This window comes from Mya arenaria, chromosome 10, assembly GCF_026914265.1.
Source record: "Mya arenaria isolate MELC-2E11 chromosome 10, ASM2691426v1".
Taxonomy (NCBI): Eukaryota; Metazoa; Mollusca; class Bivalvia; order Myida; family Myidae; genus Mya; species Mya arenaria.
This window is the reverse complement of record NC_069131.1, coordinates 50988730-51121040: the sequence shown is the minus strand read 5'-3', so window position 1 is coordinate 51121040 and position 132311 is coordinate 50988730. Positions and strand designations below refer to the sequence as shown.

General features: G+C 34.0%; 3 protein-coding genes across 64 annotated transcripts in view; 2 read left to right on the top strand and 1 right to left on the bottom strand.

Moving 5' to 3' along the window:
- Positions 1–4515, bottom strand: part of LOC128206118 (zinc finger protein 302-like) — a 53562-nt gene extending 49047 nt beyond the window's left edge. For all 16 annotated transcript variants that reach the window (XM_052908368.1, XM_052908378.1, XM_052908376.1 and 13 more), the window contains exons 1-4: positions 4458–4515; positions 3065–3240; positions 2351–2507; positions 254–880 (exon numbers count right to left, since the gene is read on the bottom strand). In XM_052908368.1, the coding sequence (XP_052764328.1) occupies positions 254–880; positions 2351–2507; positions 3065–3154 (874 nt within the window). In that variant the 5' untranslated portion in view covers positions 3155–3240; positions 4458–4515. The remainder of the gene's footprint in view (positions 1–253; positions 881–2350; positions 2508–3064; positions 3241–4457) is intronic.
- A 6256-nt stretch (positions 4516–10771) lies between these two features.
- LOC128206113 (zinc finger protein 768-like) lies at positions 10772–94280 on the top strand. Of its 47 annotated transcripts, none has more exons than XM_052908318.1 (6): positions 10772–10886; positions 11442–11608; positions 12384–12540; positions 13103–13798; positions 50819–51288; positions 54817–54952. In XM_052908318.1, exons 2-5 carry the CDS (start codon positions 11519–11521, stop codon positions 51280–51282), a joined length of 1407 nt encoding a protein of 468 aa, XP_052764278.1. In that variant the 5' UTR covers positions 10772–10886; positions 11442–11518; the 3' UTR covers positions 51283–51288; positions 54817–54952. The 47 variants fall into 47 exon arrangements, with proteins under 47 accessions (XP_052764278.1, XP_052764318.1, XP_052764280.1 ...); XM_052908358.1 differs by lacking the exons at positions 50819–51288; positions 54817–54952 and adding exons at positions 40316–40467; positions 41601–41740; XM_052908320.1 differs by lacking the exons at positions 50819–51288; positions 54817–54952 and adding exons at positions 35100–35566; positions 36108–36126.
- Positions 94281–116062: 21782 nt separating this feature from the next.
- On the top strand, positions 116063–118663 carry LOC128204791 (multiple epidermal growth factor-like domains protein 10). The gene is made up of 3 exons (XM_052906198.1): positions 116063–116158; positions 116663–116733; positions 117669–118663. The coding sequence occupies exons 2-3, from the start codon at positions 116682–116684 to the stop codon at positions 118661–118663; spliced, it is 1047 nt and encodes a 348-aa protein (XP_052762158.1). The 5' UTR covers positions 116063–116158; positions 116663–116681.
- Positions 118664–132311: the final 13648 nt, after the last annotated feature.

The following is a 132311-nucleotide window of genomic DNA, read 5'->3' as shown; positions in this document are numbered from 1 at the left end:
ATGAAATAATCTGTGGAAAACAGGGAGTAACTTACTTTTTGGAGAAAAAAATTCCATAAAATACTTTTGACTTTAACCTAAATTTTTTCTGTAGCTTTGGAAAGATACAACTTCTTGAAATGCTCATTTATAATCGTATAAATTGTTATGACTTCAAACAGCTTAATTAAACTTTAAATATTAAACTATAAGTAAGAAGGCAAAAACTAGAACAGCCCAGCGCATGGTCGATAAACTACAAAAAAGCACTTACTGAATGCCTGCTGTGCTTCCAAGTCTGCTTGAGAACCAGTAGCACCGGACGCCGAGGGGTCATATTCTAAAGAAATGTTAGCTCCAACGTTAGAATCCCAATCCTGAGCTGAAGGAATTTGTCGCCCGGGCGTAACACCCGTAATCTCAAGCTCGTCCATTTGGGACTCAGTCAATGTTTCTAGTTTCACAGTTTGATTGCCATGCCCTGAATGTACTGTTCCATCAGGAGCTACTATCGGAGCCACAAGGCCAGACAAATCAGCCCCGAGGCTAAGTCCCTCTTGTCCTTGTTCATTGACAACTGTCGACGATGATGATTCTGAATCATCAGCACCAGTCTCTGACATCGTGGGATAACCCGCACTTTGATTAATATTTCCATGATCATGTTCCAATTTTACAACTCTTTCCGCTAACTTTGCGGGTGTTGCACTCACAAGAATAGGTCTCGATACAGGGTATGGCTGATGCCTCCTGATCCCTGTCTTGCCTCTGCCCCTACCCGTGGGGCTTTGAAAGCTCCGAACATTCTGAACATTATATTGGTGCTCTGCTTCAGCATTTGCTCGACTAATCGCCTCTTCCATTACCCGTTTCTCTTCTTCTTGTTTCTTTTTATGGTGACCTGCAAACACGGAAAGACGTTTAACAGTTGTAGCAGACAATGCAGATCAGTTGGTCTGACAGTCCTGACTGGTCAAGTTTTAACCAGGATGGCTGCTGCAGAACAGAGGCTGTATTCATTAAGCAATTATGTGAATATTTTTCAACTTGGTGAACATTTTGTTATTTTAAATACTCTCTACTTTTTATCAGCTTTATTCATATGCATAACATAAATATTGTTTAGACCATTTTTTTCTCATGTTCATATTTGGGGTTTACAAACATTGTTTATTTTCTTAAAATTTGAATTAGAAAAAAGGCAATATTCCATAAGTTGAGAATTTTCACTAAGATGCTAAATGAATACGGCCCCAGGGAATTAAGGGAGAAAATGGCACATTGCATCGCTTGTGATAACTTGAATCAGGGGTTTCAATAAGCGGAGATAGAGGTATTATACGTCCGGAAAATCACCAAAAAAGTCCCAGAATTTGACCCCGGGCGTTTTGAAAATTCCTTATAAAAGCCTTGTACGCCTCTTTTAAATATGTTGTACTGCCCTTTTATCTTCCCATATGCCTTGTACGTGTCATATGACAGCTTATTGTGTGTAAGGAGCAGAGGACCTGTGTATTTATAAACGGCCATTTTCTAATCCGATAACTGGGAAGAGCCAATTAGTGTAACATCGTCAGGAGGTGGAGCTATTGAATGTCAGCCAATCAGAATATACAATGACAACTTGTTCATTCAAAGATGAAAGGTCGTAAAATACAATAGAAAATAAGACACGGAATCTAAAAAAAATCCTGATTTTGGGTCTTATTGAAACTCCTGTAGAATATTATGATTATGCAAGAAAATGTTAGGAATTGTTTCTAGTTCAAGTAAAATCTGGTTTGAACTACTCAATTTAAAAAAAAATAGGTATTTTTTCAAAATCATATCTCAACTTTCAATGAAAAAGAGAAAGAAATATTTGAAAGTCTTTAGCATCTAATTCTATGAAAGCAGGAGGGTGCCCATACTAGTTTCTCAATGATGGCAGAATGGGGCTATCAAAAAAGGAATCCTTCAAAAACACTTAGGCTTTTGTCCAAGGTTAATCCTGGCCTTGGAGAAGCCCTGTTAGTTCTTTTGTTTTAAGAAAAATGAATGATGAAACCTTGTTACTTACATATAAATCTAATTTTGTGGCAGATCCCGGGTTTCAAATTGGTTTAAAGCAGGACATCAAACCTTTTGTCAAATACACTGATAGCTCAATACAAAGGATTTTTTTTTTATCAGCTATTTCGTTGGTAAAAAAATGTTTATGAATATTTAAGCTTTACACAGTTTCATTAGTCAATTGGCCCTGGGCATCATATATGTTATGACACGCTTGGGTGGCGTGGATGAACTTTGCAGACTTGTCTTTATTTTGATCACTGACTTACTGAAGGATCTCAGACGTCTATGGGGGGGGGGGACAAACAATTAGACTTACTTTTGAGGCAGTACCCCAGGAACTGTGATTTGACGTCCTCATGGTCTTCCAAGAAACCTACAGCCGAGTCAGAGCCAAGGTGACTCAGGGTGCCATCCGCCACACTGGCTGTCAGGATGATTGACTCTTCTTTCGTGGCTGCTGCAAGCTGCTCAATCTGAAAGTTACAATATTCTCATAATGCACCTACTGTTAAAATATTGTATATGTGTAACGCTTTGCTTAAATCCAAAACCTTAACCAGAATTTCTAAGTTGAATAATAATAAAAAAATTAATTGGTTTATACCTACTGATGATGGAGTTACGCCGAAACGTTTAAGATAATAAACTTTACGTGTTTGTGTGGTTTATTTTATTCATATTAAGTTGAATAATAAAATCCCATGATTTGCAATGTTTTCAAAAAAGTGTTATCTAACTTCATTTATTAAGTAGGCTAGATATTATGGAACATAAATCTATAATATCAATGCAATATATATAATGATATATTTGCCTGTGCTTACATTCAATACCTTGACAGAGGTGTGATGCCAACACTAGGGTGAGTAGTATAGTTCTCCTTATTCTTGGAATGGTCGAGCTATAAATTGCTGTGATTGAATGAATATATAAAAAAAATTATGTAGTGTGAATGAATATACATACATATATATATATATATATATATATATATATATATATAAATGACATGACAAAAAACATCACATACCAATTGCTGAATCTGGGATTTCAGCACCGCCTTCAAGATGACCCGGTAGCCCGGCACCTCTTTCAGTATACTCATATCTATTGTGGTCATGATTTAATGCACGGTTGTACTCTAAGTAGTTGAAGGCAGCTTGTGTTGTTGATTTGCACAAGTGTAAAGAGAAGACAAGCAGCACTCTAAAAAAGATAATGGTATGACATGATAGATTAATTAATAATAAGAGCGGTCACAGTAAGTGTAGAATGCCCCCAGAGTGCCATCCATGCGGCATTCTATAATGATTTAAACTTTTAAGAGTGACCTTAATTTTTTAGTTAAGGCCGTGGGTCTAGCATGCCAGGCATCACCTTATAGTACCAAACACATGTGCCAATAATTTTAAAATGCGTCCATGTACAATCAAATTATACTGATACTCGTATGTGCATTCATGCAACTCCATAATGATTGAACTCTTAAGATTGAAGTAAGGTTGTGGGTCTTGCACGCAATATATTGCCTTACTAAGTTAAAAGATCCAACACATGTGCCAATTTATTTCAAAATAACCAAATTACAGCCTGGACATAGATACTCTATCTATGCCATGTCACCTTTATTTACTGATCACATGTGCAAATTTATTTCAAAGTCCCCTCAAACATCACAAAATAACCACCCAGACAGGAACACTCATTCTTTGTACATATAAATAAAATGACACATCGTCTTAAATGTCTTTATGTAAAAATAAAGTTACAGCCCAGACACAGAACCAGACGGACAGACTTTTAAATGCAAGCATTTCCGGGGCTTAAAAGGGATAATTTCATTTTAAAAGTTGTATTGTATAAGGGAAATTTCAACAAGTAAAAATTTCATTAACTACATAGATGAGTGTAAATTAGTGCCAGAACTTGGACCATAAATGTTTCGAGTTTTATGAAATTTCAGTGTTAGACTTGACAGGAGCCTTGCGATAAAAAACGAGTGTATAAAACGCTTGGACATCATGATAAATTGTTGTATTATGTCCCATGATGTGATAAACACTTCACAAAGTATTGCTCTACATCACAAAATCTGCACTCTGCCTGAACCAACTAAGCTATTGCTTCTTACACACACTACATTTTTAAATATAATACCTTTCATAACAATAGCAACACACGTAGTGATATAATTTTTAAAGAACAAGTAAAATAAGGATATTTGGTATTTCTGTTTTGAAACATTCATAACTGTTGTCTGCTACTCAATGTTGGAACTGACGAATATCATTATTTAGGCCTCTTTTAATGCATATATAAATATATATGCAACAATTCAACTCGCAAATATGGTAAATGCGAGTTTTGATGTACACAAGATCAAACAACTAACCATAACTTGTAATGCAAAAAGGGTGAATTACCTAAAATCTTATCAGACCAATTTCTAATCGAGGATTAGTGAACCGACGCCATTTTTAAATTTGTTTGATCAGTAATTCCCGTGTTCTTCCGTACCAATTTAACGTTATGGCACTAAAGTGCGAATGGCAAAAAGCTTTCATACGGCTTTTTGCGAAAAGCTCCAAAAATTGATTCTCAATTTTTTTGTGAAAAATCTCGAGGTTGGTACTAAAGCCCGTGTTTATGTGGGATTTTCGGGAAAACCCTAGTTATCATTTCCTTGTACTGTATTGCATTTTGGTTCCATTGTATAAATGTTTACATATATTTAGATTTTGAGGAGTTGAAACCTATTTACTTTAACTTTAACGTTTTACTTGAATTGTTTGAAGGAAGATCTCTCTAAAAGCCACGAAAGTCATTGGTATGTTCATACTAGATCCGCAAATGCACGAAGAGCCGCAACTATAAGAATAGTACTGAGAAGTTGAATCGTTTGAAATTTACGAAGATTTACAAACAAATAATAATAATAATAATAATAATAATAATAATAATAATAATAATAATAATAATAATAATAATAACTTTATTATAATAATAAGATAATGAATAATAACGCTACTTACTTTATACAGCAAGAGTTTGGGATGATAGATAAAATAGATGCATTGAACGATGTTGTGTTGAGTATTGGCAAAATATTAAATAAAATAAATTATTAAATTAGATATATGCAGTTGTAGCACTGTACAACCGGCCAGGAGTACCACTGGCTTATCGACCGGTGCAGCCACGACCGCTCCACTTTTCAGCCGATTTAAGTCGGAATTATAATTTTCTAAAATTTGCTATTATATTGCCATGCTCGATTCTTTGTTCGACTGAATCTCCAGCCAGGCAATATTCTGTGTTCTTAAACGCGCGTGCACACCATTAATGGCCCCAGTCAGTGTTAAATTGATAAAACAAAGTAAACCGGTTAGTATTGTAATTAGTACTATATGAAAACTTCAATTATTTTATCAATATGTCCTGTATAGCTCGAAAAATAAGAAAGGAAAGGAAACTGGACTTAAATTAAACAAGAAGGGCATTTCCTGGAGAGGCTTGCATTTTCTGTCATTGATAGATAATAAATACTTAAGTTAATGTCTGCACGCCGACGCCGACGCTGCAACCAACATCAAAGGCAATACTGGACAAATGTACAGCTGCGTACCCGAAAACCTGCAATGCGTTAGGACGAGCGTTTACCTTACGTTAGCAAACTGTTTTGTTTTGTATCTCTGCTGCATCGCAGCGGATACAGTGCAAGCGGTGAACCAAACAGCAAATGTTCGCCACAAGCATGTTTACTGAACGCATGGCTGTTTAACCCAATCGTTACAACTCGGCCATCTTCGGCAAGCTTCGAGATAGTCAATTCCTGTTGGATACTGGCCGAGGTGTTTCGATTGTGTTTAACCCACTAGTAAACTTCTATTTACTCTGACCGGTGAAGGGCAGTAACCCCAACGTTTAATAATAAAGCCATAGGTAGCTGGTGTTATCTGTGTTTGTTGTCGTGTGGCGTTGTTTGTATCTTGTTTTGTGCCATTAAAGATCTGCGATAAAAGCCTAGTTTAATCCTTCTATAAGTACACCCCCCCCCCCCTCCACCACCACCAAAACAAATAAACAAAAAAAAACATGTATTGTACACAACCTATGTTTATTGATCTTAATCTAATGGCCTAATTGTCTTATTAGGTCTCTGATCTGAATATCCTGCTGTGCAGTTTTGGAGGTTTTATTATAAAAATGGATCCTAAATAGCCCTGAGCCAATACACAAATAAACAGGAAATTGAACCCTACTGTGACATCAGTGCAATTAGCAGGAGATGCACAGCAGTGGATTGTGATGCCAAACATTCCTTAAACTAGGCCTTTAAAGCGTGGCTGCTTGGCCAAGTCAATTCAAGTCAAATTTCCTTCATTTTACTAATTCCAATACGTACATGGATAACTGAGGAAATGTCATATGATAAATACCACATAGGGGCGAACGAGTGAAATGCGTTATTATATAGATTTGATTTCTTACATTACAAAAATGTTTTTGACAATATAATTTATAATATGAAATTACCGGTGTAATCAATTTGGTTTAATTATTGTCATAAATAGGAAAAAAAATGGAGAGTCAGTCAAATATAATAACAGTTAGAAACAAAATGGCACAAGTTCTGAATATGTAAGCAGGCATATGTCATACAACTACAATGTCTTCAGGGAAATTGCTTTAAAGGACCTGCACATCAGATTGGCACCAAAAACGTTTTTCTGTAACGAATCTCAGGACAATTATCAGGATATCATAATTGTAAAAAGAAATACGAAAATGTAAAATAAAAATCGAGTTGGAGACCGGGTTCGAACCGGTGTCGCCAAAATTGCAGCCCATTGTTGTATCCACTGTGCTACGAAGGCTAATTAATACGTTAAGCGGTAGGGATATTTAAGCTATATACCTAACTTGGTAATATCACGAGATAACATCGACTAGTCAATCACGCATAAGCAATGAATTATACTAGGTAGACATACCTAGTAATCTTTTTTAATGGAAAAATACGAAAAATCTGCGAAAAAAATAAAACAATTTTAAACTATGTGGTACTTCAATTAATAAGTTGCAATGCATTGTGCACATCGATACCAAGTTTATGTCAGTTTTCGACGATTTTCTTTTTTAGCTTTTTCATCATCCGGAGTTCAGTCCCTTTAAGTCTTCTTGCACCAAATATTAAATTGTTTGCATTCATTGAGTACAGCCCTTTTAACAAACAATTTTAAGTTAAACATATGTCCTTTATTACCAGTTTATCTAGTGTAAAAGGATTAGGGTATCTATAAACATATGGTTTCAAATGTTTCTTTATTTCCTCATAAAAATATAATGCACTCAAAAAGATAATGGATTGCATCGCCTTATTTATCGCAATTTCTAAAAGCTCCTTCATGTAGTTGCGTTCTACTCCACTCGAGTTTCAATTGGGAATCTATAGTTTCTTGTTCTAAAATTAACTACAAAATCTAGGTTTTTTAGTCTTTTGAGATAAGATGTGTGGCTCAATGCCGAATTTCGTTTGATATTTTCTGTAAAACCTTGTATTATTACGTTATTGGATGTTTCAGTAAGACTAAGCCATTAATTTATAAAATAAATTTTAACTTTAACTAAACCGTTGCCTTCAACCATTTTTGGTTCACAAAGTCTTGGTTTTCCAAGTCATGTTTAACTCACATTTTATATGATGGATTCATGGGAATCTTCTTTTCAATAGTTGCTCACTGTAGTCACCTGAATAATTGAACATAATAATATATATTTTAGACGAAAGTTGCCTGCCTAATATTGTTATCAGTATTTTTTTTAATAATCTGGTCCAGGAGGCAGTTATCTTATCTTCAATATTTACAGAAAGCGGCATTACTGCGGTTTCACCATAAACCGTATAATTTGGAGTAGACCGCTAACTAAGCTTTAAAATATTCTTAAGGAATCGTAAATGAACTCTTTCTAAAACATCAGTGTTGGCATAGCCCCAACTTCACGCCCCATAAATCAGAATTGGTTTCTCGGTTTCATTACATATTTAATTCTGTATGTCTATAGGCAAGAGAAGGCGATAAGTGTTTCGTAATAAACTGAGCATTGCTCTAGTACCTGGTTTGCAATATTTTCTTTGCTTTTTTGGAAAGAGACGATTCTACTAAAGTATAAACCGAGGTATTTATATTCATTGACTACATCGAATTGGATTGTCTGAAAAGATTCGTCCGTAAGATCCATCCATCCATCCATCCTTCCTTCCTTCAATCCTTCCTTCCTTCCTTCCTTCCTTCCTTCCTTCCTTCCTTCCTTCCTTCCTTCCTTCCTTCCTTCCTTCCTTCCTTCCTTCCTTCCTTCCTTCCTTCCTTCCTTCCTTCCTTCCTTCCTTCCTTCCTTCCTTCCTTCCTTCCTTCCTTCCTTCCTTCCTTCCTTCCTTCCTTCCTTCCTTCCTTCCTTCCTTCCTTCCTTCCTTCCTTCCTTCCTTCCTTCCTTCCTTCCTTCCTTCCTTCCTTCCTTCCTTCCTTCCTTCCTTCCTTCCTTCCTTCCTTCCTTCCTTCCTTCCTTCCTTCCTTCCTTCCTTCCATTCATTCATTCATTCATTCATTCATTCATTCATTCATTCATTCATTCATTCATTCATTCATTCATTCATTCATTCATTCATTCATTCATTCATTCATTCATTCATTCATTCATTCATTCATTCATTCATTCATTCATTATTCATTCATTCATTCATTCATTCATTCATTCATTCATTCATTCATTTATTTAAAACAGAGCTATTTATTCAATGCGAACAAATATTCATTTATTAATTTAATATATTCATTCATTTGTTGTAAATCCAAAGTATTTGCATATTAAGCAAAAATATTCATTGAAGACGACCAAACATTCATTCAATATTTATAATGTATTCATTCAATCCCCCAAATACTTATGTTAAACGAAAACATTCATTCATTAACAACAAAAGCATTCTTTTCTTGTTATATATGATAATCACTCAATAGTTGTTGTTTTATTTGTTTTTGTCCTTTAAAATAGTTGTTCAGTCATTTGCATCGTGTTAAGGAACGGGTATAATGTTATTGTATACGTGAACATGTTTGCCAAGCCTCATTTGAACAACTAAGATGGCGTTTGAGTTAAAAAACAAAGAAGAGTTTTTAAGATTAAAAAGGGGAATCATGCCAGATTTATTTACATCTGCTTATATACATAACAACTTGCAACATGCGTACCAAAATTCTTTAGACTGTCTCTAATGGTTTTTAAACGCCCATTGGTAAAACAGGACGGATTATAGTTATAGTAATATATACATAGTAAGCAATAGCCAACATTTTTTTTAAATTATAGTATTAATTAATTGAAGTGTTCAATGTGTTTTTTTTTTGTATTACTAAGTTTTAAATGATTGCCAATGAAGTGTATTATTACATAAATGATTAAGATATCGAACAGTAAAGTCATTAAGTGTACATGCTAAATTGAAATCACTACGCGATCTACTTGCAGCGTAGTTATATATATGTAAAGAGTTCTGACATTGAAACCCGTCCATATACAGCCGATGTTGTTTTCGATTGAAAATGACCTAGGTGTTCCGAATGTTATAACTATGTATAATATATATACAATGTATTGCAAATGCAATATAAGCTAGTAGTATGTAATAACTTAAGATTGCATGAGCTTAACACTAGACAAGCATCACAGTACAACTGAATACATTTAGAAAGTGCAAACCATAAGTATGATCAACCTATATTCTGTTTCACAGTACTACATTGTATATTAGTGATCTTATAGTTTTCACCGTATCATATAACAATACATTGAAGTGGTTTTAAAAATAACAACCTTGTAATATACCCGGGCCGATTTACTTTTTAGAAGTTTTTTTATTGTATATTGAAGTTATCGGTCTGCTAATTACGTAACATTAAGTTTTATTTATATAAAAAAAATAACCACGGGCCTGGTTTATAGGTCCGTGACTTAACACACTATATATACAGTATTTTATGTGTATAGGGTTTCCAATGTTTTTGCTGTTATACTTTGAATTAATTTGAACGTTAAACTGTTAACTTCTTTTATCAAATTGTTTGATTTGAACACACAACTTGAAACCTACTGAACAAGTATCTTCATCAAAGGTTAATTAATAATGCACAAACTAATTTGAAGTAAAATAGATTTGCACAGATCATCTACATCTACCTTCAACGTCGACTCAGTAACTCGATCTAGACTTTTACGCGAGGTTTCGGGCGGGTGAGGCCGGGAAAGAAATTAAAGACGAAAGAGCTTGACTGATAAACGGTAGGAGTTATAGCAGAATTTGACGTTTTCACCTCCTCGTCCCAAACCAATCAGGTTACGATGGCGGAGGCCGGTACATCTTTTGGAGTCCTTACTTGTAGTAGATCCGGCCTTCAAAAGTTAAAATTGACATCTCCTGCTTGAAAAATGCCAGTATTTTGTCCTAACTGAAGAACACATGCCGAATATCAACTATCTCAATAGCTATCCTTCATATCTGTCATGTAGATACTTGTTCATTCGGTTTATTTCATGTCTGAAAATAGCTAATTGAGGTTATGTTTCTTGTTATATCCTTCTTTAAATAAATAGTCGTGTATCATGTATATGGTACGGTAATGTACGGGAATAACATAAATCACCCGCAGACATTTTCCCCTTGGGGTGCCCCAAAAATCTACGCGCGCGCACGCTACGGATGCTTGATGCTGATTGGTTGATATTATTGCAGATGATTAAGATGGAGGAGAGAGAAGTTAATTGATATCGAAGTTGAAAAAATAACAAAAACACAGGTATTTACTTGATGGTGATCGATATTATTCATACCAAATATATAATAAAGGTAACATTGATGTATCTGCTAAATGTTAAATCCGTAATCCACAGGTTATAGCATTTATTTGGCTGTAAAATATGTCGTGGCCGGTGCATCGCGCACCTGCTCCATTTATTTAAAAAATGTTCGCATCCGATTTTACGTTAGTCCCCATCAATATGAAAATGGGTCATTTGTAAGTAAGCCTTAAATTTGTTCTTTGGAGGAGACTGTACGTTTTTGAAACTCAGTCAGAAGTGTGATGCTCTAGATGCGTTCTTTAGAGGTCTTTGTTGTTTCCATTTCGAAATTTCCATTGTTTGACAGCATTTAGAACATTTTTAGTGAACAATCGTCCAAGCCTTGGTGTACACATGTTGCCAGAGTGTCTTTTTGAGACAAAATGCACATGTATATTGCAAGGCTCATAACTGTAAAAGATGAGCGCTGTTGTTATATAGCTGTCATGAAAATATATGAAAATAAATGATTAGTGTATATGACAATGGCTAAAATATGAATTTTGTTACAGATTGGATATTTGAAGTGTGAGGATTAACTCCTGGAAAGATAAACATTGATCTGGCAAAACATTAAAGACTTCAAACTATGGCCGCCCCTGATATGGATGTCATTAAGGAGGTCCCTGGTTACAGGGTCATTCTGAAGGCTGTCCTTAAAGCCCAGATACGACAGTTGGTAAGAACTTAATATTTAAAATATTTATCCTATATAATGTATTGTAAAAATGGCATTTCCCTATGTAAACACCCTATTTTCAATATTTTGAAAAATTCAAACTTTCACCCATGCAATTGTTACCACGGCCTTCCCAGGTCTGGGGAATAGCGGGGACTTTGACTTTCGGTCCAGCCAAGCCCGGTTAAAATCCCTTACTGCTTGTAAAATCCCCGCCAAATGCCCCCGCACCCAAGGGACCCTAGGTAAAGCCCATTTACCGATATTATTGGCGTGACGACCCTAGGTAACACCCATTTACCGATATTATTGGCGTGACGACAAAACCACCACATTCACCTGACACTGCGGGGCCACTCAGAAAGTATAAACACTACTGTTTCCCAGACTATTCCCGGTATACCCCCTGACCTGGGGGTGCCGTTGTAACAATTGACTTGTGCATAATCATCACCAATTTTACCAATCCTTTCAAGTCACATAATATTTATAAAGCAGGGTTTACAATATATATAACACAATCTCTGAGGAGCTTTTAAAGCTGGCTTAGGTAATTACTGGGTGATGATCAATTTCATGATAATCATGATAATCTATTATGATAATCTGTAAATAAGTGCTTGTTAATGCCAAACACAAAGTTTTGTTTCCCTTGGAACAGTCTACTGCCCAAATTTTGATTCCTTTGGCAGAGTCTACTGCCTGAAAGATTTTTTTCTTTGGATATTCCTGTTTAATATATGTTGGTATTTTTAAAAAATAATTTTAACTTCAGGTTGAGCAGCTGGCTACCCAAACTGAAGAGGAGTCTATCATCCTGACGGCAAGCGTGACAGATGGCACATTGAGTCACCTTGGCTCTGATTCTGCTGTTGGTTTCCTAGAGGACCATGAAGATGTGAAGTCCCAGTTCCTCGGCTATTGTTTAAAAAGTAAGTCCTTGTTTCACTGCTATAAAAAGTAAGTCACAGTACAAAAATAATCCTCAGATATTGTTTGAAAGTTCATACCCAGTTCATTCGCTATTGTGTAATAATAATGTCACAGTTCCTAAACTTTGTTTAGAAAGTAAGATGTGCTTTAAATAAATCTTCTTGAATGATTTCCAAGTTCATTGTCCTTAGAGTTATGAAGAGTTATGAAGTGAGATAACAATCAAATGCCTCATTTACAATAAGCACTTAGAGTCAGGCAAGGGGCATTTGGCTTTCATTTCATTCATATTGGAAAAACCCCGCAACAACCGATAGTGAGTCTGTTTGCGTTAATGACATCTCGGTCAAGTTCATACTGATGGCACTGTTAGTAGAATGGGTGAAGAAAAATTGTCAACAAGCCTGGCGGAAGAAAATTTGCTTGGGTATGCCAAAAAAAGCATTGACCAGTTCAGGACTTGCAGGCTTGTCCTAGTTAAGACCACTGCACACCAGAGTCCTCAATAACGGTTAAAAATCTGCAACTTGACTTCTTACTGTTGCATGTTTTACCCTGCAGGTCATCACAAACGAAAGCAAGAACAAGAACAGAAAGAGCGAGAAGAAGTGATCAGAAAAGCCGAGGCAGAGGCTCTACAACAGCAACAGGCATTCCAACAATCCATGGGTTACATGTCCCCACGGGCAACCATGCCTCGAATGGTTCAACGCTCTCCCAGACAGCAATTCCGACCACCAGGGGGTGGGGTGAGGCATCAGCCATACCCTGTCACAAGACCTATCCGTGCCTCAGCAACAGCAATCAGATCTTCAGCAAAAGTGGACGGACAAGTGATAAAATCAGAACCTGACAATGACGCTTCTAATCAAAGTGCTGGTGACAACCTTGGATCTAGTCAGCCCGCTTCCCCATCTCAGACCTCCGCTCAAGCTGGTGCTGATGATTCTGAATCATCGTCGTCGACAATTCCCAATGAGCCCGGGCAAGAGGGACTTAGTCTCGGGGCTGATTTGTCCGGGCTAGTGTCAGGTGATGGAATGGAGCAGTCAGGGGATGGTGAACAAGATGTTAGTGTTAAACTAGAACGATTGACTGAGTCTGAGATGGATGAACTCGAGATTACAGGTGTTGAGCCCGGGCGACCTATGCCCTCGGCTCAGGACTGGAACGCTACCATGTCCGGCATGGGATTTGACCCCTCAGCTTCTGGTGCTACCGGTTCCCCAGGAGACTTGGCCGCTCAGCAGGGATACAGTAAGTGCATTCTTGTAGTTATTTGACCATGTGCTGGGCTGCTCTTGTTGTGTGCTGAACTCATTTCAATTTATAGAAAACAAACTGGTTATGTAAGAACCCTCTAGGAAATGAATTTTATTGTCTGAATTAATCAAAACTGCTAAACGCCTGTTATTATTGAATGTTCTCAGTGTGGCTGAAGATTATAATTTATTAAATGCAAGGTTGTCCAACCATTGATTTAATAGCAAGACTGTCTGTCTATACTTTTAAAAGCAAGAATGTCTGTCTATAGTTTTAATAGCAAGACTGTCCGACTTTACTTTTAATAGCAAAACTGTCCGACTTTACTTTTAATAGCAAGACTATGCGACAATAGTTTTAATAGCAAGCACATCTGACCTCTGGTTGGCACAAGGTATAATTCATCAATTTTATGTGGGCTACATGCAAGCTTGATTTCTGTTTGATGAAATGACATAGGCATCAACAGAAGTTCAGTGCGTGGTCGGCAGTGCTCAAATCTCTAGCTGTTCTAGTAATAAATCAATGACAAACCAGAAAATAAAGCCCTGTCAATTGCATGCCAAAAACAAATCAGTGAAGAGAAATTCTTTTTTGATAAATGTTAATAAATGTTAAATTTTGATGGTTTTTACCAGACAAGCTTTATGACTTGAGCACTGTCAGAGAATGAAATTATTACTTGTATGCAGCAGATGGCAAAACTTAAAAATCTGAATCTGAAAGAATGAAACATGATTTAAAGTAAACGCTGTTGACAATAATGTTACCGTGTAAAATTTTAATGTTACTTCATTTTGTGTTGCTGCAAATGGCAACTTTATTATTATTTGAAAGTTGCATTTTTCACTCACACCGATACATAAAGAAAGTTTATGCCAATGTTTTTCCCAGCAATGTAATATTTTCTCTTCTTCTTGTTTCTGTGTTTTAGTGATCTGTTTATATTCAATTTAAATTAAAAAATAATGTAAATAATGTACCATGCTCAGTATTACAAGTTCACATGGAATATTTGAATTTGCAATAACAATTATTATATGTTGCGTGAAGTTCAAAGCGTTGATGAAAGGTATTATGGTTCATGTTTGATATTTAATTTAACATAAAACTCTTGGATATATATATTTAAGGATGATAGACTTATGCAATACCTTAAGCAATGTGATGTTTATGAAACATTTGATGTCACTCGAAATACTGGTCCTTTGTTGTCTCCCTTTGTAGGTAAATAGTTGCCCAAGATATGCAATATTTGTCATATATAAATATATGCTTGTAGTTAAAAAAATATGATTTTATGAAAGTTATGACAACTTTTGTGTGAAGAAACGAGATGCGAAGAAGGTGAAAGTTGGTGCATTTAGTGTTATATGATATTGTAGTTCTACAATATAATGAGTATTGAAAATAAAATTAGACAAACTGTTGGTTATGAATGTGCAATGTTCGGGAATATATTTTCTATTTGTGTGTATAAACTGTGTCTACAAATTGCATACAGTTTTACAATATTGCTTTAGTTTGATGTGAATGTATTTGATTTTATAGACCAAATTGTTATGAAAAAAATGTTATGAATTATGTGTACATTGAATATGATGAGTCAATGTATTTTTGTTATCTTATGTCGCAAGTTTGCGAGTGCATTTTTACTGTATCTGTACATACATGGTAATGTGTTCTTACACATAAAACTATCTGGGATAATACGAGGCATACATCCTTGCATATCGCCAGCAAGAGGATACCTGATCTTCAGATTCCAGATTTAAAGAGGCTGTCTTCGAATGGTAGGTTTAAATTAACTTAATTTACACCAAAACTCATTCCTTCATATCTTTTATGAACTCTTATTAACACCCTGACCTTTTTTATTTCCCATTTTGTCCCTACATGTTTGATGAATGAGATCACCATGAGGTTTTGTGAAAAATCGCTTTGCATAGATGTTTTATGTAAGCCATTGGTCGATTTTTCGTTTACAGCGCGCATTTGTAGCTTTTTGAAGAGAATGTTTCGGTAAGAATTTGAATAGAGGTTAGCTAGGTAAGGTTAATTGAATACCTGGATTTGGTCTCTAAAATAAAGCATTAAAATTCGGGTGTTCAAAAATCACTTTTATATGAACATGAGTTATGCATGAAATGTCATGCAGTATATTGATTGTGTTGTAGGCTATTGTATATATGGTGTCTGAGATAAGTATTTCATTTCAAAAGAAATAACTAATAGTACATTTTCTCTATTTAGAGCAGTACAGAGGCAGGCAGAGGTGGTGGTGCATGTGGGTGCAACAAAAAAGAAAAACAATTAATAATAAGTTTTTCACATTTCAGTTTCAAAAAGGAAGCAAGAAAAACCAGGACGCAGGAAGTCGCAGTATTGCGCAGAAAATGCACGCCTGTCTCAGACAGACTCCGGCAAGATACCAGGGGTCAGTCGACCATTTCCGTGCCTTTTGTGTGAAAAGACATTCAGGAGAAAGATTGACCTCAAAAACCATATGAGAACACACACCGGTGAAAGGCCATATGATTGCCCTTACTGTGAGAAGTGTTTCACGTTGAAACACCACCAGAAATCACACTTGTATCACATGCACCCCGAGCAAATCTTCTCGAGCCCATTCAAAGATTGAAGATGTTATTGTATTTACTACAAATGTCTCATTATTATTTTCGTTATTTTCTGATCTAATGTGCTTCTTTTAATATGCCCATTTTTGGTTTGAAGAATGTTTTTGAAGAAAAAAACATATATTTGGTTTGTATAAAGACAAGATCTGGTTGGTATAAAGACAATATGTGGTTGGTATAAATAGAATATTTTGTTGGTATAAAGACAATATGTGGTTGGTATAAATACAATATTTTGTTGGTATAAAGACAATATCTGGTTGGTATAAAGACAATATGTGGTTGGTATAAAGACATCTGGTTGGTATAAAGACAATATCTGGTTGGTTTAAAGACAATATGTGGGTATAAGGACAATATCTGGTTGGTATAGTGATACTATCTTGTTAGTATAAAGCCAATACTGGATTTTTATGTAGACAATATTTGGTTTGTATAAAGACATTTACAGAGTGAACCATTTTTGTGGGTTGCATATTGAAAATGTTGCAATGAATCTATATATACATGTTCAAATTTGGGCGATTGCCCTTTGACTGTTGTTCAATGTTTTTTTGTAGTTTGTTTTGATATCTATATTTAGATATTTTACAGGTTGTCTCTGCACTTGTTAAAAATGGCTTTATTTTTAGTTTAAATGCCTTTTAATTTTGAACTTATGCATACTTGTATTTCAGTGGAAATGCAATTAATTTTAATATTGGTGAATATGTTCATTGTGTTTGATTGCGGGGACAAATGTTGTATATGGTTTCCTGTGTGATGAATATTTGCTGCATGTTTGCTGGACATGAATAAAAGAAATTAAACTATTTCAATGCCTTTGACTAGTTAAAGGAACAGATATAAACATATATATGTAAGTACAAAGAATACTCTTGTGAAAGTGTAAATGAGGATTTGTTATCATAATTAATGAATTGTTTGTCAACAGTACTAACATATGGTATGAATTATGTATTGAGTGGTGGTACACTAAATTCACAATTTTCGTTAAAAATTCAAGCATAGGCTGTCTTACAGAACACTTTTGACACAAAGAAAATTGTTATCCAAAATCCTTATAGTCTAGAACACCGAACTGACATACCTTAAGAATTTAAAAATTTAAAATGGCCGACAGAAAAGACTACCGGGGTATGTTGACAGGTAAGGTAAAATACAAGCATACTCCTGCTCGTGATTACAGAAAATTTCCATGCTGAGTTTAAGACGAACTGGAATATTTTATTTGCTATGAAAAAACGCACTGAAATGTATGACACCTTGTTTGAATTTGAGTGATACATATCAGCTGAAATGTAGCTGGAAAAACTGCAGTGTTCAAAACTTGTGGTAGTATGATGGACCTACCCATTTTTTTGCAGAAACTAGCCCAACGGGGCTACTATTTTTTCCTTATGTGATTTAAAATACATCACAATAAAAGGCAAGAAGCATCATGTTTTCACTCCATCGCCATAAATTAATAAATGCTATTGTTCAAGAATGACTAAGTCACCTCAATCTTGGGGAAATCATATTCCAAACATAGTGATATTTTATGGTGTTTAATTTGAGCTATTGAAATTGGTGTCGGGCTTGTAAAATTATCCTATCTGGTAGCCTGAATGAGCTAGTGGATTCAAAACAAAATTTCTTATACTGAAACTAAAGGTGAATTTGTGTTAACTAACATGTCTAACTACATTTCCAGATTCTTCAGGGGAAAAGGTCAACTTTCCAAATTGTACGATCTGCAATCGTTTTTTTCCTAGCCAATGGGCAGTCAGGCGTCACATGAAATCACACACAGGTGAGAGAAGGTTCGTCTGTGAAATTTGTGATAAAGCTTTCTTGTTGAAACACCACCTTAAAAATCATCAAAGGAATGTGCACAATAAGATCATGAATGATGAGAAAACTTATGGAGATTATCGGCCGGTTTTGAAGTATGCAACACCAGAATCGATTTTGAAGTTTTCAACCCCAGAATCGACTTTGAAGTTACCAACGCCAGAATCTATTATAAAGCTGCCAGCAAATGAATATTCAGAAGGAGACTGGACCAACATGTTTGTTAATTTGATAAAACATGATGAATATGAAGGCGATCAGAAAAATAATGGCAATGAAAGTGATCTAAAAAATGATGAAAATAAAATCAATGAATATAATGTTAAAATCGAAAAAGAGGATGATGAAAATGAATGATGTTAAAATGCAGCTGTAATGGATAACTTTTATTTTGTTTGCGCAAATTTTATTGTGATAAAAACATGCACTAATTGCAATGAACACAATTTATTATGATTAAAAAAAACACTTACAGCAATGATAGTGTTGAAAATGCATGTAAATGATTGTTTGTGAATGATCTACTGGAAATTAAAATAAAAATGAAACTTTGATAAGAAAAAAACCTGTTTCTGTATACACAGAAGGGTTTTTAGATAAAGATGCACCCTGTCCTTTATTGGTAGCAAGCCTCTGTCCTCATGGAGACCAGCATGGGGCCCCCTTCTGCCTTCATGTAATTGAATTCTGTTGATTATAAAATGTTTCCATTTGTTTATAAACATATTTATATATGAGTTTAAATACATACAACCTTAATATATCTAGCAGTTGAAACCTTTTAACGTTTTTCTTGAAATTTTCATTTGATTTTTTCACGGCTGTATGTGGGATTTTACCCTGCCCTTTTCAAAATCTGACTTCAACATTACATGACTGTTTATTGTATTATGCTGTAGTTATCTGCAACAACAGCAGTCTTAAGATTATCTGAAGAAAGATTATACAGTCTTTAAATTCTCTAAGACATTTGCAATATTTTCTTTTGGTGCAAAAGACCATGTTTTAGTGCAATAATGTTTGGAATAATGTTTGGAATAACTGACTTTCTCAATCTTCTATTACATGTTTTGTTTTATTATGAAAAACTGTTTAAAGATTTTTTGTTGTTTGTGACTTTATGTTTTAAAATAATTGATCATTTGAATCTTGTTTCAACTTATAATGATATTATTTTCAGAATCAAATAAAAATCTGTGGTTGTTTCATTTGTTTTTCTGTCTAGGGAATGTAACAAAAGGAAAATATTATATCCATTAAACAACACATTGTGATAATATGATCAAAAAAGCTTTTGTTAGAAGAAAACAATAGCTTCCTGCTTCTCCCCTGTGCACAACAGGGTCTGGGGCATGGGGAAGTAGCTGGGTATCTGCTATAACAAAGAAAGGTATAAAAAGGCCCTGCTGATAACAATAACTGTAAACATTTGGCACTCTTTGTGATAAATGTGCCTTTGACACAAATCTGAAGTATTTAGTTAATAAAAATTGATGGAAGATGTTTAATAATAAAAGTGTGAACTTTGAAATCACACATTTCTGAGCCCATTGAGTTTTGTGGTTGAAAATGTGAACTATTTCAAACCTTGGATGTAACTTGTCAATAGCAAACAAATCATCACATATGGGCAACATGTCTATACATGTAACAAAGAAACAGCTATTACCACTTGTGTTGTGGTTGACAAAATATTTACGTTCTGTGTCTGTCACTTTTGATTGGTTGAGGTCAAAATCACATGCATTGAAATAGGTTTACATTAAATAATGATATAGAATAGTTTGAAAACTGAATGAAAACATATCAGATTGGTCACACATTTTATGGATGGAATTGAAAGGAATACTTATCGTTTAATTGAAGTTCAGTTAAAAGTGATGACCAAGGTTCCCATTTAGTTTAGTCACAATAATAAAAATCTGTTTTGACAAAGGTTACCAAGTTCTGACACACCTATACTTCGGAAGATGTGTCTAAAATATGTGGAATAATGTTCCGGGCATAAGCTGCGCTAGACAGACAGTGTGATTCACACTGGGGCTGGGCCTTACACGTGTGAAATTTGTCTGACAACATTTTCAGCTGAAGCATCATTTAGCCAATCATATAAAAGGTCACAGTTCACAAGTTGGTGTGAGACAGTCAGCTGTTTGAGACATCATTTGGCCAATTTTGTTAATAAAACATTAAAAGCTTCAATGGTGAGCTCAAAGAGTATGCACCCCAGAATTAGAAATAATGTTTCTAAGCCCATTGTGTGTCATGGTTAAAAGTGTGAATTTTCATAGAACATTATACAGTTGTACATAACATGGTAATAACAAATTAATTATCACATTTGGATGTCATGTCTATTTATGAAACAAGGAAACAAAACAACTAGTACCATTCCTGTTGTGGTTGACACTTGATTGCTTTAGGGCAGAATCACATGCATGGAAATAAAGCTTTATACATACAGAATTGTTTGAACACTTGAGACAAAATATCAAATTGTTTTACTGTGGTCATGGAATGGTATCAAGGAAGAATTGTTTCTTAATTGTGTCATGTTGACTTGTTTCTTGCAGGGCACAGCTATAGAAAAGGATACCCCAGTACCGACCTCCCTGTACTTGTGAAGACTTGTCTGATTTGTGGAAAAATGTTCCCTTCAAAAGCTGCACTAGACAGGCACAGTGTGATTCACACAGGCGCTAGGCCGTACCAGTGTGAAATCTGTCTGAAACACTTTCAGCTGAAGCATCACTTGGCCAATCATATCAAATGCGTTCATAAGTTGATGTGAGACTTCTGTTTAAAGTGATACTTGTATTTAAAATCAATACATACACATGTATAACAAACATCAATTTTGAGTGATAAAACTATTAACTTCATACTAAATAATGAACAATATTAGTAACCGATAATAAGATTGTAACCGTGTACTGTATTTTATAGCTGAAATGCACAAATATGAAATGATTGGTGAGTGCTAAAAGATTTACAATGATCAACTATCGACTCGTAAGGTAGAAATACCGTGCTTTCAGCACCTTTCAAATTGAACACTGGATCCTTCATAAGAATCATTGTTTTTTATATTTATTAATCCTTTCCAGAAAGTTAAAACAAGTGTTTTGATTGTGGTTCATCTTATTTGGGAGTAAGAGTGCGTCTTAATAAATGTGGTTTGAACATCTGTTGAAAGCCCTCTCGATTGGAACATTATTTGATCAATCATACAAAAAATGTACATATTAAGTTAATTTTAGACTGTGGTTTTTGTGTGAACACACAACCCACAACGTCATGAGTTTGTTCACAGTTTAATGCAATGATATCCTTGCTTTAAGCTTTGAACAAGCCCATGACGTATTATACTTGTGCTTTGCTTGTTTACTGTTTGACATCTTAAACAAGCAACGATTTGCCTTACAGGTGAAGGTGATTATTGGACCGATTTTGTCAGCACAAGCTGTTACAAGCCGAAAATATGCAATTTGTGTCACAAAATGTTTGCTTCAAAGACGTTACTGGTGCGACACATGATCAGCCATACGCAGAAGAGGACGTTCATTTGTGTTCACTGTGGAAAGTCCTTCTTGCTCAAGCATCATTTAGTGAGACATAAAAAGACTGTGCATAAATTGGGTTTGGAAAATATTAAAGATAAAGATGTTAAAGGAGTTGACTGAGCATAAATTATTGCGTTTAGTAGAATTTAAAAGAACTATGCTTTCTTAGGAATTATAAGGAAAAAGACTGTTAAACAAGTGTGGAGAGTTAGAAAGTTCACTCCGAATAAATTGGGTTGCGATCTTAAGGAAAATTAATACATCAAGACTGTAGCTGTTCAAGTTCACTGTGCAGAATTTTGGTTAAGAATATAATGACAAAGGCAGTTAAAATATGTTTATTTAGAATAAGTCTAACAAAATTAGTATTTTAAATAATTTTCTCTCATAACAAGTGCACAGGGGTTTAATTGTATGTGTGTTTGATGCATCTATTTGGACAAAAATATATTTGATGTTTTTATATACAAATTGTGTCATTTTCTTTTCATTTCAAGTCCATTTTTTAGATTCAGTCCATGATTTGACAGTTCATATTTTCTGTTAATGCATGATTTCCATTTTATATACGTAGCTTTAACACAGGAATGATGTTTGATGTAAATATGATTCATTGAATTCTATTATTGAAATAAAATTGTTCACATAAAATTTGCAAGAGTATAAATTCATTCCTTAGATTAGTGTATTGACTACCCCATGCTGCATAATCCACTTACTAATTATATTTGGACCAATTATGTCTTTTACAGACATTCAGACAATTTCTCAAAACTTGGTCAGTGCTCTATAAATATAGACAGGCAGGGTAGGTAATTCTCACCACAGGTCGTTGAGCCAAGCAATGCCGGATTGGAGGGTTAAAAGATTTTTAATATAATCCCAGAATAATGCAATTTCAATATTGCCATGCAATAATGGATTTATAGAACTTTAGTCTCAAAATTGAATGGAACTTGTCGTCTGTTTACAACAACAGTGACAGTCCCCCAGTATAAAAGTGACAAGTGGCTCCAGAATTGATGTTAGAGATGGACTTAGTGGCATAACCTTTTGACATTCACTCTCCCTCAGAACAGAAATTTAAAGTCTGTACTGTTCTTGGTTAGTTTGGAGGAATATTTTGTTGACATTATTTTTAACATGTTCGCATGAGAGGCCATGACACATTTATCCCAAGTTTTTAAATGAATTGTACATTGGCTTTGTAGATCATCGTCGACATCGCTGTCCAACTTGCGAAAAAGTGTTTCATAACGACTCCAACTTGCGACGTCACCAGAAAGTGCACACCGGCGAACGGGCGTTTGCGTGCGAACATTGCCATCGAAGCTTTCGTGAAAAACATCACCTTCATGCTCACCTTTTGACACATGTGGATAATTCCATTTTTAATCAGTATTCATAAGACTGTTCGTGATATCTGCTATCAACCATTTCGATAAAACAACAACATGGCCTTGATATAGACCTATTCATTCATAATATGACCAATTTAACAGTCTTGATCTATATTCGGAAAGAAGTGTTGAATTGTGTCATCAGACAATTGTGAAAAAAATCACCTAAATTCACACCACTGACATGTGAGATTATTTGAATCATTATCCTTGAAACTGTTTCTGAAGTAGGTCAACAATTATGTGGAAAACATCCATTCCCCCATATAGACACTGGCTTTTAAAACGATGCTCTTGGGAATATTGCAGAAAAACATTTACCTTATTGTGAAATACATAACTAAAATGCACATTTTACCTACTCAGATAGCTGTTTTAACATTGTGAAGTAAATTTGTACGACTCCGGTGGTGAAATGCATCAAACCATTTTTGGAAATCATTCCTTAGAAATAAATGTGTGTTTGACTGGTGGTGAAATGCATCAAATTTATAAAAAGTGATTGACATTTTGAAATAAATTTTTAAAGACTGGTACAAGGTACAAAAATCTTTATTTAAAGTCAGCTAACAAGAAACATTAGCTCAATGAACATGAATAACAAACATGCATGGTGAAAATTCATCAAACATTTTGTGAAAATCATTGACATTTTGAAATCAATTTTGAAAGACTGTTGGTGAAAACCATTGAATGATTTGGCCTAAAAAATAATTGTTTGGTAAGGGTTACATCCTTTTCAAAAATAGGTAAGGTAGGTAGGCTTTTTATTTATTTATGTTTATTTTTTTATTAGGCTTTATATAAGAATGTCATTTCATCATTGGAGAATGGTGTTCAAGTTATCTTCTGTATAAGCATTTAAGGTTTTAAACTACGTATTAAAAAGCAATTTAAAAAAAAAAAGAAAAAAATATATATATATATTTGTTGTTGTTGTTAGTTTTACAAATTTTTTTTTCAAACTGACTAAAAACGGTAGGGTCGGTGCCTATTCCGTAGTTAGGGTCGGGTAACCTGAACCAAATGTATTTTTTTTAGGCCTTTATGTAAAATATTGTTAAATGCACACTTGATGAACAAAAAATGAGTGATAACATGTTCAATCAATATTTCTTGACTTATTGAAATACTGAAACATTTTGTTAAAAACTATGGGATTGGCTCATGTGATGTTAACATTTATAGGTTGTGAAGAACTATGACCATGTCATTTCCCATTTTATTGTAAGCTAAACTACCCGCCTTCTATATAAAAAATATATTTTCACATTGAACTCTTCTGGTCGATCTTACCAAAACTTTTAAAATATCGAGAGAAAAAAACAGACAAAAAAAAGCCAAAAACCAAACAGTATTTTAACAATGTTTTTGCTGCTGTTAAAGTTGTGTGTATAAAATGAGAGAAATGGGTGATACTGCCTGTATAAGTGATGATGGTATTGAAGAAAAATGATTTTATGCCTATTGAATGCGAATAAATATCTCGAACTCCATCCCAAAATTGATGCGTTAAAAGCCCTTTCAGGTATAAAATATAGGAAAACAATTGTCATAGGATAAGCTTATATTAATTACCATTGAGTCCGCTGATTTCCGTTTTGGTAAGTCGAGCAAAATTTTCCTGGTAGGGGTCGAACCTACAGCCTCTTAGGTGAGAGATGGACACCTTTACTGCTAGGCCATTTTGTTCATTTTATTACTTTAGAAATTGGCAAGAAATATTTGTTGAAGTTGAAAAGACTAAGGAGTTCTGTCTTCTTTTATTGCAGTTTCATCGTCTGATGTTCCCCAATGTAACATTTGTTTCAAAATGTTGCAAACAAAGTGTCACCTTCGGCGCCACATGAAAATTCACACAGGAGAGCGGACGTTTATGTGCCAGATTTGTTTGAAATGGTTTCAACTAAAACACCACCTTAAAACTCATATGATGAGCCATTATGTTGATAAACAGTGATAGTATAATATGGCAGTGATACCATGCAACCGAACCAGAGTTCTAAAGTATTAATCATGAAATCAGGATTGAGAGCCTTTATCTTTATAGACTTGTACAGTTGTTAAGATTGTTTTTTGCTCAGCACTTACATCAATAACACGAGTATGTACCTTGAAATGAATATAAATGTCTTGGGGAAACAACTTCAAAAAGTGTCTAATAAGCCCTTTTATACTGCTGAGGGCTAGAATCCCTCATACCATACAGACCACCAACTATTTTTCAAGATTTGACAATAATCAGCTGTTAGATCCCCTGGCCAACCTGCGGCAAGTAAATTCTTGTTTTGCACAGATTTTGAACTGGAAAGTGAAAATGCCTGATGCCTGCGGCAAGTTGATCTCATTTCACACAAGGTATTTTCTGATCAACCACTGAAATTCCAAAGCAGGAAACATTTGGTGTTAAATTTATTTGTTAATGCTAAGATATATGGCATATTTATCGCCACATGAGGAAAAATTTGACATACTATATTAATATGAATAGCCGTAGAAAAAAAGAATTTTAAATGAATGGAAATTTATAAAGAAAAACAAGGCAGAAAAAAGATATGTGCTGTTGTCTTTGTGTGGTTAAGCTGTGTATGTTACAAGGAATTAGTACAGACCATTTTTAATGATGTTAAAATTCATCTGAATAAAGAAGCAAGTATTCAAATTGCATTTGGCTGTTGTAATAATAAGTTTTTTTTGTGGAGATTTTATCATGCTTTCTTAACAGAAAAAAATAGTGATATTTGATTAATGAACATATTTGGGCATGTGGGCCTTATATAGAGCATAATTGTTTGTTTCAGTGTAAGATGGTTATATATTTCACTGTGTGAACCCCAAAAAGTATACTGCAGGACTGGCATAGCCATGAGTAAAATATGTTTGCTGTTCAAGCTGTGAAATACACCACAATCTTCCACTGCAACAAGCATTTTTTTTATTTCATTATATGCCTATGTAGAATTTTAAACGAATCTTTATTGCGGTTTTTCAGAAAAGCATGCCAAATTCGGAAATGATGTCGTTGAATTCATTTAAAAGGGAAAATAGGCTTTAATTGGGAGTTGGGATTATACTCCTTATCATAAGTTGATTTAAGATCTTTTAAAACATTGCATTTCAAATGAAACTTTCCTTTCAGTGCAGGCATTGGAAGTCGGCAAGACAACGAAGCTTTACAGTTGCCCGGCGTGCCCAAAACAGTTTAGTTTCCGGTCAAAGTTTGTAGAACATTTCCGCATGCATTCGGGGGAGAAGCCTTTCGTTTGTACCTGGTGTGGAAAAGGGTTTAGCTTCCAGTGGAATTTGAAATCACATATGATCGTTCATTTGTCTCAGAATGTACATTAATGGACCTTGTAACATCTTTGCAAACAATGTTTTATGGTATTTTAAATAAATGTTAAACCGACTGAATGTGCGCTTAAAGATGCATTCTTACTCCCAAATTAGTTTAAACACAATAATATTGTTTTAATATAACAAAAAGGATGAATATATGTCGAAAACAATGGTTCTTACAAAGGATACCGAGTTTAATTTGAATGAATTGAGCATAAAACACGGTATTTCAACCTTATGAGACTATAGTAGATCACAGTAAATCTTTTAGCATTCACCAATCATTTAATATTTTTGCGTATTCAGCTATAAAATACACTGTTACAAATTTGATATCAGTAATTAATATTTTCCACAAATGCATTATTTACTACGTAGTTAAAGGTTTATGAGTTAAAATTGATGTTTTTTATACATGTGTATGTATTAATTTTGAATGAGAGTAAAACTACATCTATATTCTTTTGAAAAAAGTTTCGTCAGCATAAAAATTAACCATGTAATGTCTGCAAAACAATGATTTGAGGTATTGTAAAGTAATGTTACACAGACCAAAATGTGCAATTAAAACTACATATTTATTACTTAGAAGAAAGTTTCATCATCAGCATATAAATATGAGGTACTATTTTGTTTAAAAAAAATTTTTTTGTTATTTCAAATATTGTAATGAAATTTTGAGTTAATAAAATGCCAAGTAGGTTTTATCAGTTTTGTATTTGTGAACCACCAAAATAGTACACCTATAGCACTGAATTTCTATAGGTGCCAAAGAGATTTTATGAGCCTCAGGTTTGTGTATTTCATGCAGACAGCAGGTCAAGTTGCTGAAAATTGTAACTGTTTTATTAGGGATTATATCGCCATATAAATATTGCATTGTTGCACTCAGAAATACTGTTAGAACAAAACTTGCAGAATAAAGTGCACTTCAAAACCTTAAGCCCCTTTGATTCTTATATGATATGATATAAACTTCTTATTAAGGTATCTGATGTCTAAATATTTGATTATTTTGAACAAATAATGAAATAATATATCAGGAATTTTATAATGCCTATTTGATGCCCTTCAGAAAGAATTAAAAATAAGATTTTATATAAAAAATTACTCGTTTGCCTGAACAATGAGAACTGTGAGAAATATTTGAACTGTTGCAATTAACCTGTTAAAACATGTAACTATCCGTGGCTATCTATTGACATGACAAAATGTTTGTAGCTGAAATAACGGTGTGTTATCAAAGTTAAAGCCAGTGCATATTATCTAATAACAAATGTTATTATGATGTCACTTTTAACAGAACCAGTCTTGACTCAAGATTGAAAACACATCCACACATGATCATTGAATCGCTATGAATTTACTTGAAGATGACAGCATAGCAAGTCATATATTTTTCAAAGTCCATCAGTGTTAAGCAGAGAGCATTACATTTGTCAAGTTTTAAACACTTCTAGAACTAATTATGAGGAATCAGGGGGTGTCCAACCGTTGATAATTGTCAATCCTTAACTGAGGGTCTAACTATGAAGGATTCATGCCCAAAGCAAGGTCAAGTAGCTAAGACTGTTCAAGGAGGTTCTTCCAACACAGTAAATTGACAACACACATGCGCGTACACACTGGAGAGAAATCATTCAGCTGTGACCATTGCAATTATAAATCCGCACAAAACTGTACACATGATTGATGCATAGTTGAAACACAATGTTGGTGCTGGGAAATGGAACTTTAGCATAAAAAAGTAGTTTAAATTTGAACTGTTCACAATTGATATTATCAGATAACATCAGATTACGATCATCTTCGATGAGAACCCACATTGTTTTACAAAATAATACATAAATGTTTAAGAGTGCTCAGATACAAGGGTGAAATTAAAGGCAGAATCAATGTGATAAAGATTCTCTTATTAAATGACAGTTGGGCAAAAACAGTTTGTGCATAGAAAGCTACGATTTTAGACTTGCAATATTTATTGAAATGGGGCCCCAGACTGGTGCTTTGTTCCTTCAGGGTTATTATGCGACTAGTACCCCTTCTCTCTGAACTGGTTTAAAGGTTGTAAATACTGATATCGGGGTGATTCAGCAACATTTCAATTTTTGTTTGTTTTGGACATTGCCGTCGCTGTGCCTTTTCTCAGAAATAAAAATTGAAACATTTCAATTTTTCTGCATTTGTGCCGGTGATCTAGTTATAGTTGAATAAATTGGGAGACCCATCGTCATAGTAACAATAAGATATATTTTGAACATTAATTTTTAAAATTGGGAAGGCCTATAAATGGTTAACTTAATTTTATATTGCAGATGAAGTTTATCTAGATGCTGTCGTCTGTGCAATATGTTCGAAGATTTTCGCAAACAAGACGAACCGCGCCCGACACATGAAGACTGTTCACACGGGAGAAAAGCCGTATCAGTGTCCTTATTGTTACCATTCGTGTAGCCAAAAGTCGAACCTGAAACGCCACATTATGGGCGTGCATCCAGATAAAATTGAGTAACCTCACAGTTAAATAAGGTTACTGGAAAATATTGAAACAATAAAATGCCAAAAAAAGCATGAAATTTACAGCAATCTCTAGTAATCATTTGTGCTATTGTGTTACTGCTGATCTGTTTTACTGTTGAAGGTCTGTGAGCCTTTAATAGTGGTGTGTATTCTTGAACAGTGTGATATGGAGGAACTAGATGTAAGCATGTGAAAATTTTGGGCGATAACTTGCCAACAAAAGACTTGTCTCTTTACACTAACCGTTATGCTCTTGGTAATTACACTTATGATAAGCTGATTTTAATAATCTGATTTTAAGGTTTATGTGTTGAAAAAGTACAGTAGAGCTTAACTTGAAAAAGTGTCTGGCTTAAAAATGCATTTATCTTCGGCAACCGCAGTACTTAATTCCGTTAAACTTCTTACCCGTGGGAAAATTGGCTGACAAAATCTCATTTTAATGAATATGCATGAGACAGGTGGAGACAAATATCTTATGAATTTGCATGTTACAATTAAATATTATTTAACTACTTGTTAGTGTCAGTAGCCTCCATGACCGAGTGGTCTTGACTGCTGTCAAAAAATTTTGCACTGAAAATTTTTTGCACTAAAAAGGTAGACCTGATTCAAACCTGGCAAAATAGTTTTTCTATGGGAAAGCGTCTGGTTCCTTGCGGAACAAATAAAACTGCCTTGTAAGTTATTCATGAATATGATTTTTTGTAGCATATCGCCCAAGGTACACAGCGAACATAGCGTAGTATTGTATTTGGAGTAACCAAGAATTAATATATTGGGAATACCTGAAATGTCATGAACTCGCTTTCTTTGTTAACATCTGGTGTAAATTACGTAATACATTTAAAGAAGCAACACATTTGCCAATCAACTCATTCAATATTGAGAAACATTACAGAAATGTGATACAGCTTAGGTCATGTTATTTATTCAATGCCTAAAAAGTCATTAATAAAGCCATATTTTAATAATTGTCTGCATATTATATTTTGCCTTCATGTATTACGTAATTTACACCAGATGTTAACAAAGAAAGCGAATAAAAATGGTAATACTTGTTATACCTGATGCAAAAATCCATATAAATCCTTATAATTGTATCATATTTCTTAAGGCTTAACAAAAAAATTGTTTCGAGTATCCCGACCCTACCTTTTAAAGCAGCCAACCCTAAATATCACTGGGGCCTCTTGCCTTAAAAACAGTGATTTTATTTGTAAAAAAAAATTAAGCAAAACCCTACCTTGTAAATTATGGATGTTTCATAAAACAAACATTTTTTTAGGCCTAATATGTTTTTGAAACAATTTCATCAATTGGATTCTCAATCTTTTCATCATTTTTAATTTGTGTTTGTAGGTGGAAGTATGCCATACAGGAGAAGTTATTCATGTGATGTGTGTGGAAAGCCGTTTCCTTCTCGAGCACACGTCAAAATGCACATCCGAGTTCACACAGGAGAAAAACCATATGTTTGTGACATTTGTGGTCGAGGTTTTAACCAGAAAGGGACCTTGAAGCGACACAAAATAGGACTACACATGAATCTGCTTTGATCGAAAAATTAAATACTTTTTTGACCTGTCTCAATTGGAAAGGGACTTGCAAAATTTTTTTCTCTAAAGAAATTAGAGAATTTTTGTTTAGACTTTAATGAATTGCATTGAAACTAATGTCATTAGGGTTGTGACTTGCTCATGGATTTCTGTGTATCTTACGGCTACAGTTACCAAAAAAAAAATCATTAGAAAAATCATTAAAAAAATCAAAACAAATCTTTATTACAAAAGTCCTGTTTTTTAATAACAAAAGTCCTGTTTTTTAACTAGTTAAACAAAGTTACATTATAACTGGTTGCTTTGGTTGTCTTAATTGTTGTTTAATTGTTGTTAGTATTGACACTCCAGTTTGCTTCAAATTGAAGTCAGGAGTGCTTTCAAAAGGCCTAAAAAGCCATTTTTTCTAAGGAAACTTTTCCCATTTATATGACTGTCATGTCCTAATTCAAGGTTTACCTTGAAGGCCATTTGAAAAGACGAAAATGTCTGCCCGATATGAAAACTCGTTATTCAAGCAAATAACTGGCATTACAAGTTTAAAGTATTTGGTTTCAATTTTTAGGGGAAGTATCAGTTGCGTGCAAGCGTTTATTTTTTACGACACAGGTTTGAGATGAAAGTCAATTTGAAAAAAGCATTTTTGATTCACCAATAGGGATAAAATAAGATACAAAAAAAGAAAAAGTAGCTGTATTTACATGAAAATACAATATTAAGCTTAACTTGTTATAAACTTCAAAAGGTATCTTTCAAGGATAAGCTTCTATATAAAGTAATAATGCATATAGTGTGTGGAAAAGTATTTTCTGCCCAGACACATTTGGAAGTTCAAATAAGAATTGGCAGAGGAGAAATGCCATTTAAGTGTGAAGTCTGCTCATACCGACATCTAGACAGAAAGGTCATGTGATCATAGACACATAGATTCACAGCACTTTAGATATGATGCAAAGTTGTTGCGATGTGTTGAACAAATAAAATGTATCGATAAAAATTTGTGTTGGAATTTTTCGAGTAGAAAGGAAATTCAGTGAAAAGATTTTACCTCCATCTTCACACAAGGAGGATTTTAAAGTTTCTTTTTATGTTAAAATATGAAATATTGAAGTTAATAAAAATCTCTTTGTGAGATAATGATGCAGAATTATCAGAGTTCAATTATTGATAACAAGGAATGTTAATTATCAATGTTTTATATTGGATTGTTTTAAGATCTGAAATGTTAATGAGAAATAGCTGAGAAAAGACTACACATCAAAGACATGTTTTAAATAGTTTATATTGTGTTGAGGTTGGCAAAATAACCGGCAAACATGTCAACTTAATCTTCACCATATATTATTCACTTAGTCTTGTGTTATATTGCTAATGTGGTTGTTCAAAATATTTAGTGAGTCTTTGCAATTGATATTATAACTGTCCTTCAGAGTACGTTGTTGTTTGTGTTGATAGAAATTCACTGTGACGGGAGAATGTTTTGATTAAGCGAGGTCCAATACTTTAACGCGAAATCCTTTCAGTGTTTTAATAGGTCCTTTCACTGATTAGCGAGGTCCTTTAATTGTTAAGCAAGGGGTTTATTCGTTAAGCAAGGTCCTTTTAAGCAAATATAAAATTCGAGACATCATATGCCATAAAAATTAAACCCTAGCAAAATTCAAACAACTACAGTATACAATGCTATTTCTCGAATAATAAAGATAACCATGTTTCAATTCAGCTGAATATTGAGCTACACGTTACTTTTTAATTTTTTTTTACATTTTTTAGTAAAAGAATTTGGTCTTGAACCGAGTTACTCATTGAATACTTATTTGCAAATCAACCCCTTTTCTGTTGAAACAGTTTGAAAGAAAAGGGTTGAAAAGCAGCCCAAGGCTGTATGTTTAAAAAAAAAAATGTACAGGGACGTTAACATTGCAATAAATTCTGATATTTAGTTTTTTAATATGTGGAATATTTAGTCATATAATATGTTTTTATAATGGACTATTTCAGATCAAGCATTCGGTGGACCTTTCCCATTTCCTAGAAGCCAACAAGTTGACGAGGAAAACGAAATGAAAAAGAAGCATGTGTGTAGTTTTTGTGAGAAAAGATTTGCTAGAAAGCTGTTCTTGGAAAATCACCTGAGGATCCATACTGGGGAAAAACCATTTGTGTGTAACCTTTGTCACAAGGCGTTTAGCATTAAGCATAATTTGAAAGCCCATATGACTACACATTTGAACGAGATGATTTAAATGGAACATTCTTAGCCCCCTGTGGAATAAGTTATCAGATGCATGTTGCTTCCCAAAGACAGCACCAGTTGCTATATTTAGAGATAATCTGAGGACAAGGAAAAGTAACAAAGGGGAATTACTCTGTAATAAGCTGATACTTTTTTTGTCCTGATTATCACTAGAAAACGTATCAAGGGTATATGAAAAAGAATCATGATATACTCCATGATAGTTATCATGTTCATTGGACAAAAAAAAGAGGATTTATTCAGTGATAATTGAAGATATTGTTGATTATTCAATGCACACAACGCTTGCTGTCATTCAGCGATTCAATTGACCAATAAAGGGATTTTATTTTGTCAGTAAATAACATGGCATGGTTGTATAATCTTAGGGTTTTAGCCAGGTTTTCAAAAAGGACAGGGTGCTACAGGAAAGGTACAGGGTGCTAAGGGGAAAATGGCACATTGTGTCCACTGAAAATAATTTTGAATTTCATAGAAAATGTTAGGTATTGTGCTTAATGGAAGAAATAATGTCTATTTTGTATGAATTCATTGTTTTAATCAAAACAAAAAGAAATATTTGATTATCTGAAGCATTTGATTCTTTGAAGGCAGGAGGGTGCACATTTTGGTCTCAATGAAATTATGATTAAGGGTGCTTCCAAAAAAGGACGGGATGCTGCACCCTCCCATAACCCTTAATGTAAAACGCTATAAATAAGCGCATGGTTGTATAAGCACATGGTTGTATAAGCACATGGTTGTATAAGCACATGGTATAAGCACATGGTTGTATAAGCACATGGTTGTGTAAGCACATGGTTGTGTAAGCACATGGTTGTGTAATCCAATAGACTCATTGATTCACCTCTGACAAACAGCCTCTGACAAGTGACCAGGCGGAACTAGGCACACATCTGTGTCATGCTCAATAATAACTGTATAAAAATTTGATGTCTTGGACAAAATACCTTAGACAAACATTAACCCATTAAGATGCAGCTAAAGATGAACATTTGATTGATGATAATGACCAGAAAAATTGAGCCAGAAGTTGACAAGAACGGCTAGCTAATAATAAAAAAATACCTTAGACAAACATTAAACCAAGATGAAGCTTCAGATGAATATACAAGACAAGATAATGAATAAAAACAAATTGAGTTCAAAGTTGACAATTACTCCTTGTTTAATGTTGATTTTTCATACGGCCCATGTTTATTATAATTCTAAAATGCAAAAACAAGTGTGTATTTACTTACAGTTTAATGTGTGGTATCTTCTTAGTTATCATAATGTAAAGTGCCATTAATCTTGGCTTTCATAGACCTATAATTGTTGTTTATTATTGTTGTCGCATTAATGTTGTCATTTTTTTTTAGAAACAAAAGAACTAGAAAAGGTGAATACAAATACTCCATTTAAGGAAACTAACATAAGAGGACTTAAAAGTATGCTCTGGATTTTCTTTGAACTGTTAAAAAGATAAAATTTAATGCTTTCTTTTTACATGTTCAGGTATGATTAGTTGTTAACTGTGAAAAACTGTCAGAACTGTTAAAAAGATAAAATGTTAAATTTAATGCTTTCTTCTTACATGTTCAAGTATGAATAGTTTTTATGCTGTGCATAAGTTTGTGATCATATTTATGATGTTTTGTACATATCATATTGTTCATCTGTTGATCAAATATTCAATGAAAAATAATGGCTAAAGATTGTTTGTTAGAATGAATCAACAGAAATAAAGGTTTTATGCAATGTAGTGGCGTAACCATTGATTTTGTGTAAGAACATACTAACAATGTTACGTTTTTAGTGGTCTACATTTTATTGTGTGAATTACCCATTAACTGGAACAGACACTGTTTATATCAACCACTTCACCTGATTAAAATCAAAAACGGCAGACTGCTGATTTACTGATATAATGTATTGGAAAAGTTAAAAATTACTACCTTTTCATTGGACTAAATATTATGTTGAGCACTAAACATAATAAGATGAAATTTTGCTGCACTTTGTTTAGGAATAAAGCAAATAAAGTAACTTGGACTTGTTTTTTTCAGTGCATCGTATTTCCATATCTTTTCTGGATCAAGAATTATCTGTTTCTGTGTCAGGACAAAGAATGTGGAGTTGATTCGATAATAATCATTGCTTTTTAAAGTTTCTGAAAAAGTTTTTACCTTGTTTTTTTCAGATTTATCACAGCTACACGAAGAAACCTCTGAAGATGTGAACAATCAGAATGAATCTTGGCCAGACCAAATGTTTCCTCATCCAGACCTGAATGCCCAGCCCAAATTTCAGCAGAATGTCATGAATGTGCAAGAAATAAACACACAGTTTCGACTTAAGTCGAATAATGGCAGTAGGTGGATTCCAGCTCTGAACATTCAGCCCACATTTCAGTTCAAAAAGTGCTCTTTAGATATTAACCCACTGGCTCAACACAAGTTTCAGTGCAATTTGTGTGACAAACGCTTCGCTCGCAAACTGTTCCTAGAGGACCATATACGAACACACACTGGTGAAAAGCCATTTGGTTGTAGATTTTGTGGAAAGTATTTCACCTTAAAAGGAAATCTCAAAAAACACCTGGTTACTACGCATGAAAAGGATTTATACTCAAATGATTTAATCTAGTCGCAACATTGAATAAACATTGTAATTCTTTTCAATACTGTGCATCAAATTAAAGTTACCATTTCCTATAAACATTATGATTATGCATTCAAATAGTTATTATTTACAAAAAATAGAGTACCACAAATTTAAAGGCTATTAACTATGTTCTTAAAAAGTTAATATTGTTGTTTAATAAAATGTTTAAGATATAAAAATCCTGTCAGACATATATTACAATTATAAGCCTTGTTTTAGCCAAGGTATGGTACATTTTTGTAGTAGATTTAAATTGTCATGAGCGTGTGGCCAATGCATTTTCCTCTTTCTGCAATAATATTTAATTCATTTCAAATACTCAACATGATTTGTTGACAAAAGTTATGATCGTTAGATGCTAGTATAAAAAATGCTGTAATCTTTCAATCGTTACACTTTCAAAGTAATAAAAGTTAATCTCTACCAGTGTTTTGGGGTCTTATTTTGAGGCAGCTATGTAGTTGACTCTCATTTATTCATCAGATAGATAAAAATTTGAAGAAAAAAAATCCATATAGAATATAAACTATTTTCCCAATTTCAGTTATGTATGGAAGTCAGATGCCAAGCAATCGAAGGCCAACTTCTGATGTCCAGAAAAAACACCATTGCGAATTCTGCAACAAGGCGTTTGCCCGTAAACTCTTCCTCGAGAATCATATGCGCATCCATACCGGCGAGAAGCCCTTCAAATGTGAACAATGTGGGAAAGGTTTCGCCCAAAAGTGTAGCTTGAAATCCCACTCCATCGTTCACTTGAAGGAAACCATGTTTTTTTAGGATTTTCCCACGAGTTGAGCTTCAGATCATGTTCTTGTTTATCATATAAGAATGACATGTTTTCGTATCTAAATGGCATGTGTTTTCTTGTATAGCAAAGCTTTTATGTAGTGATGTAATTACATAAGTGGTAAAAAAATCATTGACATGAATTGAGATATATCATTAAAGTTAGCTGAACCAATCATTGACATTGGTTCAGCTAACGTTAATGATATATCTCAATTCATGACATTGAACTGAGAGAATCATCAAATCAAGATAAAAAGTGGGTGACATGAGTTGTAAAAATCATTGACGTGGGTCGAGATAAACATAAACTTGATCTGAATAATTCCTCGACATTGAGCTAAAACAAAATGGAAAGACATCATTGACGTGGCATGAATTAAAAGTGTAGTTATTATGTGGACTAAAACATTTGTCATAGGGATGTGAATTATTAATAAATTATTGGAATCAAATTAAAACCTGATTTAATACTGTTAAGACAAATTAGTTTAGGGCAATTTCTTTTTATTAGGTAAAGCAAATTATTCATTTATTGATGAGGTTATGAAATGTACAAATATGATGTTGCTCATACTGTTGGAAAATTATAAAATCAATATAAAAATATATGTATGTCTATAATAATATTAAAGCTGACTTAATCCTGACTTAAAAGTTGTTGTTTTTTCAGTCTGAAAACTAGTAGCATGTTGTAATATAATCTGTGTTACTGCATTTGTGCAGAAAGCATTCTGACATTGTGTCACTTTATGAGGACCTGTTTAGTCGATTAATATTCGAAACAACTTCTTACCATTTCAGACGGTAATGGACTACCTCCGATGATTTCCTATGGTCAACCACCGTTGGAGCTCAAGAAACACTTCTGTAAAATCTGCAACAAGGCATTTTCCCGTAAACTCTTCTTGGAGAACCATGTTCGCAGCCATACTGGGGAGAAACCATTCAAGTGTAGAATTTGTGGGAAAGGTTTTACCCAGAAGTGTAACTTGAAGACCCACTTTGTTGTCACTCATACGGCTTCAATGTAGGATATTCGTGAACGGCAGTGATGCATGGATATATGAATGTACTAGACGTGACATTGGTGGATGATGAAATAGACATATATAGGGTTCTCAATAAGTTTTGGTTGAACTGGCTCAAATAGTAAAGTAACCTCATTAGCTACAACTTTTCCTTCTCAAAATTCAATTATTTTTCGAAATATGAACTGGCTCAAATTGCCATTTGGGCAGCAGCCGGTTCTTATTGATAACACTGGACATGTAGTCTTTCTAAGTTCTGTTCTTCTTGTGGATATTATCTGTTTTCCACTGTATAGACTAGCTTCACCTGGATAGTTCAACACTGAATTCAAAAGAATGAAATCGCGATTGAAACTTTCAGAAAACGAATAGCCTTTGGAGCGATTGTGATGCAAAATCCAGCTAGCTAAAAGTGGTATCTTGAACAGGACTTCACTTGCTGTGGTGAAGTTTTAGTTGATAGTTGTTATTATTTAAATCAATTACATGGTTCAAATGAATGTGATTTTGAAACAAGTGGAGGATATTAAATGCAAAAATCAAAATTTTACGGTTTAATTTTGCTGTGTGTATTAAATGCTAGCAGTTTGGTGCTAGTGTAATTTTTTTATTACTATGTACTAGTTTTAATAATAAATGTAAAGACATATTTCGTTTTCAATACTTTGAACTAAGAGTGAATTTAAAAAAAAAATATGATAGACTAAGCACATGGGATATTTAAATCCAGACAATAAAACACAGGGTTTCTGAAGTTAATGATTTTTGCTGAAACCAGGACTGATAGCGCTTTTAACTTCAGACTATTGAACAGTAACTGATGTATAGGTGTTATGAAACCTGATTTTGATTCAATCTTTTTTCATGCTAATTTCATTTATGAAGGTATGAAAATTTGCCAATAAGTGAATAACTAATACCTTTGACTTTATATTAACATTTACTAATGGAAAGAAGATAACGTTTTTCTTATTAAGATTTACTTACAGGAAGATAACTTTGCTTTTGTTTCGTAACTTTTAACAGGGAAAAAAATGTAACAGTAAATAACACGGTGTACAATTTCAGGTTAACAGGAAGTTCATGGACACAACGAATTCACTAATTCAAAGATATCAACTACAGTTTTGAATTACTTATAAATTCTGAAAGTAACTACAGTTTCATACATAATTTTTTTTTAAAAATGCAATAAATATAACTTTGTGACATTTCAGGTTTTTTCAGAATTCATCGCCACAGTGACGAAAAGAAGCATAAGTGTGAGATATGCGGAAAAGGCTTTATTCGGAAACTTTTCCTCGAGAACCACATGCGGATACACACGGGCGAGAAACCCTTCACATGCAGTATATGTGGCAAAGGATTTACCCAAAAAAGCCACCTTAAGCCACATTTATTGACGCATATGGCCAATCTGTGATTCTTTGTGATTTTGGCCAGTCACAGACTTAAATCTCCGGCTGTTAACGAGTAGTATTATTGTGCAAAAAAAGTATCTACCCTTAAATGTCAAAATTGTTGCTAATTTTGTGCCACAGGTTGTTCCATCTATGTAAGTCAGATTTTTATATGCATGCGGCAAACTCATTGATTGCATATTAAGTACGAATATAAGATCATGGGGACTAGAGTGACTTAAGTGATATGTGGGTTATTGTCATCCGTGTGATAAAAATCAGGATCCTGAAATCAGGATTACCAGTTTTCGATTCCTGACTAATCAAAAAAACAATAAAAACTATCAATATTTTATTATTTTAAAAAAAAAACTGAATGCTTAATTAACACATGGTTGTTTTGACAATTTACACTATTTAATCTCATAAATTTTAGTCATGATTTTACTAAAAAAGTTTATTGTACATATAGATGTGTTTTATGTGAAATATATTATCCTAAAATATACTTAGTTTATTTGCTTTAAGTTTAATCTGGAGCTCAGGATTGAGAATTTGAGATTGCAATTTATTTTATATAAGTTTATTTTTGCTGGACATAATTATATATTGCTTTAAAAAAACAACTTCAGGAATTCTTTAAGCACCTTAACCCTGTCTGGGGCCTGAAATCCTCACACACAGTTATTTTTTAGTGATTTTTTAGAATGGTGAATTTTGGTCTGTATAAGGCCAAAACTATTTAAAAAATGGTTTGGTTAGGGTTACATCCTGTTTAAAAACAGGTAGGGCAGGTAGGCTTTTTTTTATTTATTTTTTTCATTTATTTTATAAGGATTTATATAATTTTTTATTGTCATCATTGGAGAATAGTGTTAAAGTATTCTCTGTATAAACTTTTAAAGGTTTTAAACTTCATATTACAAAACATTTTTTTTTATTGTTTATTTTTTTGGTAGGGTCGAATGTATTTTTTCTTTAGGCATTTTACACCTGAAAGATACAATTTTAATTCCTGTATATTAGAGTTTGCATATATGTTAACATACAAACAAATCATTGTTTTGTTCAATATTTGACTAATGAATGATAAAATGCATTAACAGAGTAATAAAGATAATTAATCATAAACAGAGTAATAAAGATAATAATAAATGGCATTTCGAAGGTGTTTTTTTCTCCATACCGTCTTTAACTGATGACTCTCAGATAGACTTCTAGGCCCAACTGTGCGGAACTTTAAGTTTAAGTGTTTAAGTTTACAATGTTGTTAGCGCCATCATTGTTAACTTTCAAATTGTTAATGCTCTGGAAGTTAAATGCATAAAATTGTGATGTGCTGGGTTAAAATCCAACAAAATTTGAGACAATCGTTTCATCTGTACTTGTTTATTCCTTGAACATCATCAAATACAACATTAAAAAGTTAACACTGATGTTGTTAATCTCATTGTTAACTTCAACCAAGTCCAGAGAAATCAGCCCTATCAGATGAATCAAAAATTGTTCTTATCTATCATTGTTGTCTTCAGATCATGATCTCAAAGTGGGAAAAGAAACGGTGCTCATCAGCGACTCCAAAAAGAAGCACATTTGTCCGTTCTGTAGTAGAGGGTTTGCCCGACGGCAGTATTTGGAGGATCACGTACGGATTCATACAGGAGAAAGGCCGTTTGTGTGTAATGTGTGTGGAAAAGATTTTAGACAGAAAAGTGGTTTGAAAATGCATGTGGTGTTGCATTATAAGTCTCACCCATGATGCAGAATATTGGGAGTTTTAAGGGGAGTCCATGATGTTGAAAAATTGTGAAGAGGTCAGGAATTTCTGTGATGATGTCAATGACTGTGTGTATAAACTATTTGCCTGGTATTGGATAAGGAGCTTGGTCATTGCTCGTGACCATTATTACCACGATTTATACTGTGGGATTAAGAATAATGTATGTTTAACACAGTGTTCTCAGTAAGAATTGGCTTCTGGCCAAAATGGTCAGTTAAATGGCAATGATGGGCAGGTTCAAATATGGAAAACCAAAGTTTTAAAAGATAGAAGTAGCTGGTTAGTTACTTTACTATTTGAGATGGTTAACCAAAACTTATTGAGAACGCTGTAACAGCTTGATATATGTTCTCAATGTATAAGTAAATAATTGGCTGAGGTATTCTCATATATTTGCAATGATAGTGTGAAATGTGAAAAAAGTCCTGGAAAAAGGCCAAATAAAATTCAAAGTATTTCATCAAGAATGTTCATTATTATTAATAATCTTGAAAAAAGAATGGATGAGGAGGCCAAAGAGGGGTTTTAAAACTGAGGATTAATCCTGAAGGGATTTGAAGATTCAAATTTCGAACTATTGTACAACTGTAAGGATTTTTTTTAGGGCATACATTTTCATCAAAAACAGTAGGAAGTACCTTGTATGAATATAAATGATTTTGAAACAATTTCTAAAGGTATAAGGCTTTACCCTGCTTGGGGCATAAATTCCTCATATTCAAACAGACTGCCGGCTATTTTTCAGAATTGACAGTTATCACCTGTAAGAACAGCTGCATAATTATTCCATTTCTGTGTGACTTAAGATTTGTTTACAAAAATGAAACTTGAAGCCCCTCTCCTTGAACCATACATTAAAAACATTCAAGCCATATTCATTCCATGTGTAAGAAGGGCTTATGATTTTTAACCCATTGTTTTACTAAGAAAAATTAGAAATTTCAACAAGGTGGTCAGCAAAAATAATATTACAATAGTTTTTGACTGACAAAAACATAAATAAAGCTATAAATATTCTTGTATTTTCTTGTCTTCAGATGCGTTTACAGAAGACCAAATGTGGGAATCCAGGCAAGATTTGACGGACAGCACGAAAAAGAAGCACATTTGCCCGCTGTGTGGTAAAGGATTTGCTCGTAGACAATACGTGGAGGAGCATATACGTGTCCATACTGGGGAAAAGCCGTACAAGTGCCATTTTTGTGGAAAAGGGTTTAAAACGAAGAGTGCTCAGAAGGGACATTTGAAAATACACTACAGACAGCAACAGTTACTGGCTGCAATGCCAGATTCTGTTGAAAATGACCAACTTGTAGATTAAGATGTTTAAGGACACTTAAAAGTAGATTTCATACAGACAGGCACTGACTGAAATGAAAGTTTCTCTTGAAAAATTACTACCTTTAATTTAAAGATATGAAAGGACACTAGAGATACAATCACTGATTCTTTAGTGTTAGATGCATTGAATCTAAGATGGAGACTCGGGCTCAGAAAACTGAGATCTTGGATGTTTCAGATTATCTATAATAGAACTTAATTTTGACAAAATATACAAATACATATGGTTGAGTGTGGGAAATACTACATGTTACAAATACAGTATTGTTTACCTTATTTGCTCCTGTAATAGCATTTTTAGAACAAAATTAAGATTTGCTTTTCTGAGTATGAGTCTCAAACTCTTCAGTGAATACCGTATTTGCCCTGTGTAAGGAACTTTAAGGCTTAGAATTCATATTTTTTTTTATGAGTTTTTGTGGTTTAAATTGATTAATGAAGAAATGGAAAAAAAGTTTCATAACTCTGGTACTGTGCCTTTCATTTGTGTGATAAATTTAATCTTAAAAGAAGTGCTCAAAACATAGCATGCAGCTTATTTGTTAAGTTCTCATGTTATGACACAGTTCATTTTCTAGTGAAATTATCTATTGTTTCTTCCATATTAAGCTTTGTTAATATTCTGTGTTTTTGAAAATAAATATTTTAGTTTCAAACAGAGTCAGTGTATTCCCTGTAATAGTGATTAAAATTAGGTTGCCTAGAGTTAAAAACCACAACCACAAAACAGTGTTTTTAGACTAGAAGAATATCTCAAAATGTCTTATGATTTGTATTATAAGGCTTGTGTAAATGTTTGGGCATATTTCAGCAAGTGCTTAAAAACCTGAAATTATTACACCAATCAAATAGACAAGAATATTTTACTATACTGTCACAATGTCTTAACTTCAGATCCATTGGAAGAGGAAAACACGTATTGGGAACTTCAAGATGACTCTAAGAAAAAGCATAAGTGCCGTATCTGTGGCCGTGGGTTCGCAAGAAGGCAGTATGTGGAGGATCATTTAAGAACACACACAGGAGAAAAGCCATTCAAGTGCTCAGTGTGTGGAAAATGTTTCGGCAAGAAAAGCACATTAAAAAGTCATTTAGTATTACATTATAACCAGTGATCGGGATTTGTGTACATGTGTGCAACAGCATTATATCAAGTAGTTTGAGTGACCTGCCAGTAAAAGCAGCAAATTTACATAATGGCAAGTGGTTCGAATGACATGCCAGTTAAAGCAGCAAATTTACATTATGGCAAGTGGTTTGAGTGACTTGCCAGTTAAAAGAGCAAAGCTCACATTATGGCAAGTTGTTAACCTCAAGTGCCAGTTTTAAACAGCAAAGCTTACATTATGGCAAGTAGTTCCAAAGTGTCATAGCTATAAAATAGTAAATTTACATTATGGCAAGTGGTTTGAGTGACCTGCCAGTTAGAACATCAATGTGTACATTATGGCAAGTAGTTCCACAGTGCCATGCTCGTTTAAACAGCAAATTGACCTTATGGCAAGTGTTTTGAGTGATTTGCCAGTTAAAACAGCAAAGTTTTATATAATGGCAAGTGTTTCATTTAGTGCCTTGCCAATTAAAATAAAGTCCATTTTTATGTTGAAAAGGGTAGAGAAAATGGAGACAATTTTAAGGATTAATTCAAGTACATTAGTGATGTTATCAATCCAAACTGAATACCAATAGTATTAAATAGATATATTTTAATTCCCCCCCCCTCGCCCATGTCAAAAATGTCAATAAAATGAAATAAGGATATGTTTGAATTATACAGAATGAAGCTAAAATATTTTGTTACTCTGTTATGTAAATGATTAGGCATTGTTGTTAAAATGAATAATCTATGAAATAAATAATTTAGAAAAATTGCACGGGTGTCACTGTTAAGCTTGCTTGGGAGTACTTGCTTTGGCAAAATTAGACAGACTCAGTAGTATGTGTTAAAATGTATTTGTTTTTGAAATCAATTACAATTTCATACTTGAATATTTCATTTCAGGACGAAATACAATTGACTTTGCAGACGTGGGAAGGGACAGTCAACAGTCTTATTCTGATGTTCTGAATAACATCCTATACACCCAGCAAAACGAAAATCATGGTCAGAACTTCAGTCCAGTAGATCTGAACCCGCCCGTGTCTGACTTCTACAACTCTCGGCCAAATATAAAGACATACCCATGTCAGGTGTGTGGGAAAGTGTTCTGTCGGAAGGATTTTCTCGAGCGTCATTCGGTTGTGCATACAGGAGTGCGGCCATACAAGTGTGAAGTCTGTGGTAACAGGTATAATGTCCGCACTAATTTGACCAGCCATTTGAAGAAAGTGCATGGGGTCATTAAGACTGTAAAGGATATTAAAGAAGAATTGTAGACTGTTTTCCATGGGTTCAATGCTATAAGGACATTGATGACAAGCCATTTGAAGAACGTTCTTGGATTTATAAGACTGGGATCAGTTTCAATAAAGGATTTTAATTGTAACTTCCAATTATCACTCCTATGCGCTGGGTTCAGAAGGTAGAAGATTCAACTCTATATATGCTAATCAAATATTGCTCTCCCTGAGCCAATTTGTGACCACTGTGCTTAACCCTTAGGCTGCTGATGGCGATTTTAAAGGCTTTGCAAACAGCTTGGAACCAGACCAGACGCCGAGTAACTCGGCGTCTGGTCAGGTTCCAAGTTGTTTGCCACTCAGTCAATATATCCCCAAAGTTTTAAGTAAATTGAAAGAAATTTAGAATAAACCAGATGACATTTTTGAGCAGACGACAATTTACCCAGCATGCAAAGGGTTAAGAGTGTAATCTTAAATCTGTATAAGTCACAAATGGCAAACATATTTTTTTTATTGATTTTTTAAACTTTTGTATTAATTTTCATTTCTTGATATAATTAAATTTACACAAATATTTTGTAAAATAATGAAACTTTGGCACTAGGATTAAGTTCAATTTGCGACTAAAATCTTGATTGAAACGGCATCCCAGAATAATACAAAAGAAGAATTGTTGTGAGATTTCAAAATGACTTTGCTGTTAACCATTTAAATCAAAAGTGCTTTATTTTTGTAAATGCTTTTAATTAAACATCATATTTGGTGCATGGAATCATGAATAATTCACTAGGCAAGGTAAATAACAATTTTAACTTGAAAATATTGTGGAGCAGTTCTGTTGTGTTCAGTATTATGAGTTTGTTTTGTGTATGATTGTGTTTATTTTTATATGTATATAAACAGTGTTTTTTCTTGGTGCAATTTACTGCCTTTTAAAAGCTTTTTTCCATTTGCAAAACAGTGCTTATTTCCCCCCAAATTAGTTTACCAATTCAATAAATACAGACTCCATGAATGAATAAAAAAGAATTTTTTTTTTACAAGGAAGAAAATGACTACACAAGGCTAGGTCTTTTAAAGCATACTGCATGCATAAAAAGGTAAAAATTAAATATTTGCTGTTGTGTAAGCTAATTTGTTTTGATTTTGCACCTTTCCCAAAGAAGTTTTTCCCAAATTTGAAAGCAAAGGCGGTGAAAATTATTCCCCCAAAAAATCACTGATGAATAATTGTTTACACTTGGCAGGGATCTGATTTGTCGGTGGATTGACGGGGTCAGAAAAATTGATGGCTCCAGGGTGATTTTTATTTTTTAACAAACAGGTATGAGAATCTTCAGTGGATCAGCTGATTTCAGCTGTATTTGCAAATAAAATAATTTCAAAATATGTTGGAGCTGGTCCGAATAGTTTATAATTGATGACCCCATTTGTGACCAAGCATTCACATCCCTGAATAAAGCAGGAAGAGCCCTTAAAAGAGGATCTTAAAAGCCAGTTTTGCCTCTGGGCAGGGTGCTTGTCCCCATATGAGGCCGAAGGCAGCCCCTAAACCCCTCCCTGAAATTGTTACAACAAGGAGAGGTCTTAAAAGCCAGTTTGCCTCAGGGCAGGGTGTTTCTCTACATTGGAGTTCTAAAGCGGCCCCTAACCCCTCTTGCTAAAATAGTTCCAGGCCTTCAGTGGCTAGGCCAATCACATTCCTGACTTGTCATAATTTGGGTGGTAGATGTTTTATGTTTAGTTTGCAAATATTCCATTTGATACATTGTTCTGGTTTTTAATAGTATTTTGCAAAAAGATTTGTATATGCTGTAAATACTAGATAAATGGTTTCTATGCAGTATTAATTTTGTTGGTGTTGTATTTTCATTGAAATAAAGTTCTTGCCTATTAAGTAGTTGGATATTTCATTTGAAACCTAAATGGTGGGAATAGGACTTGTCTTAAATAAATATTGTGTTGAAGAAACACAAATGAAAACAACCTGACAAAAAGCTTAATATAATTTTCTCTGTAAAACAGTTTCATTGTCAGAATTGCTCGTAGAATTTTTGCAGTATAAAATTGCTGCAGATAATGCCTTAAAGTATGAAAACTTATTCAGAAATAAATAAATATGCAGAGTAATCTTTTTTGGAGGTAAATGTACATTCCATTATTAAGAACAGCTACACAAATCGCTCATTTCTTTTTAGTCTAATCCCTTTTTCTGGGCAACCATTTAAGTGTGTTAAATTGGTTGTAAATATATAAAGCTGAATCTCAAAGATTGACCGTTTTGACAACTTCTTTTATGTGTGAATGTTTTCGTAAATATGAAAAACTGTTATTTGATTTTTTGTTAATAGTCATATATCACTGGCTTCAAGAACTTTACGCAAAAAAATTGCTCATTCCAAGACAGAAAATAAAAACATCAAAATGGTCAATCTGTTAGAGGGCAGCGTTAATACTCTGACCTGTTAGCCAAATATTTTAAAGCACAAAATATTTTGCCCTTTTTTCAGAACAAAGATTCTACATGAAGAAATATGTGTGTTCGTATTGCAACAAACTGTTTCAATGCAATGCAGATCTGAATCGCCACAAGGTCACGCACACCGGCGAGAGGGCATATACGTGTCCAGTATGTGAAAAGACCTACACACTAAAAGGCAACATGAAAAGACATCTAGTGACCTTCCATTTGAAAAACCCTGATGACTTATGAAATGTGGATTACAGAATAATGATTAAAATATTTCTCAAGACTGGAATGTGGTATGAAATCTGGATAATGATATGATCATTTTAAACCTCATATGAATGATGAAAAAGTATTTTTAAATCTTGGATGGATTAATTTGCGGAATGAAAAAAATCAGTACAAAAAACAAAAAGCTACACCTTCGAAGGGACCATGAAATGACCTCTAACTTCCATTTTAAAGATGCTGGTGGTATCTGAGTTGTGGAAGAGATTGAAAAATGTTATTAAATTGTTCATTAGTGTTTTCTTTTAAAATCATCAATTTTTTGGTTCTCTCAAATGTTCAATAGTTATGTTGTTTTGTAATATCTTCAAAAAAACAATGTTGAAATAATCCAATGTTTTATGTCAAGTTAAAAGTGTTAATCAAGTTTAATAAAACAGTGAATAAAAGTTTGGTGATCTCTATTTTTTACTTAAATCAAAGTTGTTCAATTTCCTATCATTAGTTGATATTTGCCTATGATAAGAGCATTTCACATTTTCACATGTGAAGAGCAGTTGATATATTCCGTCGATAAGAGCAGTTGATAGTTTCATATGTTTTTAGATAATTTTAGACAAATTTTCATTTGTAAAGAGGAATTTTATTTCTTGTATTAAAGGTGCCGTTTCTAAATGAAGAACACACATTTGCCAGTTAGATTATTATTAATATGAATTATCATTCACTTGATTGAATTTCTTTATTGCAGATTCCCTCCTAGATGATATTGACTTAAGTGCCAAGAGAATACACCAGTGCCATCTTTGTACAAGGTCGTTCAGCAGCACTAGTGACCTTCGCCGCCATGTCATGACACACACGGGTGAAAAGCCGTATGAATGTGACGTGTGTAAGCGCAAGTTCAACAGGCGTGGAAATATGAGGACACATATGCTGACCCATATTTTACAAAAAGATGGGACTCCGTTGATGTGACAATATGGTGAATATGCCATGGTTTATACTGGAAAAAATCCTTATGAATTGATTTTGAGTAGGGAGCTTTAACAGGTGTTGAAATGTGAGAACATGTTGTGCCAACCTTAATATTGCAAAAAGTCGGGACTCTGTTGATGTGACAATATGTGATTGTTAAAACTGGAGCAAATCCTTTTGAATTGAATGTGGGAACAGAGGTTTAGCAGGCATATGAGAACATGTTACGTCAACCCATATTTTGCAAGAAGATGGGACATTGTTTATGAGACAGCATGTGGGAGAAACCTTTTGAAAAGGTTATGTGTGCGGAGGTTTAATAGGTGTGGATGTAGGAGTCATCATTCATATGATGGCATGTGATGACACACGCACTGGGAAAACAACACCATTTAAATTGGAAGTGTGTAACTTGAGGTTGAAGAGATTGCAAAAGTATGACTGTATATTGCAAAAGAGCATGGTTGAGGTAGTAAACTAAGACTGTATGTGTTGTATTGTAGGTGTGATGTAATAGATATGTAGGTGTTGACCTTGTTGTCATTTGATTTCACATTCTGAAGAAGAATGTTTTGAGGTTTATGTTATCAGATGGGAAAAACATGTTAGCCCCTGTTTTACACACCAAAAATAGTTTGCAATGGATGTCGAGAATGTAATCTTTAGTGAATTATTCAGACTGCATTTAAGCGTAGATATGGATCAAGGTTCTGGAAGACTTGGCCCAGTTGTTCATAAATATCTACTAAATTTTAATGAATCATTAAAATATCCATCATTAATTTACCCACTAACCATTACCCGGTGGAGCAATCTTCCAACATCAACCGCAATTTTGAAGTAAGCATGTGGTCTCTGAAGCTCCTTTAAATTTCTGATTCTCATTAATTTAATAATTGATATACATAATGTTTTTTTCTTCTTTCTAACAAAATTAAGCCAAAACACATAAATGAAGAGATATAATGAAAATTGATTAGTTTGTGTCATTTTAACGATATTAATCATGGTATATCAGTATATTTAATAGATACAGGAACAACTGGGCCATTAATTGATTATTTGGTGGTGTCCACTATGTTATTGGTATCACTTCATGTGTTGTTGCTCCATGAACAAAGATGAACAACTTATTTGAAGAATTATAGGAAGACATTTGATAGGTAGAAAGTCAAAAGTATATTACTGTATTTTATCTGTGACTAGTAATGTAAATACAGCTGCGTCAAAATAGATTGAAAATAGTTATTATTAGAAATTTTGATACTGTGTGTAGGAATTTCCTATATATGTATATGTATTAATTTTAAGTAGTAACGTTTTTTTTTATTCTAGAATTTATTTGTTGTTTTCATAAAACCATGTTTATTTCTACTATGTAATGATAGGAGAGCCTGTAGCTATGATGTTCATTAAAATGCAGAGTTTCTTTGCAAATGAAAGTGTTTAGAAAATAACCATGTAGTTGCAATGTTCTTTGATTGCAGGTTAAATCTTTGCAAATAAAAGCGTTAATAAAATAACCATGTAGTTGCTACGTTCTCTGATCAAGTCCTTCTTTACATGCAGTTAAAACTGGCGCCAGTTTCAATATTGGACTGTCTAGAAATTTGAAAAAAAAATACATAATTTATAAATGTTGGAGGTCTTTTTCATCATAATTGTAACCTTGATGAACAATTAAATCAGAAAATTATTTCTGTGCAATTTTTCATTTCAATTCTGATATTTATTTTTCATCGCTTGGGTCTGTTGTTTGTAAAATATACTTTGATAATTCAAGCAATATGAAAATGCTAAAAGCGTTTTTTTGTATTTTTGCAGATTATGGTGAAATAATCGTGGAAACTGACGTTGAAGCCAATAGTTTGGACAGTCGATATCAGTGTCACGTTTGTAAAAAGACGTTTAAATTTCCTTCATGGCTCGAACTGCATGTTAGGAGTCATACAGGAGAAAGGCCATTCAAATGTAAAATTTGTGGTAATGGGTTTAACCGAAAATCCCACTTAAAGGGCCATATGTTGGTGCATATGAATGAAACAATGAAATAGAGTGAATTTTACAAATATGAAAAGAGACTTGTTTTGAAAACATTAAAATTGAGTAACCTTGGCAAAAGTCAATTAGAGTAACCATGACAACAATGAAATAAGAGTGATCTTAAAAGCAGTGATATAGTGATATTGAGCCTAATTAAAAAGTGACATTGGCAACAGTCAAATAGAGTGACATTGACCGGGACAATGCAGTTGCCTTGACACCATTAAAAAATATGGTGACCTTGAAATTATTGGAATGGTGTTTTAGGTCATGGAGCATTTTGGAGATATAATGCATTTTATGCAGTATGTTAAACTGTTTCCCACAGGAAATCTTGTATTGAAATCTTAAGAGTCTGGTCAGTCAAAAATACATCTTCAATGGTTACCTTATTGTGTTTAATCATTGAGGTGAGAAAGAGAGAATTGTGTGCTTCTTTAAAACAAGTGACGTTTGTATGTAGTCTTAAGTGTACATAATTTTTGTTTTTTCACATTGAATGTGCAAATAGGTGTGATTTTTTTTTTTATTATTTCTATTTTAAAAATGTGGTCTTCCTCTGATTGTAATAAATTGCTGTAATGGAGATGCTGCTATATGCCTTGACTTTATGTTGTCTTTACTGGCAGTGTGCACATCAGTAAGCAGTTAATCAGAATTAATGTAAATATCTGTTACTGAATAAAACTGGAGCAATTATGGAGATTTGTTCCTGAAGAACTCCTTGCATGTATTAAAAAATAGTCTTTAACCTATATATAATATCAGTAGATTCCAACTGTGACATCTACATGAGTTGACATTAAACTGACATTTTATTTGGTCCCTATGCATACATTGTTATTTTTATTTCAGGTAGCAAGCCTGCAATGCCAGTGCAGATAGTTGGTCCAAGCTTTATAAGATCGTCTGATGTGGCCCTGCAGCAAGCTGCATACCACTCCAGCTCCCAGCAACAAATCGGGCCCAGACCAGTGGCCGTCCACAGTGTTGTGTCCACAGTAGCACCTAGTCCCCAATCTGCCAATCCACCCTTTGTGGTTCAAACAATGCAGTTACCACAATCGCCACAGACAAGTTCACCAAAGATGACCATAGAAAAGCCACTGAACCATGCTTGTTGCTTCTGTACCAAGCTGTTTCCAAGCAAAGGAGCTCTGACGATGCATGAAAGAATACACACAGGCGAGAAGCCGTTCGAGTGTTCGGTATGCATGAAGAAGTTTTCAACGAAAGGGAATATGAAAGCACACATGTTGGTACATGCCAAAGAACAGCTTCAGGAATTGGAACAGATAAATAAGATGGGCCAGCAGTAGAAAATAGTGAGTAGTTTTAGTGTCTTGAATGTGTATCTTATAATTAAATGCAGTGTTCTTTTTTCCACTTTCAATGTATGGAATGTTGGCGGGGTTCTTTCATAGGGGAAAATAGCGTCGTTTTGGCAAAAAGAGGAAAAATATGAACATAATTTTAAGGTTCTACTTGTTTTCAAACCTTTGATTATAGAAACCTGTTAACCAATTAATGAATTAGTTCGAAAGGGACTTTTTTTTACAGGGTAGGTTAAAAGCATATAAGTCTTCAGGAGGGAAATGGGACCAAATTGTTACCCAAAAAGGGCCGATAGAATAACTGAAAAGCTTAATTGTGTATAATTCAAGGTTGATCAAGTTAAAAATTATTCCTGAAATCAGGATTGACAGTTTTCCATTTCAGACTTTTCTATAAAAGAAATGCTGGGCATTTGCAATCAACCTTGAAATGGTTAAACCTGGCTTTCGAAACTAATTCAACAGTTGGTTTAGCCCCATCTCTCTGCTGAGGCCATTATCCTCCATACTATTACATTCTTACTAATACTAATGCTACCATCCCTGATAAATACTGTTAAATAATTGATTTATATGTGTGCTTAAGTGTTTATGCTTAATGTTTCTCTTGTAAATTGCAAATTTTTATGTGTGTTGTGAATAATAAAACATCTATTCAAAGTCATATCGAATAAATTTCTAAAAAATAATTGCTTTGAATGCACTCTTGCTCTTACTTTCTTGACACTGTACAGTGACTCTACTCTACAGTGGCCCCACTTGACACTGTACACTGGACCTACTTTCTTGACATTGTTGTACAGTGGTTGTGCTTTCTTGACATTGTTGTACAGTGGTTGTGCTTTCTTGACATTGTTGTACAGTGGTTGTGCTTTCTTGACATTGTTGTACAGTGGTTGTGCTTTCTTGACATTGTTGTACAGTGGTTGTGCTTTCTTGACATTGTTGTACAGTGGTTGTGCTTTCTTGACATTGTTGTACAGTGGTTGTACTTTCTTGACATTGTTGTACAGTGGTTGTACTTTCTTGACATTGTAACAGTGCCCTTTGATTGTTGTTTGAAGTTTTTTGTGTTGAATTCAGAAGCCAACAAAATGTAAATGATATCAAATGGCTCTGATATATATATTAGTTATTAAGTACTCGTACTAATTTAACTTACTACTTGACCTTAAATGAGATTTTAGATTTGCCTTGAAACAATGATAACAAGTTCAGTGAACTGGTTGATTCTGAACTTTTGGGACTGCTTTAAAAAAAGGATATAATTTGATGTAATCGATGAAATTAGAAACATTTTCTTTTTTCAGGAGAGACAAAACTTTTTCAGGAGAGACAAAATTTAGGATAAAAAATCCCTTGAATCTGGTTTCTGTTTGATATTAAGTATATTACATTGTAATTGTACCCTAATATTGAAAGTAGTGATTAGTATATAAATATTAATTAATTGATGTGTTATAACGTATAATTTCTACAACTAAGTTCAAATTGATTCTCCATGAATTGTTTTATTCGATAAATCATTATCGATTCCTAAGAGTAAAGTCCTTAAGCTAACTGCTAATTTGAAATTACCAAGTGATCTACTTGCAGGATAGTTATATGTGAAGAATCCTGACGTTGTAAACCGTTCATACACATCTGATGTTGTTTTCAAAGGAAATTGGCTGAGGTGCTCCAATAATTGCAGCTTTAGTCTTTAAACTCTCCTGAATCCTTCTTGCTGAATTATGAATGAAGATATTGGGTAATTTAGTGCCTGCATTATTTGATAACATAAGTCTGCATATTGTCATATAATGTAATCATATATACATTGTGAAACCAAACAGTGATACCGATGCTTGTAACAGCTTGATTCAATAATTGATTGATCTTACATATTTGATCATTACTAATCTCCTTTTTATTGCAATTACCGTAAATGTCATATTAAACAGGCATGCCATAATAGATGCGCCAGGGTGCCTTTTGAGTTTTTTTCTGTATGATGACCATTGCATACACAGAAAAACCATACCCTATTGTACACAACAACAGTGACAATATAATTGCCGAAAATTGTGTTTTGATATATTGAATTCAGTGTACCATCATGGCAGGTTTACAGCTGCAATGCTGTGGCTACTGATTTTTATTTCATTTAATATACTCTAATTTTGTCGTTTTTAAAAGTTGCTAAAAGGGGGAAAATGATTCTTTTATAGCGCACTGGGTTCCCATAAAGACATGCGACCTGCATGTTAAATAGGACATGTACGGTAATTTGGATAAGGGAGAACTGTTAAAAAGTCTATTACTTCCCTTTGTTTGTTCCTTGTTTTGCATATTGTTAATTGTTTATTATGTTTTTGTTTGATTATAAGTATCTATCATGTGTTTCGGGTACGGATTGAAAAATCCGACCCAAGGGCACGTGCGTAAGCCAGAGGGTTGGATTTTTCGATCCAGACCGGAAAAACATGATTGATATTTTTTCTTGCATATCTAAATTTATCAATGTGTGGGAAAATGACGTTGAAAACAATCTTTTGTACAATTACACAAGTCACATGACCAGAAACACACATCCAGTATGCAAGAAAATGGGCTGTTTGTTTGTGATCTGCAGTATTAGTATACAGCAAGCTTTGAGACAGTTAGTTTTGCTGTACATGTTTATGTTTATATGAACTAATCATTAACTATTTGATGCTTAAAAGTTAACAACAATGTTATTAATCACATTATTAACTATAACAAAGTTCTAAACAATCAGCCCATTTTGCATTAAAAGCAACAAAAAATGTGACCTTAAAAGGAATATAAGTGGCTTTGGAAACAATTTCAACAGGGTAGACTTCTAAGCAGGTAAATCCTGCTTTTGATATAGATGAATTCCTCAAACTTGACCAAATATTTTCAGGATTGGGATTTATTTGGTCTTTTATCATCCCTTCATACTAATAGACAATGCAGAATATTTTCTATTGTAGTTTTCTTAAAAATAAAGAGATACATGTCAGTCTCAGGATTAAGGACTAAATGTTTGATAACCTTGAGGAATTAAAAAAATTGATACCCTGTTGCAATTACAAATTTCATTGCTTTTTGGAGTTAAAAGCCTGCATGGCTGTTATATCTTTGACATCGGAATTTGCAGAATAAAAACTAAAACCCCGAGTAAAAACAACACTTCTTTTGGTTTAAAACCATGCGTTAGTGTCATGTTTCACATTTCTTCACAAGTAATAGTTAGATGGCATGAATTAAAATCTTAATGATTAAGAATTGGTGGAGGGAGTGTAACGATTTTAATTCAGTTCATCTAACTGACTTGGAATACAACCTCATTGGCAGACACATTGTCAACACAAAATCTGATGCAGGGATTGTGTATCTGATGAGTGGCAGTGTGCGGACCTATAACTGTGCAATAAACACAATTTTATGATTGCTTATCTTCTATTACATTGGCTGTAAATGTAGGTTGTATTCTAATCAGGTATTTTAAATTCTATATTTGTATATTTCCAGGGGTGTACCAACAAGCACTAAGCCAGCTGCAAGGTCAGCATATTAGCAGAAGATCATCAGCGCCTACAGTGAGCAACCAGATTCTGAACGACGAGCTGAGCAGAAAGTTTGCCAAATACAGGTGCACCTATTGTCAAAAAGTGTGTGGTTCTAACGCTGCTCTTGTTCTCCATGTTAGAACACACACGGGTGAGAAACCTTTTCAATGTCACGTGTGCGACTACAGTGCGAACACCAAAGGGAATTTGAAGAAGCATTTGATCAACCATGTGAAAAAAAATGAACTCGCTGCTGCAGATGTTCCAAATTAGGCGTATAGAAAATAATAGTTTGTTTCCACTAACCTTACCCTCCCTTTTGTATCCTCACGAGCCTACACTTGTTTTGCCAGTTTGGTACAAAATCCCAATCCTCAAAAAGAACAAGACAATAAAAAGACATGCCTACCTACATACCTACCTACCCACCCTATCTTTTTGAGATGTTAGTGGAAACAAAGGGGTGAGGGGGGGTCAAACGTTGTGAAAATTACCAAAATTAGTCTGTGAAATGTATCAGAATAAGTGGAATGTACAGATGTACCCAAGTAGTTTGTGAGCTGTATGGATGTACCCCAATAGGTTGAGAAATATATGAATGTTAATCCAGTTAGTTTGTGAAAGATATGAATGTTAATCCAGTTAGTTTGTGAAAGATATGAATGTTGATCCAGTTAGTTTGTGAAAGGTATGAATGTTGATCCAGTTAGTTTGTGAAAGGTATGAATGTTGATCCAGTTAGTTTGTGAAAGATATGAATGTTGATCCAGTTAGTTTGTGAAAGATATGAATGTTAATCCAGTTAGTTTGTGAAAGATATGAATGTTGATCCAGTTAGTTTGTGAAAGGTATGAATGTTGATCCAGTTAGTTTGTGAAAGGTATGAATGTTGATCCAGTTAGTTTGTGAAAGGTATGAATGTTAATCCAGTTAGTTTGTGAAATATTTGAATGTTGATTCAGCTAGTTTGTGAAATATATGAATGTTAATCCAGCTAGTTTGTGAAATATATGAATGATTATCCAGTTAGTTTTTGAAATTTATGAATGAAGTTTTTGAAATTATGCCGTAAAATTCTTGTCTGCAAAGTTGCATGACTTTGAGAGTAACGTTTTAGTATTATTTCATGACAAATGTGAATTTTTTTTTTATATAATTTTTTTGGCATATTTATGTCAATATTATGTGTTTTTTTCAAATGTGTATACATATTGAAGTGTATTTCATAAAACTAGTTATCGTGAGTCACTGTTTATTATATATACATATAAACACATGTAATTACATGTAAACATAATGTTATTTTTAATTCTTTTAAATCACATTGCATGCATATTTCAAGCCTACTTTGTGTCACAATTATTTTTGTCATTTTTAATTTGCCTGATTAGCTTCAGCCATTGGCGTTTGTTGTGTCATTCAAAAACATGCTTAAATCTCAACTCTTATAAATCTTTGTTGAAACTTAAAATAAGATTATCATGGATGTGGCAAGTACCAGCACTCTGGTTCAAAACTGAAATAGAGTTACATGCCCCTTATTCAGTACAGAAAATGAGGCTTAACTTCTGCTTGTAATCAAACATATTTTTAAGACTGATTTTTGTTTAGTATTTTCTTGTGTGCTTTTGTTTCTAGAATTTTATTCATCTTGTTTTTGTTTTAGTAATATGCAATTTGATGACTGTAAATGACTTCCATATGTGTTACATCTTATTGGAAGAATTTTTCGAAGTCATGAACATATTTTGCATTGAAAAGTCATGAACATTTTTTTCTCATTGTATATGTATTATCTGTATGTTAATTAATGTAAGATTATCTTGTTTATATGATGCAAAATTCCCTTTTGGAAGGGCTGCAGGCATTTTCCCTTGAAATGAGACAGCGTTTGAAAGATTAGCTATTTTAAGCAACTTTTTGCTGTAAACTCTGAAAAAAAAAAATAGATATTTGAATGGGATAATATTTTTTGTAGTTCTTTCCCCATAAGGTAAAAATCAGGAATCTCAACTATATTGCCTTTGTTGGGCAATAAGCAGTATAATTCTTATCATTATCCTTAGACATGCCTTAGTAAATCCATTCAGACTATTGGCAAGTTATTTTTACTGTCCAATCAAAACACTCGGATTCTACTCTGAAACTGAAACCCCAGTATTAGGTCTAAGTTAGTTACCAAATCATAACGGCGCCTGGGGTTGGTTGTATGTCGACCAAATTGTGAAAGCCCTTATTGATGGTAGTGGGTTTCAAGTTTTAAGCTATATGTTTTGTTTTGAAATTCTTGACAATTTGGATGGAACCTTTTTGGCAAGATATTAGGAGATTAGAATGTAATACTAGTTACACTGTTCGTTGTTGGGTGTGTATGGAATACACCGTATGATTTCACACCATGCGAGAGCAAAGGGATTATATCTCACCTAGTACCTCTAATTTGATTTTGGGGTCTAGAATTACAAGGGGTGTATAGATTATACACCCCTTCCACGCGATCGCTGTAGACCAATCGGATAGCATCATTTTAGTACGAGGTGAGATATATGCCATTACAGTTTAACAGAATAAACTTAAATAAATTGATTCTAAAATTTTTCAGCACAAAAGACGAAATATGGTGCATACAATCACGTCTGTCTCTTCTGTGGTAGGACTCTCCCGAGCAAATGGAAGCTGGAAACCCACCATCGTACACACACCGGTGAAAAGCCATTTGAATGCCCAGTCTGTGGTAGAGGGTTCAACCATAAAGGCACTATGAACAGACATATTGGTGTTATACATGGCTTGTGTCCCTCGAAAGACGACCCTGAACACGTGAAGCCATCTTGAAACTGATTGTGGAGGGAACTAGTATCCGCATAATTTAATTGTATAAAGTTTTTGTCACTCTCAAAGAATACCCTGAATATGATCAGCTATCTTGAAATGAATAAAAACTTATTGTGGATTAAAGTAACAGCTCGCATAGTTATGCTGTCTGTGGTTTCTGTCCCTCTAAAGATGACCGAGGTCATGTGAAGCTTTGTTTAAATAAATAAAAAATAACTATGAAGTAGATTATTTTTATTGTACATGTTCACTGAGGACCCAGGACATGTGCAGCTATCTTTAGATCTTTGGAAACAGTTCAACAGAAAAAGCACCATAACATAACTAAAAAGGACACACTGACAAAGTGCTACTATCTTTAAATGAATAAGAACAGTTTGTGATAGAAGTGTTTAAGGGCACGGTGATGAGCTAATACATACATTTGTTGTGCATAAATTTGGTTGGCGGAAGGATCGTGCAACAATCTTGAAATAAATAACTGGTACAGCTGTCTGTTGGAGATGTTTATTTGTTAAGAGGTGTCAGGAAAATGAAAAAGTGCAAAAGCTATTGCGCGTTAAATGACCAAGAACATGTCTGTACAAAGAATGATACAACGTTTGTGTTATGACTTGTAATAGATTATAGGGTGAAAATGCCATTACATTTTAGAATATAAACTAAAACATTAATTTTATTTTTTTCAGTGCAACAGACAAAATGTGGTCCATACAATCATGCTTGTGTCTTCTGCGGCAAGGCTTTCCCAAGCAAATGGAAACTGGAAAATCATCTTCGAATTCATACCGGAGAGAAGCCATTTACGTGTCATATTTGTGGGAAAAGTTTCAATGTCAAGGGCACCAGGAGGAGGCATATAGTTGCCGTACACGGTGTCGGCCAGCTCAAAGATCTTCAGGAATTGAACAACGTGCGGCCATCTTTGGAGAATGAATAAGAACTGTTTGTGGGAGATGTATATATGTCAAAGGAGCTCGCAAGAGGCGTTCAATTGTTTTTACATGGTTTTGATTGCTCTTGTGAGGAATCTTGATGACTTACAACCATCTTTAAATGAACTTTTTGTGAGACACTCCTAATTAAAGGACAATAAAGAAGCATATAATTGGTGTATACAGTCTGGGTTAGCTCAAAGAATGATGAAATATTATCACATCATAAAATGATTGAGCAGTATTGATTATTTTGCTGCAATAGATCTACTAGGTAGTATAGATCATATGAACATGATAATTCAAATATTTTAAGGAAAACATTATTTTACAACAGTGATAATCATTAGGCCTAAAAAAAATATATATCCGTTTCGGGTAACCCGACCCTACCTATAAAAATGCCCCGACCCTTACTATTTTTTTTCGTTTCTGAGCCAAAAAAATATTCGTTAGCTAATAGAGTTACAAAGGGCGGATAAATGCAGATTTTATTCAGAATTATTGTTAATAAGATAAAACAAAGTCAGGCAATGACAGTAATGTAGGAAAGACTGCCATGTGCAAGAAAACACTCTGAACTTTCGACAGATTTTAAAAACAAAAAATTCCCTACCTACCCTACCTAGAAATTTTGGGATGGTTACCCTAAACAAACAATTAATTTTTTTTTGGCCTTATGCTGATGGTTTGTTTTTTTCCAATATCCCAATTATCTTTAGACTTAGAAAAAAAATGTTTGTTTTGAGTAAACTGACCCTACCTAATAAAGTCGCCGACCATAATATTTAAAAAAAAAAAAAAAAAACCTCTCGCCATAAATTCAATTTCGTTTAAACATATTGTCATTAACTTCAGACAGAGAATATAAAGCTCCTTAACAAGAGCAATACATGAGTGACATTTAAAGAAATAGCGCTATTTGCAAGGAAAAGATCTTTACAAAGTCTATTTGGTTAAAAAACCCTACCTACCCTTATGTAACCTAATAATTTTTTGGATGTTACCCTAAACGAACATCTTTTTTTTAGGCCTTACCCCTTTTTATTCATGTGCAATTTTTAAATGAGCTTTGTGAAGATTAAGCTTGTGAAGTTATTGGATTTTATTATAGATAATACGGCTAGGATCGATAATGATCGGAAATAAAGTGAGAAAAATTGGTTAAAAACTTAATACCGGTACTGTTTTTAGCACATAGGGACCCCCCCCCCCCCCCCCCCCGAAAAAATGACTTGTTCCAGGTCCATAATTATACACAGCCAATAATTTTTATCATATTTTGGGGAAAATAACTATCATGTATTTTGTATGTTAATCTATTGTAAAATATAATAGTTTCAGTTATTTTATTTTTTATTTTTTATTTTTCTTGCAAATGTTAGCTTTTTTGTTGTTCTGTGTTTGTGAATGTTTGTTTTTGTGTTTTATGTCCAGGGTGTTGATCCTGTGCCATTGAACAGGGTAAATTTTGACTTCTAGACTTGTTTCTGTAGTTTTTTCATATAATTTTTTTTACATCACAAGTATTATCAGCTGTGAGATGTATATAAACAGATTGTTTTCACGAGAGAGTTGTTGTACATACTCCAGTAGTTAAAGTAAAAAGAATCATAGCCATCGATCCCATGCACTGTCAAAATTTGACAATGTCTAAAAAGGAGTGTTCTAAATTCTGATCTACATAGTGGGACCTTGAAAAATAATAATTTAAGAGTTATATTGACCCGTAATAGTCTTGAACAAACTTACTGTTGGTAATATGTTTAAAGATTAAACTAGAACAAATTTAGCTGGACAATTTTCATGACCACAAAAAATTGACTTTACATGGAATGATGCAACATTTTATTAAGATGAAAGATGGGGCTGATTTAAGATCTCACGTTAGAGGGGGCGCACTTTTGAAGTGCAACAAAGAATGTATGCTCCCTACCCAAAGAATATGAACATAACATGGTTTAAAAGGGTAAGATAGGGCTTGGAATCATCCCAAAGGATTTATTGAGACATTTTAGCCCGAGTTATTGCATTCAAGTGCATTATTTTCATATTGTACCTCAGTTATTGATATAAAAAAAAAGTAAACTTTAACAATATTGGAGGTGGAACGCACTGGCTGCGCCCCTGTTTAGATCGGCTAGTGGATAGATTTAGGACATGAAATTTCAAACTATTTACAAATGAACAAGCTAAACCATATCAATTTTATTTCTTTCAGGTCAAAATACAAGAGTTGGTACCTATAAACACACCTGTGACTTTTGCGGCAAGATCTTTCCCAGTAAATGGAAATTGGAAACCCACCTTCGAATTCATACCGGAGAGAAGCCATTCACGTGTCATGTGTGTGGGAGGAGTTTCAATGTCAAGGGGACGATGAGACGGCACGTAATTGTCATGCATGGTTTCAATCAGTTGAAAGATCATCCAGAATTCGGCAACTTGAAGCCTTGAATAAATGAAAGATTTGAGTTTAAACAACGATTGTGAAACAAGTTTTACAACATTATATTAATCTCTCTCGCTGGCACGATGTTACGTGAGAGTGTGGTCTTGTGTTGTATGGAAAACCAGAGTACCTGGAGAAAACCCACTTGTCCACAAACCAAATTCCCATCACCCAGTTTTGGAATCGAACCCGGTTCGCCAATGTGAGAAGCAAGTGCGCTGGACAACCTTGAATGAATAAATACTGTTTGTAGCGGAGGTCATACCGAAAGACGTAAAAATATGGTGGCAGTTATCTCCCTTGCCTGGTGCTCAGCATTAGAGGGTAGTATTGGGATAAATGTAGTGACAAGTGTGAGGTTGTGCAGGTATAAACCAGTTTAAATCTCAAGTGAACTCATGTCAGTGAAGTGAACTTATGTTTCTCTGACAGTCTCAAGGCAGCAAATACAAGATCTATTGATAAATCAATTTGATGCATGTGGGGTGCCTCTGTGGTGTGTGTACATTTTGTGACTCTTGTTCGTTGTCTCTTTAGCATAGCTCTGTGCCACTGAACAGAGTTTGTGCTTATTTTTTTACTTCTGCAGTTTTTATTATAAATATTATTAATGTGAATGGCATCATAAAACTGCATGTATTTGTTTGGGTGTGGATTTCATCTGTTCAAAGGTAGAGAACTTGACAACTTGAAGCGGTCTTCGGTTACTAAACACCAGTTTATATATAGCTAGAAGCATCAAGTTCAAAATTAATGTTATTTCTTTTTCTCAAAGAGTTCCTAATGTTTGTTGTAATCAATGTTGTATTGTATCTTTTTTTATTGTCACAAATTTTCTATTAAAATATTTGAACGGTATGATTTTCACTTTCCTTACTCAATTAATTGTCCATTGCTAAAAAAATGAACTGAACACATCTATGCAGCTTTTGTGGCTAATGTGTTGAGGTCTACATGCAATATATGTAAAAGTTCAGAGAAATAGAGGATACATTTTATTTTTAAACACCAACTAAAATGGTGGCAATAATAACATGATTATAACTTTAACTCATGTTGCTAGGACTGGTGTGTTTGAAGCGTAAAATGCATTATATTTATCAACTAAAATTGGTGACATTAACATTATCACAACTTGCATCTCCTCACGGTTGCAAACAACTTGGTAATCCTGTTGCAAACAACTTTAATTTGACCTGTTGCAAACATCTTGCAACTTATGTTGCATCAGCTTGCATCACTTGTTGTAAGATATTTTGGAGGTCTAAAGTGCATTCAAAATTTGACAGTAAAGTATATTAAACTAAATTAATGTTTCCTTTTACATTTTCAGCATCAACAGTGCAAAATGGCCTGAATATGCTGATGTGTACCTACTGCGGAAAGATGTTCCCAACAAAATCGAAAATGGAGACGCACCTTCGTATCCACACGGGAGAAAAGCCGTTTGCATGTCCTGTTTGTGATAGGAGGTTTAATGTGAAGTCAGCCATGAAGAGGCATGTGATCATGTTACATCGTGTTGTGTTGCCATCAGTTGAGAACTCAGATAATGGACTACAGTCCTGGAATGTTGGGTTTTAAAAAAGTGGTCCAGTAATAACACAGGAAAAGTGTTAACCAAGATGTTTTGTTCTTAAGACAATGCTATTCCATCATAAAAGTGTTTGCCAGAATATGCTTGGTTGACACGTTCAGTGTGGTGCAAGTTTAGGTTTCAGTATTGTAAAGTTTAGAGGTACCTTTCATGTAATGGTGGTCACCAACTAAACATTGAGTGATCTAATTCTTAACACAATGAAAACACTGTGTTTTATGACGTGTCTAACGCATGTCCGAATTTAAAGGGAGTTTATTAATGCATTTAACATTTTCAGGGCATTCATGTGATTTTACAATGCTTGGTTGAATTGGCAAATCACATTAAGTGTCCAGCTGTAGAATGTAAGTTTTTTATTACACTATATGTATTGCATGTATATAGTTCCATTTGAAAATTCCCCTCCAATCCATATATATATTTCTAATGTAATCGTTATACGTTTAAATACATGTACTTGATGTTGAATAATCAAACATTACAATTTTAAAAATACTTAATTTCTTAAATTTTAGGTTCCAGTCCAGAGAAACACACAATCGGTTTTGGGTGTCGATTTTGCGGTAAACGGTTCGGAGGTCGTACAAAACTGGCCAATCATGAGCGAGTTCACACAGGGGAGGCCCCTTTTGAGTGCCCTATTTGTAAAAAACGATGCAAGGAGAAAGGAGCATTGAAGAGACATATGGTTATTCATGCATATGCTGGCCAAGGAGAATGTTTTTAGGAAAATGTGTCCGATTAAGTTGAAATTGTGCGTTTATTGGTTCCATTCCAATGCTAAAATAATTTATTTAGAATTTTTTCCCCAATGTGGAAATAAAATAAATGTGTTCATTATTAAATGTTTTTGAGTATTTCATAAAAATTTGACATCCATTGGAAGAATTAAGGTATTCCAACAAACTATCTCTATCGCACTCAATTTTATCTTCTCTTGTTCCTTCCTAGGCAAAATTGGAATTCTAAATTTTAAGAAAAGACAACATTTTTCCGAAGAAAAAGGCCTATTCCTGAAATGGTGGAAAACCCCACTGACATCTGAAAAATTTCATCTGTTATTTATCATTTATGTGTTAAACATTGTAAAATGTTTTGTTTGTGCGAAGTGATGTATTTATTATAAACGTTGTTTTGCCCTGCATCTTTCTCATTAGTTTTGTATAAACATTTATAAGCTTTTAAGCAACATTCATGGTTGCAGCTGTACAGCATAAAACATATTAGTGTTACATGATGTATGGAAGAATAGCCAGATCATTTCATTACATAAACCATGTTAATCCTTGCATGAAAAACCTTGTTGGCGTTGAAATACGTAGGGGTGAAGCCAAGCAAATTTTTAGGATATTATGCCTCTTGATGTCGTATGTATTTATTTGAATAATAGTTATAGGTAAAGGAATCTTACCCACACTATTATTAACAGTAATGTTATATATTTATGCCTGGTGACTTCATATAAATCTTTTTAGGAAAATGTTATACATTAAATCTACACTCTTACAGATTGACATTTTTAAAAACAATTGTCTCAGAATCAACTTGTTTGGCATCAATGCCTTCAATGAAGTCATGCATAGAACTGACCTCAATTGTTTGAAAAACTGCCGAAAACTTATTTTTCCTGAGGAGTTTTGTTAGCAGTCTTATATCCCAGGTTTCCACAAATTTAGGCAAAAAATGGCTTTTCAAAAAAACAAAATTGTCAAAACAGTCAATCTGTGAGAGTGCAGCTTAAAGTTATCAGAGGTTGTTTTCTTGATCTATATTTCGACTGATGTCAAAGGTGAAATATCCTATGTTTAAAGGCAAAGAAAGCTAATTTTTTATAGTAATATTATAGGTATAATTTTTGTGTATTCTTTTTCAGAAAGCACATCAGAGGTGAAATGACAAATTGTTTAATCTCTTAAATTTCATGTCAAAGTGTGTTTGCAATATTTTTATTAGTGTAACATAAACATAATCTTCCGCCACATGTCAACCATTTTAAATGATACCAAAATAACACTGGGACAGCAGGCATCCAAAAGTCACAAACTTGTGAGGTCCTTTGGCAGTTAAGTTGCGGCAGATTATTAATGCTTATGTGCATTCAGATTTAGATAATAATTGTGTAATAATGTACGAGTAACTGTTGTAAATATAACTGGAAAAACCCTGGGCTTTCTCTTACTTTTAAAACCCATACACATGTTCCTATAGACATGCTTTGTTGTTGTTTTGGTCATGTATTTTAAACTATTTTCATATTTTGCTTATTTCAGACAATGCGTATTCCCGCAAAGAATCGATTGGTTTCGGATGTCGCTTTTGTGGCAAATGGTTTGGAGGTCGTTACAAACTGGCGAATCACGAGCGGATACACACGGGTGAAGCCCCGTACCAGTGCACAATTTGTGAGAAGAAGTTTAAGCAGAAAGGAGCGCTAAAGAGACATATAGCTGTTCTCCATGGAATGTTGAATGATTAATAGTTTAGAATCAAATATGAAAAAGCTTGAGTGTTAAAATTTGTTTGTTTGTAATATTCATATAAGGTTTCACAATTGTATAAACAGTCGAAACACATTGGCTACAAGGTCCAGCGAAAATACATTAAGCCTCGAAAAATCCAAGCTAAGACGGATTTTTTACTATCACTATAAAGAAATCGGTCTTTACATCCAGTTCCATTCAACAAGGAATTGGAGCCAAGCAAGTTCTTGCCAACTATGCTCAACTGTAATTATATTATAGAGAGGATATTACAGAAGTGATCAATCAACACAGAATTTTATTAAATAAGTTTAGTACCATGTTTGAGTGTTGTTCTTTTCATTGACACTTAACCCCGACCCTGATATTTTTATTGCCTTAAGAAATATATCATATATTTTTTACTTGTTTGATTTTTCTTTATTTAACAGTAAAAATGAAGTGTTTAGGGCTATAAACAATACCATTGACACTAATACTGAGTGTATCAATGATAAGTGTTGACTACTTTCTTACCAAACAATATCATGCTTGGATTTTATTCATTTGAACAATATTAAGCATTAACTCGCATCAGTATCTGTTCTCTATAAATACATATCTCCCTTGTCTCATTTCAGACATTATGTTCATGGGCAAGAAGAAGGTGTTCTGCTGCATGTACTGCGGTAAGATATTCCCGAATAAATGGCGGACAGTCAACCATGTTCTGATACACACGGGAGAGAAACCACACCAGTGTGAAATATGTCACAAGAGATTTACTGAGAAGAATACACTCCGGAGACATTTGGTATTACATGTGGACGCCTCACATCGTTAAATTTATGTGCTTATTCACATTGAGAAGCCACACCTGCGTGAAATATGTTACAAGAGATTTACTGAGAAAAATACACTCTGAAGACACCTGGGATTACATGTCGATACCTCGCACTGTTCAAGTGGGGACCGATCAACCATGTACACATCAGAGAAAAGCCACACCAGTGTGAAATATGTCACAAGAGGTATGCTCTGGAGGCATCTGGTATTGCATGTTGATACCTCCCATTGTTAAAGATGTGTGTTTGTGTGTCTCAAAAATATTCCACTGTGTTGAGTCATTTCTGAACAAATGACAATGTCCTTATTCTCACTTGAGAGAAACCAGGCTAGTGAGAATGATGTCAAAAGAGGTTTACTGCGGAAAAAAAGATTAAGAAGGCATCTGGTATTTGAAGTGGATTGAGGACTTGTTGAAGACGTGTGTGTCCAGAATGTTCCACTGTGGGAAATCGATTCAAAATTAATAGTAACCAATCAACCATGAGAGGAACAGGATTCATACAGGAGAAAAGCCACACTAGTTTAAAATATGTCACAATATTATTGATGATACACATCGTTGAGGACGTGTTGTTAAGGGCGTGTGTGTCTAGATTGTTCCACTATTGTGAATCATTCCCGAAATAGTGGCGAACATTAATTACCATGTGCTTATAAACACTGGAGGGATGCCACATCAGTGTTATATACGTTGTAATTAGAGATTCACAGATATATGTGTATGATATGATGATTGTTGTTAAATTTTAAGTTAACTATTAAAAATAAAACACAGATTGTTCGTTTTGTATGTGTAGAAAAAGTCTGTTTATGTTTAACATATTTTTTATTTGCATATGAACTTAAACGAGTTGTCATTTAACATTCTTTAAACAAGATAAGACAAAATTATAAAGTGAGCCTCGTTTTCAGTGTAATATAATCAAATTACACAATAAAAAGTGTAATTTAACTTAACATTGACATCATTTTTTGAAAAAGGAATGAAATCTTTTGGTCTCCGAATGTGTTTTTTGATAACCTATTTCCATATATTTGTATTATTCTACATATATATGTTTTCATTGCAGGTGTCCAGTTTATTGACAAGCTGAAGGTGTTCCGATGCCTGTTTTGTGGCAAGACCTTCCCGAGCCTGGGAAAAATTAACAACCATGTGCTGACCCACACCGGACAAAAGCCGCATCAGTGTGAAATTTGCCACAAGAGGTTTACAGAAAAGGGAACATTGAGAAAACATCTCAAAACTATGCATATATAGATGGATGAGTGATTTTGTGTTGAGAAATGGAGGCTGATTGGACTATGCCAGTTCTTGTGTGGCATCATATAATTTTTGGACCATTAATTCATTTTTTCCCCTACAAAGTGTTTGATTTATTATAAGCCACATCAGTGTGATAATACAGGCCATTTTTTCTGAATGAATTTTTTTCTCCAAATTCCAAGTTTCGTACTTTGGGTAAAATTTCTTGTAAAAAAGAAATGCGATCTAAGTTTCAAAACTGAAATACCATGTAAACTGCCTTTTAGTAGTTGTGTTGAAATTAAGCAAAAATTCAGTGTATATAAATATGTATTAAAAATAGGAGTTGTCATGGGTTTGCTCATTAAATAGGTGACCAGTGTAATGGGTGACCAGTGTATTATAGGATTCATTGAAATAGTAGAATAAAACTATAATAAAAGAACACATTGTGTCTTTTTGATTGCATGAACTTATGTCATGGTGTTATGTATGTAATTCAATTCAAGCTTTAAATTAAAGCATGTTATACAGGTATTAATTAGTTTAACATTAATCATGAAATCAGGATTGAGTGCTTTTAACTCAAGACTGTTTTACATTTGTTAAGATTGTATTTTTTGCAGGGACAATTGCATCAAAAACCGTAGGAATTACCTTTAAATGAAATATATATGATGGAAAACAATTCTTAAAGGGGTCTCGGCCTCTTTACCCTGTTTCGGTAAAAAAATAATGTCATACTCAAAACAGAAGCGCAGCTTTTCGGGATTGACAATTATCAACTGTTAAAACCCCTGGTTAAAGATATTTGTACAGAATATTTTCCCTCTCTTTAGCATTTTAGCATGTCAAAAAAGTTTAAATTGTGAAAAAACCCTGACCAACATAAAAAAACTGACCAACATTAATTACTTATTTAATTGAATGTTTTAAATACCTCATTTCAGGAATGGCAATTGATGGCAACAGGAAAGTGTTCCAGTGCTTGCTATGTAACAAGGCGTTCCCAACTCGATGGAAAGTGACCCAGCATGTGCTAATCCATACCGGACAAAAGCCGCATCAGTGCCCGCTATGCCAGAAAAGATTCACAGAAAAAGGGGCGTTAAAAAAGCACTCGGCCACACATTACAAGTACCTTTAACTGCATTCATATGGAAGCCAGGAAAGTGCAATGTGTTCTCTTAATAAAATATACTCTTATATACTAGTTTATCAGTTCATAGTGAAACAGAGCATACAGTGCATAATAATGTGTGTATTTGCATGTGTACCTTTTGGGGGGAAATATGGTAAACTGTTAACACTGCTTTTGATGTTAATATTAGTCATGTGTATTTTAGAATTGATTAAACTTTTGTTGCAATCTTACAAGTATGAACTACATGTAATTGTTACAAAAAACAATTGAATTTTTTAAATTTTGTGTTGTAATGTTGTAATTGTAATCATTGGATTATTGTAATGACTACCGTACATGTTTTATATCATTAATAGAGGCATTCTTTAAAATATATCTCATTATATACCAGTATTTATATAGTGCTTTATGTAAGCTGTTGTAAATTTGTTATTTTGTTAATGATAGGTTTTTATATACCAAACCTATAAGAAAAATAAATCTGAGATTTGCAATTATCTTTTATTTTCCTCATTTTGAGAGGTTAAAAGGCAAAAGGTTCTAAGGCTATCTTTAAAGAATTGTTTGTCTGCGGTCTTTAACTCTGCTATAGTCTAATCCTCCTTACTCGAACAGACCTCGGCTATTTTTCAAGGTTGACAGTTATCAGCTTTTAGTACTCCAGTACACAACCAACATGATAGTGAGTTATACTGTCATGTACAAGATGTTAAATAAAATACTGGTAACAGTTAGTGCAGTGGTTACTGCGTGCTTTTCTCAGTTTGATACCTGGGTGAGTTTGGTTTATGGTCATTAATACCGACAAGTCGATTTCTTTTGGGTAGTTCGGTTACCCCTATAATAAAAGACAACACTCACAAGTAGCATTGTGCCAACAGGAGTGAATAGTATACTGTTGTAATAATTTCTATTACAATCACAGTTCAGATATTACTTTGAACTTGTTTTGAACTGCTGTTTTTCTAACAAGATTTGAGACAACTATTTTTTGCTTTGTAATTGTTTGTATTTAAATATGCGAGCACATCATCACATATTTCACGTATGAAAGTTAACAATGATGTCATTAATCACATTGTTAACATGAACAAAGTTCTGAAAAATCAATCCGCCCATTGTAAAGCAAATAAGTTTAGTTAAAGTATGATGAAAATGTATAACTAATATTTTCCTTTATTTTAATTTCAGGTCCACGGAGGGATGTTGATGGAAGGGTAATCTACATTTGTAATGTGTGCCAGAAGATGTTCCGGAACAAGGCGAAGATGGCAAACCACTATATGATACACACAGGGGAAAAGCCATTCCAGTGTGAAACATGCTTCAAACGCTTCACCGAGAAGGGGTCCTTGAAGAGACATATGGTGGTTCACTTCACTTAAAGGATTTTGTGGCAACTGTGTTGCAGGAAAAGCAACCATTCTTTGGCAAAAAGCAAGAACCTATTTCAAGAGTCATATGGTTGTTCACTTCACTTGAGTTTTGTGGCAACTTTGTTGTGTGAATAGCAACTGTTCCTTGGCAAGAAGCAAGAACCTATTTCAAGAGTCATATGCTTGTTTATTCACTTAAAGGATTTTGTGGCAACTGTGTTGCAGGAAAAGCAACCATTCTTTGGCAAAAAGCAAGAACCTATTTCAAGAGTCATATATGGTTATTCATTCACTGAAAGGGTTTTGTGGCAATAGTTTTATGTCAATTGCTATTACAGTTGAACCCTGTTGGCTCCAAGTCCCGGGGCCGGCAAAAATACCTCGAGCCTCGAGAAGTTCGAGCCAAGAGGGAAGGTTTACTTTCAGTATTAAGAAATCATTCCTTTACATCCAGTCTGAGCCAACGAGGAAATCGAGCCAAGCGAATTCAAGAATTCGAGCCAACGGGGTCCGACTGTATGTTGTTGGCAGTTCTTGTAAAGGAGCAAGAACCTGCTTGAATAGACATATGGTTGTTTTTAATTTAAGGGTTTTGTGGAAACTGTGTTGTGTGAATAGTTGTTGGCAGTTCTTTGGCAATAAGGAAGAACCTATTTAAAGAGACATGGTTGCTCACTTTGATTAAAGTTTTTTTGTGACAATTTTGTTGTACAAATTTATCAGGCTGTTGGCAGTTCTGTGACGAAAAGAACCTACTGCTTCACAAACCTTCAACTTAGACATGTGCTACATGTTCCTCTCACTTCTGTCCGCCTGTAAATAGTGTAACGTAAGTTGTTATAATGTTTGACTCTGACACAATGGAAAGGATACTGTATAAACTGATAAACATTGTCGGTTATTCAGCAAACTTGTGTGCTTCACTGTCTGGCAGCTGATGCAATAGAAATGCATTTGAATTTTGTGTTTAATGTGCTTGCATTTGCTTGTATAATTATGTACACCAATTTGAAATAATATGTTTTTGCAATAAAATTATAATCTGTGTTCATAGACGACTAGTTTTAAATTCATCATTTGGTTTAAGTACAGTATGTGTTTCTGACCTTAGTTGTAAATGTTAAGCAATGTCTCTTGTTGGATTATCATTGGTGTTGAATGTTGTGTGGTCAGTGTGTGAGTGTTCAGTGCATTAGAAGGTGATTGGTCAGTGTGATGATGGCAGAGAGGTGACAAAAAGTCCTTATGTACGTCTTATAAGTGTGTTCTATAGGACACAGTAGCCATTTGTCACATTTTACACTTAGTTATTTTGCCAAGAAATTTCATCTGATTCGATGTAATAAAATTGTGTTTTGAACTACCGTATTTCCCCGACTATAAGGCTATCCCTTTATAAGACGACCCCTAACTTTGCCCATGAAATCTGGTGTTTTTGTCTTGACTAGGTTATAAGACGGGGTCAATTTTTAAAGCAAATCCAACACTTGAAATTCTCCAAGTCTGTGATAATGTTCAAGCTAAACAGTCGATTATCAACTACATTTGTTCATTTGCTTGAAGAAATTCACCGATTTAATGCCAACTGTGAACTCTCTAATGTGGAGGTAGGTTAAAAATAGAGCAAGGTTACGCGGTAACGGATTTATTTAAAGTATCTTTTTTTCATACAGCCATAGGTTCATTCATATTTGTAATAAACTCAAATATATTGGCCCCGGTAGCTGGAAAAGGATAGTATTTGAACCTATATTTTGGTTTAAAATGCAGCTAAAACAGAACTCAGAAATAGCCCTATAACTAGGACTACACTGGTGCCAATGGAAGGTATCAATATAAATATATTGAAACTTGATTCACAAATTTGTGTTATTAAACTAAACTTTACATTTACCCTTTTTTGTTCCAGGTGTAAGCAGAGGCGAAGAAAACAGGATAGTTTACAGTTGCAATGTTTGCTACAAACTTTTCCCATCCCGTTGGAAGGTGACAAACCATTTGTTGGTGCATACAGGAGAAAAACCGTTCAAGTGTAAACTGTGTGGAAAATGCTTCAACCAGAAAGGAACATTAAAGAGACATATTGGTGTACATTTGGGCAATTGAAGCATTTATGTGGGATGCAAGTTACTCCCAAGCCTGTAAATGGTGATCAACTACATTGGTGCTTACAGGAGAAAAAAAACCTGCAACTTTTAACTAACGCTATATTCAAAAGACATGTTGTTGTACATATGGCAAATTGAATGTTAACTAAACACATTGGTGCTTACCGGAGAAAGAAAAACATGCATGTTAAAAGTGTATTCAAAAGACTTGTTGTTGTACATATGTCCAATTAAAGTGTTTGGTGATGCAAGTTATTCCCAAGCCATTGAATGGTGACTAAACACATTGGTGCTTTCAGTGAAAGAAAAACATGCAAGTTTAAACTATATTCAAAAGACGGTGCTTTCAGTGAAAGAAAAACATGCAAGTTTAAACTATATTCAAAAGACATGTTCTTGTACATGTAGGAAATTAAAGTGTTTGGTGATGCAAGTTATTCCCAAGCCATTGAATGGTGACTAAACACATTGGTGCTTTCAGTGAAAGAAAAACATGCAAGTTTAAACTATATTCAAAAGACATGTTCTTGTACTTATAGGCAATTAAAGTGTTTGGTGATGCAAGTTATTCCAAAACCAGTGAATGGTGACTAAATTCATTGGTGCTTGCAAGTTGAAACTATATTCAAAAGACATATTGCTGTACATAATGGTATTGAAACACTGAATTGTTTTATGCTCAAGTAATTTTCAGTTTCAGACATTTTGGCCGCACTGGAGAAAATACTTACAATTGTAAGATATTTTGGAAATGTTTTACCAGAAATGGACTCTTTTTCTGCTGTACATGTATTCGGTATATATAGTTTTGTATAAATTGGGTGATTCCAGAAAGTGACAATCCATATTTTGGAACATTACTGTAAATACCAATCCAGAAGGCATAATAATAATTCCTGTATGTATTGGAACATAGAAACACAAACAGTTCCTTTCTCCAATGGACTATTATAAGCTTCAAATTGGTTCTTAAGACACAGTTGAAAAGCCATTATATTGCTGTACATATATTGAGAATTAAAGCATAACCCTATGATGTTGAATTCAAAGAAAATATTAGAGTGGTAATACAGCCTAATTATGTATGTATTGGGAAATAGAGACCAAAACATATGATGTCCATTCTCAAATGGCAGCCATTCTCACAGCCATTAGGCCTAAAAAAAAATATGTCTGTTTCGGGTAACCCGACCATACCTATAAAAATGCGCCGACCCTAACTATTTTTTTCCGTTTCAGAGCAAAAAAAATATCGGTAGCGAATAGAGAGTTACGAATGGCGGATAAATGCAGATTTTAATCAGAATTATTGTTTATATGATAAAACAAAGTCAGGCAATGACAGTAAGACTGCCATGTGCAAGAAAACACTCTGAACTTATGACAGATTTTGGAAAAAAAAAAAAAAAATCCCTACCTACCCTACCTAGAAATTTTGGGAAGGTTACCTGAAACAAACAATTTATTTTTTTTTGGCCTTATCAGTGTTTGTACATTTGTGATATTAAAGCATAACTAATTGCCATGTCAGCGCAATGAAATCTTCTACAAACAACTGAAAGCCAACTAAGTGATACTATGTTGTATGTAAGAAAAAAAGGTAAACAAAGGTGAGTATTATGTTGCCAACGATTATAGTACCTTATTACTGAGTGTTGAAGACTGAGGGCTAAGAAGCAATGGCTACTTGTGTAACATGTCACTTATAGACAGCTTGAAGATGTCATTCTGGCTGCCAATATTGTATAGAACTTGTTATTATTTCTTTGGTTTGATGAAAGTTGGCCAGAATGTTCATGGATTGGTCAATATTCTTCCAATGTTTACTGTTGACCAATTAATTCGCTTTTATGCTCAAACTAACAAATTCAACCTGTGGATCACTCATCAAGCTTTATATAATTCATTTGGCTGTGGCTTATCATTATATGGAAGAAAAAAATCATATATATAGATATATAGATAGGTGGCTAAATGCTTTGATAAGATAGGATGGTCATTTGTTTTGTATGATTGTTTACATCTTTCTACTAGTATCACATTGATTTCAAGTTCTTTGTTTTACTAAACTGTTATTAAAATAATTGTAATATAAAGCTAACTGTGTGATTGCCTTCTTAATGTGTATCCCAATCATTCTGTTATCAAAGTAAACTACTATGAATGAAGGTATTTTTTGGTATGTTTCAAACCTTGCTGCTAAAGAAGCAAAAAAAACAAACTTGTTTAAACGCAATTCCGAAAAGAAAGTTAAACTATTAAAAAGTAGCCAACATTGAAAAGGAAATTATTCAAAAGTAGCAAACATTAAGATTAAGGGCGGACAGTGTATACCATATAATTTGACAAAATTGAGCTGAATTAATGTCGGGAGTGACATGGCCTATTGTTTCCATGTTACTATTTCCTCTTTGCAAGATGGATGGTGAATTACGTAATATTTCCAATCTCTACCATAAAAGATGTCTAATCAGAAATTTGCATGAATTTTTAATCATTTAAAATTTCACTTTAAAATGAATGAAAGTTATCGCAAGTTGCAGTTGATAATTTATTGCAGGGATTATAAAATTGTTTTTTCTTCTTCTTTTTTCAGATGTTACGGATGAAGCATCAGATTACGCTGGAATAGGAAGAATTCGTGCAAAGAAATACCAGTGTCCACTGTGTGCAAAGAGGTTTGTCGATCGAACCAAGCTGACAAGCCATCTGAGAACACATACGGGCGAGAAGCCATTTGTTTGTCACATTTGTAATAAGGGGTTTGCTGAGAAGTCACATGTGCGGCGCCACCAGATAGTACACATGAAAAAGAAGTGAATAATCAGCGGAAAATTGAAACACTTAATCGGTCTTTTTATGCGTTTGGCATATTAAATTTTGTATTGTATGAAAAATTGTTGAATAGAAGAAAAGAAAAGTCCATAACAAGCTGCATTATACATGTAAAATAGTGATATTCTCTTGAGAAGGACCTAATGACTGACCATTTTAGTAGTAAGTTAGTACTTTTTCAGTGAATACCTTATATTTTCTGTAGGGATTTCCCCTTTGTAGCATTTAGACTGTAAATTAAAGGAGAATGGTGTGATATATAGGCTTTATATTTCTTGCAAATTCTGGTGATAGAAAATTTTAAACCTGAAAGTATTTATTATTGGCATTAAAATATTTAGCAGTCGATCCATTTTGGAACTGTTGTTTTTCATTATTTCCAAATTTTAAACCTGAAAGTATTTATTATTGGCATTAAAATATTTAGCAGTCAATCCATTTTGGAACTGTTGTTTTTCATTATTTCCGATTGATCTTATTAAAGAAATTTGCATTCATTTTAAGAATTCATTATTGTATAATTATAAGTTTTCATATTTGTGTATGACTTAATAATGTGAACTGGAACTGTTGTTTTTCATTATTTCCGATTGATCTTATTGAAGAAATTTGCATTCATTTTAAGAATTCATTACTATTGTATATAAGTTTTCATATTTTTGTATGACTAAATAATGTGACTGGTAACCTTCAGACATGTGAACTCTACCGGCAGTAAGTAAAATCTACAACTTTTTAGACCTTCCTACTGCCATAAGGCTCTGCTGAGGTAAACAACTGCTTTGAAAACAATAAACAAAAAAATATTTTTTTAACCTTCAAATTTCATGTTTGATATTACAGGAGAGAAAAAACATGCAAGTTTAAACTATATTCTAAAAAGATGTTCTTGTACATATGGTCAATGAAAAGTGTTTGGTGATGCAAATTTTCCAAGCCAGTGTGAATGGTGACTGAAACACATTGGTACTTACAGGAAAACAGCAAGTGTAAACTACATTGCGAAAGCCAACTTAATGATATTATGTTGCTTATGAGAGGAAAGGTGAAGAAGTGTATTATATGTTGTGAATGAGTGTCTTAACTGATTGTTGAATCAGGTGAAGACTGAGGGTTAAGAACCAATTGCTGTGTGTTTTACATCTCCATTATAGACAGCTTGAAGATGTCTTTCTGGCTGCCAATATTGTATTATATAGAACTTGTTATTTATCTTATTGAAGAAATTTGCATTCATTTTAAGAATTCATTCTTTGGTTTGATGAAAGTTGGCCAGAATGTTCATGGATTGGTCAATATTCATCCCATGTTTAATGTTGACCAATTTATTTGCTTTTATGCACAAACTAACAAATACAAGTTGTGAATAACTCATCCAGCTTCATGTAACTGGCTGTGGCTTATCATTGTTTGGAAGAAAAAAGCATGTATAGATTTGACATATCATATGTAGATAGGTTACTAATGCTTTTTAAGATGGGATGGTCAAAATTAAACGTTTTGATGTTTACATCTTTGTACATAGTATTACATTTTTTTTGTTTAACTTAACTGTTATTAAAGTAATTGTATTTAAAAGCTGTGTGATTGTGCCCTTATTCTGTTTTTAAAACCCCAATGTTTTCAGATATAGAGTAAACTATCATGAATGAAGCAGTTGTTTTTTGTTATCTCCAATCTTGCTGCTGATCAAGTAGCAAAAAAACTTCTTTTAACACATTTCCGAAAAAAAAGTTTAATTGTTCAAAAGTAGCCAAGAATCAGCAGGTAGTTATTCCAAAGTAACCAACATTGTGAATGGCAATCCATATTTTTTTTTTTTATAGTTCGACCCAATTGAGCTGGTTCGTAAAGCCAGAGATACATGGCCTATTATTTCCATGTTACTATATCCTCTTCACAAGATGGATGGTGAAACCATGTCAGCGATACCCTAAATTATTCACAATATATACCATACAAGATGTATAAGCAGAAGTGCATTAATTCTTATCGAATGCTATATAATTTGACTAAATTGAGCTGGTTCGTAATGCCGTATTTACAAGGCAGTTAATATCTTATTTTAAGTGAACATTACTTATAATTTTTTCTTCACAAGATGGATGGTGAAACCATGTCAGCGATACCCTAAATTATTCACAATATATACCATACAAGATGTTTGAGTTGAAGTGTGCATGAATTTTTTTTTTTGTGACATCACTACTTATAAATGATAGTTATCGCAAATTGCAGTTGGCAATTTATTACAGGTATTTTAACTCTTTTTTTTATTTTTTCAGGTGGAGATTTTACAGATGAGGCATCGGATGACTCTCAAATGGGAAGAATTCGTGCAAAGATATTCCATTGCCCACTGTGTGCAAAGATGTTTGGCGATCGAACCAAGCTGATGAACCATCTGAGAACACATACGGGCGAAAAACCGTTTGTTTGTCACATTTGTAACAAAGGGTTTGCTGAGAAGTCGAACCTGCGTCGCCACCAGATAGTTCACATGAAAAAGAATTAAGAAATCTGTAAAATTAAAAAATCTGTAAAATTAATACCCTTAGTTGGCCTTTTAGGAATTTTGCATATTAATTATTTAGATAAATTATGTATTATATGAATTCTGAATAATCAGTGGAATATTAAAACAGTTAATTGCTGTTGTAGACATTTTGTATACTTAACTAAGTATGGTAGGAATGATTGCTGAATAGACAAAAAGGAATAGTACATACATGTAGCAAGCTGCATTATATGTGTGAATAGTGATATTCTCTCACGAAGGACCAAATGGCTGATCATTTAAATAGATGAAAGTTTTTACTTCTTCAGGGAATACTATACTTTTCCTTTGGGATATCCCATTTGAAGCACTAAGACTGTGAAATATAGAAAGTATTATATAGCTATCATATTTTGTGCATATAATGGTGATAAGCAATATTAAGAACTATATACATGTTTGCCATTATAATTGGCATTAAATGATTAATGTTTGATGATGCTGTTAAATCAACATTCTAATAATGTTTGATGATGCTGTTAAATCAACATTCTATCCGATTTTGAACTGTTGTATTCAAATCAGCACTCTCACAGAATGACCGCATATTTTTTTTTTTAGTGTTGGAATGAGCCAATAATCTAAATGTCTGGACACCATTGATATAAGAAGGCTGTCTAAAGATAAGATTGCAGTTTTTCATACTTATGGTAAAGAAAATGATGCTTTATGCCAAATGCCTTACTAACGCTTTAAGAAAATTGAAATTTTCGGCCTTTTTAAAAAAATTGAGATATGCTCTAATGAGAGATATCTAATAATTACTGAATTGAAGGCATTCAAAATTAATGCCAAAATCAGCTGATTCTGCAACAAATATTTTAAAAACGTCAAAACTGTCTATCTGTGAGAGTGCAGCTTTAATGATTTCTGGTATCTAAGAAATTTGCATTCATTTTTAGAATACATTGTTGTAAATAAGTTTACATATACTTATGACTTTATTCAGCGAACCTTTTATAGCGATAATATGCTGTTAATATGTTTTTAACACACAAGTATTTTTTTGATTTCCTTTATGCTAAAAGTTGTCATTAATCATTGTTTTTAATCATAGTGTGTTAAGTAGAATTTTTTATAGAGAAATAAATGTGTAGTGTATTTGTGTTGGTGTCTTTAGAGGGGTTTTCAGAAGCATTATTCAATATTATTCTTATCCTTATCCTTAGATATGCCTCAGTCATTCGATTTAGTCTGTTGGCAGTCTAGTATTAAAGGTGTCTGCCTCTCCCCAAGAGGCCGTGGGTTTGATTAGCACTAGGGCTACTTTCTCATGGCCTCTCAAAAAGGACACAGTACTGGTTTCTGCACAGGAAACATACTTGATAATGCATACTTTGATTAGATTTTCCTTTTCCTTTTTTTCTTCATTTAGTATTGTTGGGATAAGAGTGAGGTTTGTGCGATTAAACTGGTTTAAACCCCCAGTAAATTTACATTTTACTGACCGTTCCAAGGCTGTACTTAACAATCCTTGATAAACTTACCTAGTTTTTTTTATATATATATAATATGTATGCACTGTACTGTTTGTGGAGATTTGTGCTGCTCTTCCATGTTTCTTGTTTAAGATTTTTTGTTTTTATGTTCTATGTCTTTGGCGTTTACCCAGTGCCATTAAACCAGGTTTATGTTTAAACTTTTTGCTGAGCTTGTTTCTGTAGTTTTTTGCATAAATATTGAAAGTGATTATATAAGCTATCAGCTTTCATCACAATCAAACTTACATAAATTAGTATAAACTATATACTAAATATTATAAGATTAATTAATCTAAAGTATCATTGTCGGTTTTTCAGATTCTCATTGGATCCACACATCAGATGGTGAGGTATTGCATGTCCAGAAGGTATCCACCAACAAAGGGAATAGCCTACAGTGTAATGTGTGCCGTAAAGTGTTCAGGGACACATGGAGGCTTCGGAACCATTACAGACTACACACGGGCGAGAAACCGTATAGGTGCAATGTTTGTCAGAAGTCGTTCCGTGAAAAATCACACTGCACGAAACATTTGAAGATTCATAAAATGCAAAATGATAAACAACAGACGGTGGATGTGAAAAGTGAAACAACGGCGCCTGAAATGGTGAAAATTGAAAATTTGACTGACAAGAAAGATGAATCCATTATGCATGACACGCAAAGCAATGAACCAATGATTGAGGTGAAAAAGGAAACCTTGATAGATTTTTATGAAGATATTTGAAATAATGATGATGATGATATTTATGATAATGGTGACTGTGGAAAAATATAATAGAAAGTGTGAGATGATTAATGATGATGATATTTATGATAAAGGTGTGAGAAGTTAAACCAAGTGAAATAATGTCATGTGAAATGAGACTATACAATCGAAACTTTATTAGTATTGTAACACCTGAAGTTTATATGATAATATATAAATGTGTGTGTTTATTATAATATGAACTTTTTCGGTATTACTTTTGAATAAATAAATTTTAAACTTGTAGAATTTTTGCACATATTTATATTCAGTCAAAGGAAATATGAATAAGCAAATGCTGTAGAAGGAAACAAACTAGCAGGAAATGAAAATGATGAAAACAACAACAATAATAGCAAACCAATAACTCAAGTCAAATGCATCCCTCACAAACTTAAGAAAACACCTTTGTTAAGTCAACATATTGTGTATTTTATTAAATTAAAAAGTGAAAATCCTCTATGTCATTTTAGTTGTACACCTGACACTTTCATGCCATGCCTTCAATTCAACTTCCGGTTTTAATCCTTAGCTGAATGCAGATGTTCTCCTTTGTACAAAAAATATTGTAATCTTAGGCATCAAAATGTTTGAGAAACAAGCATGGCTGTTAAATATTATTATGATTATTAGTATCAGCTCTACATATACCTTTTTGATTAAAGTTTATGGTACAACGATATATAATTTAGTGAAAAAGAGGTAGTGAAAAATACACCTTGGTTTCATTCAATTTAGTGTAATGGCGATTGTTTAAAGTATACTGGTCTTGCACAATGGGCTTGTTATTAAAAGCAGAACTTAATCAATTAAAAACAACGCACAGCATTTACTTCCCTTTGCATTATTAAACAGTTGCTCATCAAGGGAGATCACTGAAGTGATTCTACACCAGTTTTGCGTTATCTTTGATTCGGTCAAAATAGTTTTTCCTAAAACAGTTGTGAATTGATCTGAGAAAGGGTACGCCCTAATACTAATTTGTACTTGTGCCGATGTTTGATTGTGTATTGTAATTGACAGATTTGAAAGCGAATTCATGCCAATTACAACCGGACCTTATCAGTATATCTGTAGCTTTGATTATCATTGTAGCCTTTATTGAGTGAGATGAAAACAATTATTGTTGTAGGGCCATATTCTTTTGTACAAGCACATTATGGGGGACACCTCTGACATCAATTCTTTTCTCATTTCAGCTGATGTCCTGGAGAGCGCTTCAAAGCTTTTCAAGTGTGACCTGTGTTTGAAGTACTTCTCAAGCAACTGGAAGTTAAAGACTCACATGAGAATACATACTGGCGAGAAACCATTTGAATGCCACATTTGCAAGAGACTCTTCAACCAGAAGAGCTCCCTGGGGAGACACATTATGAGACACAACAAGAAGATGTCATATGAAGGAGATATATTTGATATATGAATACACTGTTTGGGTGTTGACTTTTAAAGGTGTTTTTCAACTAGAAAAACTCATTTTGCTAGTGGCATAAAATGAGCAACAAAAGGGGTTCTAAAGTTAAGGATTAATCCTTATGTAGGGATTGAGATTTTAACTAATGTACAGTTGTAAAGATTATTTTTGCTTTAAGGCCATTTGCATTAAAAACAGGAGGAAGTTCCTTGAAATGAGAATATGAGTGACTTTGGAAAGAATTTCTAGATGTCTAAGCTCCTTTACCCTGCTTTGGCATAGATTCCTTATACTCGAACAGACCTTTGGCAGTTTTTGGTTGATTCTAACTTTAAAAAACTTAGAAAAGGTATACCAGTATTATTCAGCGAGGCATTTTGAGTTGAAAAATACACAGTAGTGTTACAATATAAAAGGAATGACATTGTTTAATTGTACATATTTTGAACTGGCAGGTAACAATGCCTGTATTTAAATCTGAAAGGAATTCATGAACATGAGCTATTGGTGAACACTTTTTGAAGTGGGAGGTTTCCATTGTTATGTACTGTGAGCTATTGGTGAACACATTTTGAAGTGGGAGGATTTCATTGTCACGTACTGTGAGCTATTGGTGAACACATTTTGAACTGAAAGGTCACCATAAACGCTTGTTGTTTTTATGCAAGCAATCTGAGTAGAAGATCATATATTAAATGAGTTAATAATATAACCAAAGACAAACTTCAGTGCAATGATGAATGTGTGAACCAATGAAGTGATTTGTAATTGAAACTTACTTATGCACCTACAACTGCGTTTAAGTTGACTGCACTAAAGCACAGACCAATACAATTTGAGTGAAGCAAACATTTTCATGTTACAAAAGTGACTTATTTTAGTGTTGTACTTATATTATAGATACTGATACATTTTTTTGCATATTTTTTGTGTTAGAACTACCAAATATATTCAATAAAATATGAAGGATAACAATGCTATTTGGATTATTTCAAAGGTAATAGAGACTTTTGTTATCATGAAATTTTGCATGTTTTTTTAGTACTGATTTTATTTTTCAGGTGGACAAACTAGCCAGCCCTGTCCATACTGCGGTAAAAGCTTTCCAACGAATACAAGATTGAGGAGACACCTTATCATTCATACACAAGAGAGGCCATTTCAGTGTCATGTCTGCCTGAAACGATTCAACATGAGGAGTCACCTTAAAACTCATATGGTTACGCATATGAAACTGTAATTCTACTAAACTATGCAGGAGGAGGTGCCACCTTAAAAAACATGGTTATGCATATGAAACTGTAATTCTACTAAATGATGCAGGAGGAGGTGCCACCTTAAAAAACATAAGGTTACGCATATGAAACTGTAATTCTACTAAACGATGCAGGAGGAGGTGCCACCTTAAAAAACATATGATTACGCATATGAAACTGTAATTCTTCTAAACAATTCGGGAGGAGGTGCCACCTTAAAAAACATATGGTTACGCTTATGAAATTTTAATTCTACTGAAGGATTTAAGAAAGAAACCACCTTTAAGAAAGGAACCACCTGAAAACCCATATGGTTACACATATGAAAATTTAATTCTACTAAAGGATTTAAGAAAGGAACCACCTTAAAACCCATATGGTTATGCATATGAAACTGAAATTCTACTTAACGATCAGAGGGGAGGAGCCACCATAAAACCCATATCGATATGGTTTCTCATCTGAAACTATAATTCTACTAAACGATCTTAGAGGAGGAGCCACCTTAAATCCCATATGGTTACTTTTATGAAACGCTGTAATTCTACTAAATAGTGCAGGAGGAGGAGCCACCTGAAAACCTATATGGTTTCTCATTTGAACTGTGAAAACTAGTATTTAATTAAAGTAGATCAAGTGATGTTTTATGTTGGAGAAAAATTTAAAAATAATGTGTATTCTCATATGAATTGGAAAGCATGTATTAAAATATTACATGTGATCTTTTATGTTAGAGAATATCTTAAAATCCATATGATTTCTGGAATGAAATTGAAAAACTAAAATTGAAACTGTAATAAGTGATGTTTTATGTTAGAGAAAATTCCAAGTGCTGGTGAAAAAACCTGTAGCTGTGTGATATATGTCTAAATTCTTTGTGGGAAAATGTATGTGACTGCTTGAGCATTGTGAAATTATTGTGCATCATGGAACATTAGTGTATCTGAATGGAACTGGAAGGTGGCAGAATTTGCAATTAAGCAAAAACTGTTTCATTTGTGGAGTAGCTTTATTAAGACATTTGTGCGAGAAGGTCATAAACATATCTCTATTGAAGCAAACTACTTTTTTATTTGTTGTAAACTCACAAATTTGTACTGAATGCTACTTTTAAGGCATGTGTAATGGTGAATTAAATATGTTATCAGAATGGGATTCATCAGTTTTGTAAATATATTTTTGGGATTTCTGTACCTTTAATAGAGTAAAACTTAAGTAAATATGTATTCCCACATGGTAGTGAAATACGAATTTGTATGTGGAATTTCTTTTGATCTTAACTTTGTAAAGGTTACATCTAGGGTTTAAGCCAGGTTTAAAAAAAGACAATGTTGCAGAAAAGGGACAGGGTGCTGAGGGACAAAATGGCAAATTGAACTGGGCAATGAATATTTAAAAGCATTATGAATTTCATTAAAGATGTTAGAAATTGTACATATTTGAACTAATATTCGGTTTCAACTACTAAAATGTAAAGTTTGTTTGAATTCATAATCATAATCATATAGGTTTTAAACAAAACAAATGAAATATTTGATTAACTAAAGCATTTCATTTTTCGAAGGCAGGAGGGTGCACATTCTGGTCTCCATGAGGGCAAAAGGGTGCTACCAAAAAAGGACAGGATGGAGAACACTCTCATAACCCTCTAGCTAAACCCTGGACTCTCTGTATGATCTATTTGTATGTAAAGTGAAGGCAACCCTATGTTTGGAAATAAAAGTAATTCATTATGGTACTTCTTGGTTGACATGAAAAGATAAAATATCCATGTAAAACAAGATCATCACCTCTTCAATTTACATTTAGTTAGTATTATTTTCTGCTTTTATGCAAAATCTTCAAAGCATTTGCATATAACCTCAACAAATTAAGAAGTCAAATTTGATTATAAACCAATACTACATAAGTGTATCCCATTTGTTAGATGCTTTATAGTAACCAGCTGTCTGGTTAGCGCCCCACTTCACATCTATGCAACTCCAGGCCTTTGCACATGGTAGTTTGGTTTGTAGTCACCAAGCCAGACAAGTTGGTGTCCTCTGGGTACTTAAGTTTTCCCCACAACACAAGACCACATTCACGCGTAACATATGCCAACGTGAGTGATTGATATAATGTTGTACATAACTTGTTTCTCTATCCTTGTAAAATGAATAAGTTTAAACTAAGCATACTTTCTTTTACAGATCAACATGAGTCAGAGCCTGAAAGAACCTGTGCGTTTTGTGGAAAGGTGTTTAGTAACAAGTACAATCTGAGGCGCCACATCCTGATCCACACAGGAGAGAAGCCATACGAATGTGACATCTGTGGAAAGCGTTTTAACGACCAGAGCAATCAGCGGGCCCATAAATCAGTGCACATTGAAAGGGAGCTTCTCAAAAAGATAATGCAATAAATATTTTTAAATGGAATTTCTCATTACTATTTTAAAGGGAGTGAACATCCAACCAGAGTTTCTTGTCAAGACATTGTTGCCACAAGAGTTAAAAAGAGTTTCCCTTGAAAGATTAAAATGCTACGAGCATTACTCAAAATGTGATTGCCATTGAGATTTTAAACAGTGTTTCTGAAAATATTTCACCATGAGAGTGTGTTTGTAAAAAGATTTAGCCACAACATTTTGGAGTTTTTCTCATGAGATCTTGTCATGCAGTTGAGTTTTCTTGAAAGTACTTTTCCATGAAATTGTGATAAGATATTGGCATGATTGTATAAGGAGTGTTTCTGACAAGATTTGACCATGAGAGTTTGAAATGTGCTCCTGCAAAGAATTTGCCATGAAAGTAAATGTTGAATGATTATGCAAACATTAAACAAAAAGGTACATGTATATGTAAGGTGACAAATACATGTTTATGTTAAAATATGAAGAGAAAGTGGTAGTGTTAAAATATAAAGATAATGTCTCATTTTTGTTTAATTGCACATATTTTGAGTTGGAAAGCGTCCATGAACATATTAAATCTGAAAGGTATTCAAAATTTTGCCATGAGAGGTTTAAAGAATGTTTCTTAAAGCGATATTGCCATGTGAGTTTAGGTGCGATTCCCATTTTCTATACCGATGCACCTGTCCAGAATTTGTTTTACCAACTATGCTTGATATTTGATATTTTACCAAAGTTGAAAACATATGCCCAAAAAGATTGCTGAATTTTAGTAATTATGTGGTATCTTGATTAAGGATGATATGAGCATAAACTGGTCATAAATAAGTTTAAATGAAATTAAACATTTAATGATTAGTAAAGGGGCCAGTAATAGGTTGATACAAAAGAGTGTTATAACTGAAGCATTTGTGTACAGAAGCTATGAAACCTATTGATAGAGGCTGATTTTTTAAAAATCTGTACACAGATATGCTTTTAATGTTTTGACCATCAAAGTCAAAAGAGTTAAACATAATAATGCATTTAAATGTTGTTATTTTTTTACATCAACTTATACAATCTATATTGTTCCCTGCTAAAGACTTTGTAATATTGTTAATGCAGCAAGTGAAGTAATAATAGAATATAGGTTGATACAAAAGGGTTGCTTAGCTTTCTCAATGAATATCTTTGTTTTGTATTTTATAATTAAACATGATCATTTTTTATAGTTAAACATTCCAGCAACTATGTTAGTTAAGTTGTGCAAATTATGCTTCATGTATTCGCTCAAAGATGATGAAATTTCCATATTGTTGTTGGTGTTGTTTTTGTAAAACCCTGGTACCTTCTGAGGCATTTAGGGAGTGCTTGACATTGCCACATGCAAATCATTACAATTATACACGAGAAAATGCTTCACGAAAGCATGTTCATCTCAGCATAATATGGGAAAGATTATCACATTAAGGCCTAAAAAAAATTCCTTTTCAAAAATAGGTAGGGTAGGTAGGCTTTTTTATTATTATTTTTTTTTATTAGGCTTTATATAAGAATGTCATTTTCATCATTGGAGAATGGTGTTAAAGTTATCTTCTATATAAGCAATTAAGGTTTTAAACTACACATTGAAAAGCAAAATAATTTTTTTTTTTTTTAGTTTTTCATTTTTTTTTTCAAACTGACTATAAAAACGTTAGGGTCGGCGCCTATTCCGTAGGTAGGGTCGGGTAACCCGAACCAAATGTATTTTTTTTTAGGCCCAAGGTTACTTATCAAAAATGTTGATGTTATAAAATTATCGAAGAGTTTGTTCAAGGTTTTATACTGGAAAAGGCAGACGTTCGTAGACATTGTTGAAAACACATTGGGTACCTTTTGAAAAAAGTATTATTAGTAGTACATTTCTAATAACTACACTGTTATATTCTGTTGTTTATGTCGTGTTGATTTTTTGTGAATTACACAATCATGCAACCAATTATAGAACTACGACGAATATTATTTTCATTGCTGTCTGTTTACCATACTGTTAATATCGATATCTATTTGTTTACAGATTTGTTCATTGTGAAAACATATAATGATAATCACTACTAACAGTAACTTAAATTAAGCTGAATACAATTACTCTTCAAAATCAATTTCATAATATGTTGCTGTACTTGCAGGTGAACTGACCGACATGGACAAAACATGTGGATTCTGCGGAAAGATGTTCCCGTCAAAATACAAACTGAAGCGCCACCTTGTTATACATACTGGGGAGAGGCCGTACGAGTGCCAAATTTGTCACCGAAGGTTCAACGTGAACAGCAATCTGAAAACCCACATGATAACACATGTTAATGTTCAGAAACTAACTGACTGTGTACAATCAGCTGATTTCTGATTATGATTACTGATGGTGGGGATTAGGGAAACCGCTACCTACGAAGTTCCAAGTCCTCAAGACATCGTACGAATGTACATGTTCGTGATCAGAAACCTCTACGTGTGCTCAGTCATCAGCTGATAAATTGATCGTGTAGACTACAGAATGGCTTGCTACAAAGTTAGTCATTGAGGTTGAAAGTGCATAAGATGACTCATGTTTATGTGCAGAAATGTGTTGAACAGTACAAACAGCTGATTGCTGATCGTGATAACTGATCGTGTTGGGTAAATGATCTCTTCATACAATGTTCAAATCCTAAAGCTTGAAAATGCATTTAATGACACATATTAATGTTCAGAAATTTACTGACAGTGTTGAATCTGATGATAAGTTTTTGTGTACGTGAAAAGATCGGTAGCTACGTGAAAGCATCGGTAGAACCGAAACGTTATAGAAAATATGTTGAACGTTCAGAAATTTACTAACGAGTATAATCAACTGCCTACTAATGTGTTTACTAAAAGTGAAGGTCAAAGGTGGTCAAGTCATCAAGGTTGAAAATGCATAAGAAAAAAAGACATGTTCCTGTTCAGAAACGTACTGACAGTGGAGAATCTGGGGACTGTATCATTAGAAATTTAAGTCAGTAACTGAAGTTGTCTTTGTGGCATGATAAGTTTCATTATTTTGCTACATATTTGTGTGAATTGATCATCCAACATTGAAAATGAAGACGAAGTTGAGGAAAGCTTTGCGTTACCATGTGTTATGTTTACACAGATTTAATATAATTAAAGATGGGACTAAACTTTGATTGAAACGGTCCCCTGATGATAACCGATTGCGTAGGTTAAAGGATCGGTAGCTACGAAGCATAATAACACATGTTCATGTTCAGAAATTCACTGACGGTGTAACATCTTATGACTACGGATTGTGTAAGTTTAAGGATCGGTTTGCTACCAAGCATAATATAACACATGTCAATGCTCAGAAACTTACTGACAGTGTTTAATCTGAAGGACCGGTAGTCACAAAGTGAAAGGAGCTTTCTTATCAATTTGTGTTTTGTATGTTCAACTTTGTTTAATATTTGACACAGGGTTTTTAATTTTCAAATTGATTGCTAAATATCTGAAGATATTATGGGAATGCTCGCTCGTTACATTGTTATTATTGTTTGACCTGGGGTATTGCTTCTATTATTTGACCTGGTTTATTTTGCTTGTATTGTTGGACCTGGTTAATTTTTCTTCAATTGTTTGACCTGTTTACTTTGCCTCTATTGTTTGACCTGGTTTACCTTGTATGTATTGTTTGACCTGGTATATTTGCCTCCATTGTTTGACCTAGTTTATTTTGCCGCTATTGTTTTACCTGGTTTATTTTGCCTCTATTGTTTGACCTAATTTATTTGCTTCTTGTTTGACTTAGTGTATTGTACAACCTGATTTACGTCAAGAGCACAAGGACGTGGCACGTAATTGCAGTGAACGGTTTTGGTCGGCTCAACGATCAGGAATTTAACAACATGCAGTTATCGTTGAATGAAAAACAACTGTATGTGGAAATTATTTATACGTCGATGACACTCAAGGGGCATGTAATTGGTGTAAAGTTTTGATTGCTTTTAAGAGGAATCTTGACATCTTACAATCATCTTTAAATGAACTACTGAATTGTTGAAGACACCTTAATGTGAAGGCACAACATTGTATTATTGCAGTGCAATTTTGAATGAATGCTCAAAGCCGCGTAAATGGACATTAAAACTTGCAAGTCGTGGAACAAAAGAAACAACTAAAGTTTGTCATTATTCTTCATATTTATACTTTTGTTATCATTTCTTCTGTGTTAAACATGCATTTTGACATTGCTGTATGTGTATTCACTCGAGTCGTATAACTTTTTGATGTAATTTTTACAATGAGTGTTTAATTGTTTATGTAAATACATTTGATGCACAACTTTTGTGAGTTTTTTTTTGATTGTTTATAGCTTCAACGGCAATACAGCAGTAATAATGAATATATCAACATAAGACTATCAACAAGTTATTTGTTTTAATGTGTCCTTAAAGTAATATTTTGATAGAGGTTAAACAATTGATTAACATATATTTTTTTCTCAACTGAGTTCTTTCTTCTTTTTTGTTTCAGGTATGACTGGATTTCCCTGTTCCCTTTGTGGTCACGTGTTCAGGAGTAAATCCAACCTGAACCAACACATGCGTATCCACTCCGGTTACAAACCCTACTGCTGTGAAGTCTGCCAGAAATCCTTCTACCGACGCACGGGCCTTCGATCCCACATGATGACACATATGAAAGATCTGCCGAAAGAGCTAGAATGACTGAAAGAAAACTTCAGGGACTTGCTATGCTGATTTGTGTAGAATTAATATTGTTTTATTTATTGAACTTGATCCCGTTCGAATCCTGTTTAAGCCTATGACTTTGCATGCAGGATTTCGTGATAAACATGTTTATTGTTTATCACGAAATCCTGCATGCATTCTTCAATAAATTTGCAATATGACTATCTCTTGTGGTTGGTTTATCTACGATTTGAAAAGTATTGTGGGTCACCACGGATTAATATTTATTATTAAAATGCATATATTTGCGGCTTGTTTTCTTTATTTATTCTCTGTACGTTCTTTCTTAAGTTTTTTTGTGCTCCTGAACAATTGTTATACTGTCTGTAAAAATGATATAGATTTTAAGGTTTAAACGTGAACTTTGTTTCTGGGTACATGTTTTTTACAATGACAAATTGAAGCAAGTATATACTGTGCAACGCACTTGATACACATGCTAGACGTTGGTTTTATTTCACGGACAATCTGGTTTTATTTAACACGTACAGAAACATTCACCAGAAAATATAATTCGGCTTATAATTAAGAGTAAAGTGAAGTGGACGGAAAGGGTTTGCAAAATCATGGATTAAAAATACATGTAAAGAAACTTAAATGATGTAGTTTTTCTAAAACTTTACAACGCTCTGAACTGAAACCAGTGGAAACTGGTTTGAAAATTTGCATGCTTCAGAATAAACGGTATGATGTATTTATAGATAAGCTTGATCATAACATATGGCGCGTACAGGAATCCTGAAAAATAACGATGATTTTCTAGCCCCGAACAACATGTATTTTAATGTTAAATGAATACAATGTAGTTTAAAAAATATATATTTAGATAACTCCCGTATCTCTTGTTAGTAAATAGAAAGAAAAACAAATTTCAGTCTATTCCGCTGAATTAGCTTAACCATGGTCAGTGTTGTATTTCTTCAACATTTTAAAGTCTTTTCTGCTAGATGAGCAATATTTCTGGTCCTTGCCACAATTTAGTTGTTGCATGATTTGTGATTCCTTGCGACAAAAAATGTGACGGATGGTCCCTGAAAGTAAAAATAAAACAATAATACAAAATGTCGGAATTATAGTGTTTTATATTTATATTTATATATTTGTAAATATTTTTCAGCAATTTACCCGGAATCAGTGGCTACCATGCAAGAAACAAGTAAGAAGGGAGACATGCAGTTAAAAGTGTACGTCTGTGATTACTGTGGAAAAGTTCTAGCGAGTAAATGGAAGAAGGATCGCCACGAAAGAACGCATACAGGCGAGAGACCATACAAGTGTGACGTTTGCTTTAAGCTTTTCAAAACACGAGAATACGTTTCTGTGCACAGAAGAAACGCCCATGGTGTCGAGTGATTGAGGGACATGAACTGTTGCTTAAAAGTGATGTGTTAAAACTGATCTTTACTTCAACATGTGGAAATGTTTGAACGATACTATCAAATATATATATTCTAGTATGTCTCTATTATGAAGAAGTCGTAGTAATGTGTGTGAACCTGATATTGTCAGGGATATACCGGAAACCGATATGTCTTTGTTTATCCGCCATCTTTGGTCAGTGCCGGACATTTAACGGGGACGTGGCCTATCCAGCGATATAATTACCATATAAACATCCCTCAAGGTTTATACATGTTACTCCAAACACTAGAGATTTTGTTGAGAAAGAGGTTATGATTTTTTTTGTGTTATGAAAACATATGGAGGAACGATACAATTATTGATGTGTATTACTTTTCGGAGTTTCTCGTTTTGTTGTGATGAACACTTAAAAGTGAATTTTTTGTTATCTTCTGGAATATATATGGAAATAAGGAATAAACTAATTATTGCAAAACTTCTTTAACTTGTCAGACGTCCTCAATCATTCTTAGAGGGTGATGATTCATATATATATACATGCGTATATGCTATTGTCAAAATGATGGTCAAAACGGAACATTCTGTATTCTGTAATAATGTTTTTGACTTAACATGTTTTGATAAATGCAATTTGTAAAGGAATTATTGCTTTTGTATCAATTTACCAGGTTATTGTTGTGTGATATTTTTGCCATATTATAACATTTTTCCTGTAAAAAATATGTGTATAAGGTTAAGCCAGAATGACTGACCGCCGAGTTATAAGCAAGAAGCGCTACTAACTGAACTCAGTATTGCAGAGTACCTTTTTAATAAAATAGTTTTATATTTGTTAGTTTGCTGTACTTATTTTTTTTATTTAAGAATTGCTTCACTAATTTATTAATAGCATAACCTTTTTAACATTTACATTTCCCAATCAAATCATTTGAATGTGCAAATTAGGCATATGATGAAAAGGTGAATAGTATGGATTAAACACTAGTTGAGAGTCCGATTTCTTTCTTATCTTATTAATTCCTTTATTGTTGCATTTTCAGCGTACAATGTTTTGTACGTGTAATTGAAAGTGAAGTTTATGCATATAAAGGCATCGATTTGTGTATATTTCAGGTGGACAAGCCAACAAGCCCTGCCAATACTGCGGTAAAACTTTTCCGACGAATGCGAGAATGAGACGACACCTTTTGATACACACCGGGGAGAAGCCGTTTCAGTGCCACGTCTGCCAGAAACGCTTTAATGATAAAAGCAACCTCAAGACTCATATGATCACCCATATGAACACACAATTTAAGATGTGACATTTTTTGTGTATGACAATATAAATCAGTTTACGCACATTTCAATAACCATATCATTATATAGACTTAAGATATGGAGCTCCTTCTTGTTTATATGCCTATATGTGTACATGTTAATATAGCATAACATGTGAAGATACGTTTAATATACCCATATGAGTATAATGTAATAGAACATGTGAAGAAACTTATAGTTAATATACCCATATGAGTATAATGTAACATGTTAAGCTACTTCAATTTAATATACCCCCACGAGTATAATATCACATCTGAAGATTCTTAATATTTATATACCCATATGAGTATAATATAACGTGTGAAGATTCGTAACATTAATATACCCATGCGAGTATAATACAACCTGTGAAACTACGTCCAAGTTAAAATACCCATATGAGTATTAAATAGGGTGCGAAGTTTTTAATAGGTTGTTATGCGGTACATGTATGTTGTTTTTGCAACATGTAAAACAACAACATTGAAGGCTGTTTAAGGAATGCAGGATGTATTCGATTTTTGTTAGTGTACATAACGTCTTTATGTTTGACTATTTGACCGTTGCTTGTCCCAGTAGTTTTCATTGTATTGTACTCCATACTTTAAAAATTATTTGATGTGACCTTTTGATGTTACTCTGAAATAAAATTAACTGTACGAATATCATTTGTTCTGCCTTTCCACAAGAGAGCTTTGCTCTACATTGATTAACCCTCTACATTGGATTTACCCTCTGTACCGATGTAATAGGTACAGTTCGAGGGAAAAACACAAATTGTGTACGGACCAAATAAATGCATTAGTAAATACATATATACAGATTTATAAATAGATAAAAAGAAATATTTTTCTGAAAGATATACATTGTATTTAAAAAGGCCATGATAATAATCTAATGTATATCTTTCAGAAAAATATTTCTTTTTATCTATTTATCGGCTAGTGGGATTACTCGAAATTCTCCTGCACAGTATTCTCCTGCACGGTCTGCTTACAACCGAAAGAACACTATCAATAGCTCTGCTGGGGGTATAGTCGTATAACTGTTATTTGAAAAGAACGTGATGGTTACAGTTAAACATCGTTGTCGACGGTACTCTGTTAATTTTCAAATCTTGAATACTCTGAGAATTTCCGGGTCCCATTGGTCGCATTACTTCTTACAAATATTGAGAGAACTGTTTTCAGTAATGCTTGTTTAATTTAAAAATATCGGCACATAATTAGATATTTCTTATTTCAGCGTTAACAAAAATGCAGTTAAGGGCGTTGTAAACAATTTTGAGCAATCGGCAAATAGTCTTCACATTTTAAATTGAAGTTGGTATTAGCAACGGTTTCATTTTAACATCCATTTTTTTCAGAAATAACCAACGGTCTACGGTAACGCAAATTTTCATAGACGATTAGATAACAACGAGTACGTAGTAGCATACAACATGAACACCATTGCCTTCATCAATAGTGGTTTATTTCCGTCTCCAATTTCCTTAACCTTGTATTATTAAACTATTTCATGTGCTATGTTTACAATACGATCACTGTAATTTCTAAGATGGTATTTTAATAGTTCTCTCTGCAAATGATGGTGTCACTATTACAGTTGACCAACTGAACAACCGATTTGGACTTGGCTTTGTTATTGATATTATTGACAGTTTGAAATATTTTATTAAATGGACATCAGGTTGTGTTTTTTTTATTTTTCAGGTAAACAAGGCAACAAGCGCTGTCAACACTGCGGAAAATTCTTCCCGACGAATGCGAAACTAAAGCGACATCTCGAAATACACACAGGGGAGAAGCCGTTTCAATGTCATGTCTGCCAGAAACGATTTAACGACAAGAGCAACCTCAATACACATATGGCTACCCATGTGAATGTGTTGTATAACATATGACGCAATACCACACGTGATACTCGTATGAATATGTGTATTCTGTTTGGAAATGAAGAGCTGGAATAAGTGACAAGAGTTTGTTATTGGAAATGAGTTAATGTGAATATCAGGTTGTGTTTTTTATTCTTCAGGTAAACAAGGCAACAAGCCATGTCAACAATGCGGAAAATTATTCCCGTCGAATGCGAAACTAAAACGACATCTCGTAATACACACAGGGGAGAAGCCGTTTCGATGTCATGTCTGCCAGAAACGATTTAATGATAAGAGCAACCTCAAATCTCATATGGCTACCCATGTGAATACGTTGTATAAAATATGACGCAATACGACACGTGACACTCTTATGAGATTTTAAAATGAAGAGCTGGAATAATTGATTAGAGTATTTGAAAACATTTAGGACAAGTTGAGTGGCACACCTGAAAGTACAAGTGTTGTTTTGTGGAAACTACATGTGAACAATGTAATACTATGACAACACTGATATCCGGAACAATTCATAGGAGTATAAATGGAATTTGGAATTATTCTAGTGGCATATTTGATTGTTTTTGGGGTAAAACAAAAACAAAAATGACGCTGGACAATCATTCACATTCATCCAAAGCTTTGTGTAAATTGTATTTTTAAGTTAAAAATTGAGTGAATATTTTGAATAAACGTTTACTTGCGTAAGCTGTTTTGTTGACTTACGTACCTTCTCTCAAACATAATTAAGAAGTTAAACATATGGACATTACTTTGAAATCTTCAGTATTTATGCAGTAATATGATGGGAATTAATATGAACTTTACAAAATAAATTACGCGTTAAACTCTACAAACATTAATTTATATGCTATTATTATTTTTATTATTATTTTTATTATTAATTATTTTTATTGTGATTATACTATTATTATTATTATTATTATTATTATTATTATTATTATTATTATTATTATTATTATGTTCTTTTTATTATTGTGTTTTTACATTATTATTAGTATCATTATTATTATTATGTTCGATGGAAAATGGCTGACTGTTCATGGTCAATATTGATCTTATCCTTATCCTTAGACATGCATCAAAGACCCTATTCAGCTAAATATATACAGGCCAATCAAAACACTTAATTTCTTAAATTTAAGTTCAATCTAAGTTGCTTATTGAATGCAGACCCTGATTGAAAGTTAACATGTCTGAATGTGTTACTCTTTTCCTTTCTTTCATTATAAAATCATATCTTTCATTGCAGACGAAGACCGTCTGTCCAACAGGCGATGTCAATATTGCGGAAAAGTGTTCGGGAATACGTTCAATTTGAAACGACACATCTTGGTTCACACCGGAGAAAAACCATACGAGTGCCAAACATGTGGGAAACGATTCAATAATCCAAGCAACCTTCGATCCCATGGAATTATTCATATGAAGAAGGGGTTTCCATTTACGCTTATAGGATAGGATATAAGCCATATGAATGTTGAACTTGCAGGAAAAGAGTAAGGAATCAACCTTTCATACAAATTAGGACTGTCTGGAACACTTTTGTTATTTTTTGGTTATGATTTTGTCTGTTCTTAATTATAGTGGCACTCTTATTCAAAATCAATACATACTCATGTATAACAAACATAATTTTTAAGTCATTGACCTTTAACTACTTCCTTAATAATGTATTTATGGAAAATATTTATTACTGATAACGAGATTGTAACCGCGTATTTAATAAATGAATACGCAAAATATCATTTTTTTATGAGTGCTAAAGGTTTTCTGCGATCTACTACCGTCTCGTAAGGTAGAAATACAATGTTTTCTGCATCTTTCTTTCAAATTAAACTCGATATCCTCCATAAAATCCATTGATTTCGATATGTAATCGTCCTTTTCGGTATATTGAAACAATTGAATTAATTGTGGTAAATCTTATTTAGCAGTGTAATTTCTTACACAATAACAATCAAGAGTTGAGGTAAAAGTTTCGTGAGATCTACTTATATAGTGAATAAAAGGTTTTTGGGATCCTTAAAAACAGTTGAATTCATTTATTATTACAGACATCTTTTGTGTAGTTTTATATTTAAAAATAACTTGTGTTAAATGTCTATTCATTTTAGAAATTGAAACAAGAACGTTTTGTTTTATCAAGTTTGTCTTGTGTATGTTTGTGTAGTCTTTGATCTTGAGCCACTATTAATATACATGTGTTGTTGTTAAAATCTCGGTAATTTCCTAGTTATCCATGAAGTACTTGTTCTTTTTTGTGTAAGATGTATTGAATTCTGTTGAACTGTTTGATCAAGGGCCATTCTGACCTAATTCAAACACATCGTTTGTATAAACTATTTCGATGAATAAACGATATTATTTTATTTATTGATAAATATTGGGGCATAGGTGAAACTTGCTACCCATAAACTATTCTATCTAAACCTATAGTGATCTCTTGTTTTGACGACCGTTGCAATGTTGTGGCCCCAACAATTATTGATTATGATATTGTAATGCATATATGGTTGTGTGACTCTCGTTTAATGTATGTTTGGCCTTAGCATTAAACCTCTTAACTGGGTTCTCTGTTTAAGTGACATTCATATTTAAAATCAATACATACACATGTATAACAAACATTATTTTTGAGTGATAAACCTTTAACTTCTTACTTAATAATGAATTAATGGAAAATATAAATAACTGATAACAATATTGTAACCGTGTATTTAATGGCTGAACACGCAAAAATGTTAAATGATTGGTGAGTGCTAAAGGATTTACAGTGATCAATTATCGTCTCATAAGGTAGAAATGCGGTGCTTTTTTCACCTTTCTTTGAAATAAAGCACGGTATCCTTCATTAGAACCATCGGTTTCGATCTGTATTCATCATTTTCGGTAATTTAAAACAATTGTATTAATTTTGTTAAGTCTTATTTGGGAGTAAGAGTGCATCTCAAAGCAACTGGGTTCTTTCCTGTAGTTTTGGTTCTCGTCCATAGCCTTTTTAGATCGTTTTTCGATGAAAGAAAGAAAGGCGATGAATTGTGATTGCCTTGATGTCATTGTCATTCTTAACTTAACATTGGCCGCAACTCACAAACCGTACATGGTATTAAAATGAAACTTGGTCAACATGTTGCCAGAGCCACTGCACACATGTATACGTATGTCCATCATTCTGGCTTTTGTAATGGTCAAATTATGCCCTTTGTTCGACTAGAAAAACGAAACAAATGAGAGCTGACGTTCGCTCGGCGACGCCATTGTTACAATGTTCAACAAGTACTCGTATTTGATTATTATACTCTGATACACAATTCTGCATACACTCGAATTGTTCCGCTATGTATGACGATGCGCACTTATAAATTAAACACCAAAATATCATAAAGTCACCAAGTACCGGATCTTTTGTTTGATAAGAAACTGAATTAGTGTAAGCAAAAAAAGGAGTTCAATAGAAACATATTCGGCTAGCGTATGGTCAATGTAAAATGATTTATTATTTTTAATTATATGAAATTAAATATTTAAACTATGTATTTTCAGGTATTGCGGCAGATTTGTCTAAAACATGCAGATTCTGCGGTAAGGCGTTCCCCTCTAGATATAATCTGAAGCGACATATGATCATTCACACGGGAGAGAAGCCCTTCGAATGTGAAATCTGCCATAGAAGATTCAACATAAGCAGCAACCTGAAGGCGCACATGATAACACATGTGCAAATGTGAAATAGTCTGGCGTGTTCTTGTTTACTTCAATTGTCTTTGTTGGTTAGTGAGAATGGACAAAGAGTGTTTCTTCGCAAGGTGCTCATAGTAACCAATATGCAATAATGGACAGACCTAGAAGTGCGTTTTCTATTTTACCTCGTGTGTTTGTTGCGAAGTGAAAATGGACACAAGGCTTTTCGCTACTGGGCGCACATAATTATCGACTGCCTATATAGTCTATAATCTATTTTACCTCATATATTTGTTGCCAAATGAAAATGGATTAATTCTGTTTCGACTCAGGGCGCACATAATTATCGACTCACTATATAGTTTGTAATCTAATTTACCTCATGTGTTTATTGCGAAGTGAAAATGGACAAAACGTTTTATGCTAGAGGACGCACATAATTATCGACTCACTATATAGTTTGTAATCTAATTTACCTCATGTGTTTATTGCGAAGTGAAAATGGACAAAACGTTTTATGCTAGAGGACGCACATAATTATCGACTGACTATATAGTTTGTAATCTAATTTACATCATGTGTTTATTGCGAAGTGAAAATGGACAAAAAGTTTTATGCTAGAGGACGCACATAATTATCGACTGACTATATAGTTTGTAATCTAATTTACCTCATGTGTTTATTGCGAAGTGAAAATGGACAAAACGTTTTATGCTAGAGGACGCACATAATTATCGACTGACTATATAGTTTGTAATCTAATTTACATCATGTGTTTATTGCGAAGTGAAAATGGACAAAACGTTTTATGCTAGAGGACGCACATAATTATCGACTGGCCATATAGTTTGTAATCTAATTTACCTCATGTGTTTATTGCGAAGTGAAGATGAACAAACCGCTTTATGCTACAGGGCGCACATAATAGACCAGTGAGTTTCCTTACAAGGCTGGCTTGAAAAGAAATATACAATTATATACTGACATAGTACATGCATTTTGTAGTCTATTTTACCTCATATGATTGTTGCCAAGTGAAAATGGAAAAATATGTTTTCTCGCAGGGCGGACTGGAAACAAGTATGCACTTATAGACTGATTATTAATATAATACATGCAGCCTGTAGACTAATTTACATCATGTGTTGCCAAAAGAAAATGGACAGTGTTTCCTCACAATGTGGGTGTGAAAGAAACATTAAATTATAGACTGACATATAATATATGCAGCCTGTAGTCTAATTTACCTAATGTGTTGCCAAAGGAAAATGGACAAATTTGGGCGTGAAAAGAAACATTGAATTATAGTTTGACATCATACGCGCAGTTTGTAGTCTAATTTATCGTATGTGTATGCTGCCAAGTGATAATGGAAAAAATATATTTTCTCACAGGGCGGATTTGAAAACAAACATGCAATTATAAACTGACATAATACATGCAGCCTGTAGTCTAATTTACCTCATGCGTTGCCAAATGAAAATGGACAAAGTGTTTCCTAAAATGTGGGCGTGAAAAGAAACGTGGTATAATAGAATGACATTATACATGTAGTCTGTAGTCCAATTTACTTCATGTGTTTTTTGCCATGTGAAAATGGAGAAAAAATGCGTTTCCTCAAGAGGCGGGTTTTAAAAGAAATATACAAGTATAGACTGACATAATAATACCTCAAACGGTTGTTAGTATTTTTTTATAAATCGTGTTTCTTTAACAAGCACACTTAGTAACACACTTCTATTATATAATTACTTACCTTACAATTTGTAGTAAAGTTTACTTCAACATTGTTTGTGCCAGTTAAAATGTACGTAACCTGTTTTATCACAGGGCAAAGAAACAAATTTACCATGAATGTTTTCAGCATATATTTTACGTCCATTGTACTTGAAATAAAGAACAAAATAAAAAAATGTAATAGCATTTATTTATTTTACAATTTCTAAGACAGCAATTATCTATCCTTAAATCATTTCATAACAAACATGAGGCAGGTGTACCATGCAACGACATTTAAAGGTACCTCAACATTGTTTGTTGCCAAGTTAAAATGTACATAACCTGTTTTATCACAGGGAAAAGAAACATATTTACCATGAATGTTTTGAACATATTTATGTATATCATTTTTCGTCCATTGTACTTGAAATAAAGATAACAATTAAAATGTAATAGCATTCATTTCTAAGCCAGCAATTATCTATCCTTATATCATTTCATAACAAATATGAGGCAGAGGTACCATGCAACAACATTAAAAGATGCACTCTTACCCTAAATAAGATTTGCCACAATTAATACATTTAATTTGATATATCAACAAGGAAAAATAAATGTCGAAAACAATGGTTCTTATCAAGGAAACAGAGTTTAATTTGAGAGAAAGGTGCAGAAAACGCGGTATTTCTACATTGAAAGTTGATAGTAGATCACAGTAAATATTTTAGCACTCACCAATCATTTGATTTTTTTGCGTATACAGCTATTAAAAATAGAGTTACAATCTTTTGTTATTAAGTTATTAATATTTTCTATAAACGCATTATTTAATAAGTAGTTAAAAGTTAATCACTTAAAATTATGTTTTTACATGTGAATGTATATATTTTGAATAAGAGTGTCACGTGAACATGATTGCTAACGGACCTGAATGGGATTGTCAGATGCATCGTTTATTTGTGGATAACATGTCTCTAAACAGAGCCAGATCTACTTACTTAATAATGCATTTATGGAAAATATAAATAACTGATAACAATATTGTAACCGTGTATTTAATGGCTGAACACGCTAAAAAATTAAATGACTGGTGAGTGCTATAGGATTTACAGTGATCAATTATCGTCTCATAAGGTAGAATTGCGGTGCTTTCTTCACCTTTCTTTGAAATAAAGCACAGTATCCTTCATTAGAACCATCGGTTTCGATATGTATTCATCATTTTCGGTAATTTAAAACAATTCTATTAGCTTTGGTAAATCTTATTTGTGAGTAAGAGTGCATCTCAAAGCAACTGGGTTCGTCGCTGTAGTTTTGGTTCTCTTCCATAGCCTTTTTAGATCGTTTTTCGATGAAAGAAAGAAAGGCGATGAATTGTGATTGCCTTGATGTCATTGTCATTCTTAACTTAACATTGGCCGCAACTCACAAACCGTACATGGTATGAAAATGAAACTTGGTCAACATGTTGCCAGAGCCACTGCACACATGTATACGTATGTCCATCATTCTGGCTTTTGTAATGGTCAAATTATGCCCTTTGTTCGACTAGAAAAACGAAACAAATGAGAGCTGACGTTCGCTCGGCGACGCCATTGTTACAATGTTCATCAAGTACTCGTATTTGATTATTATACTCTGATACACAATTCTGCATACACTCGAATTTTTCCGCTATGTATGACGATGTGCACATTAAAAATTAAACACCAAAATATCATAAAGTCACAAAGTACCGGATCTTTTGTTTGATAAGAAACTGAATTATTATAAGTAAAAAAGTAGTTCAATAGGAACATATTCGGCTAGCGTAATGTCAATGTAAAATGATTTATTATTTTTAATTATATGAAATTAAATATTTAAACTATGTATTTTCAGGTATTGCGGCAGATTTGTCTAAAACATGCAGATTCTGCGGTAAGGCGTTCCCTTCTAGATCTAATCTGAAGCGACATATGATCATTCACACGGGAGAGAAGCCTTTCGGATGTGAAATCTGCCATAAAAGATTCAACATAAGCTGCAACCTGAAGGCGCACATGATAACACATGCAAATGTGAAATAGTCTGGTTCTTGTTTACCTCAATTGTCTTTGTTGGTCAGTGAAAATGGACAAAGAGTGTTTCATCGCAAGTTGCACATGATAACAAATATGCAATAATGGGCGGACCTAGGAGTGCATTGTTTATTTTACTTCACGTGTTTGTTGCTAAATGAGACTGGACACAAGGCTTTTCGCCACTTGGTTCACATACTTATCGACTGACCATATAGTTTGTAATCTATTTTACCTCATGTGTGTATTGCCAAGTGAAAATAGATTAACTCTGTTTCGGAACAGGGTGCACATACTTATCGACTGACCATATACTTTGTAATCTGTTTTACCTCATGCCTTTATTGCCAAGTGAAAATAGATTAACTCTGTTTCGGAACAGGGCGGACATAATTATCGACTGACCATATATTTATGTCTCCCCCATTAATGGGGAGACATATTGTTTTTGCCCTGTCCGTAAGTCAGTCAGTCCGCCAGTCAGTTTGTACGTCACACTTCGTTTCCGCTCAATTTCTATAGAACATTAGACCCAGGAACTTAATACTGGCAAAAACAGTATGATAGTTGGTCATGACTAGTAGATGACCCCTATTGATTTTGGGGTCAAAGGTCAAGGTCGCCGTGACCTTGAGGTGAAGAAACGGTTTCCGCTCAATAACTAAAGATCCTTTGGGTCCAGGAACTTCATACTTGGTATGCTAGTTGTTCATGACTAGTAGATGACCCCTATTGATTTTGAGATCAAAAGGTCATAGGTCAAGGTTACCTTCAGGAAAAACGATATGTTGGCAGTGACCTTAAGCTTAAAAATGGTTTCTCTCAATAACTAAAGAACGCTTGTACCCAGGAACTTAATACTTGGTATGCTAGTTGGTCATGACTAGCAGATGACTCCTATTGATTTTGAAATCAGACCGTTAATCAGTCCGTCAGTCTGTACGTCACTCTTTGTTTCCGCTCAATAAATAAAAAAAAACTTGCACCCAGGAACTCAATATTTGGTATGCTAGTCAGTCATGACTAGTAGATGACCAATATTGATTTTGAGATCAGTAGGTCAAAGGTCAAGGTTGCCGTGACCTTGCGGTGAAGAAACGGTTACCGCTCAGTAACTAAAGAACAATTTCACCCAATAACTTAATACTTTGTATGCAAGTTGGTCATGTAGATGATCCCTATTGATTTTGTGATCAGTAGGTCAAAGGTCAAGGTCACGATGACCTTGAACTAAAAATGGTTACCGATCAATAATTGAATAACGCTTGCGCCCAGGAATTAACTTCATACAATGCAAACTTCGTTTACATTTTCCAAGATTAATGAACAACATTTTTCTCTTCACTATTTAATACGGTTAAATAAACCAACCTTCACTGTTGGTTCGTCTCCAGTCCAAAATTACAAATTTCATGTCCATAATTTATTTTTTCTCAGCTACGACCACACAATAGGAGAGACAAGCGCTTTTACAAAAAAAGCAATCTCTAGTTTGTAATCTATTTAACCTCATGTGCTTGTTGCCAATTGACAATGGACAAAACGCTTTACACTACTGGGCACACATAATTATCGACTGACCATGTTATGTGTAATCTATTTGACCTCATGTGTTTGATGCCAATTGAAAATCTGTTTGGGAAAGGGCTCACATAATTATAAATTAAAAGTTTGTTGTATAGTTTACCCAAGGTGTTTGCTTCCAAGTAAAATGAACAAAGTGTGTTTCCTATTAAGGCGGGCTTGAAAACAAACATGCTATTATAGACTTTAAAGTTTGAAGTCTAATTTACTTCACGTGATCCCAAACGAAAATGGACAAAGTGTTTCCTCACAAGGCGGGCTTGAAAAGAAATATACAATTATATACGGACATAGTACATGTAGTTTGTAGTCTAATTTACCTCATGTGAGTGTTGCCAAGTGAAAATGGATAAATATATATTTCTCGGAGGGCGGACTTGAAAACAAACATGCAGTAATAGACTGTAATTTTACATGCAGTTTGTAGTCTAATTTACCTCGTGTGATTGTTGCCGAGTGCAAATAAACAAAGTGAGTTTCCTTACAAGGCGGGCTTGAAAAGAAATATACAATTATATACGGACATTGTACATGCAGTTTGTAGTCTAATTTACCTCATCTTATTGTTGCCAAGTGAAAATGGAAAAATATATTTTCTCGCAGGGCGGACTGGAAACAAGCATGCAATTATAGACTGATTATTGATATAATTATTGATATAATACATGTAGCCTGTAGTCTAATTTACCTCATGTGTTGCCAAAGGAAAATGGACAAAGTGTTTCCTCACAATGTGGGCATGAAAAGAAACATGATATTATAGACTGACATTATACATGTAGCCTGTAGTCTAATTTACTTCATGTGTTTGGTGTCAAATGGAAAAAAAATGTGTTTCCTCACTAGGCGGGTTTTAAAAGTAGGAATAGACTGACACGATAGTGTGCAGTTTCGTTTACCTCATTCGGTTGTTAGTTTTGTTGTTGATAAGTCTTGTCTCTTTAACAAGCACACTTAGTAACACATTTATATTATATAATTACCTTACAGTTTGTAGTATAGTTTACCTCAACATTGTTTTATCACAGGGCAAAGAAACATATTTACCATGAATGGTTTCAGCATATATCATTTTACGTTTATTGTAGTTGAAAAAAAGATAAAAATTAAAAATGTAATAGCAGTCATTTAGTTTACAAATTCTAAAACAGCAATTATCTATCCTTATATCATTTCATAACAAATATGAGGCAGGGGTACCATGCAACAACATTTAAAGATGCACTTTTACCCTAAATATAATTTGCCACAATTAATGCATTTGGTTTGATGTGTCAAAAAGGATAAATAAATAACGAAAACAATGGTTTTTATAAAGGAAACAGAGTTTAATTTGAAAGAAAGGTGCAGAAAACGCGGTATGTCTACCAGAAGAGTTGAAAGTAGATCACAGTAAATCTTTTAGCACTTATCATTTGATTTTTGCGTATACAGCTATTAAAAATACACAGTTACAATCTTGTTATAAGTTATTTTCTATAAACGCATTATTTAATAAGAAGTTAATGGTTAATCACTTAAAATAATGTTTTTTACATGTGTATGTATACATTTTGAATAAGAGTGTCACGTTAACATGATTGCTAACGGACCTAAATGGGGTTGTCGGATGCATCGTTTATTTGTGAATGAAATGCCTCTAAACTGTGCCAGCGCTTCTACATTTTGCACTAAAAGACAAATGGACGACAATTTGTACAAGTGACATTTGGCATGTATACAACTAAATAATGCACATTTATATGATCCGTTTTTTTTGTACCAATGTTCGTATAAAATCGAACCCTGTTGGCTCGAACTACAAGGGACCCGCGAAGAACTCGAGCCTCATGAAAATCGAGCTATGTGGGATTTCTTGCGTTCAGTAGAAAGAAATCGGTCCCATGATCCACTTAGAGTCAACTAGGTAATTAAGCCAAGCGTTTATGACTTCGTATTGATTGTAATATGTTCATCCGGTTGCAACACTTTCAGAAGACAAGGATGAGATCAAAGACGATAAGAAGCGCCCATTCGTGTGCAGCCATTGTGGAAAAGAGTTCAAGTATAAACGGAATATGATGGCCCATGAAAGGTTGCACCGAAACGAGGCTCCATTTAACTGTTGCGGTACAGGTTTTCCTTCAGCGGACAGTTTACTACGTCACAAGTAAGAAACCGGAGACAAAGTTAAACGCATTGTTTCTGAGCGATGTCTTACACTTCTTTGCGCAGCTGCAGAAAAACGCTTGTATCACGAAAGCCATTTTTGGTTTGCATGATTTAATTTGTTTTTACTAAAATGTGACGATTCAAAATGCCAAACAAAATCCACATGCAAATTAAAATTAGCAATTTGTTTACAAAGGCGGAAACAAATTAAAGAGTAAAATGCATCAAAGTGTTACATTATATATTTTATTAGTTGTTTGTAAAAAAGTATCTTGTATGATTCCCCTTTTAAATTCATCCTTTCATACCGTCGTTGCGGGAAGAAACAATGCGTTGACATTAGACGCCGTTTTGTGGCATAATGTTCGTCTATCCATATTTTACTAGCCAACATGTAAGATTTTGTCATAGCCGTTGTGTTGTCGGCAGCATGGTCGAAATGTTTGAAGAGGTTTTATTTGTCAATAATTAGAATTTATTTCGGGCTACTCACATGAATAAACTTGCCATCTAGGTGTTCTTTAATATGATTCTAGCCACTTAGATGTTCATGAACATGCAGCTTGTCACTTTGATGTACATTACCACACACATTGTCAACTAGGTGTACACTACCATGAACCTTGTCACCTAGATGTACACTACCATGAACCGTATCACCTAGATGTACATTACCATAAACCTTGTCATCTAGATGTACATTACCATAAACCTTGTCACATAGATGAACATTACCATAAACCTTGTCACATAGATGTACATTACCATGAACCTTGTCACTAAGATGTACATTACCATGAACCTTGTCACCTAGATGTACATTGCCATAAAATGTACATTACCATAAACCTTGTCACCTAGATGTACATTACCATAAACCTTGTCACCTAGATGTACATTACCATAAACCTTGTCACCTAGATGTACATTACCATAAACCTTGTCACCTAGATGTACATTACCATAAACCTTGTCACCTAGATGTATATTACCATAAACCTTGTCACCTAGATGAACATTACTATAAACCTTGTCACCTAGATGTACATTACCATAAATCTTGTCACCTAGATGTACATTACCATAAATCTTGTCACCTAGATGTACATTACCATAAATCTTGTCACCTAGATGTACATTACCATAAATATTGTCACCTAGATGTACATTACCATAAATCTTGTCACCTAGATGTACATTACTATAAATCTTGTCACCTAGATGTACATTACCATAACTATAAATCTTGTCACCTAGATGTACATTACCATAAATCTTGTCACCTAGATGTACATTACCATAAATCTTGTCACCTAAATGTACATTACCATAAACCTTGTCACCTAGATGTACATTACCATAAATCTTGTCACCTAGATGTACATTACTATAAATCTTGTCACCTAGATGTACATTACCATAACTATAAATCTTGTCACCTAGATGTACATTACCATAAACCTTGTCACCTAGATGTACATTACCATAAACCTTGTCACCTAGATGTACATTACCATAAACCTTGTCACCTAGATGTACATTACCATAAACCTTGTCACCTAGATGTACATTACCATAAACCTTGTCACCTAGATGTACATTACTATAAATCTTGTCACCTAGATGTACGAGACCATAAACCTTGTCACCTAGATGTACGAGACCATAAACCTTGTCACCTAGATGTACATTACCATAAACCTTGTCACCTAGATGTACATTACCATAAACCTTGTCACCTAGATGTACGAGACTATAAACCTTGTCACCTAGATGTACGAGACCATAAACCTTGTCACCTAGATGTACATTGCCATAAACCTTGTCACATAGATGTACGAGACCATAAACCTTGTCACCTAGATGTACGAGACCATAAATCTTGTCACCTAGATGTACATTACTATAAATCTTGTCACCTAGATGTACATTACCATAAACCTTGTCACCTAGATGTACATTACCATAAACCTTGTCACCTAGATGTACGAGACCATAAATCTTGTCACCTAGATGTACATTACCATAAACGTTGTCACCTAGATGAACATTACTATAAACATTGTCACCTAGATGTACATTACTATAAACCTTTTCATCTAGATGTACATTACCATAAACCTTGTCACCAAGATGTACATTACCATAAACCTTGTCACCAAGATGTACATTACCATAAACCTTGTCACCTAGATGTACATTACCATAAACATTGTCACCTAGATGTACATTACTATAAACCTTGTCACCTAGATGTACATTACCATAACTATAAATCTTGTCACCTAGATGTACATTACCATAAATCTTGTCACCTAGATGTACATTACCATAAATCTTGTCACCTAGATGTACATTACCATAAACCTTGTCACCTAGATGAACAATACCATAAATCTTGTCACCTAGATGTACATTACTATAAATCTTGTCACCTAGATGTACATTACCATAACTATAAATCTTGTCACCTAGATGTACATTACCATAAACCTTGTCACCTAGATGTACATTACTATAAACCTTGTCACCTAGATGTACATTACCATAAACCTTGTCACCTAGATGTACATTACCATAAACCTTGTCACCTAGATGTACGAGACCATAAACCTTGTCACCTAGATGTACGAGACCATAAATCTTGTCACCTAGATGTACATTACTATAAATCTTGTCACCTAGATGAACATTACTATAAACATTGTCACCTAGATGTACATTACCATAAACCTTGTCACCTAGATGTACATTACTATAAACCTTTTCATCTAGATGTACATTACCATAAACCTTGTCACCAAGATGTACATTACCATAAACCTTGTCACCTAGATGTACATTACCATAAACCTTGTCACCTAGATGTACATTACTATAAACCTTGTCACCTAGATGTACATTACCATAAACCTTGTCACCAAGATGTACATTACCATAAACCTTGTCACCTAGATGTACATTACCATTAACATTGTCACCTAGATGTACATTACTATAAACCTTGTCACCTAGATGTACATTACCATAAACCTTGTCACCAAGATGTACATTACCATAAACCTTGTCACCAAGATGTACTTTACCATAAACCTTGTCACCTAGATGTGCGAGACCATAAACCTTATCACCTAGATGTACATTACTATAAACCTTTTCATCTAGAAGTACATTACTGTAAACCTTGTCACCTAGATGTACATTACCATAAACCTTGTCACATAGATGTACATTACCATGCACCTTGTCACCAAGATGTACATTACCATGAACCTTGGCCCCTTGATGTACATAACCATGAACCTTGTCACCTTGATGTGCATTATCTTGGAAGTTCAATACCATGAACCGTCTAACCTAAATTCTCAATACCTCAAATTTGTCTCCTAAATGTTTATTACCATGCGTATTATTGTTCATTAATGTCAACCGTGTTTACTAAATTATTAATCAAGTTATGCTCCTTGAATGAGTGAAAACTGTCAGCCATTAGCAATGCTATTTGATAGCGTTGTCCTTATTGGTTTTCCTGTTGGAATGTTTACCGTTTTGGAGTTGGACGTATTCCATTACCGGCATATTGGACACGTGAATAAATCAAAGTCAGATTTACCGAATGATAATACTTGGAATACGTCCTGTGTAACATTAAATTTTGACCCCTTTGAAAAGTGACCAATGTTACACCGGCTCCTTACTTAAATTAACAAAATTGAAATAAACAAAATGTACCACAATGTTTTATCCAGAGTCCGTGCGCACGGCCAGAAGAAGGAATTCAAGTGTTCAAGGTGCAGCAAGACGTTCGCCACTAACGCTTATTTAAAGGCTCACAAGCAGCGAGAGGAGAAACTAACAGCATTTTCATGCGATAAATGTCCCTTCCGAGCAATACAAAGAGCTGAACTAAATGAACACATATTAACGCACACGACACAGAAGGGTCAGGTCTGTCGTATCTGTGGGATTAGATTCAAACATAAGGCTTCGTTAAGGAGACATATCAATCAGAAACACAGGCATTGAAGTGATTAGACACGAGGTGATACCTTTGCAAGGAATTGTTTTGTCAAAAACTCGCATAAAATCGATATCGTTGTGTACAACGCATTGCATATTACTTACTGATGTATGCCATTGTTTATGACACATGTATCATTGTAGTTTTTGTATTTTTTCCAATGCAACATTTTCTAGGTTTGTCTACCAGTATGTGATAGTTATGTTATAGTTAATAACATTGTCGTATTTTTTATATAGAGTGAATATGTGATAGTTATAGGTTATTTAACATTCTTGTGTACAATACGGATATATATTTGGACGAGTACACAGCCGCTAGGCGAGTCCAATATGACTTTCCAAGCTGTGTACGAGTAATCATAATAAAAATCTGTCCAAGCTGTGTACGAATACTACTTCGCTCACGGGCGAAGATAAAATGCCCGTATGGAACTCATTTTTAATGGTCGCCACATTGTAATTACCTCCCTTGTTGAACTCTGTCGTTTGTAGCATCATGGAAACCTTGTCTTGTGGCAAAATTTAGAACGCTAATTAACTATTTCTCGCTTTAAATGTCACCATAAAACACGCACCTTTGAAGAAATAATGCTTCACTCTCCTTAGAACTATTAAAAGACCGATTTGACTTTTAACATAATCTGAATCACTGCGCGCATATCCATGACAACCACGAATTATCGCATATCCATACGCAATTATTTTTACTAAGCATTTTTACTTAATTTGTTTAACTGAGGTGGGAGAAAAAGCAAATACCATAGCCGCTCGTGTAAGATAGGTTCATCCCGACCCTCGGTAAACCTCGTTTCCGCAAAAACCTACGCTCGGGTCGGAATGAACCTATCTTACACTCTCGGCCATGGAATACACTTATAATCTCAATTCGTAGGGAAGCAGTTCCTTGTTTTAAAATCCAGCAATTCGTTTAAAATCTTGAACATTATATGCATTTAAGATAAATATATTGAAAAATCATCAACATGCATCACTCATAGATTAGTTGAAGTCTGCCTTCCGCCGTCCGAATGAAGTAAAGTGTCTCCTTGAAGTGCAATAACTAGAAACACGTCGGTGCCAGACTTCACAGTTGCTGTGCATCAAGAGTTATGATTTTTGTGCATTTCACTTCTCCTTAATATGATCTGGATATGATGTTCTTAGTAAATACATGAATAGCTGTTTTAAAATGCTTCGGACGCGCGTTGAAACAAAGACACACTTGCTTAACACTTCTATATCGCCTTTGCCTTTCGGTGGAAAATAAAATCGGTTAGAGACCCCTTTTCGGCCGGAAACGGACGATTTTCCTATCTTCCTTTGGACACAAGATAGCTATTGCAATAAGGGTCTTCCTTCAAAAACCTGTGTAATTCGTTTTTAACAACAGCAAGGGATTCCGAATATTCCCACTTGCAAAGTGTCCCTAAAATTTCGCCAAATAAGCACCCTACTGTACCAATTATTCGCCCACCCACCCCATAAATTCGCTGTTCTTGCGATGTGTTTTATATATTTCATTCTAAACTATATCTTCAAACGTTTTTATATTATTTGATCATTCAAGAAATCGTTTTTAAACGAAAATTTATCAATTAATATTACATGAATACCACCATATATGATTAAAATGACACTTCACCTGTTTTTGGCAAGTCTTATTTTTGCAGAAGACTTAAAAAGCTGCAGGCATTCCTTCTTGAAACATTATCTACATCATGTATGTTCATTTTTAAACTTCCAGTAGTTATATTATAAATAGATAACCTTGAATTGAATGAGCTTACGGCTGTGAGGCCCGAACCGGGGTAATTTCTGAAAATATATTTCAACGAAATATAATAGAATTAATTAATTCATTCGTTCATTCGTTCGTTCGTTCGTTCGTTCGTTCGTTCGTTCGTTCGTTCGTTCGTTCGTTCGTTCATTCATTCATTCATTTAGTCATTCATTCATTCATTCATTCGTTTATTCATTCGTTTATTCATTCATTTCTTTCTTTCAATCATTCAATCAATCAATCAATCAATCAATCAAGCATGCATTCGATTAAACAATCTATGATAAATCCAATCAATTATCAAATCATCCGGGTTTACTTAGTTCACCTATTACCAATAAATCATCTATTTATACAATTTCACTACAAATTAAACAAGTTCAATATAACAAGTTCAATTTAACAATGAACAATTGAAAACAATACACATGTAAATACATTGTTTAAAAATTAAACAATTAAAAACAGTATATTGTGTTCCTTTACTCCTCTAGTATTTTTTTGTTCTTCACATCTGTGGCATAACCATTCAGACCCATCCCGCAAACTTTCTGACACCCTGACCATTTCTTCCAAGTTCAATCACCTGTCGTGGAACCACGTATTACATATATCACAGCCGTACCTCTCGGCCATGACCCGTTTTCTTTTTCTTTCTACTCCACGTCTTTGTTCAATTACCCTTACCTTCAAATCGAACGGTTCTTACTAGTATTAATGATTGCGTATATGTACGTACATATAACAATGATATATTCTATTAATACATATGTTACTATATATAGTAACATTTTGTACAGGGATTTCGAGATTATTTGCATAACTCAGCGATTATCAGTTTTGCGGCCCGGGCCGATTTTCGATTATTATTTTGCGGCCCGTAGAACGTTCGCACGTGAATTCAATTTTCGCCTTAAAATCAATTTTGACGACTGCAAAATAATGTCTTGACTAAATAAATAAAATTTTATTGATCTGCTTGAACATCTTTATTATTAAAATCCTAAAGGGAGGCGAACGCGAACGCAGTTTAGGAAGATATGCTAGTGTTTGATAACCAGTGTGGACCGTTAGGGCGGCGTTTTTATTCTGCGTTGACATTCAAAAAACAAAACAAAGGAAGCGGCAAAATTGAATTTACTTGAAAAACAGCAACTATGCATACATGTTGACATCATGAATACGAGGTATTGGTTTATTTGAGTACAAACAGTCTTTCCAATTGCTAAGTGTTCATGTTTATTGAATTGAATTCAGTTATTCAGGACATGAACAGACAGATGTCAGTGATTCGTTCAGAAAAAATCGGATAAACGTGTTGTGGAATTTTCAAAGTGATAAATTGAAATTGGAATAGGAACATAAAAGTGACAACAAAATGTTGTTTGCCTGTTTGGCTCACTCTCAAAAACAAAATAATAAAAATTAATTTTATTTGAGAGTGAGTTAACTCATCGTAATCAAACCAGAGCGAAATGAGAATGCACAACTGGATTGCAGGTAAACTTTAAAAAGCAAACTTTAAACTTGCAAAATAAGAAAAACGACTACGTCTCGGGCCATTATGAGTCACTCGGGCCAATTATCACTCAACGGCCCGGCTACGCCGTGTATTAACCTCTAAATAATTCACTTTAAATATTTCTTCTAAACACTTCTGTAATTAAGTACACGAACAGCATATTGTGCATGTCGTCCTAATTTTGTATCACTTGTTAATCAATAAGCGATGTAAAGTACTAAATAATTTTACCTGGAGCTCATTCAACATTTTCTCCCCTGTCAGTATGCATGCTGACTTCACGGCCTTGCTTTTCAGCCGTTTCGCATGCAACGGTGGCATTCTAGGGGGCTCGAGAATGTGACCTAACGATTCTGGTATTAGCCCCTTTGCAACTACTCGGAATGCTCCACAGGTTGGGCATGTCTCCGCCTCTGGCCCAGTTACACCTGGTAAATGAAGATCTTTATTAATACCACTCCTTCTTTGAAGCAATGCTTAAACAAAGAAAACTATATTTTATTTGAGGCTTTCCAAAATATACTTTACATTTTTGGACACGATTGGTAAAAGTATGATTAACATTAGTCACCTTGATTGAAAAGGGGTTCCACTAGTTGAGACTTGTGCATGGCCATTCTATTGATAGGGCACAAACCACTAAGTCTGAACTCTTCTCTGATTTATGCAGTGCTGGCCTGGTCAATTGCATGGTGTAAAATTATTGGACATTTTGCCTTGCCCAAAGTAACAGTACTGGCCGTGTGTCCAATATTTGTCGCCAGCTTTGAAAATCGAGACTTCAGTGGATCAAAGTCCTGGAACAGAAAATAAATCAATGTTTGAGCTGGTACTATATTCCAGGAAAAAATGGATTATATGTAAGGTATTATAGAAGCAGATAAAAATACCTTGACATCTAGTGGCTGCAGTACGTGGGTCGTGTGGGCGGGCAGTCCTAGTAACACCACATCATTCATTACGGCGGCCTTCATCGTGTGTAAAATTACATGCGCATTATGATTGTCCATGATCAATAGGACTGGTCGTACGCTCCCCCAGTTTGACAAGAATATTTTCATAAACTATTGAAGGAAGAGGTCTGTGTTAATGAAACATGACTTGCTGACCCCGAACTTTCCCATCCTGTGTCGATGTGGATGTGACCACTTTAAAGGATAATATAATCGCGTATTATAGCTACAAAATAACACACACGTTTTAGTCACGGTATTGCATGTGGACTTATAACTTACACTGTACATGTAACAACGTACATAGATAGTGAAGAAATTCGTACGGGAAATATAACCAAAGGAGGTAACATGCGGCAACTTGCAGACACACATAGATGCGCGGTGATATGCTGATGCACCATAGTATCTGTCTGTAGGTATGCGCAGCAGTTGAACCTATGACTTTCTGTCTCGAAGTTTCACGACCTGTCCAGCCCTCCTCATCGCAGTTGAATATCTAAAACGATAAAGTTTATATGTACGCGTATACTCATATTTATAATACGTCGAGGTACGTTTTAAAATTCACATTTATTGCAAACATTAGCAAAAACACTTAAATGTGTAAAACATACAAATTTATCACCTGCTCAGACTTATCGTGAATATCGTAATCGTCCAACAGTTGCCCATACAGATCGAAAAAGTCGTCAATAGTATGTTGGGTTTACATCAACTTTTTGGCCTTGTCCAGAGTCTCTGCCCTCTTCTCCGTTATGTTTGGATGGCGAGCGAACATTGGTCGGAAGTACTTGTCCGATTGGCATCATATTGAACAATGTAGCCAGGCCTTAATAAAAAGCATGCGTAATTTAATTTTAAGTGTGCATGCATGCAACTAAAATATTCGTACTTAAGAAAACGTATACGCAGGGCAAGTCACTGTTTCACATGTACAGTGTATCGTTATACATGTGATGTTGGTCAAATAAAAGCAGTATACATAGTTAATTAAACTTTCGACCACTGTTATGTACCTGTATTAACAATGATGTCCCGTATGTAGCACCTAACAATGTCTCGTGTATGCGGTAGGCATATACACCAGGTACGTAACCAGAGCCCGCTCTTCGACATCAGTCTGCATTCTACTTTGACCGGTCTGCGTTCCTTTCATCTTCTGATCAACGCCATCACTGAGTGTATATCTTGGAACACCGTACTGTACTGCTGCCGCCCTCTGACTCAATACATTTCGACGCACGGCCAAAATAGCCTGAGCAAGTGCTTCGTGACTAGTTTTTGTAAGGCATTCTAAAACAAATTGTATCAAATTAAACTTACATTTGAAAATGCAACCACTCTGCAAGTTAGTTATTATTGATCTTGGCTGCCGTACAAATTAGTTTAAGCCCATTAGAACACTTACAAAGAGGGACAATTAATGTACGTACCAAAATTTAATAACAAATTCAAATTTGAGTTGTCTCCCTTGGACAAAAAATCGGCGATAACTTCCCCGTTTTTACCAATTTATTAACTCCCCGTTTTCAGGTTTCACCATTTTATTGCAAATTAAACTTGAGATACAACAATTAATGGTATTTTAAAAATTTATCACATGCTTTATACTTTATAATGACAATGCAATAATGTCGTCTGTTAGCGCAATATATAAGGACAAGTTTAAAATCCTTACAGGGCCTCATGCAAATGAGCGCGCGCTTGATGACGTCATCACCCGCGTGCTATTTAAAAGGTCAGAAGTGTAACAATGTTTTTTTGGGGGTAGAATTCCACAAACTACTTTCATTTGAACGCAGAAAACAGCTGATATCTGTCAAAATAGATGCCGCAATGAAACGCCAGACAGGTTTGTTAAAAATATTTCGTTTTGACTGGTTTTAACAGGATTGGCGAAAAAGTGGTACGGGCGAATAATTGGTCGCTAGCCAGTACCTAGATATGTATGAAATGCATTTCCATTTTACTATAATGTTTCCTCTAAAAAAAAATTATTTTTATGAAATGAAGCCAACAAATCACCTTCAGTTCCAAAGGACACCCGCATGATCCGATGACCTCTATGAAATTCATGCTGCCTTTTTTTAACACTTAAAGAAAACATGTTAATAAACTGTTTGCCAAAAGAAACATTTCCATTTAAAGATATAACCTCTATCACAATCAGTTTAGCTTCCCGTTTCAAACAAAAGGTATAACATTGAAAAAAGCATGTTTAGTAACAATTCCTTTAACAGTAACGGGGTATGTCAGCGGAAGGAGACACTATTCTCGTCCATCTTTAAAATAAAAATCACATAAACAGACACGTAGAAGTGTTGCAGGAGGAACACTTCATCTAATAATCACGTCCGTCTTTCAAGTTACAATATCTCACACAGGCACGGGGTTGCTTGGCAGGAGCGACCTCCCTTACCCTATCCGTCAACCTTCATAGTTTCCCTTCAATAATGATAATTATATATCTTAGGTTACTCATATAATAAGGTTCATTATTTGAAAAGTACCATGATTATATAATGTGATATATTATTATTCTTATCTATTCAGTAACAATATAGTGTGTTCACAACCATATTTACTATTCAGCGCAAACATAAAAACACTTTTAAAATCGAAGTGTGAATACGCACATCTTAAATAGACATCTGAAATGTTTAAATTGTTGTATCATATTTCAGTGCTCTATTCAGCTTATTCATTCGGCTAAATACTGCCGGCTTAATAATCGAAGGTGAGTAGGAGAAAGAATAACAATATTTGCGATATTTTCTTCCTGTTTGAGGAATATGAATATTTTAAAACTGTCGTGACTGCGGATATTCATGATTTAGATTGAGGTTAGTGCCATTCCATTTGGATTTATCAAACTATAAAAATATTTAAGAGGATACGTATTATAACAAGTGCGTAAATTAAGGAACACATTGAAAAATAGATTTTCAGCTTAGATTTATTTACATGTCGGTGTCTAAAATATTTCAAACCTTAAACGTTTTATAGTATTCGAGCACAAATACAATTAATGCTATACCTGGGATGTGGATAAATAGTGGAATTTCTAAAACAATAACGGTAAGCAGTATAACTGTACCATCTAAATGCTTATAAACAAAAAGCAACCAAATGTATATCTTACACGTGTTAACTTTTTTGAAAGTCAATTGAAAGAAACTCAGCTGCTTAATCAATCAATCTCTCTAAATTCACATTGTTACTACACTAATAACAATATTATGTATATGGTCACATATTTGATGCATTCAACAGTTTTCCAATAACATAATACATGACGAAATAATGTAAATGAAGATTAACAAATGTAGATATTATTCCCGTTACAGAAAGCGTTGTTTGAACAGGATGATATTTCGAATTTTTGCTCTTCTTTGCATCACTCGATCATGTTTGGCAGGTAGGAAATTCTTTATTATGAAACACGATATTCTTGCCATAATAAGGCAATCGATTTCGTGTTTAAATATCCAAATTTAAAACAAGTATTCCCAGTCACAAGAGTTATACAGTTTTCAAACATGTATAATGTAAGCTAGCCTTACGTTATCTACCCTATTACCTAGCCTCTTATCTAGCCTACCATAAGGTGCAATTATATTCAGCAATCGTTTACAGTATTGGAAACACATTTGATACGGGTAGGGGTTGGGCATTAAAAGTCACAAGTTACTTATGTTCTATAAAACACAATATAACTCAATTATTTAAAAAAAAAACAAAAAAAAACAGCACATAATTTTGATCATGTTAATATTACAAGTCAACGTCAAATCGGGTATACGGCTAAAAGCATTTGCTTAAAGTACGTATGGTGTATGCAATGTTTGTCTGGCGGAAAGTTACAGAATGTAGCTACCGAGTCGAATCTTACATGTACCAAGGTATAAACAAAAGTACTAAGCAACGAACATTTACACCGTCACTAATTAACCGTTTGTTTATTACCGTAATTTGTTAGACTGCGGGTTTCAACGGAGAAATTATGAGCATTCGTCAACGTCATAAGTGCAGTGTATGGTGCGCAGTTCTAAACAATGTGTTATTGTTTCTGTCAATTAATTCAGCCTACGTTTTCATTTATCACATATTCGAAAAACAAGTAATTTAGATTGATATTTGTTGCACACTAACACAGTGGAGTAACGGAATACGAATTTTCTTTCATGTTATATAAAACAAACAAATTGAACTTGACAATATACACGTATTTTTCATTTATTATATATCATATCGCAATACAATTTTGCCGTTTATATGCATCAAACAACATTAAATATTTTAATTACATGTTTTTTAAAATTTCTATAACAAGTTTTTAATCATTTTTTCCAGTGACGGTGATAATAAACGAGACGGAGGTGGACTGTAATGGACATTGTGCTTGCTGTGAAGGAGGAGAGGCTCAGTGTGGACGTGCTGATGGAAAACCAGATTATTGTTTAAATGGCTGTGTTAACACAATATTTGGACATAGATGCAAATCTGCATGTCCTGGTAACTGTCGTACTTGCGCCCAGGATGACGGACATCCGTGTTTTACTTGCAAGAATTCGTTTTATGATATAATTAGTGCTTGTAGCATGAGATGTCCTCTTGGGTGTGATGGTACTTGTAATGATAACGGAATATGTAGCGCATGTAAATCGAACTTTGAAGGAGCTAGATGCGATACATGCATACCAGGGAAATACGGTGAAGATTGTTCTATGACCTGCCATTATCAAAACTGCCGTTGTACCGACTTGAATGGATGTGACTCATGTACGACAGGATTTGCTGGTGATTTTTGCATGAAATGTGTAACTGGATATTATGGAGCAAACTGCAACATAAGATGTCTTAGCGGATGCAGAGATGAAAATTGTATGAGAAATGGAAAGTGCATTGAATGCATAACTGGTTATTATGGGGAACAATGCAATGATATGTGTTCAACAGGTTGTAGAGGCGGAGTTTGTTTTAGAAATGGAACTTGTGACTGTACTGATAATTTTACTGGTACACGTTGTGACGAATGTGTTGTAGGAAAATATGGCGAAATTTGTCAACAGGAATGCAGTGCTGGTTGTTCTACATTGTCCTGTGGCAAAGACGACGGATCATGCCATGGTGGATGTGACGATGGATTATATGGCATTTATTGTTCTCGGAAATGTAACGATATTGGCAATGAGTGTTTTAAATGTAGCCAGCCTGATGGAAGGTTTTGGTGTGTAAAGCAGGATTTTACACGAATGAAAATGGAAATTGCATTTCTTGCAATAGTAACTGTAAAGATGACAAATGCAATGCTGAAACAGGCAAATGTATTAATGGTTGTGCAGTAAGCTATTGGGGAGACCAGTGTAACCTAAAGTGTAATTCAAATTGTGCATCATGTCAGCAAGATGCTGGAATTTGTTATTCATGTAATAATCATACGGTACATGGCCTTTATTGCAGCGAACCTTGCGTCTCAGCATGCTTTGAAAGACAGTGCGAACAAAGAACTGGTCATTGTCTTCTTTTTCGGGATGCAATGGCGATTTCTTTGGCAATATGTGCCAAACAAGTTGCCCTGAACATTGTCAACATACAGGAACAAAAGCAATTTGTAATAATGAAGGCGATTGTTTGAATGGCTGCATTCATGACTTTGAAGGCAGACATTGTACAGGTACGTGTCAATTTAATTTACACACTTATTATGGCGGTATGCATGACTCTCAAGTAAATGCTAAAACTGGAACGCAAACAATAACGAGGTAATGTTGTTTTTTTCCAACAATAATGCAGAACATAAACTAAGTGTATGGCTTATTCTGCAACAAATGTTAAAAACGGTTAATGGCGGCTAGATCTGTGAAGGATAAAGATGTATAACATCGGTGGAGTAAACCGGTATTGGGGCATTTCAATGATATGTTGTATCGATATTGGAGGCAATAAAGTATGAGACAAAATAGATCAGTTTGATTTGGAAGATAAAACGTATGGATACTAAGTATATTCAGGACTTGAACACCTTCACCCATCTCGATGTGTTGTTAAGACTAGGTTTATAATAGATGCGTTTATTATTATATTTGGCTTATGCTGTTATTTCATATAGGAATGCCTAAACATTAATAAACGAATCATTCCACGTAGCATTCTATACATTTATATTGTACATTTCAAACAGTGTGTCTTAATAAAGAATTATTACTTTCAACTTGGTATGTTGTTATACGTTGTTTTTATCAGAGAAATATTACTCGTGGCATTATAATCACTTCCGTTTGCGATAAATTTATCTGAATGAAACTGCTAATTAAATTATCCTATTCACACATAATCTATAATACGTTTTCATACAGAAGATACTCAAATTTTGCATTGCACTTATATGCAACTTTCCTTATACAATGTTTTACTACTTTCCTAACCTGTGCCACCTAGTGATGCATATAAACGTAATGTAGTCATCCTGCTATGGTTTTGGTTGTTAAACGTATTTGAATTTGTTTCTTATGCTCTCTTAACACTCATACCCTGATTCCGCTGATTTGCTAAGTAAGGTTTTATGTCGATTTGGAGTACTAGTATATAATGACGTCACTTCCCGTAAAGCACTATTTCAAAAACACATTTGCAACGCAAAGTCCTAAAATGTCAATAAATAGTTAACTGAGTGATTCGTACAGCTATATATCATAAGGAATAGTTAGGAGTGATGCATGTTGTTTTTTGGTAAACATTCTCGAAATATTGTCATATTCAATTTTAACGGACGTCCTCATTTAAAGTGTCACTTTAAACATTTAATTTAGAATAAAAGTAGGTTTAAGCTCAAAATTCACGTTTCATGCTATTGTTATACGAGCCAAGCAACACACATATACATTCTTACTTTAATTGTATTGTTCTTCAAAATAATGCAAACATCATTTTCAGAAAGACGAATTTACACTGCTTCATCCACAAATATTGCACTCGCAGCATCATTGGGTGTTTTGGGCATTGTGCTTGTTTGTTCACTGGCTGGTTGCTACCTGTGGAACAGACGCATGTCTAGATCAATAGGTATCTGAAATTATATTGGTTTTGCACACACTGCTTATTTCTTAAACAGTCAATGTATTGTTTGAATATTTTAATTAATATCAATTTTAGTTTCACAAAGAAAAATATCATGACACACCTAGTAGTTTCCATAAGAAAAAAGCGTGTTTAACTTCCTGCCTTAAAGACACACAAGCATATGATAATGTACTATATTCCTTCATTGAAATATGTCAGATTCGCTGTTTTTATTTCAGAACGAAATTCGGAAATACAGTTGGATCAGCGTGAAACCGCAAGGGCATATGAACAGCTACACATACAGGCCAACGAACCAACAAACAGGAATGTTGACGACAATTATACTGTGCTTTCAATGTAAAAGTTAAAATAAAACACATTTGAATCCTAGTTAACATTTCACAACATGTGTTTATGACGTCTTGTTTAGTGCTGGTATATTTTAAACATTTGGTCAAGGTTGGAACAAGTGTGAGGTTGACCGCTATTAAACCGGTTCAAGTAAACGCCGTTTTCAGTTACCCCAACATTTACCAATTCCAATTAGTTTCGTTATATATGTTGTCTTGAAGTTGTGTTTATAGACTTTTTTGCCTTGTTCCCCTTTTTCCTATAAACTGGATGTTTACAAATTTTAGCCTACTTGGCTTCAGGGAAAATACAATGTTGAGGACAATTTCAACATCATGTTTGTAACACGGATCGACAATAAAAGTCTAACACTACCTGAACATGGAAATTCTATGGCGACTGTTCTATAAAAGAAAAAAAAAGTTTTACTTTTGACCAGCTGTAAGGCGAAGTATTTAAAAAAAGATAAGAAACCATTTTCAGCATATTATTGCACATTAACCGTCCGGTTTCATATATATATATATTATATATATATATATATTATATATATATATATATATATATATATATATATATCTATATATATATAGTATGTATACACTGTGCTGTTTGTGGAGTTTTGTACTGTTCTTCTATGTTTCTTGTCTGTGATTTTGTGTTCTATGTCTTTGGCGTTTGCCCAGTGCCACTAAACCGGGTTTATGTTTAAACTTTTTCGCTACTGAGCTTGTTTCTGTAGCTTTTTGAATAAATATTGTGTCAAGTTAAAACTATAAGTATTTCTTGGCAGAAGAGCTGCGATTGGTTGAAAATGTGCACCAAGACCAAATAAATACTCAACATCTAATAACTTAAATATAAGATTATCAGTTTATAATCAAATTGCCTAAAAACAAATAGTTTGGTTTTAGCATTTGTTTATTCATTATATTTAATCCTCACATGCCATTTGAGTAAGTCTACACTGATAAGCTACACAAGCTTTGTGAAAAAATATAGGTACTAAACTCAAATTATGGCTTGGTCTGTCTGCGGAGTACTACCAGCAAGTAGGGTAGAGGACATGGCAATCTTCCCTCACATTTAGGTCAACACTGTGAAAAATTGTTAATTTGTTTCAATCACTCGTACCGATACCAACTAATACTTACGACTTGGTCTGTTTTCCTGTAGTGAATGCTCGGTGGCATACGAGCTATATGCGGTAGGAGATGGTCGAGTCCTCTCCCCCCTTATAATAGGTGATACTCCCCCAACTCATCTCAAATGAGTAATAAAAACATCAGGACATTGGCTTGTCCTTTACCATGACGGGCAGGTGCTATTCTACTTAGTTTATAGTTTTTGAGTTTTGTCGAATTCAGAAAACTTAACAAATATCTGCTTAGATTACCAATATGTAAAGTTAAAGTACTTTTTTTTCTTTACCGGTATCACATATTATGCATGGCTGATATGAGGAGCGTTTGTCCAGCTGTTAAAAGGTGACATAAATTAAAACCCGTCTATATTAATTCATTGATAATTTCAAAACAATAAATAGAAACAGATCAATTAGACGTGTTTTGTATTTGTCAAACAGATCTCATAACTATTAACGGACAAGTATAAGTACTTGTCAGTCATTATGTGGACTGTCTTCTCAAGGAAACAACAAATCCGGGAGAGTAAATGTATAAATCGTCTGATAATAAGGGTTTAGTAATACGTTTTTTATAATTTCATATTCGTCCGCATAAGTGTATATTGACTTAAACTGCAGTTTAAGGCATCAAATGACGAAATGTCTGATGGGTCATAGTAATTCATCAATCTATTTATTTATTTATTTTATTAAATTAGAATAAAAATATAAAGCAATTGAGCAACATATAAAAGTTATTGCAGCAATCTGCCGTAATCCTTTTTGCTTTATTATGTATGCAAACCAAAACACAATACATGTTATAGAACAAATTGAATTAATGTATTAGATGTACCATTAACATTGCCATTTTAAGATGTGACGTTTTGATGCGTTGTGACCCCATATAATATTGCTATTATTTGAATTATTTACTTCCGGATTACTTATATGTAAATTAAATTAGCGTAAATACCATGTAAAAAGATACTTAAAAATACATAACATCATCATCATCATCATCATCATCATCATCATCATCATCATCATCATCATCATCATCATCATCATCATAAATCATCATCATCATCATCATCATCATCATCATCATCATCATCATCATCATCATCATCATCATCATCATCATCATCATCATCATCATCAAAAAGTGTCGAGTATCCAAATAAGCGATGTATTTAGTTAATAAGTTTAAACTATTAAAAACTTTTTTCAGAAGTGATTTTTTTACTCTTATAATGTCAATGCAAATACAGGAGAAGAAATGAGCCTATCGTTTGGTCTTACAATAAGTACTTAAATAGGAAGTTTATTTGTCGGAAAGGATTTCCCTTCTTAAAAATTTTCATTTTATGTGCAATAGATATGTTCATTTTAACTGACATCACTGTACGAGTTATATGTTTTAAACTTACAAAATGTTTTATTTAAAGGCAAGCTAAAGTAAATTTTTAATCCTGACATTTGTTTTTGAGATTAAAAGTGTGTTTCATGTTGATGTGAAGCAAGACTTTAACAACGATAACTTCAATTCTTAAGAAAGTATAATAACGTAATCGTTATAAAACTTTATGTAGTCAAAGAATTATACAATGGAACACAACATCAATAGTTACGATGAACTCAACGCATTAAATAGAAATAAAACTAAGAGTTTGCCGGTGCCATTATTTATACCTTGCTCGTGATAGTGTTTGGAATACTTGGAAATATTGTGTGCGTCATGTTTTATGGGTTCAAAGTACCAAGTACATCTACAAATGTGGTATTAACGGGGCTTGCTACAGTTGATCTTATAGCATGCATCTTATTCTCTGAAAAAATCATCGACCTTTGTTTTGACAGTAACATTCAAAAACAAGCCCGGCTGCAAAATGATACATTTCTTAAACCATTGGCTTGTGATCACGTCAGGTGCTTTGCTTTTGTTTGTGGCTATTGATCGGTATCAGAAGATTTGCAGACCCTTTAGATGGCATTTGTCAATTAAATCAGTAAATATTGCATTCCTGGTTATCGTTAATGCAGCAATGGTTTATTCTGTAGGAACTATTTCGATTGTTGATGTTGCTCACGTAAACGTGACAGAAGAAGAAAGTGGAAAAAGAATTGAAGCGTTCTACTGCACGCACTCGAAAGACCCTGGATTAAAAACCGCTATTAACTTATTCCATGCTCTTGATCTTCTGGCATTTATCACAATTATTGGTGGATGTATAGTTTTGTACGTGTTGATATCCAGAGCTCTATGGGTGTCCAGAAAGCATTTAAAACACGCTAACAAAGGAAGGTGTTCAAATGACAGCAATTTGCTATTACCAGTGTATGGTATACTGAATCCAGTAGCAAACGAGAAACACCAATTTCTTGCACTCTCAGCGATAATGTAGAAAATAATACGATGAAGTCTACCACGCAGCCTTCATGGTTGCTATCTAATCCTGATCAAATCAGGCGTGCTAATGTTGAACGAAATGATAATCTCTGCAAAACATCATTAAGAGACATTGCTGTTGTCAACGATATGGACAAAAGTCTTACAAAAACCGCTCATGGGGAAGTACAACCTAGTGATACCAAAAAACAATTTAAGCATATTAATTTCAAGAGCAACAATCGTCCAGAATATGAAAGAGAAAACAAACATTATTCAAACAAAAGAAAGCAATCTGACATTGAACGAAAAGTTACTCTGATGATGATTGTCATAACAATTACATCTATAATTAGCTTCGTGCCCTACTTTATTGCAAATCTTATAGAAGAAGCAAATTCAAGCGCACAGGAATTCAGTGTTGGAATACAAATCGCTCTGAGATCATATTTATTGAATAATGCCATTAATCCTTACATAATCGGACTTTTAAATTCGAAGTTCAGACGGTTTGTGAAAGGCACCTTTTGCAAAAGCAAATTATTTAGAACGTGATTTGCTTAATTACCACGACGAATTGTATAGCAGTCGCAGGTCCAAATATTTATTAAGCAGTACTTCAAACATTCTAGTACGAAGGACTGATTTCTTATAATTAATATGGATATACATATGGATGAAGAAAGGTTTTTTCTACAAGCGTGAAAAGTTTGAAATGTTTATCAAATGACAATAAGCTTTTTGATGGTATAAGTTTCATTTCAGGCTATTTTAACATTTGAAGTGGTGATGTATTCAATGTAGAAATTGTGTTATTAACTGATTGAAGGGATAAGCTAATTATCATTTTTAGACATCTCTGATATTTTTCTTAAAAATTAAGGATAGGTAAATGGAGATTCCTGGCGATTTCCGAAAGTCCTAAAAATACATTTTTACGAATGAAATTCCTGATTAGTGCCATTAATCATTTGTTTTTTCGTGCAGGCCATGGAAATTAAATTTCTGTTAATTTTTCCTTTGTTTTCAGATTGTTGATAGTATTTGATGTTTTTGTGTTGAATATAACCACTTTTAACTTAACAATTTAACGAATATATAATTATGACAAAAGCGTATAAAAATGTTTACTCAATTTATATGCTAAAATATGAACTCGTGTATATATTGTCATATAAATTCAATATCCTGAAGGTATTCATCCATGCTATTGTCAATGATTAAAAATCTGATCTGTTTCCTCGACGATATCAGACTATCAAATTACATTCTGTTGAATTGTGTGCAATTTAATATATCCCTTTTTGATTTTTGATGTTGGATGAACAATGTCAGGATTGAATGCTATTTTACAATTAATAACATACTAAGTTGGTTTCGTAGTCGTTATCTTTGTCAATATTGACCTATTTGTACAGCCAATGAACTAAGCATCAGCATAGTCGAGCGCACTGTCCTCCGAAGATGTACAGCCCATGAACAAAGAATCAGAATAGTCGAGCGCACTGTCTTCCGAAGATGTACAGCCCATGAACTAAGCATCAGAATAGTCGATCGCACTGTCTTCCGAAGATGTACAGCCCGTGAACTAAGCATCAGAATAGTCGAGCGCACTGTCTTCCGAAGATGTACAGCCCGTGAACAAAGCATCAGCATAGTCGAGCGAACTGTCCTCCGAAGATGTACAGCCCGTGAACTAAGCATCAGAATAGTCGAGCGCACTGTCCTCCGAAGATGTACAGCCCGTGAACTAAGCATCAGCATAGTCGAGCGCACTGTCCTCCGAAGATGTACAGCCCGTGAACTAAGCATCAGAATAGTCGAGCGCACTGTCCTCCGAAGATGTACAGCCCGTGAACTAAGCATCAGCATAGTAGAGCGCACTGTCCTCCGAAGATGTACAGCCCATGAACAAAGCATCAGAATAGTCGAGCGCACTGTCTTCCGAAGATGTACAGCCCGTGAACTAAGCATCAGAATAGTCGAGCGCACTGTCCTCCGAAGATGTACAGCCAATGAACTAAGCATCAGCATAGTCGAGCGCACTGTCCTCCGAAGATGTACAGCCCATGAACAAAGCATCATAATAGTCGAGTGCACTGTTTCCGAAGATGTACAGCCCGTGAACTAAGCATCAGCATAGTCGAGCGCACTGTCTCCGAAGATGTACAGCCCGTGAACTAAGCATCAGAATAGTCGAGCGCACTGTCCTCCGAAGATGTACAGCCCATGAACTAAGCATCAAAATAGTCGAGCGCACTGTCCTCCGAAGATGTACAGCCCATGAACTAAGCATCAGAATAGTCGAGCGCACTGTCCTCCGAAGATGTACAGCCCGTGAACTAAGCATCAGAATAGTCGAGCGCACTGTCCTCCGAAGATGTACAGCCCGTGAACTAAGAATCAGCATAGTCGAGCGCACTGTCCTCCGAAGATGTACAGCCCATGAACAAAGCATCAGAATAGTCGAGCGCACTGTCTTCCGAAGATGTACAGCCCGTGGACTAAACATCAGCATAGTCGAGCGCACTGTCCTCCGAAGATGTACAGCCCGTGAACTAAGACCTCCGAAGACTCTCGTTTTATATAGTAGCATTCGCATTCTCTATACCAGATTGTCAATGTAAGTGCCTATATGAGTATGCAAGAAACATTTGCATAGTGTATGGCATCTGCTTTAAATGCAGGAATAAAGAGGTTGCAAGACAAACTCTTGTACTTCCACGTGTACGAGTAACTATCAGCAAAAGTAGCTGCTTTACTCTTAACTTTAAGGCGTTTGCACATTGTAAGATACTGCGCTCACAAGAAGGGTTTCCCTCGTGGTTCTGTTCCCTTTCTTTAAAGGTGAAATCACTTGTAAAATATCCCGATGGCGTAGCACTCAACAAGTGCTCCTCATGTACACGTGCATGAAACGGTTTTCAATCTCTCAATGTGTTTTTGTACCATACACGTTTGTATTTAAATAACTGTATAACTATTACTTGGTAGTGTATAATTTATTTTTGGGTTTGCATTTATTGTGCTTAATACCAAATGCACATCGATGTTTTAAAAAGGGGAAAATTATTTAAATCTGATTCTGCAGATACACGTGTATTTTTATGTTTGTTTAGATACATGTATTATGCTTTATCTCTAATAGTGCAATGATGCAATGAAAAAGGTTGCATGTGCATGCTTTTGTCACCTGGGAAATAGTTTTTATAAATATTGTCAGTTAACATTATTGCATACGAGTGCAATGGAGAATGACAGTAAAATAAATAACTTGGTAAAGTACTTCAATATATAAGCTCTCGACTAAATACTTGAAAGTAGACTTTGTATAGCAACAGTTGTTCTTAACTCTCAAAAAAAAACACAAAAAAAAACAACATAATAATTCAAATAAAGAAATCTCACGAAAAAGTCATTTTGTATGTTGAAATTTACTGTTAATTTGTTTCCAAAAAGGGATGAGAGTCTCGGTTATTTTTTTTTATATTTTAGACGTTTCAACCCTCCTCTCAATGCCACTATTTCATTCAGAGTAAACATGTTCAACCTCGAAATTTGCTTTCAAAGATTCAAAATGTCACTTTGATAATTATAACAGTAAAGTCGAGCAAACACTCCATATGCAATATAAGAAAAGAACATATTTCGAAAACTTAACAATATAGCTAATAGGCTCAACTTTGTTGGTTTGTATCCTTCGCCACAGCGAAGCTAATGCTTCCCAAATAGTTGCGTGTTACAGGTTATATCTCCTCCTACATGAATCGGTACATGAATATGGAAATATGCTTTAAATATCATGGGGTATACATTTTAGTCGTGTTCATTTAACAGTGAACTAGAAAAAAAATATCTGAAACTGCTTAATGTTCTTATAGCTTTTCTATACTTATTTTATTTCATTATTTCACTATCTTATGTAAAGGACGTTTTTCTTAATTGTTATCAAGAAATGGTTTTTCAATTACTAGGATATGTTTTGATAAAATGATCTCTCAGCCATAAACATGAAAGTCAATGTAAGATGATGTCTTCTAAGTCAAACTATCGCACTCATCCATAGTGTTGGTCGGTAGGAAGGAAAAACTCCTCTCATCTCAACCTTGAGCATATCTTTATCGAAATTTCTAACCCAGCGGTTGTTTTGCTTGCCTCCCAGCCAATCGTTTTAGTAATAATCTGTCATCCAGTCATGTTATTGCTTAGAAAGGTGATACCCTCTCTGCCAATCTTATTAGTAATTATCTGTCATCCAGCAATGGTGTTGATTGGAAAGGACACGTGTTATTTGAAAGTAATAAGATACCGACCATATGATGCCGTTGACATAAATTATCTAGAAGTGGGTGTTTATCTTCTTTTCAGATTTTTACTTAATCGATATGACACGTTCCAAAACAAAACAAATAACAAATGACAAAGATAGGCTGCTCAAAACTACACTGTAATCTGCATTTGGTTTTACAAATATTTTAACGTCCTGAAATATATTTAATCACGTTTTATCAATATAAACTAATCGTTTAAATATTTACGCACACAGCTCAAGTACGAAATAGAGTATCAGGTTGAAAAGATGAGATTTTAATCAACTTAACCATCGTCTTTACTATGAATTTTTTTCATGCATATCCGTGAGAGAATTAACATATTGGTGAATGATATCTCACTACATGCAACTCAGGACTACTTATTGTCTTTTTTGTAAGATTTGCTTCTCTTGACATAAATTATACTTGTAGGGTATCCATGTTTGTTGTCGTCTCTACTGAAGCAATAGGCACAATAAACCGAATCGGCGTTTGGTGGTATAGTTCTTGTTGTTTTCTTAAACAAAAAAACGCAGAATTTTGAGAAATGATTATGGAAAATTGTAATAATTATAATGTGAACAAAACCATTGAAACGCACGTGAAAAATAACAAACTTAAAATAAACACAAACAGAAAAAGTGAAGTTATGCAATTAAGTTCAAAGACTGAGATTTGGACCAAATTCTTTTTTAGAACGTTAACAAAAGCAACATTAACGTTAGAAATAATTTTCAATTATCAAAAGAGTGATTCTATGAATATCCAATGAAATGAATACCTGTGTCAGTTCCTCTTCTTTGTTTGAAAACAAAATGGCGAGGTGTATGAGCCAACGAACCTCAGACGCTTTGTGAGCTCTGTTGAGAGCCATCTTATACAGTAAAACCGCTATATGCGACCACTTCCTTTTTTACGACCAACCCGCTAATAAGACCGATTTTTTAGACCCGATCTTTTCCTCGATAATACAATGGTCGTAAACCCCCAAAAAGGGTCACCTTTATTTTCAGAAATGCAACCACCTAATTTAGTCCCTTTTAATTAATCACATAATAAAATGATCCGTCAATGCGACTGCAGACAATTTATTGATAGGTACAATACATGTTTGTGTTCACACCTCGATTAACACGCAACACAAAAGAGGTTTACAACAGGTGTCCCGTTTTAAGGATAACCACCGACCATATATCGACAACAAGTAACTGCTGTTCGATATATGTCAAGATAAGAGTGAACACACATAATTGTTTGATAATTGATTGGTTTAATTGTTTTATGCCTTTAATTGAATTTCATGGAGGGACTTACTGTGAAAATATAATTACAGGACATTGAAACTGTGTTGTGTCAATAAATGCTATTTTATAAGCAAATAATGATGCAAACTGATAAATTATATAACTTTTTATTTATTTTCACATTTTACAGTTATGTACATTTACATGTACCTAGTATAAATCTAATGAATTCAATCACTTGACAATTCAAAACCTTAATCATTCAAATTAGGTTTTTTTACTGTACGTGTAAATTCGAAAAATCTGCTATATATGATGTTCAATTTGCTTCAACGAGACACGTTTTGAAAAGAAACAGAATAACTGAAGTTAATGGGCAAAGGCAACGTACCACGAGAAGCCGATATTCTCACTGGCACGCACCTGAGGCAGATCTATCAGGCCCACGTGCTTGGTGGTGCCATATTACGGGCCATCAACCAGTTCATGTGGTACACATTTTTTGGCATAAGGACAGGAGGTAAACTTCCAAACATGTATTGGGTCAAATTCACATTTGTATAATGGTGAAACTAGGCGCGACTAAATTGAACTTGAAACTAAACGATTAACGAGAACAAGGACTGGTAAAGAATGTCCGAGAAATGTTTTTTTATGATTTAGAATCATTAAAGAAAATGCTAAAATGCTAAAATGAAAAACTGCTGTTTTCAGTTTAAGATTGTATTTTATTTACTCGATTATCAGTACCATCATAGTCTTTATTATCATCATCATTATTATTATTTAAAATTCTCAACTTTTTCAGCTTAAGTAATAAAATAATTAAATCATACAATTAAGTAGTAGTAGGAGCAGCAGATTATAAGCAAAATTGTAATATGTTTAGTAAAGAAGAAAAGGCATAGGCGATAGTTCAAATAGTTAAAATTAATAGTAACTGTAAAAAAGGCAATAGTTGTATAAACAAGCACACTAGTCATTGAATGAAAAGAAATAGCTTATGTAGAAGAAACAACTCATAAATAGTTCATAAATTGTTGGATTGAGTAATCAGTAAGCACATAACTTTTATAACATCATATGAGGTCACTAGGCATCAACATTTAACATTAATGTTAATAGGGCTAACAGGGAGCTATCTAGCTTACGAACCGGATTTCAAACAATGAAAAAGACTGATAAATTAGAAAATAGTGCTAGATAAATTTGTCACCTCAAGATTGACATTTTTTTATCATTATTTTAGTACGTTCTACACCAATTTCAGTTGCACCGAAACGATTTTTTTCCAAATTCACCAAATATATGAAATGATAATGAGAATATATTGCAATGTAGGGTCACAGGGGTCATCTATTGTTCATTCCAAGTTAAGCGCCAAGTTTGAGCGCCATGAATGCAGGCATTATCAAGTTATCACACAGACAAGCTTTTAACATAACATAAACTCAATTGAATTAAGAATTAAGCATATACAGCTTTTCATCATTTACATGTAAATAAATCATAAATGTACGCATACACAAAAAATGGCATACAACACCATTATAAAAATGCATTTCATCTCATATAATTGCACCAGAGAAGGAAATGATACAATATTCTATTGCACAATGTTAATAATAGTGTCTCTTAATTTAGAGGCTTTAATAATATATACAGGCATTTTATGCAGGAGCTGTTTACTTTTTACATTTAGTAGTTTAACCAATTTGAACATGGCAGGCCTGTTTGTATAATAAAAAGGGATATAGTCTCTCCTACAGTCACTATATACATCACATGCAATCATCAAATGATATTCATCTTCAATATCATTCCTGTTACATTTTCTATCTTGTCTAGGTGTTCGTGTGTATCTGCTTCTTTAAATTGTTAGCTTATGTTAGGAAATTCTCATTTTAGAAATAGCTTGTCTGTGTATAAAGTTGTCTAACACTGCTAGATACTCACTTATTTCAAACACCGTCTTTATTTCACGATATAACGATAATCCGCTTGACGTGTCAACTGTTTCCCTCCACTGGATAATATAAGTGTCTTTAAGCCTTAATCTAAATTGAGCAATAAAGCATTTAACATTTATTACTTTTAGAAGAAATTGAGAACTATAAGATTTTGCTCTGAATATATTTTATCCTTTGTCTTAACGGAAAAGCAGTTTTGTTTTCAGGGATGGCTTACACCCAATGGACAAGATATGGGATTTAAATACCAGAACAGATTTTAGTGGACTTTTTTGACTAAAATAGCATCTTATTAAAATTAAAATACATGGGCTAATATCTAATTATGGTTGTTCAAATTTATATAACATCTGTCGAACACATACAACTACTTGTGTTTTTCTTTCGGCAAGTTTTTGTTGAGGTGTTACGACTTTACTTTTTCATTTTTTTTTCAATTAACTTTTTTTACAGTGATAGGTATAATATCAAAATTATATGATACATATCATACCTCCTCTACGCAATACTTGCAAAGAATTTTTCCTATCATGCT

Bases quoted from the DNA above. Each gene is read 5' to 3' on its own strand.
- LOC128206113 (XM_052908316.1), top strand. From the start codon at position 11,519: ATGGCCGCCCCTGATATGGATGTCATTAAGGAGGTCCCTGGTTACAGG. The intron at 11,609-12,383 runs GTAAGAACTTAA...TTTTAACTTCAG, and splicing joins AAGCCCAGATACGACAGTTG to GTTGAGCAGCTGGCTACCCA. The intron at 13,799-18,139 runs GTAAGTGCATTC...CTACATTTCCAG, and splicing joins GGCCGCTCAGCAGGGATACA to ATTCTTCAGGGGAAAAGGTC.
- LOC128204791 (XM_052906198.1), top strand. From the start codon at position 116,682: ATGATATTTCGAATTTTTGCTCTTCTTTGCATCACTCGATCATGTTTG. The intron at 116,734-117,668 runs GTAGGAAATTCT...CATTTTTTCCAG, and splicing joins CACTCGATCATGTTTGGCAG to TGACGGTGATAATAAACGAG.